A 138,288-nucleotide genomic window follows, 5' to 3' on the forward strand; every position below is an offset into this window, starting at 1 on the left:
TTTTAGTTTTAGGATCTGAAGGGTATCAGAAACCTGTATTCATCAAAAGTCCTGCCCATGAATCTCCTTGAAGATGAAAAACATTCGTAAGAGCATCAGAAGAATAATTGTAAATGACGAAAGACTCAAAACTGGCCCTGGGTAGGGGTGCCTGGCTGGCTCAGTTGGTGGAGTGTGCGACTCTTGATCTCAGGGTTGTGGGTTCGAGCCCCATGTTGGGTATAGAGGGTGTTTAAAAATGGAATCTTTTTTTCTTTAATAAAATCCTTAAAAAAAAAAAAAGGGTCATGGTTAACAATCTGATGACAGCACATTACGACATACCTGACAAGGAAATTTGGTTATTTCTGGGACACACAACATTTCAATAACTAGATTACAAGTGATGACATTATACCATGGCATAGTAAAACGTTAGGAATTTCATATAATTTCTATGACAACTATAGCATTTACCCATACAATATAACCGGGGGGGGGGGGGTTTATCATCACTTATTTGACAATCCTTCCCATGGGATTGAAGATGCCAAATAAATAAGTTTATTTTTGATCCGTCAAAAAACTTCCCTTAGAGGAGCCTGGGTGGCTCCGTTGGTTAAGCAACTGACTTCAGCTCAGGTCATGATCTTGAAGTTCTTGAATTCAAGCCCGGCGTGGGGCTCTGTGCTGACAGCTCAGGGCCTGGAGCCTGCTTCGGATTCTGTGTGTCCCTCTCTCTCTGTATTCATCCTGTCCTGCTCCTGCTCTGTCTCTCTCTCAAAACAAACAACAACAACAAACACCGAAAAAAAAAAAAAAACCACACACACACACAAAATTTTTTAAACCCAAAAAGAATGAAATCTTTAAAAAAAAATGACTTGTTTTACAAAGTAGTTTTAATTTGTCTATTTTTGATGGAAATGAGGGTGATTTTGCAGAGAAAAATGTTTCAGTTACACATACTTATGGATGTTAAATTCTAGTTCTGATCATCTTTGAGTGTTTGCTGGTTGGCCTATGACACTGGGCTGGATCCTGAATTCTTATCTCGAATATCTAGCTATAATTCACCAAACTAAAGTTTTCAATTTTCTCCCATTCTTGGACTTGACGAAACCTGTCTTTTCCCCTAAAGCCCTGCAAACCGGAACTAGGTACCTGGAGGCAAACTTCAGAGAAACTTCCACAGTGGCCCGTGTTTATGCCATGTTTGTGCCTGTTGCTGTCTGAGTCATTCAGAATGATCACGGGAGACCTCGGGAGAGAGGCTATACAGAAGAGTGTGTACTGTGTTAAAAACTCACAGAATAAACTCTGACTCTGCCTCTAGCCAAGGCTGTGTGAACTAGGACTTTGCCTGGGGAAGGTCGGCAGGTGGATTTTACTGCCTCTGGGGGATTTAAACACCTTCTGTTTTTTTACAGATACTTTCACTGGAAGGATGGAGGTTTTCCTTGTGGAACTGAAGGGGCAGATGGGGTAATCAAAGGGTTGCCTGGGGGGAGGATTCCTAGCTTTGGTCTTGCCTGAACAATACAAAGTGATAATGGACCAGCATTTGTTTTAAAATAACTCTGGGTGTGGCCCGTGCTCTAGGGACAAAATAGAAGCTACAGGCTGCCGGCAGGGCACAATCATCTAGAATGGTCTTAAGTAAAAGGCACCTTTGGGAAATGCTCTGGGGGAGATTGAGAGCCTAGACGTCCCTTGGGGGGATCGTTGAAAGCTACAACCAGACTTTAAGTGGGGAAGACCTTACCTGGTGCTGAAACTGAATAAGCGATAAAGCTTATAATTCACCTAGGGGACTGTCATTCTGCCCTCAACAAATACACAAATATGAGCCTGCCTTTATCAAATGAAATAAACTCCATTCCTATGAACCAAGTGACTGGGTTTGCTTGAAGACCTGGAAATCAGGATCATCTCAGGATCAGCTCAGCCCTATCTCAACAGGACCCGACTTGATGCTATTAACCACTCACCCTTTTAGAAAGCTACAGAAGGGGGCACTTGGGTGGCTGAGTCGGTAAAGCGTCTGACTTCAGCTCAGGTCATGATCTCACGGTTCGTGAGTTCGAGCCCTGTGTTGGGCTCTGTGCTGACAGCTCGGAGTCTGGAGCCTGCTTTGGATTCTGTGTCTCCCTCTCTCTCTGCCCCTTCTCTGCTCATGCTGTCTGTCTGTCTGTCTCTCTCTCAAAAAGAAATAAGGGGCGCCTGGGTGGCTCAGTCGGTTAAGCGGCCGACTTCGGCTCAGGTCACGATTTCACGGTCCATGAGTTCGAGCCCCACATCGGGCTCTGTGCTGACAGCTCAGAGCCTGGAGCCTGTTTCAGATTCTGTGTCTCCCTCTCTCTGACCCTCCCCTGTTCATGCTCTGTCTCTCTCTGTCTCAAAAATAAATAAACGTTAAAAAAATTTTTTTTAATTAAAAAAAAAAAAGGAAACATTTGAGAAAACTAAAAAAAAAAAAAAAAAGAATGAGGAATGCAATATCTCAAGTGTAGGGAGGGCAGATTTTATAAACAGAAAGAGTAAAGAGCTCCTAGAAAAAAGAAAGACAGACATAGCTTTCTTGATGTAAGAAAAGTCATTTTAGGCCCAGAGGCATTTTGTTAAAGAATGTAAGAACAAACAGCCACTCTCAGGCTTGGAGATAGCTTAATCATATCAAGACAATAATCAGCAATAAAACTCCCAGTGCTGATTCCAAAGACTGACCTGATGCACACTGAATTGTCTCAAAGTGCCCTTTGAGCACTCGGATATGGACCAGAGAATTGAAGACCCTTCCCCTATCCAGCCCAATCCCATGCTGTATTCCCTACGGCACAAGCCCCTTCATGAATATGTATGTACGCTTACCTTAAAACTTCCCTAATTTTGCTGTTGGGGAGACACTGCTTTGGGTCATGGCCCCAGTGTTCTCCTTACTTGGTGCCCATAAACCCCTTCATTTTCCTATTCTTTGGCTTAGTTGTGTCTTTTAGCTTGACACCCACTAAGAAGCAATCATACTCCCTTGGGTAACATTCTCACTCAACCTCCTGGGAGGAAAGAGGACTGAAGATTGACTTGATCATAAATGGCCAGTGGTTTAATCAATCGTGCCTATGCAATGAAGCCTCCATAAAAATCCCTGAAGGACGAGGGTAGCAAAGCTTTCCGGCTTGGTGAACACGTAGAGATATAGGGAGGGTGGTGGGCCCAGAGAGATGGTGATAGGTCCTTGCCCCATCCCACATACCTGGCCCTACGCATCTCTTCTATCTGGCTGTTTCAAAACTGCAATCTTTTTTTTTTTTTTTTTTTTTTTAAGATTGACTATTTTGCTTTTTTAAAAAAAAACTTTTTTAGTGCTTATTTATTTTCGAAAGAGAGACAGAGCATGAGCAGGGGAGGGGCAGAGAGAGAGGGAAACACAGAATCTGAAGCAGGCTCCAGGCTCTGAGCTGTCAGCACAGCAGACTTGAACTCACACACCTTGAGATCATGACCTGAGCTGAAGTCGGGCACTTAACCAACTGAGCCACCCAGGCACCCCCAAAACTGCAATCTTTTATAATAAACCAATAATCTAGGAGGTGAAGTGTTTTCCCAAAATCCGTGAGCCATTCTTGCAAGTTAACCGAACACGGGATAGGGTTGTGGAAATCTCCAATTTATAACTGGTCAGTCAGCAGCTTAGGTGACAATTTGCATGGGTGATTGGTGTTTAAATGGGGGTGTGTGCGGGGGACAATCTGGTAACAACACTGAGCCCCTAACCTGTGGACTCTGATGCTATCTCCAGGTAGATCGTGTAGGATTGTGTCACATTTGTAGGATATGCTTTTGGTGTCTACCGAGAATTGGAGAATTGCTTTGTGTGGCTTGGTGATCAGAAGTGGAGTATCATGTAGAATAAAAAGGAAAACAATAGTTTTTCTCTGCAGTTGGATCTGTGGCTCACATTATATTTCTACTACACAGCACTGCTTTATAAGCATGGTCGAATCTTGCCACAAATACTTGAAGAGGCAAATCAGTACCCGCAGACCGACCAGCTTATCAGTTCCCAGTAAAGTTGATCCAAGGGAACGTTCCAGCTCTGAGTGAAGCAGCAGCCTCGTGTCTAGATTCGGACTCTGCACTGTGAGGCCACTCCCAGATGTGGCCTCTGGGTGTGGCCAGGCCTTTGGGATGGGGCACATACCAGGGCCTGTGACCCACTGCCTGGTAGAGTGGCTGTTTCCTCCTTCTAGCTCCCTGGCCTCCCTAAGGGGACCAAGGGCAGGAAATGAGTTCCATTTCCTTTCTCTTCTTTGGCAGAATCTTGCCCAAGTCAGGTGGAGGCCTGGAGGTTCTCCCTCCTCAACATCTGTCTTGTCTATTTCTGCGAGCTGTGGCCTAGGTCCTGGTCATGTGACTGACCTGCTCCAGGAGGCTTGGAATCCACCCCCAGCCTTCTCTGGCCCTCCAGCCAACACCCCGGCTTTCTCTCTGAAAGGGTTTCAAGCCGTGAGGCTCTCATCGACAAGACTCCCCCAGTTCGACTGATAGTATTATAGGTGAGGGGTGCAGGGCAGGGCTGGGGCCCAATTACAGACCTTTCTTTTCTACATTACCTACTTCTATTTTGGATGGCTTTTTCTAGGTGGACAGGAATTGAGTCGTAATCAAAAACAGGTAGTAGTTGGGGCGCCCGGGTGGCTCAGGTGGGTAAGCATCTGACTTCGGCTCAAGTCATGATCTCACAGTTCATGAGTTTGAGCCCAGCGTGCTAAAAGCTCAGAGCCTGGAGTCTGCTTCGAATTCTGTGTCTCCCTCTCTCTGCCCCTCCCCAGCTCATGCTCTAGCTCTCTCTCTCTCTCTCCAAAATAAACATTAAATTTTTTTTTAAGGTAGTAGTTAAAAACAACCCTGATACACACACACATACATGCACAAACCAGCTCAAAAAGGACACCCAAGAAACAGATCAGGCATGGTTGCTTCTGGGGAGAATTCTGTAGCCAGGGGTGAGCAGGATAAGGATTAAGATTTCTACTATATGGGTGCACCTGGGTGGCCCAGTCGGTTAAGCGTCCGACTTCCGCTCAGGTCATGATCTCGCAGTTCATGGGTTTGAGCCCCACGTCAGGCTCTGTGCTGGAGCCTGCATCAGGTTCTGTGTGTGTGTGTGTGTGTGTGTGTGTGTGTGTGTGTGTGTGTCTGCCCCTCCCTTGCTTGTGCTCTCTCTCTCAAAACTAAATAAACATTTAAAAAAACTTTAAAGTATATATAAAAAAGATTTGCACTATACGAATTTACTGTGAGTCAATTTAAAAAACACAAACACTTAAAATTATCTTTAGAAAGCATACACAGAATCCATCAATCATCAATGACATTGAAGCCATGAAGTCCAATCCTCCTTTTACAACCTGGGAAAATGAGCTTTTACAACCCCCCCCCCGCCAACAGCAGCCACCCTGCGCCTTGCTGGCCCCAGCCGCCTGGCCTGGAAAGTCTCCACTACTGGGAATCTCGTCCCCCTCCAAGGCCCCACTCAAATGGCATCTGCTACCAGGCTTCTGTCTCAGCACTGCCGGCATTTGGGGACAGTTAATGCTTTGGGTCAGGGGTCATCCCGTACACTGTAGGGTGTTTAAGAGCATGCGGGCCTCTGCCCACCGATGCGGGTAACACCCCACCCCCCACCCCTTTCCCGGATGTCACAACCAAAAATGACTTCAGACATTGCCACATATCCCCTGGGGAGAGAAATCACCCTCAGCTCAGAAGCACCGCATCACAGAAGACACTGGCGCTTCCTGGGCACCGTGAACCGTGTTGCAGCTCTGATTTCTGTCCCACGGCTCGGGGAGCAAGGGACCAGATTTCTAGCGAGGTCATATTCAAACCCCTCTCCCTACGCTTACTTGTGTGACCTGAACTGGCTTCTCCTAAGCCTCCAGTTCCTCATCTATAAAAAGGAAATGACAGAGGCGCCTGGGTGGCTCAGTCGGTTAAGCATCTGACTCTTGATTTAAGCTCAGGTCATGATCTCGTGGTTCGTGAGTTCGAGCCCTGCGTCTGGTTCTGCTCTGGAGGTGCAGAGGCCGCTTGGGATTCTCTGTCTCCCTTTCTCTCTCTCTGTCCTTCCCCTGCTCTTTCTCTCAAAATAAATAAACTTAAAAAAAAAAAAAAAAAAAAGGAAATGACAGCCCCTACCCCAGAGGGCTGAGCACCTGACATACACAATGCCCAGCCCACAGCAAGGGATGGATAGAGGTTGGCCCTCAATATTAATAAACACCCCGAAGTGTTATCAGTGTTACAAGAAGAGTGTGTCCAGGGTGTGGTGGGGGCCACCAGGAGTTCTCTCTGATGCAGATCTCCAGAGATGAAGCTTGCCCCAGGCGGCCAGCGCCGGGCTCACGTGTAAGGCTTTACAGAACACACAAATGACACCGGGATCATACGTGACTGGGTTTGGGAAACACAAGCCACCCGGTCTGCTGACACAGCCCTTCTTGCCAGCCACGGGCTCTTAAACCTCTCCCTGCAGACACTCGCTCGGACACGTGCACAGTCACTCACCCAAGCATCTCCCACTCTGTGGTGTGAATGATCTTTAATAGAAACTCTCCTGTTTCTGTCTGTCCCTCTCTCCAGAGGCATCGGGACAGGGTGATTCACTGCAGCGTGCGGACATGTCACTCCCTCCCCCCACGCAGAGGATGGAGCTTTGGCATCGATGCCTTTCCTGTCTCCCAGGGGGGTTTCTGAGTCATCATCTCCAGGGGACAACATTCTGCTCCCACGACAGGAGCCACGGAGGAAGGGGCTTCGGCAGTCCTGGGGGCAGGGAGGGGGCGTGAATCTGATCCGGTCTCTGTGTCTGCTGGGAGCAGAAGTCCTGGGCTGCAGCTCTGCCCGGGAGAAGCTCCAGGGCTCCCTTCTCACACCTAGAGCACCTCTGGGCAGCCGGTTAAGCCCTTGTTCTGCTCAAGTCCCGCCCCATGGAAGAAGCAGACAAAGAGGACTGGGTATGTCAGGAAGATGGGTGGGAAAGGGCAAGTTGCCACAAAGCAATGAACATGCACTGCTGACTACAGGGCGACTCCCTGGGCTGGGTCCAGAGCACCAGGAAAGCCCCAGCCAACGAGGTGTGTTCTGCCTCTGGCTCGCGGCCAAATCCCTCCGATGGTGGCTCCAAGAGCAATGGAGGTCAAGAGCCTGGAGGCTGGTCCAGGTTCCCTGGGGCCCCGACACCCCAGAGTGCTGCCCGGCAGTGGTTGTTGGCAAAGAGGAAGAGGTCCGAGGTGGCTGGCCTGGCCAATTAGGGATCGACGAAGGACACGGCGATGTAGCGGGTGCCCCTGGTGGTGGGGAGCCCCTCGTGGTAGTGCGTGAGTCGCCCGGGGTGCATGAGGGTCCAGCCTTTCCGTGGGGCTCGGATGGAGCAGTTGTAGCGCAGGAACCGACAGCCCCCGCCCTGGGATACAGGAAGCGTCAGTTCTCCCACGGGAAGCTGGGCCCTTCCCCCGCCGCCCTATCCCCCACCTGAGCCACTGCAGCCCAGTGTCCGCAGCCCAGTCTGCCAGGGATGCCTTGTAGAGTGACAGCCACAGCTGCCTAAGGAGGACACTCAACTCAGCAAAGACAGAGGGAGCGAGAGCACTGACCTTGAGTCAGGCAGCCCTGGGCAAAGGTGGGCTACATGCTTTACTAACCCAGGCCTCAGTTTCCCCTCCCAGGAAACAGGCATGAACCTCACAGGGTCATGAGAATTAAGTGAGATGATCCAGGTAAGAGCTCAGGGCCAGGTTTCTCAACCTCAGCACTATGGACATTTGTGGGCAGAAAACCCGTTTTTTAAACTGTGGTAAAATGCATGTAACTGAAACTTTACCATCATAAACATTTTTTAAGTACACGGTTCTGGTGGTACTTTCTCTTGTGGGGGGGCTGCCCTGGGCACCCCTGGCCTCTACTCACTAGATGCCAGTAGCACCGCCACAGCTGTGACAACCAAAAATGTCCCCAGGGGGTGGGGGGACAAAACCATCCCCTAGGTGAACCCCTGATACGTGGTACACTCTCAAAAAAATTAGAGGATGCTTGTGTGGGTGTCCTTCACTGTGGCCAGCCCAGGACTGAGTCCCCAAAATGCTTAGAAAATAGCAGCTTAAAAAAAAAAAAGAGGGGCGCCTGGGTGACTCAGCCAGTTGAGTGTCCAACTTTGGCTCAGGTCATGATCTCATGGTTTGCGAGTTCGAGCCCCACGTTGGGCTTTGCGCTGATACTGTGAATCCTGCTTTGGATTCTCTGTTTCCCTCTCTCTCTGCCCCTCCCCTGCTGTCTCTGTCTCTGTCTCTGTCTCTGTCTCTCTCTCTCTCTCTCTCTCTCAAAAATAAATAAACAGAAAAAAATTTAAAAAAAAATAGCAGCTTAAGGAATGAGTGAATGAACAATGAATGAATGAATGAATGAATGACTCCCTAGCTGAGCACACCTAGAGGCCTCCCTTGGGACCTTGAGGCCCCCAGAGCTGTCCCCTCTCCACCCCACGTCCTCCTGGTTTCCCCGGCTCTCCCCTCCAACCACCAGCCTGAGCCCCGCACCCTGACTAAGCCCATCCTGCCATTTCCAAGGCAGCCTCTTCCTTCTGAGACTGATGGAAACCCTAATCTCCTTATCACCAACAGCTATCAGGCCTTGAGTACTTACTGCGGGTTCCCATAGGCAACCACCTGAATGAGCTCAGGGAACTGTCACAGCAGTTGTGTGGAGGGCCCTCTACATTTTTCCAGCCAAGATAGGAGGAAACTGAGAGCCTAAGAAACATGTCTGAGGCCACAGAGCTGGTGAGTAGGTAGGCAGGTGCCGGTTTACGCAGTCTGACTTCTGACCTCCCGTGCCCACGCTCCACTGTGTCTGAAGTCCTTTCCCTCACAGACCTGGCACCCTCTCTCTCTCTCTGGTTCTTGGGCACTGGGCCCCACAGGCCCCGCAGCCCCAACCACCCTGTGAGCAGCTCACCTCGTAATCCACGCCGACCCGGTTCAGGGCGATGTTGATGGTGAAGGTGGAGGCGTCGTGGTGCGGCATGAGGGACGGCTGCTCATCTGGCTTGTAGCGGACAACAAAGGCCAGGTCGAACTGGGCCTGTGTCAAGGGGGTGGGAAAGAGAAGCGGCTGGACAGAAGCCGCTGAAGAGCAGGAGAGGCAGGGGTGCAGAGGAGGGGCCCCTCACGCAGTCTTTGGGATGCTGGCTCCCTGAGGGCAGGTTTGTTCAACGCCGTGTTCCCCCGTGCCTGGCACAGGGAAGGCTTTCAATAAAGATGTGCAGAGAGGGGAAAGGACAGAAGGAAGGGAAGGAAGAGAAGGGAAGGGAGGGGAGAGGAGGGGAGGGAAGCTAGGGCAGAAGGAAGGCAGCTCATCCTTACAACCCTTTATGGCAACTATGCAGGCTGCTGATTCGTCCGTCAAGGGCAGTGCCCAGGCAGTCAAAGCAGGGGTCTGGAGAAAGCCTTGTGCGTGAGGCGGTGATCAAGGGAGGGAAGGAGCGCAAAAGGCAAAGGGGCAGTCAACAGGTACTCAGTGGGGAGCTAAAGGGAAATTGAGAGAGGAGTGAGTATGCTGGCCAGCGAGCCGGGGGCTTGTCTGCAAGCTGGGCAGAGATATCCTTGAGGCAGGATTTAAGGACACGAAGGAAGGAGTCAGAGGAGTGATGTCACAGGCTGGAGGCAAGACGGGCTGCCCCTACCCTGGACTCTTCCAGAGGCGCTCCTACCATGGGAGGAGACTTCACTCCCACCTGGAGACCAAACATTCAGGCCTCTCCCGCAGGCTGGGACCACTCTCTCTCCTTCCCCCCACTCTCCTCTCCCTAGCCACTCCCTCCCCATCCCCTCCCTGGCTACATCCCAGGCACACCCACCCTGGTATAATAGCCTGGGTAGAGCTTCTCGGTCATGGGGGCGATGTACTCCACCAGGAACTTGTGCCATTCCCGCTCGAAGCTGATCTGGTTCATGTGGATGTCGATGGTTGGTACGTTTTCGTAGCCACCCTGGATGCGGTTGTCCTGGAAGTGACCAAGGCGAGCGTGGTAAGCAGAATTCTAAGACGGCCGCCTGGTGTGTGGACTGCCCAACCGCCCCCATCCCACCTGTAAACACGATGGGATGAGGTTAGGGCAGAGGGCAAAGCGAACGGGCTCTGCAGATGTCACTGAGGTAACAAGTCAGTTGACTTTGGGTTGATCACACGGGAGAGTGCCCCGGGCGTGCCTTTAAATGAGCATCTTGAAGAGAGAGACTCTCCCGCTGGCCTGGAGGAAGCACGGGAATGAATTCTGCCACAGGAGCTTGGATTAGGACCCTGAGCCTCACCTGAGACCCCCAACCCTGGCCGCCCCTCGACTGCAGCCTCGAGAGACCCCTGAGCAGAGGACCCGGCTGAACCACATGTGGACTCCTAGAAACCCGGAGATGATACGTGGGTGTTGTTTTATGCTGTTGAGGCTTCGTGGTGATTTGCTACACCGCAGAAAAAACCAGGTGCAGAGGGTCACAGGTTGGCTCAGGCACTAGAGTCCCAGCACTGACCTGGTCCCGGGAGCACAAAGGCTGGCCAGACCCCAGAAAGCATGGGCTATGCCCGTTCCTGGCCTCCGAAGATGATCTCACCACCAAAGCACGTGGATGAGGCTGGTAATCGGAACCACTGGTTACTCCAGCTGCCAGGTCAAAGGTTAGCCAGGCTCTGAGGCACATGGGCCCAGGGCCTCATGTGCCTTTAAAAATGCCCCCTGAACTTTCTAAGATGAGTACAGGTACGGGATTCCTCTTCCAGGGAACCACACAGCCTCTCAATCCAATATGCTACTTGCTTCTGCTGTCTGGTGAATGTGGCCTTAACGTCCCTAATTCTTCCTCATCCCACACTTGCGTGTTCCTCCCCCATTACACACCCAATCTGGTAAAGGAAGCGAAATCATTCTAATAACAAACCAGGAACTGGAAATCTAGAATGTGAGATTAAGCCAGCTCAAAGTCACCTAGCGGTCATGGCAGCCTGGGGACCCATACTCCAACCCATTTCTTCAATCCCCTACTCCTCAGTGCCAGAGCACCCCCCGAAAGAGTCCCAGAGAGAGGGGTGCCTGGGCGGTTCAGTCGGTTAAGCGGCGGACTTCGGTTCAGGTCATGATCTCACAGTTTGTGGGTTCGAGGCCCGCATCGGGCTCTGTGCTGTCAGCACAGAGCCCACTTCAGATCCTCTGGCCCCCTTTCTCTCTGCCCCTCCTCTGCTCATTCTCTCTCTCTAAATAGATAAATAAACTTAAAACAAACAAGCGAACAAAGTCCCAGAGAGGTTGGCCAGCTTGCCAGGAAAAGAGCCCAGAGGGCAGGCTCCCCCACATTTCCCAGCCCAGGCACCTGGGCCCCCACCTTGTTATCTCCCAGAGACCACTGGCCATAGTGTTCCATCTCCTCCACCAGCTCGTCACAGGCCGTCTCCGTGAAGATGGGGAACCAGTAGACATCTGGGCAGGGCTGGGGAGGGCGGGGACGGAGGGGAGGACTCAGTCACACGGGTCCGGGTGGCACCGCTGCCTCTTCCCCCACCTCCCCCACCCCCCTGTGGAACCCGCCACAGGCAGGGCCCCTCAAGTGGCCCAGGCCCTTCCCCATACCCTGGTCCGTGAGCTGCTAAAGGGGGAAGGAAACTGAGCTCAGAGCTGGTCTTTCTCAGCCAAGGTCACAGAACTACCGGGGCAGAGCCAGGAAGGGAATGTGCGTACAGAGGGAGGACAGCCCAGCAGGCTTTGGGGCAAATAGAGAAGCACTGTTTCTTGCTACTGGCCCATGGCCCACGGTTGAGACCACATTTGGGGACATTTTCCTCTTCCTCGCCTGGGCCAGGAGAGCAACCCAAGGTCCCGAGGCCCCTGCAGACTCCAGCTGGGAAGTACCGACAGGAGGAAGGACCAGCCCACTGCCCAGGCTCTTGCCCAAGTGCTTCCAGAGCCTCCCCTTCTCTCCTGGGGCAGCTGATTGCCTTCCTCTGCCCTCCATCCCCCTCAGCAGGTGCAGGGTGTGAATCCAGTACCTTTGTCCCCAGAGGCGCCCAGTCCTTACCATCTCTAGCAGCTTCCCTGCCAGGGCCTTGGTGTAGTTCTCGTGGATGTACTTCTCCTTCCAGTCCTGGGGTGGGGGGAGGGGAGTCGGTTGGGGTCCTCAGGCCTGGCCCGGGCCAGCTGGGGCTCCAATGCGGGTGAATGTGTGCATGCCTGGGGGAGGGGGTACGCACCAGGCCCACCGGGTGCAGGTGTATGACGTGGGCACACAGTATGCCTGCAGGAGCTGGTGTCTTCATGGGTACCTACACGCGTGTGCATGTGTGTGCAGGTCTGCGTACAGGTATGTGCATGTGCCCAAGTCAGCCATAAGCTCACAATGTCTAGGAACGCCGTCACCACTTTCTCCTCCTCTGAGCTTCTCGACACCCTCAGAAGTGAGCGAGGCTCAGACAGTATACCCATTTTAGAGCTAAGATAACTGAGACCCCAAAGGTCGAGCGGCTCAACTAAGTCACAGCTGAGGGTCCACAGACCCAGGCCTGACTCCTGGTGTCCCCTCCACTAGATGGCGCTGCCTCTCCAGAGCCCGCGTCTCCCAGCCCAAACCCTGCCCCACACGGTCCCTGGGGTGGAGGAAGGCAGGTGGCAGGTAGCCCTCAGAGCCCCAGCCCTTCTCAGGCTGAGCAGGAGTCCCCTTACACCACTGGCTCGCTGGGGTCCCTTCCTCTCCCTCCCCTGCCCATCCACCCAGGACCTCACCTCGGGGTTGCTGAACACCTCCCAGAGGTCGTTGTGGAGGTGGCTGGTCTGGTAGCTGTCCAGGGAGAGCAGGTGGCCAAAGGTGTGCCGGTTGGTCAGGTACATGAACACATCCTGGGGAGAACAGGACGGATGGAAGAGAGCCCCTCTCCCCCACCAGTCCCAGGAGAGAGAGGCATGGCTGCAGCCTCCTCTGTCCATCAAGTTGGAGATCAGGGAACCAAGTGCGGGCACCCCATCTCGTCTCCCTAGCACCCGGCCAGGCCTGACATGGATACAATCAAGGAGGGCTTCCTGGAGGACTGAATGGGAATCAAAGAACCAATGTTGATGGTGTAGAAGCAAAAAATGGTGTCTGCTCCTGAAGTTCAGAGCACAGGAAGACACCATCATGCTGCCACATTTAAATAAAAATAACCACAGTCGGGGGCACCTGGGTGGCTCAGTCGGTTGAGCATACGACTTGGGCTCAGGTCATGATCTTACGGTTTGTGAGTTCAAGTCCCATATCGGGCTTGCTGCTGTCAGCCTATCAGCACAGAGCCCACTTTGGATCCTCTGTCCCGATCTCTGCCCTTCCCCGCTCACTCGCGCTCTCTCTCAAAACTAAATATTCTTAAAAAATAAAATAACCACAAAAACATATCGGGTGGGGCACAGGGAGAGGGCAAGGGCGTCTCTTTGGCACATTACTCTGTGCTGACAGCTCGGGGCCTGCTTGGGATTCTGTCTCCCTCTCTCTCTAATGTACTAAGGTACATCTAATGTACGCGGGGTACATTTAGGTGGAGAGTTTAGGGTTTTTTGGCTGTGTTGAAAATGTCAATGAAACAGACGGTGTGAAAACTGGGTCCACTAAAATGGTCCCCACGGACCCTAAGGACCAGCCCTCGTGCCTGATGCCCCGAGTGCCCCCCACCAGGCCCTGGCATCTCAGAAGCTCGAGGCCTAAGGCGGCAAGATCCAGACCACCTTCTCCATCAACGGCCCCTCCCCCCCCCCCCGCCAACTGCCCAGCCCTGCCGACCTGCTGCCGGATATTGGCACAGAAGGCCATGTCGGGGTCCAGCTTGCTGTGGTGGAACAGGTCTGTCTGCAGCAGCTCAGCCCGCAGGGCACTGCCCTTGATCAGGTAGATGTTGGAGATGTAGGGCACGTTCCAGACGCCACTAAGGGTGAGAGAGGAAGATGGAGGCGGCTGCAGGCCGTCATAGGCTAGAGATCAGGGCCCCGGGGGAGGAGGCAGTCAGAGGCCGGGAGGGCACGAGAGTGCTGACTTGATTCCCCTACCCTGGGCACATGGGCTCAGGACAACTGCCGGGAAGTCCTTCCCTGTGTCTGACTGCAGTCTTCCCTGCTTTGGGTTTCGCAGGAATTCGAGGGCAACAGGGACGGGAATATTGGGGGAAGACGGGTGAGGGCGTTCCCATCCCGCAGGTACTCACACGCGCCGCCCCTGCACAATGTCCACATAGTCCTCGGAGCGGGCGTAGTAGCCATCTGCGCTCAGGGCCCCCCAGAAGTTCGACCACAGCCTCCCATGGCGGGTCATCAACGGGGCGATGACGTTCCTGAGGAAGGGGGCACCTCAGTGGGAGTCTCCCTGCCCACTGGGAGTTTGGGGCAGATCTAATTAGTGCGGGGAGGGGGGGGGGAGGGGGGAGGAGTGCCCTTTCAACCCGCAAGTGGGGCCTGGAGGGGGGTGGGTTGGCCCATCTGGTTCGTGCTCCCTCCAACAGGGCAGCCGGGAGCGGAGGGCAGGAGGGGCGGCTTGCAGCAGGGAGGAGGGAACATCTTGGACCAAGACAAGGTTGCAAGGCTGGGGCAGGCCCAGGGTGGGAGGTGAGGCCAGGGTGAAGGCGGAGAAGAGAGGCGTGGCGGGGGGCCGGGGGGGACTGGAGCGGGGGCCCGGGCTTGGAGGGCCAGCCTGCCGCAGCCCACCCACAGCCTCACTTGTTCTGCTCGATCAGCAGGCGCAGGGTTTTAGGCTCCGTCAGGGCCACATCAGCATCCACGCTGAAGTAGTAGGTGCAGCCACGGTCCTGTCGGCACAGATCCCTGCAGGTAGGGGTTCCGGGGTCAGCAGAGGGGTCCCAGGGTCCCAGAGCAGCGCTGCAGCCTTACTCTCCAGGCCTGCCCCCCTCTGTGACCACAGGGAACCAGCCAAAGGTCTTTAGAGGGGTCAGGCCAGCCCTGGTGCAGGTTGGGCCCAGCAGCCTTGACCCTGAGACCCAAACCCTGGGCTGTTAGGCTCTCCAGATGAATCCCCGGAGCTCAGCGACTGCTATCAAGTGCCCTGAAAACCCTCGGACTGGGGAGAACACGGCCCACAGACAGGTTCGTACACCGCCCAGGGCTAGGGGGTAAACCGGTTCTGCCCCTTCTGAAGTGTAGTTTGGTCACCCGTACCAAAAGCCTTACAAACTTGTGCTCTTTTTGTTAATCTGGCCCAGGGCTCAGCAACGTACAGCCCGTGCTCCAAATCCAGCCCACTGCCTGGTATCATTGTAGGTCGTGACCTAGGAATGGCTTCACGTTTCTGAATGGTTGGGGGAAACGAAAATCAGAAGGAGTCACATAAAAATCATATGAGGGGTGCCCGGGTGGCTTAGTTAGTTAAGTGTCTGAGGTCGGCTCAGGTCATGATCTCATGGCTCGTGAGTTCGAGGCCCGCGTCGGGCTCTGTGCTGATAGCTCGGAGCCTGGCGCCTGCTTCGGATTCTGTGTCTCCCTCTCTCTGCCCCTCCCCTGCTCATGTTCTGTCTCTCTCTAGCAAAAAATAAATAAACATTAAAAAAATTTATTTTCAGGAGCGCCTGGGTGGCTCAGTTGGTTAAGCATCCAGCTCTTGGTTTCGGCTCAGGTCATGATCTCATGGTTCAGGGGTTCAAGCCCCACATCGGGCTCTGTGCTAATGGCACGGAGCCTGCTTGGGATTCTGTCTCCCTCTCTCTCTGCCCCTCTCCTGCTCGCTCTCCGTCTACCTCTCTCTCAAAAATAAATAAATACACATTTTTTTAAAGGTTTTAAAAAAACTTATTTTTAAGTCGTATGAAATTCAAATTTCAGTGTTCGGAAGTAAAATTCGTGGGACCACAGCCACGCCCAACTGTGCTACAACCTCAGGGTCAAGTGGGCGTGGCAGAAGAACCTTCCTGGAGGTTCCACAGCCTCGGATCTGGACTAATTCTTCCACAGTCAACAGGGATTACTTGTTTGTTTTAATAGTAAAGGCAAAATCAGAGATCGTCTCTCGAAACTGTCCTTGTTTACCTACTTCTGGCTTTCCAGTTCTTCCTCTTTCTCTGATTTGCTTCCTGCACCCAAATGACACTGCTCAGCCCTACCCAGGAGCCCCCAGGTTGGCAGGGCAGTGCCTATTTCCCCATTTGACAGATGGGAACACTGAGGCCCAGAGAGGGGCAGGAACTTGCTGGAGACCACACGCAGCCTTCTGAACTCCTCTGTCTCCTGGCCTGATGCCCCCTGACACCACGGCCCCCCTGCCCACTACCGTCAGCAGAGATGACCATGGTGCCCCAGCCCCCAACTCACGCGCCCACGTTCCTGGCGTCGGCGTTTGCCACCCGAACCTCAGGGCCCACCAGTTTCACGGACTGGTACTCGCTGCCATGCTCTGCCAGGAACTGTTCCACCCGAGCCTTGTGGTGTTGCTCCTAGGGGTGGGGGATGGGAGGGTGAAGATGGGGACAGTGGTTCCACCCCAGGACCACAGCACCCCTGCTCCTGCAAGCCACTCCCCTTCATTCCTCGCACACTCTTGGCCATTGGCTTTCCTATCTCCGGACCTCTGCGCATGCCAGCCTTTCTGCCTGGAGTGCCCTTTCCCAGCCATCCCTGACCAGGCCAGGCCCACCAGCGTCTTAAGAGCCTCTGTCACTTGGACAGCATCCCCGACCCCATATCCAGAGTCGTTGATTCTGCCAGTCTGGAGCGAGGCCCAGGGACCTGCTTCGCTACAAGTTGCTCTGCGTGATCCTTGGACTGCACTTTGAAAAACAACAGTCCATTCCCCAGGCTCCTTGCAGGGGGAAGCGGACAAATCCAAGATTTTTAGGATCAAACCCAGGATTCAGAGCGAAGCCCGGCTCTGCTACCATTAGTTGTGTGGCCTTGGACAAGCTACCTCACCTGCCTCAGCTTCCATTCCCTCCCTTGTAAAATGGGAGGGCAACTGAGCCTAAGTCCCAGGGTTCCTGTAAGGAGGCGACAAATCAGACCGGGCTCACAGGTCTTTAAAGACTGCCTGTGACAGTTTTCTTTTTCTGCACAAAAAATGAGAATTCACGTCTCCAGGGAAGCGGGGAGACTCCCAAGGGCAGGGCTGACACCCTTCTCCCGTTTCCACGTGGCACAGTTGAACTAATGTCTGTGACACAGGCAGAGCTGAGCCGAGCGTGTGGCCACAGGGCCCTGGGAGTGGGGTGCTGACTGTCGGGGCTGAAAGGTCTCAGAAAGGGGTGCTGCCGGATGAGAGGACGTTACAGGAGACAAGAAGCCTTGAGAACAGAGAGAACTCGACGGCGTATCTGGCATCCCGGATGCCAGGGAAATGAGGTGGGACTTTATCCAGCTAGGAAGCGGGGGAGAGGGAAGGAGCTAGGAATACTGAACCTGGGCCTGCTCCCCACAAAGCAGCAGGCCTCAGGGCCCTCCTTGATTCCCCAGAGGGTACGCAGGGAATGAAAACCAGTTTGTCATCGAATCGAATCAGGAAGGACCGACTGAGGCAGGGAGAGAAACAATGACGATGATGACAGCTAGGAGCACCTGTCATGTGCCTGCCCTTCCCTCCTGTGTGTTCCCCGTGCCCACTTGTTTAACCCATGCAGCAATTCCACGAGGTCGGCACGATTCTAGCCCCATTGAATAGGTGAGAAAACTGAAGCACAGAGAGGTTGAGCAATGTCACACAGCCGATACAAGCAGTGGCCCTGGGATTCAAACCCGGCCAGTCTGACTCAAGTCAAGCCCAACGCCACTTCCATTTGGCCCAGACAGTGATGCTTCGGTTAGTTCCGGAGATGTCCCAGGCCACCCCGTGAGGCTGGGCCTTGACCCAAGCCTCATGGCGACCCCGCCAAGTGCCTGCTACTCACGTGGTTGTGAATGAAAAGCCGCATCTGTTTCCGGGGGTAGTGGAGGCGGAGGAGCCGCTGGAAGAACAGGGATAGGAACGGCGTGGGCTGTTCGATGAACACGCCGACCAGGACTGTGGGCAGAGCTTCATCCTGCACGGGGAGGGGGCGGCATGAGGGGCTGGCGATGTGGTCACCGGGCCACTGCCGAGCCCCTAGGGTGGCCTGAGGGACCCAGAGCCAGAGGCAGAGGCGTGCAGACTTAGCAGGAAAGGGGCCTGAGCCAGGGGGCTCCAGGCAGGATGTGCAGAGACAGGCAGAGGCAGGGACTGACAGGGAAGCAGAAGGAAGCGGGAGGAGGTGGGGGGTCCCTGCTGGGCAGATCACGTGAGCCTAGACTTGGAGCCAGGCCTGCTGTCACACAGCTTGGCTGGCATGGGTCTGCAGCGAGCCATAAACAAGGGGTTCAGGGGGCGCCTGGGTGGCTGTGGGTTGAGCATCCAACTTTGGCGCAGGTCATGATCTCACAGTTTGTCAGTTCGAGCCCCGTGTTGGGCTCTGTGCTGACAGCTCAGAGCCTGGAACCTGAGTCAGATTCTGCGTCTCCCTCTTTCTCTGCCCTTCCTCGGCTCGTGCTCTATCTCTCTCTGTCTCTCAAAAATAAATGAACAAAAAAATATATATATTTTTAGTATGAATAGATAAACATTTTAAAACAAAACAAAACAAAACAAAACAGGGGTGCCCGGGTGGCTCAGTCAATTTAGCGTCCAACTCTTGGTTTCAGCTCAGGTCATGATCTCACGGTTCACTGTCAGCACAGAGCCTGACTGGGATTCTCTCTCCCTCACTCTCTACCCCTCCCCCACTCATGCTTTCTCTCTCTCTCAAAATAAATAAACTTAAAAAACAAAAAAACGAAAAAAACGAGGAATAAGATCCGTGAGTGAGTGGAAGGCAGCTATAGGAGAGGAATCAAGCGGAAGGAACCAGAACTTTGGCGTGGCCAGGGGCGTGTGCATGAACAGGAGCCATATGTAATCTCAGAAGGCTTCCAAGAGGAGGTGCCTGGGTGAGGAGGAAGAGGGAACCCCAGACGGGAAGGTTATCCCTTTACCTCCCACCAGAGACGACAGTCTCTTCCAGAGTCACTCAGCCTCCCCATCTGCGAGGACCAAGCGCCCCACGTCTGGCAGCCTTACCCCTATGCCCCTGAGGCTGCGCAGGCCCTCGTCACACACAGCGCAGCCTGTCTCGAAGGTCCAGAAGCGCGGGATGTAGTTGCCCAGGTAGTTCAGCTGCAGCTGTAGGGAGACGTGGGGTCGGAGACGAGGGGTAGGGCTGGCCCCGCCCACCTGTAACCACTGAGTCACATCCCTCTCAGCCCCTGGTGTTCCCACACCCCGGCCCTCTAAGGGGACAGGAATGCGGCTTTATTTGGGGCAGGTTTTGGACAGAATGTTCTGGTGCCCTGAAGATCACCGAAGCTGCTCTGGGGGCCCAGGGAGGACTGGCAGCCTGATACACTTTTATCTCTGGATCTGCCAGAAGCTTGTAAAATGCAGACTGCTGCCTGCCCCCCACCCCAGAGAGTCCAACTGAGCAGCTCTGAGGTGGGGGCAGGAAGTCTGCTTTAATACCCTCCCCTTTCTCTCTGACATGGTGGGGGGAGTGGAGGGGGTCGGGGACCACACGTGAAGAAGTGTGCTGTGAGCCAGGGCTGGCTCCCCGGGGCATGTGAGGTCCGGCCCGCACCCCAGCTGCTTCTTAGCTCCAGAAGCACAGGGACCAGTCTGTGCTGCTCATGACAGACTATGCCTTATGTCCTTCCTAAATGTTTGCTGAATGAAGAAACAAGTCTGCCCTGGGATGATGGGGTACGGATGACTTGGGGCAGCCCAGCTGTGGCCTGGATGGGGTCAGCAACCTCCTTTCTGTCCTGGGGTTCGGCAGGGATGAACATTACTGACCGTCACAGCAAGGAAACAAGTCACCATGCTGAACTCAGATGTGAGGACAGAGGCAGCCAGGGGGCAGCGGGGCCCAGGGGGGTGGCTCTGACCCCAAGGAGAAGCGGTGGGGTCACAGTGAGAGCAGAATTGAGCCTCTGGCCCTGCTCTCACTCTCCCCAGGGGCTGGGGCCTCTCCCTACCTTGGTGGGCCCATTGCCATGAATCAGGACCGGAAGGGTGTCATAGGCAAGGTTCCTCGCTCTCACGTGGCCCATTTCAAACTTGAGCACCACCTCATCTGGGGGTCAGAAAGCACAGAGACATCCAGTATCAGGTCTAGAGGCCAAGTTCAAGTCCTAGCTCCTGCTCAGGGCTTGTTCTGGGCTATTAACATCACTTCTTCGAGCCTCAAGTTTCCTCGTCTGTGAAACGGGGGTAAGAGCGGGAGGGCTCTGTGTTGGGCAAGCACTCAGCACCACTCCTGGCACATAATGAGCATAGAATCCATGGCAACCCCCAGTATTTATGGTGATTACTTATTCAAGCCAGAAGCAGGAGATGGGAGAAAACAAAGACCTGAAACATCCCAGCTAGAGAAGCTCCAGGGACAGAGCCTGGGGGCACCTGCTCCGACAAACGACAGACCTGGAGAGCAGCACTGAGAATGTGCCAGCCCCAGCGGAAGGCCTGAGCAAGGTGGGGGACAGGTCCTGTCCTGGTGGAGAGACTCCCTCGGGCAGGATCCTGACAGATCCTCTGACCCCATTAGACAGCAGGAGGTAGCAGCCCATCCAACAGTTACAAATGCAGAGGAGTCTTCCGTCAGAGGCCTGGGAAGACACTGGGGAGGGAGGCCCTCCGTGTGAGTGACCATGTGAAGGGGCCCCTCTGCGCAAGCGCCTGGCTCCCCCAAGAGACGCTCAGGACCCAGCTTCTTAGTCTAGGTTCCTGTGCTTCCAGAAGCCATAGGCAAAAGGGTATGGCTTTTCCTGCACCTTCCTGGGAAAGGACTCATCAGATTCTCAAAAAATAAGATTCCATTTATCCCATAAAATCACCAAGCAGCTATTGGGTCCAACTATCCTTTTCTTTTTTTTTTTCCAACTACTCTTTTCTTAAGATGTCCATCAGCTTCCTGTGCCAGCCACCTGGGAGGTGGGAGGGCAGGGAAGGAGAGGAAGCAGGAGCACCTATAAGAACCAGGGATGCAGGGCTGGGGACGGGTACCTACTGTGTACATCGCCCACCTGCTCCCAGGCTGAATTGCTGCCTACTCCCCTGGTGTCCCGCAGGCTCTTAGACTGACCTCTTGGCCCTCCTTTCTCCACCCCCAGGGAAACACAGCTCTGCCCCAGGACATCCAGGTGGCCTCTGGGACCTGGGGATGGGGCAAGTGACCTCCTGGAACAATAGCCAGAGAGAAACCAGCCTCTTCTCCTCCTTGGGCTCAGGCCCTGCCTGGAATCCTCATCACCTTATTAATGACTCTCTTAGGATCCCTCTCCCCATGGGGGCCGCTCACCCAAGGCTCCATCCAGATTCTGGAAGATACGGCAGCGGTGGTCCAGGGTGATGTTGATCTGCTCCTGTAGGAAAGAGAGCACTGGGCTGCAGCAGGGACAGGCCCTGGTGGAGGATGGGGCTCCATCATGCCCAGTGTGGGGAGCCTGCCTTCCTACTTCTGCCCCTTCCTCCCCCCAACACCCGCTGTGCCCTGGCACACCAGGACAGCTCGGAGCCCTGTGATCTACTGGTCCAGTGGCTCTACTCACAGAGAACCAGGGACTTTCAGAATTAGAAGGCATCTAAGGCAACAGCTGGTTCAAGTATAACAATCACGATGACAACAAATGTTTTTCACTTTACTGTCAATCAATGATCTAATACTACATAAGCATTAATTCATTTAATCCACACATCCTTTTTTTTAATCTTTAAAAATTTTTTAAAAATGTTTTTATTTATTTTTGAGACAGAGAGAGACAGAGCACGAGCAGGGGAGGGGCAGAGAGAGAGGGAGACACAGAATCCGAAGCAGGCTCCAGGCTCTGAGCTGTCAGCACAGAGCCCGACGCGGGGCTTGAACTCACGGACTGTGAGATCATGACCTGAGCCGCAGTCGGACGCTTAACCGACTGAGCCAACCAGGCGCCCCAATCCAAACAACATCCTTATGGGAAAGTCCCACCATCGCCACATTTTACAAATTTAAAAAACAGGGCACAGAGAGGTTGGATAACTTGCCTAAAGTCACACAGCTAATAATTGGTTAAGCTGGCATTTGAACCCCAGGAGCCCGGCCCTGAGGTCCCTGTTCACTGCACAGGGCTGCCTCTTCAAGATCCAGCTGTGTCTCATGGAGCCCTAGGCCAGGCCAACAAAGGCAAGTGGCATGCTAGGCCCAGTCCTCATCCCATAGAGAGGGAAGGGGACTCCCACAGAGTCCGCTTTTATGTTTTGGACCCTGGGCTTCTGCAAATGATGTCACCCGAGGCAAAGGGGAAGGAGGAGGAAAGACTGAATTAAAAAGATCAAGTTCATGTTTCTACCTCACAAGTCCAGCTGTTTCATTTCATTAGTTCGTGGATAATAAAAACTGAGGCCGAGAGAGGGGAAGTGACTTACCCTAGGTCGCACAGCACCGCATGGATGGAGGTTATGGGGACAAGCAGGGAAGAATCCGGGAATCCTGACCCCCTCCACCCAAGGACTCTCTGAGTTTCCTGCCTGCCCGGAGGACACTGGCTAGTTTGGGGCGACACTGGTCCAGACCTGCCACCTTCAGTCCCTTCGATGACCCCTGCCTCCCTTAAGGCAGGCTTGGAGGTCATGGCACAGGTCTGGCCAAGACCTCTTCAGCCTCCAGAAACCTGCCCGCCCCCCCAGGCAGGGTGGGGCAGGGGCAGCTCAGCCTGTCAGTTCCTTTCAGTACCATCACCCCCAAAAAGGAGGCTATGAACTCCTGCCTCGCTGACTTGAGTGTCCGTGAGGGTGAAGGCCCCCACTGTCTTCTTCGCAGCCGCATTCCTGCCCTGCACCTGACAGTGTCTCACATACAACAGGCGCTCAATAAATAGCCGCTGAGCACCTGAGCGAATCTGCGAATGAATAAGTGGGGGCCCAACCCACGGAGTCAGGGGGCACTGCTCCCACTATAGCATCAAGATCCAGCGTCAAGATCCCCCCGCCCTGCCCCTGTTCCTCAGCCCCACCCGCCGCCCCTTACCCTCTTCTCTGGGTCCAAGAAGATCTTGGTGTAAAAGAGCTGGTCACTGTCACCGTCCTGGCCCTCCCACTCGGCCACCAGTTTGCTGAGGCTGGGGGCATAACCGATGAAGCCTGCGGTTGGTGGGGGACACACAGAGACAGACACTTAGCTTCCGGCCTCTAAACCAGAAGCCTCTTCCCAGACTCTGCTTTCATTCATCTCCCACTCCTTTACCTCCTCTTAGAGGTCCTCCTGGATTGAAGGGAGGTAATGTCTGTAGGCTGAAAGCAACCTGCTAGTTCATGCCACTTGGTGACAAGTTCCCCCTGAGTTCACAGAGAAAGATCAATGGCATCCACTAACCTGAACCAAATCAGGTGCCGGGCACCACGTAGGTGGTGAATAAATTCATCAGACCAGGAATCCCTGGAGAGCAGAGCTGGTAGGACATAGGCTTGGAGCCCCTTTTCTACAGTTATCTGGGAAACTTGGCCCAGAGAAGGGCAGAGGCTGGGCCAAGGTCACACAGTGCACGGGGGCTTAGAGGGAAAAGCCCACACAGCTCCTTGGCCACAGTGCAGACTGGAATGGAGAGAAAAGGGAGAAGGGGCCAGCCAGGGAGGGCTCCACCCCAGGGAACACCCCCAGCCTTGGGCCAGGACCAGGCCATCTAGACTGTGCTAACTCTCTCAGCCAATGGGGAGAAGTGGCTGCCGGAGACGAACCCCCTTCCGTGGCTGGACAGAAGAATCCAGAATAAAATATGGATTTTACTCTCCATGCAATAAGAAGGCATTGAGTGATGCGTGTGGCTTTGCGCCTGGCTACTGGGTGGAGAGCGGACTGGAAGGGGTGAGGGCTGAGGCCGGCAGAGCAGGCCGGAGGCGACTGCAAATGGCCGGGAGCCAAGTGAGGCGGCGGCAGTGGGGGATGGACACGAGGGCAGAGTCGAGACCTTTCAAAGTGGGAGTGGCGTCACCAGCCCGCTGACTGAGAGGCGGCGGGGGGGGGGGGGGGACAACCAAGGGAGGATATTTAGGGGTGGCGCTGGTTTTGATCTGTGCAGATGGGTGGCTGTTCACAAGATGGGGAGGACTGCAGGGGGCAATATGTCCCGACGGCAGCGGATGGACCCCTCTGGAACCCGCCCAGCCCCACCGCGGCCTCCGCGCCCAGACTCCTCACCTCCAGAGCCCAGGAACCTCTTGCCATCGGACACTGCCGGGTACTTGGCCTCCAGCCTGCGGTCAGGGTAGATAAGCTCCTCGGCCGAGAAGACCACCTGGCTCCTGGCCTGCCGGAACTTCTTCAGGAGCTCTCGAGGCCCCGACGCAAATACCACGTCATAGCTGTGGCCAGAGCCGAGGAAAGTGGGGGCGAGGCAGAGGTGAGCAGGGGCTCATGAGGCCACCTTTCCCACGCCACCCTGGGCCACGCCAGGGGAAACGGCTCTTCCCTGCTGTCTTTGGCCCAGCCCGTGGCGTTGCCACCCCGCCCTGGGCAGAGATGGTCCCCACCTCACATTCGAAGCATGGCTCACCCCACCTGGGCAGGGCCCCCTGCCCATCTCACCACCCCTGGGAATGGTCTTTTCTGGGCTCACAGGCCCCCTCAAACGGTAGGCAACCTTAGCTAGAGCGAGTCCCCCCTCACCCCCGATATCCTGCAAGGGCTAGAATATTCTAGAATATTCTCTCTGGGCCCCACCCAGGAAGCCCCCAGCCACCTACCTGTCTGTGAAGAGAATGACCAGGTTTTCCTTGTCTGCGTGCTTCTCCAGAGCTTTCTTCAGCAGCCGAACCTTCAGCCCTCCACCTGATGACGCCCCCTTCTCCCCATTCCAGTCTTCCCCCAGGCCCAGCGCCTACAGAGAAAGGCCCTTTAATGTGGGCTTTTGGTACAGAACTATCTTGTCAGCCAAAACTCTACCTCTGCCTGAACAGTGAACATCTTTGCCTGTCTGTCCAGCACCTCCTCCCTCACCTGTGGGGAAACCATTCTACACTGTGTGTGAGGCTGACAGGGCTCTGGGGGTGGAGGTGGGGGTGATGTGACCACACCTGGCCAGTCAGTGTTCTATCCTTCCCCCAGCCACGGGTTTGGGCATGTGACCTAAGCATGGCCTGTCAGACTCTTCCCCGGGACTGTTCTGTCCCAATTACGGAAAGTCTGTCTAGTTCTGTCGAGGTTGAGAAGCTGAGGCATGTGGGTCTGTGACTGGTGGTCATCCTGCCACCATGTAGAGAGAGCATGCCTGCAAATGAAGGCCAAGGGAACCTGGAGATAGAAAGATAAAGCCCTAACCATGCAGCTCGAACCCCTAGATCCAGCTATGCCTGAAGCAACCCTCTGCTTCAACCTGCATTCATGTGAGCTAATCCATTTTCTTTCTGGCTTAATGCCACTGGATTGCAAGCTGTGTAGGCAATGCCCTGGTCTGCCCTGTCATCATTCCAGCCCCAGTGCCTACCACTGTGCCTGACAGAAGGAGGCACTCAGCACACTCAGCTAAATACTGGAATGTCTCCCTGCAGGGCTTAGCCCCCATCCTGCACACAGAGGACACCAGAGGACAGCTCAGCCTCTGTTTCTTTAGAGCAGAGTTTATACAGGTAAGATCTCCAGACTACGGCCGCCTCAAAATCCCTTGGCGGGGGAGGGGGGAGGAGGGAATTGGTAAAATGCTGGTTCCCAGGCCCTGCCTTCTAAACCAGCCCTACTCCCCTAGCGTTAGCATCGCCCCATAGCCCTCCTGTCTCACTTTCCCCACATTCCCAACTCTGGCACCTCCCAGACTTTGCTTACATTCTCCCCTTCTTGCTTTTCCTAACTCATCCTCCTCTTTTGGGCTTCCAGAAGCTTTCCCTGTGGCCCCAATCAGTTCAGGAAGGGCAAAAACCCAGCTCCTGGACTCACCCGCTACCCCGCGGTTGTCCTGGCCCCTTCCCCCCACCGGGAGCCTCTTACCTGGATCTTGTAGTTGAAGAACTGGCCTGAACGCTTGAAGCGTCGGAACCCCTCAGTCTCCTTCGTGGCCACCGTGAGGACTAAGAGGTTGTCTATGGACAGAGGACGGCGTGGTGAGTGGGAATGGAGGGTGAGGAGAGGTGACAGGCAGGAGCAGGTCATTGTTCCTACATGTGTCAAATCCCCGCAGGATGTGCCCTCACGTCCACCCATTACAGACAAGGGCCCAGGGCCCGGGTAGGAAAGATGTACTGAAGGTCACTCAGCTGGTTAATGATAGAGCGGGGACAGAACCTGGGTCTCCTGGAATCTCCTCCAGGGTTCTGTCCCCCTGGGAACTGAATGGCACGACAGGAGGCGCCCAGAACAGAAGCGTCTGCACCTTGCACGGTGGGGCTGGGTTTCTCTGGATTTAGGGGGCTGTGGCCCCAACACGGGGGCGGAGGGAAGGGTTCGTCCTGAATGCCAAGCACCAGGGGGACCTCTCTAGCTGATGCTGGACATTAGCCCAGGGATGGCCACCTGCCTGCACCCAGGGCGCACACTGCTAATCCATCCCAACAGCCTTTCCTGCTGAGCCTCTCCGCCAACATGTGAGAACCTCTGAGTTGACCCTGAGTGGAAACGGACTTGAAATCCTCAGCTTTGGCCAGAATAGCTGTACTACCTTAATAAGAGACTTCTCTCAGGCTCTGTCGCGTGGCTTCACCTCTGCAATAGAACCTGCTGAGGGGCGCCTGGGTGGCTCCGTCGGATAAGCATGTGACTTAGGCTCAGGTCACCATCTCGCGGTCCACGAGTTCCAGCCCCGCGTCGGAATGCGTGCTGACCGCTCGGAGCCTGGAGCCTGCTTTGGATTCTGTGTCTCCCTCTCTCTCTCTGCCCCTCCCTAGCTTCTGCTCTCTCTCTCAAAAATAAATAAACATTAAAAAAAAAAAAAAAGGCTACCCAATTGATTCTGATTGCAATCAGAGTTAATCACCGACTTAAGGAAATCATGATTCATTAAAAAAAAAAAAAAACAAAAAACCTGCTGAAAACAGCTCCCCAGGGGGCATCTCTGGGAGCCCTGGGGAAGCCCCTTCCAGATCACAGTACGAAGGGGCACCTGGCTGGCTCAGTCAGTAGAGCATGCAACGCTTGATCTTGAAGTTATGAGTTCGAGCCCCACGGAGGGCAGAGAGATGACTTAAAAAAACAAAACAACACAAAAAACAAACAAACGACAAACAGTACAGTGGTCAACCCTTTATCCACGGGAAATGCATTCCAAGACTCCCAGCGGATAGGACCGCTCCACAGATAGTACCAGACCCTATATACGCGATGTTTTTTCCTATGTGTATGTATCTACGATAAAATGTAATTATAAATGAGGTACAGTAAGGAATGAACAATAGCGAATAATAGGATGGAACAATTATAACAACATACGGTAACAAGCATCATGTGGATGTGGCCTCTCGTGCTCACCCTCCTTGCGATGATGTGACATCTAAACACCTGACGAAACACCTAGACACTTGACGAAACAGAGTGAGCTGAATGACACGGCACTGAGACATAGTTAGGCTGGAGGATCATCTGCTTCCGGACCCTGGTTGACCGTGAGTAACCGAGGCCGCGGGTAAGGGGAGGCTACTGTTACCCACTTCAGGGAATGCCAGACTCATTCAGTGAGATCGCGCCTGTAAAACCCTCGTTGGGTTTTACTAAGAGCTATGACTGGTGCTGATCAGTGAGAGGCAAACACCCTGCTTTGGCATTCAAGGCCCTCCCTGATCGGCCCAAGTGACGTACTCCTTCCCTCCATTGGGTGGACAAGATCTCCCCCAGCCAGGGGTCTCACCTTGCTGAGCTCCTCCCCTCCTGCCCCAGCTCCCTCTCTCTGTCCCCTTTCGCTAATCTTCCTCCAGGTCCCAGGGCCAGTGACAGTGACACCCCTTCCCTGCCACCACCTCTATGAAGCCTTCTGAGATTTGTCCTGACCTCTCTCCTGCCTTTAGAGGTAGGACACCCCCCCGCCCACCACTTATTACCGTTTCATGGGGTCCAGGACATAATGCTTTCCTGGGTGAACTGACCCACCAAGTGGCCAGGCCAACACAGGCAAGTAAGACCTTCCCATACACCCCCACCCCCCTAAAAACAAGAGAGGCCTGGGCTGAAAGAACAGAAGCGTATGGAAAGGGGAGGCCTCGCCACCTGACCTTGGGGGCCAGGAAAGAGGGGTGCTGCTCCTCACACTTGAGGAGAGGCTCCCCCAGTTCTTGCCAGGATGGTTAAGTGTCCCTGCACCTCCCCCCCCGCCACGCCCCCTCCCCCCCCCCCCCCACCGAGCGAGGAGAAGAGAGTGGCTGGCTCTGAGGCCCTCCTGTCCTTGGCAGGGAACGCTGGGACAGGGAGTGTCACATTTCACAGATGGACAAAGCCCGCATGTGTGTGTGTGTGTGTGTGTGTGTGTGTGTGTGTGTGTGTCTGTGTAAGTTAGTGGATCAGGGCTCCTGAAGACAGGCTGTGGTGGGAGGGGCTTGAGGGGGTAGGCATCTCAAGGCTCCTTTCCTGAGTCCCCTCTAGCAAAAGAACAGGTACCCGATGGCTAGCCTTTACCGAATACCTTTGGCACGCAGGACTCGGTTCTAAGCACTTTACTCTCCTGACTCCCCACTCTACAGTTAGAAACCTACGGCTCAGAGATGGTAACTTGCCCAAGGGAGCCAGGAAGTGGTAGCACCAGAATGTGGTCACAGAAGTCTGGACCCAGAGTCCCCTCTCTTAACCTCTGCACGCACTGCCCTGGCTTGGGGCAGTGACCAGCTGTCTGTCTCTCCATCTGTCTGAAAAAACCCTAGCTGAGGTCGAGGAGAAGGTCCCAGGCTATGCTGGACCCTCCCCACCCACCCAGCCTGTCTCTTCTCTGATTTCCAGGATGATCCCAGGTGCCCCATGGGGGCCTTAACAAATCTAGTAGCCGAGGACTCCAGAAGATCACCTGGTCCAGAGGGTCAACCTGCCTACATAGCAGCATCACAGGGAGCCTGTGAATTCCAGGACCAGAGGTCTGAGATGGGCCCAGGAGTCTGGATTTTTTCTACCCTTCCCAGGTGATTTCTGATGTTAGCCCATTGGGAAATTTCCGATCCGACCCATCCCCCGGTCCTGATCGGGGCTCCGATGCAGGGGTGCGGGGATGGGTCACAGCAAGAGAACTCAAGGCAGACCCCTCCCCCAAGGGACCCTGCCATTACCTCTCAATACCCCCCACCCCCACGCAAGCTGCCTCAGTGAACCCAACCTTTGCCCCATTCCCTTGCCTTGCCTGCACAATTCACTCCTCCTTCCCCTGAAGAGGCCCCAGTCCTCCAGGAAGCCCTCTTTCCTCTGCCCAGCAGGTGATGCACCAGTACAAACATGTTCCTTGTCCCTTTTGTCAGGCCAGGCTCCTGTCTTTATTTCCTTGGCCTCCCTCCCCCTCCCTGGGGCTGGGACTGAGCGTGACTCAGGACGTCTGGTGTATACTGTCTGGCCTTAGGGAGCACGGTGGGCAGGTGACTCTAGTAAGCACTACCACCGGTTGAGCCCTTGCTAGAAGCCACATGCCACACAAAGTGTGTTACAGTCATCACATTTAACTATCGACATCCCATGTGGCAGGTGATAGTTCTACCCCTCCCTTCTATAGGCAGGAAACTGAGGCACAGAGAGTCCAAATGACCTGCCGCAGGTCACAGAATCTTGCCGGGAGAAGGGAATGAGCTGGAACTCCAAATGCCTGTGTTCTTAACCTCACCATTTCTCTGTCCAACATCCTGGAAGGCTGCAGACCGAATCCAGCATTTCCAGCCGCCCTCTCTCAAGCATCCCCAACGTGGACATTCAGCTCCAGTCACCCGGCAGGCAGCCAGGGCACAGGGCATGCCACAGGGTGTCAACGTGGAGGCTTCGGTATGGAGCACCAGGGCCCTGCCCCCCTGCTTTCTGGCCGGTCCGGCCGGCCCACCGGGGGCCAAAGCCAGGGTCCCCATGAGGCCTGCCACCCAGGGCTCTTGGCCCTCCAGACCTGCTGCCCAAAGTGCAGCACTGGTTTTCCCCGACAGGCAGGCTGTGATCCAGGATCAGAGGTGAGCAAAGGGCAGCAGGGCAGAGCGGCAGACGGACTGCTGGTGAGTAACTTAGCTTCTCTGTGCCTTTTATCTGTAAAATGGGGTCATAACAACAATAGTAGTACTTTCCTCCAGAGACTTTCGTGAGTACTGAATGAGCTAATGTCCGTGAAGTGCTTAGCATAGTACCTGGCTGCGGGTGCCACATGTCATAGGGAACGTCCCGAGAGAAGGGCATGTGTGTGGCCAGGTGCTGCCCCGGGGGTCAGGGATGCAGAGAAGCCACCTTGCTGAGAGCAAGAATGATGGGGACAGGCTGAGCCCGGGGGCCTGGGGGAATACAGATCCCTCTTTGGGGTCCAAAGAGAAGGCTGGGAACGCAAGATGGCTCTCCAGGCACGGTCATGACGCACCCAGTCTGCTCTCTGGGGAGGTGGGAATGAAGCTCCTCCCCATCCTCCGTGCTCCCCCCAGGCTTGAACGGAAGCCATAAACGGTGCAGCAGAATGGCAGGAGATGTACATTCCCAGTGCCCAGGAGCCCGGCGTGCCTCCCCTGGGTCTGAAGCCCTACTCCTTTCTGCCCCTTCAGTCCTCCTCGGACACTCCCTCCAACCACACACATCCAGCTGGGCCCGCCTGACTCCTGGGACCTTTCCACTCCCTGCCTGGAACAGCATGACCCGGGACCCCCGCCCACGCCCTGTTGACTTCCCAGAGCCTTGGAACTTGGCGGCTGTCAGGCTCCAGGTGGGCCTTCCCTCTCCATGGCCAAACCGAGGCCTGCAGGGACAGGCGGGAGCCCAGGGAGAGAGCAGTGATCAGCTAGAAGTCTCTACAAAAGGGAGAAAGGACCAGGTCTATGGGAATTTGTTCGTTTGAATGTCGCTTTGTCGACCGTCTCTTTCTGTCTCCCACATTGGTCTGGGGGCTCCCCCAGCATAGGGCAATGTCTCCCTTCTCAAGCATAGGGCATTCTGGGAGCAGAGGGCTGTATCTCCCCCCATAACATTGGGTACCTACTGAGGTGAGCAGTTCTGGGCCCACCCACCGCTAAAACTGGGAACTCCCTAAAGTGGAAACCCCATCTTTCTCTCCATGTGCCAAATCCACGTGCGTGTGGGTACAAGCTGCGAAGAGCGCCATTCCTGAACCTGCCCACTGGAACATTCCTCGGCAGCTGCCCCATCCCAGCCACCTGGCACCGACCGGGCACCCCAGCCCAACCAGGGGAAGGGAGGAGCTGGCCTCTCTGGGGGGTGCCGGAGCGTCCCCCACTCCGGACACCAATCAGTGGGCCTGCAGGACCAACTACCCTCCCACTCTGTCCTAGCCAGCAGGCTGAGGGTCCCGCCTCAGTTGGGCCTGGGAGAGTTGAGCAGGCTCCTCCAGACAGCATCTCTGACCAACAGCACCCCACCCCCACCCCATCCAGACAGGGGTCGGCGGAGATGAGCAGCGGGTCTGAGTCCCAGTCAATGACCCCACCTCCAAGCACCTACCATGACCCGAGACCAGGTGTTTAACCTTTTGGGCCCTCAGTCTTCCTATCTGCAAAATGGGCTAATGATTCCTTACTTATTAAAAGGATCTGGATAGAGCAAGGGAAGAGAAGGGTCTCAACCTGAGAGGGGCTTGATATTAGCTCCATGTCTGGCAACCTGTTACCTCTTGTCCATCAATCTACTATTTACTTACGATCTACAAGGTGCTCTGCCTGGATCATCTCAGTCACACACTCAATCCTGCAGCTTTAATGGGACTCCCTTCTGTCTCCTCTGTCCCTTCCAGTCACCTGCCGGGGCCAGCGCGCCTGAAGCCTTGTCATCGATTTGGTCCCTGACTCACTTCTGTGGGCTTCATTGTGGGAGCAGGAGTTTTTTCTCCTTCAGTGGTCTGAGGCGGAGGGAGCCCACATCAGCAGAAGCAGGGGAAAGAGAGGCCCAGGAAACAAAGGCTATTATAGGGCGCCTAGCTCCTGGCCAGCGAGTGGACCCAGGCCACAGGCCTTTGGCACACGCTATCAGCCCAGCCCTGTGCTCAGCACCTGCATCACGGGATTTTTTTGACCTGTGTTACTACCCTGCTGGGATACTCCAGGAAAGCAGGCGGTGCTGGGTCCAAGAAAGAAAATGCCGGTGTAGGCCAGGTATTGAGCTGAACCCTCACCAGGAGGCCTCATCTCCTGGAATCCTGGTCAGAGCACTAGGACTCAGGTACCACTGCCCCCACTTTGCAGGCTAGAACACCAAGCTTCATGGAGATTAGTCACCGCGGGCTTTACCGCTAGGAGATGTGTGGCCTCGGGCACAACCTGGCACAAAGGAGGTACTAAGAAACGGTGGTTCCCATCCCCTCCCCTGGTGAGGGTCTTCTATACCACCATCCTGCCTCCTCTGGCTCCCGGGTTCTCAGGAAGGAGGGCAGCCAAAACAGGGAACCGTGGTCGGGGTGGCCAGTTCAGCTCTGCTTTGCTGGGATTGCCCACAGGCTATGCTCTCCTCCGGGCTCGCAGATGTTCAGCAGGCAGCCCTGGAGGTGACCCAAGGAGCGGTGGGGAAGACACTAGCACCTACTCAGAACGATGGGGCACACTCTGAAACCTGCCCTGGGGATGTAGAGGGAACCCTAGACACGGAGTCCAGTGGGTCTAGAACCAACCACTCCAAGACTGGACAATCCTGGGTAGTCACTGCACCTGTCTGAGCCTCAGTTTCCCCAGGTGCAACCTGGAGAGAGTTAAGACCCACCCAGCAGGCGCCCCGCAGACCACAGAGGACTGATATGACAGCGTAAATGGCTCTGCCACGTGAGCCACCCCCTCCTCTCCCCACCCCAGTGGCTGTGATGCCTACGGTCTCTGAGCCCGGCTCGGAAACCAGGCACCCCTGGGTGTCAATCCTGGTTCCAAGGCCCCCAAGCTGTGTGATCTTGGGCAAGTGAGCCGACTCCAGAACCTTACATAGTGTGCCCCTCTGGAAAAGGGGGTAATAGAAGAGCTCGCTTCCGCAGGTTGAGATCAGCTTAACCGATAGCTGGCCGATAACAAGTGCTCCCTAAACAGTAGCCATTGGTATTACTGTCATGAGAGCTATTATGATTTGGATGGACCTCGGCTGTCCCTCCCCTCCCGGCTGCACGGACGTGGGAACCGCAGCGCCAACAGAGGAAGTGATTTGTCCGAGTCACCAGCGAGTCAGTGGCCAAACGGCCAGAACCCGGATCCCCTCGGAAGCCCAGGCCTCCCGTGCAGCCCAGACCAGCCTCTCGGGCCCCGGGCCCGGCCCGCGCGCTCACCCTCCGGCTTGGCGTCGCCCTTCGCTTCGGCCAGGAGCAGCCAGCCCAGCGGGGCCAGGAGCAGCAGCGGCCGCATGGCCAGGGTCTGGGGACGTCCGGCCGTTCCCGCCGCGCTCGCAGTCTGGAAACTTCGCGACGGGGCCCGCGGTCCGGCTGCCACGCACGGAGCCCGCCCCGGGGGCGGTGTCGCGCCGCCCTCTCCTCCCTCCCCGCCGCCCGCCCGGGGGAAGGCTTTTCCCGCAGACTCGCCCGAACTGGGGCCTCGCGGAGCTGGGGCGGCTCCCGGGTCCTTCCGCCCGCTCGCCCGCCTCCCGTTCTTCTCTGGGGCTTTTCTACCGCAGGAAGCGGGGGATACGGGGGTGTTCGGGGCGGTCAGGGCCCTCCACACCCCTGGAGAGACCCCACCCCTGGCTGCTGGAAATGCAGAAAGTGCATCACCATTCACCAAAAAAGGAAATCACTTAATCCGCCTTTAAGTCCCTGGGCGGCAAACAGAACCTCTAAGCCAAGAAAGGTCTTGCTCTGAAGTCGCCGTGTTAAGTGAGTGAATGAAAGAAAAGGAAGCAAGCAAGGAAGGAAGGAAGGAAGGAAGGAAGAGAGTTTAGTTAGTTTAGTGGGAGTTAGTTTAGGACCTCCAAGGGCTCCTGGCACAGATGTCAGCCAGGGGCATCCAAGTCTGGGGAAAGAAAGGCATCCTCCCTTCCTAGGAAGAAGCCCTCAGACAGATCGGGGAGCCTCTTTCCCGCAGAGTAAGCTCCAGAGGCGTGGGTGGTTGGGTGCAACTCTGGGTGCGGCAGGCCCCCCCTCCAAACCCTGGAGGGGCAAAGGGTGGCTGGAAGAGGCATGTCTTGGATGTTAATGAACAACAGACTCCCTCTCTCTCTGCCCCTCCCCCGTTCATGCTCTGTCTCTCTCTGTCTCAAAAAAAAAAAAAAAAAAAAAAACATTAAAAAAAATTAGGGGCGCCTGGGTGGCTCAGTCGGTTAAGCGTCTGACTTCGGCTCAGGTCACGATCTCGCAGTTCGTGAGTTCGAGCCCCGCATCGGGCTCTGGGCTGATGGCTCAGAGCCTGGAGCCTGCTTCCGATTCTGTGTCTCCCTCTCTCTCTGCCCCTCCCCCGTTCATGCTCTGTCTCTCTCTGTCTCAAAAATAAATAAAAAAAAAACAAAAAAACAAAAAAAAAAACATTAATGAACAACAGAGTAGGCCATGCATAGGTCCTGGGGAAAAGAGAGATCAATACCCTAAGACTGCTCCAGCAAGGGAAATACTCTATCAATGTCAGTGGGCATACAATATGACCCCACTCAGTAAAAATACACTCTCGTGAATACAATAGAGACAATGCCAGAAGCAAATGACAGGCAAATGTATCCAGGTGTGGGATTGTATATATGTATAGTTATATATTATATATTACATATATTATTTCCTGGTAGATTTATTTATTTAATTTATAAGCAGCTTCCACGCCCAGCACGGAGCCTAACACAGGGCTTGAACTCACAACCCTGAGATCAAGACCTAAGCTGAGATCACAAGTCGGACGCGGATGCTTAACCAACTGAGCCACCCAGGCATCCCTACTTTTATTTTCTTATTTATATTTTTCATTGCTTTTATAATTTTTCATGCAATTAATATATCCTATTTGTACAACCCAAACAAAACCAACACATGTTATTGTTAGAAAATGGGTACAATCCCTGGGCACCTTGGAGCTCATCTCATCGTACAGAGATTTACTCACTGTACAGATGGTAGAAGGGAGCACGGAGGGACCCAGTAGCCAGCTCAAGGTCACAAGGCAAGTAAAGGGAAGAGGTGTGGGTGCGATCCAGATTTTCTATCTCCCAGCTGGGACCCCTGGCAGGCGGGGAGTTTCTGCAGCTGGAGACAGGATTTGGTGCCAGAATCCACCGGATGTTTTTGAATTCAGGAGAATACAGACTGAAATTCCAGATCTTTCAAGAAGGAAATGGAGGGATGGGCAGAGGGATGGAGAATGAATGTATGTTGCCTGGTTCAATTTTCAAAGTTCTTTCTCATTCTGTGTTCACAACAGCCTTGTGAGTTAGGCAGTATCCTATTTGTGAAATATGGAAACTGAGGCCCAGAGAAGTGAAGGGACCCTGCTCGACATCACCCAGCTAGTGTAAGTGAAGGGACCCTGCTCGACATCACCCAGCTGGTGTGGGACCACAGTAAGGGAGGTGGCTTTAGAACCTGGTTCTAACTCTCCATTTGCCGGGACCCAAGGAGAACCTCAATGGTCACAACGGTCACGTACTTTGGACAGAAAAAGTCCTTGGGCAGCGGGGTTCCCCTGGTCCACGGGCCCAGAGTCATTGTAAATCAGGAGAGGGAATCAATCTGGGAGGCTGCTGGCCTCCTCTGGAGAAAGGATTCACCCCGGTGCAGCCTGCCTTCCATTCCTTCCGTATCTATTTCCTGCTCCCTTTGCCAAATTGCTAGAACTTGAACCTGGTCCAAACTTCATCCAAAAGTAGAGCCTGTCTCCTTAACCAGTGGTGGCTGCTGCCCAGATGTTACTGCTGGTACGTGCTACACGTGTTGTGCACATTTAAAGGCACAGGATTCAGCTTTCCTGAGAAGGTGCAGAAAGGACACCTGGCCTGGAGGGCGGTTCTCTGGTGCCAAGGGGTAGGGGCTGCTCTTCTCATCTCCATTGTCATCGCCGCCTTCTCCTCCTCCTCCTCCTCCTTCTTCTTCTTCTTCTTCTTCTTCTTCTTCTTCTTCTTCTTCTTCTTCTTCTTCTTTTCTTCTTCTTCTTCTTCTTCTTCTTCTTCTTCTTCTTCTTCTTCTCCTTTTAAGTTTATTTTCTTATTTTGAGAAAGAGAACGTGCACGCGTGAGCAGGGGAGGGGCTGGGGGGGGGGGAGGGGCAGACAGAGAATCCCAAGCAGGTTCCACGCTGTCAAGCGCCAAGCCTGATGTGGGGCTTGAACTCACAAACCGTGAGATCATGACCTGAGCTGAAGTTGGATGGCTGCCAGCCGGCCCTCAGCCCCCCTCTGCCTTTATACCCATCATCTAGTCCCACTGGCATTTAGCCCCCTTAATAATAATAATGATGGTGGGGTACCTGGGTGCCTCAGTCAGCTAAGCATCTGACTCTTGATCTCAGCTCAGGTCTTATCTTAGGGTTGTGAGTTCAAGCCCCGAGGTGGGCTCTGTGCTGGGTGTAAAGCCTACTTAAACAATAATAATTATTATTATAATTATTAATAGGATTTCCAAGCTGTTCCCTTAAGTGAAAATAGAGAGATACAAGTGTATATTACATGCTCCAATTTCTGCGAATGGAAAACAGCAGTAATTGAGTCTAGGGAAAGGAACGGATGAATTGGGGCCCCGAGAGAGGAAGACTTCACCCATCACCTTATAGCACATTTAGAATTTTGGATCATGTATGTGTGTTTCTTGTTTCCTGGCAAAAATAAATACTGAATGGTTATTTTAAGCCAGGAAGTATGTGAAATGTTTCACATGCTTGTGTCTCTTAAGTCTCAGAGCAGCCCTACTGTGTTTTATTTTTTTTTTTAATGTTTATTTCTTTATTTTGAGAGAGAGACAACAGGAGGGAGACGGGCAGAGAGAGGGAGAGAGAGAATCCCAAGCAGGCTCTGTGCTGTCAGTATAGAGCCCGATGCAGGGCTCAATCTCAGGAACTTTGAGATCATGACCTGAGCCAAAATCAAGAGTCGAATGCTTTACCGACCGAGCCACCCAGGACCCCCAGTCCTACTCTATTTTTTAACGTTTATTTATTTTTGAGACACAGAGAGACAGAGCATGAACAGGGGAGGGGCAGAGAGAGAGGGAGACACAGAATCCGAAGCAGGCTCCAGGCTCCAAGCTGTCAGCATAGAGCCCGACGCGGGGCTCGAACTCACGGACTGTGAGATCATGACCTGAGCTGAAGTCAGACACTCAACCGACCAAGCCACCCAGGCGTCCCTCCTACTCTATTTTATAATCCCCATTTTATGGAGGGAGAAGCCCAGGGAAGTTAGGTGACTTGCTAGCAAGGGGTAAGGCCAAGAGATTTGAAGCCCAGAGAGCCTGATGTCAGGGTCCTCTCTCTTGACTCCTGGCTTTGTTGTAGCTCTGTTGCTTACCCAGGGCTGTGATTCCCCTGTACGGGTGGGAAGTGGGGAGGGTGGGTGATTGGGGATGGGGGGAGTGTTGAGAGTGGCAAGGGAGTTACGAGCACAAATAATGAGGCTCCCCTTTGACCCAGGAATCTGCTTCCAGGAATCGCTCCCCCTGAAACATTCATGTAAGTAGGCCAAGATGGATGTCTATTACATAGTTGTTTGTAATAGCCAAAATAATTATGTGGCTTTACATTTACTGAACACTCACGATGTGTCATGCGCCTTGCATACCTTGCCTGCATTGACTCAATTATGCCTCAAAAATGTAAGACACAGGGGTTCCTGGCTGTCTCAGTCGGTAAGGTGTGCCACTCTTGATCTATGGATTGTGAGTTCGAGCTCCATGTTGGGTGTAGAGATTGCTTAAAAATAAAAACTCTTTAGGGAAAAAAAAAAACATACGAGGCAGATTCTCTAGTCATCCCCATTTCACAGGTAGAATCAAGCCTGGTCCAGTCCTTTGTTCTCACCACACTGTGCCGCCCAGGTACTTCTGCCTTCTCGAAGGGGTTGAACGGATCCTGTCTTTCTAACTGTAGGTCATGGATTCCTGTACATTCATGAACATATACTGTGGGGTTTGTGAACTCCAGGTGAGAATTAAGAATTGTGTTTATGGGGCTGCCTGTCTGGCTCGGTCAGAAGGGCATGTGATTCTTGGAGAGCCTGGGTGGCTCAGTCAGTTGAGGACTTTGGCTCAGGTCCTGATCTCATGGTTTGTGAGTTAAAGCTCCATATGGGGCAGCACCCTCTGTCCACCTCTCTCTGCCCCTCCACCACTTGTGCTCTCCCCAACATAAATAAATAATAAATAAATAAGTAAACTTAAAAAGAAAAAAAAGAGGAGGGGTGCCTGGGTGGCTCAGTCAGTTAAGCGTCTGACTTCGGCTCAGGTCATGATCTCACAGCTTGTGAGTGTGAGCCTTGCATCGGGCTCTGTGCTGACAGCTCAGAGCCTAGAGCCTGCTTTGGATTCTGTGTCTCCCTCTCTCTCTGCCCCTCCCCTGCTCACACTCTGTCTCTCTCTCAAACATAAATAAATAAATAAATAAATAAATAAATAAATAAATAAACAAACATTAAAAAGAAAAAAAGAGGAGCATGTGACTCTTGATCTTGGGGTCCTGAGTTCAAGTCCCATGTTGGGTGTAGAAATTCCTAAAAAATAAATAAAATAAATAGGGGTGCCTGGGTGGCTCAGTTGGTTAAGCATCCAACTTTGATTCAGGTCATGATCTCATACTTCATGGGTTCGAGCCCAGCGTTGGGCTCTGTGCTGAGATTGTGATCTGTGCTGAGATTGGGCTCTGTGCTTTGGATTCTGTGTGTGTCTCTCTCTTTGCCCCTGCCCTGCTCATGCTCTGTCTCTGTCTCAAAAATAAATACACAATTGGGAATGCAAGCTGATGCAGCCACTCTGGAAAACAGTATGAAGGTTCTTCAAAAAACTAAAAAGAGAACTACCCTACGACCCAGCAATTGCGCTACTAGCCATTTATCCACGGGATACAGGTGTGCTGTTTCGAAGGGACACATGCACCCCCCATGTTTATAGCAGCACTATCAACAATAGCCAAAGGATGGAAAGAGCCCAAATGTCCATCAATGGATGAATGGATAAAGAAAATGTCATATATATATATACACAGTAGACTATTACTCGGCAATCAAAAAGAATGAAATCTTGCCATTTGCAACTACGTGGATGGAAATGGAGGCTATTATGCTAAGTGAAATTAGTCAGAGAAAGACAAAAATCATATGACTTCACTCATATGAGGACTTTAAGAGACAAAACAGATGAACATAAGGGAAGGGAAACAAAAAGAATATAAAAAACACGGAGGGGGACAAAACAGAAGAGACCTCATAAATATGGAGAACAAACTGAGGGTTGCTGGAAGGGTTGTGGGAGGCGGGATGAGCTAAATGGGTAAGGGGCACTAGGGAATCTACTCCTGAAATCATTGTTGCACTATATGCTAATTTGGATGTAAATTTTTAAAAATAAAAAATTAAATTAAAAAAATACACATTATAAATAAATAAACTATTAAAAAAACAGTTGTGTTTATGCTTTGATAATAGCCTTGGGAAAAAAAAAAAAAAGGTAAGCATACTTGCAGGATCACCTGGACAGGCACCTTCTCACGGGGTGCTGGCATTCCCAACTCTGCAAACATGCCTGCTCACAGCCCACAAGAAGCCACCTCAAATGACCGTTTAAAATTTTCAGCAACTGAGAAGCACTGTCTGACTTTGGAATGTCCTGAAACCAAAGTGGAAACAATTGCTCCATTGTCCTCCCCTGTGCTCATATTGAATTTTTTCCCTTAGAAACAAAGCAAAATTTCTCTTCTGCATGGATGATTCACAATTTAAAGTCATTTTCAAATAATGAGACTTTAGTGTTTTATGTTATTTAATAAGTTAAAACTCAGGGTGACATCAAGCTGACGTGGTGTGGCAGAGAAATGAGACAGTCCTGGGCGGGATTCGTGTCTCCATATGCTGATCTGGAAGAGTTGGCAACAAAATATTTTGTATAAAGTCTAGTTTACGGTGGCTTCTTTCTTTCTTCTCTCTTTCTTTTCTTTCTTTCTTCTCTCTCTTTCTTCCCTGTACTAAGGGTTTTTTTGCAGGGAAAATCGTCATTTTTACACAAAAGTTAAACAAAAGTTAATTTTTTTTTTTTTTTTTTTTTTAAATCGTAGGGCTGTTGAAACCATCAGTAGCAAATGGGGCCCAACACGTGTTCAGTTTGGCTGGCTCAGTGTTTTTTTTTCAAGTAAGTTGGACGCTCTCACGCCTCCCCCCCCCCCCCCCCCCCCCCCCCCCCCCCCGACCCCAGCCGTCTCTTTGACTTCGCTCTATCAGCGGGGGAACGGGTGGTCCAGCCCCTGCGACTCCCGTCAGTTCCTCGCCGAGGCTCCGCCCCCTTCTCTCCGACCCGCCCCTGTCTCTTCCCTCCGCCCTTTCCCTCCCCTTGTGTCGCAAAAGACTCGGCGGCGCTTGACGGCCGGGGTTGTTTGACGGCCGGTGGCAACCGAGAGGGAGGAGGAAGCAGCGGTGGCTGCTGCTGCGGCGGCTGCGGCAGGGGCCGGGGTGGGCGCCGCGGTCCGGGCCGGGGAGTGAGGCGCGGGCGGCCGGGCCGGTGGGCTGGGCGGCGGGCCCGGCGGCCGCCCCCGCGCCGCGCCTGGCGGCCCGATGTGGCTGCAGCAGCGGCTTAAGGGGCTGCCGGGACTGCTGTCGAGCAGCTGGGCCCGCCGCCTACTCTGCCTGCTCGGCCTCCTGCTGCTGCTTCTGTGGTTCGCCGGCTCCGGGGCGCGGCGGGCCGCGGGCGGCCTGCACCTGCTGCCCTGGTCCCGCGGCGAGCCGGGCGCCGCCGAGTCCTCCGCCTGCCTGGAGGCGGCCACCCGCGCCTGGCGCGGCCTGCGGGAGCGCGGCGAGGCTGTCCCACTGGGCCCTGGAGTGCCGGCCCTGGTGGCCAACGGCTTCCTGGCACTGGACGTGGCCGCCAACCGGCTGTGGGTGACTCCTGGAGAGCGAGAGCCCGCCGTGGCGCCGGACTTCGTGCCCTTCGTGCAGCTGCGACCGCTGAGTGCGCTCTCCGAAGCCGGAGAGTCAGTACTGTTGCTGCGTGAAGGGCTGCTGCGCCGAGTGCGTTGCCTGCAGCTTGGGACCTCAGGCCCCGGCCCTGCGGCCGCCGTCCCCGGACCCGCCTCGGCCTCCGGCCTCGTCACGGGATCCGGCCGCGACTGCGTGCTGCTGCAAGAGGACTTTCTGGCGCACCGGGGCCGACCCCACGTCTATCTGCAGCGTATCCAGCTCAACAATCCCACGGAGAGGGTGGCCGCGCTGCAGACTGTGGGGCCCACTGCCGGCCCGGTCCCCAGAGCCTTCACCAGTACCCTGGAGAAGGTGGGAGATCATCAGTTCCTCCTCTACTCGGGCCGGTCCCCGCCTTTTCCCACGGGGCTGGTGCACCTGGTGGTGGTGGCGGCCAAGAAGCTAGTGAACCGGCTCCAGGTGGCTCCCAAGACACAACTGGACGAGACAGTGTTGTGGGTGGTGCATGTTTCAGGCCCTATTAACCCCCAGGTGCTCAAAAACAAAGCAGCCAAGGAGCTCAAGGTGGTCCAGGATTTGGCACGGAAGGAAATGCTGGAGCTCTTGGAGATGCCAGCGGCTGAGCTGCTTCAGGACCACCAGCGCCTCTGGGCTCAGCTCTTCAGCCCAGGTGAGGCCTGGCCAGTTCTTGGGCCACAGTGCACACCTTACACCCGGGCCTCCGCGGCCCACCCTGGAGATGCCCCACTAAAGTCTGCAGAGTTGACCCTGAAGGGGAGCAGTGGGGGTGGTGAAAGGGAGCTTGGCCATTGACCTGGGCTGACTCTGCTCCACCGCTTGGTATTTGTGCGAGCGACGTGGGACCAGTTTACTGATCTCCGTGGGCTTGTGTTCAGTAATAACAGGAGCACCTCAGAGGGCTTCTGTGAGTCCGAGGAAGGAATGAGCGTAAAAGACAGGCCTTACTGTTCTTTGTCCTCATAAATGAGGCCTGATTTGGAGAGTGGTTTTGGGGGTCAGCTTGTAGAGGATAAATCAGGCAGAAGGGCCTGGCGGGTCCCCAGATTCTTTCTTTCCTCAGTCCCTCACAGTCTGGCTGGTGACAGGCATGCGCTTTTTTTTTTTTTTTTTTTTTTTTTTTTTTTTTACGTGTTTATTTTTGAGAGAGGCAGAATGCAAGCGGGAGAGGGTCTGCAGAGGGTCTCTGCACTGATAGCAGAGAGCCCAATGCAGGGCTCGAACTCACGGACTGTGAGATCACGACCTGATGCAAAGCCAGATGCTTAACCGACTCAACCACCCAGGCATCCCTCCCCACCCCGCCCTTTTAAAGTGTATTTTGAGAGAGAGATCGAGAGAGCATATGAGCAGGGGAGGGGCAGAGAGAGAATCCCAAGCAGGCTCTGCACAGTCAGCATGGAGTCCCACAGTGGGGCTCAAACTCATGAACCATGAGGTCATGATGAGCTGAAATCGAGTGGGATGTTTAACCGCCTGAGCCACCCAGGCCCCCCCCCCCCCCGCCTTTTTTTTTAAAGTGACCTCTGCGGTTCGTGGGGCTTGAACTCAACAACACTGAGATCAGGGGTCATGTGCTCCATTGACTGGAAGGGGATGGAACCTCTCCAGCAGGTGGAATGCACCCACCAAATAAAAACTTCCTTCCCCTAAAGACTGTTGAAGTAAAGGAAATCCTATTCTAGGTGAGAGAGAGATTTTGGTTTCCAGGGTGCTCGTTGTCTAAATCCTTGTATTTAGTTGCTCAAAGTGTGTTTCACTCGTTCAGCAAGTATTGATCGAATCCTGCCAGGGACTGTGCTCCATACGACGGATAGAGAAGTGACCGGAACAAAGCGCCTGTTTCATGGTGCTTGCTTAAATTCTGGATGGGAGGAAGACAATAGTAGAAAAGTGAAAGTCTGAATAAATAAGCCAGATTGCTCTTTAGAATACGAAGTTCCATAGAGCGGGGCGCCTGGGTGGCTCAGTCAGTTAAACCAGCCAGCCCTTGATTTCTTGTGTCAGGCTCTGTGCTGACAGTGAGGAGCCTCCTTGGGATTCTCTCTCTCTCTCTCTCTCTCTCTCTCTCTCTCTGTCTCCAATAGCGCTTGTGCAATCTCTCTCTCTCTCAAAATAAACTTAAAAAAACATTTTAAAAGTTCCGTAGAGAAAAATTAAAAGTATGTGATTGAGGATGACTGGGTGGGGTTCGGAGTGGGGTGGGGGCCTCTGTTTAGCTCCAGTTGTTGGGGAGGCCTTTCCAAGGAGGAAGCACTTAAGCTAAGACCTGAATAGCAAGAAACTGACCATGTGATGATCTAGAGGGAGCTGGCAAGTCAGAGGCCCTAAGACAAGAGCAGGTTTGGTTGAGAGGCCAGGGTGGCTTGTGGGTAGCAAGCCAGGAAGGGGTCGAGGTAGCCAGATCCTGAAGGCTCTTGTAGACCGTGGTGACGACTGTGAATTTGGTTCTAAGTGGGGTGGAAGGGAGAGCAGAGACAACTGTCGGATGTACATTTTTCAGGATCCCCTGGCTGTTCTATCCAGAATCTAGACTATAAGGGACAAAAGTGGGACATGAAGACCAGATGAGAGGATTTTGCAGGAGCTGAGGTGAAAGAGGAGGGTGGCTGGCACCTGAGTTGTGGCCGTGGAGACAGAAGTGGATGGCTTCTGATACTTTCAGAAGTGGTGCCACCGGGACTTTGCACGGACTGGGCGTGGGGCGTGAGAACTGGAGGGTGACTCCTGAATTTGTGGGGAGCCCTCGAGCAAGTGTCTGGAGATAATTTGTGGAAGGATTGCTTTGGGGCTGGAAGAACTTAGAGCACGTCAGGTCCCAAATGCCTGTCAGGCGTCTGGGTGGAGACCCCAAATGGGCAGTTAGCTGTTCTGAGTCTAGAATTCATACGGATTTGGGAGATCCGGTGTTCAGATGTTATTTAAAGCTCCAGGACTGGAGCACAGGATGATGGCAAGGAGCAACCCAGGATGGGCCAGAGCGCTGATGACGGTGTTCCGGAGGCAGAGGGCAGGGGGGCGTGGGGCGTGCTGGACTCTTCAACCGGCACCATGTCCCGGCCACGTCTGTGTTCTTCTGGGCGCTGGCAGGATTTATGTTTATTACGTTATTTATGTTATTATGTATAGGATTTAATGTTTACTTATTTTTGAGGGAGAGTGCGAGTGGGGAGGGGTGGGAGTGGGGGGTTAGGACTACGGATCCAAAGCAGGCTATGCACTGACAGTGGTGCCTGATGCGGGGCCTGAACTCACGAACCCTGAGATCAGGACCCGAGCCGAAGTTGGACGTCCAACTCACCGAGCCACCCAGGTGCCCCGGGAGGCCCCGCTTTGAACAGGATTTTAGGCTTCAGGCCCACCGGGTCAAGTTGGTCATGTGAGGGAGCCAGAGCTCAGGGGAGGCCGGAGCTGCCATTTCCGTCGCTCCCGCTCTTCCCTTCAGAACCTCATCTTCCCGGCCGGGCCGTCCCCGCTTAACGTGCAACCTTTGTGGCGTTTCAGGTGTGGAGATGAAGAAGATCACGGACGCCCACACCCCGTCTGGCCTGACCGTGAACCTGACGCTGTACTACATGCTCTCCTGCTCGCCAGCCCCGCTGCTCAACCCCAGCCTGAGCCACAGGGAGCGCGACCAGATGGAGTCGACGCTCAACTACGAAGATCACTGCTTCAGCGGCCACGCCACCATGCACGCCGAGAACCTGTGGCCGGGCCGGCTGTCGTCCGTCCAGCAGATCCTGCAGCTCTCTGACCTGTGGAAGCTGACCCTGCAGAAGCGCGGCTGCAAGGGGCTGGTGAAGGTGGGCGCCCCAGGCATCCTGCAGGGCATGGTGCTGAGCTTCGGGGGGCTGCAGTTCACCGAGAACCACCTCCAGTTCCAGGCCGACCCCGACGTGCTGCACAACAGCTACGCCCTGCGCGGCATCCGCTACAAGAACGACCACATCGACCTAGCCGTGCTCGCGGACCCCGAGGGCAAGCCGTACCTGCACGTGTCCGTGGAGGCCCGCGGCCAGCCCGTCAGGATCTACGCCTGTGAGGCCGGCTGCCTGGAGGAGCCCGTGGAGCTGACCTCGGCGCCCCAGGGCCACACCTTCCCGGTCATGGTGACGCAGCCCATCACGCCGCTGCTCTATATCTCCACCGACCTCACGCACCTGCAGGACCTGCGCCACACGCTGCACCTCAAGGCCATCTTGGCCCACGACGAGCACATGGCCCAGCAGGACCCCGGGCTGCCCTTCCTCTTCTGGTTCAGCGTGGCCTCGCTCATCACCCTCTTCCACCTCTTCCTCTTCAAGCTCATCTACAACGAGTACTGTGGGCCTGGGGCCAAGCCCCTCTTCAGGAGTAAGGTATAAAGCCCCCCGGGGTCTCCAGGGCCTGAGGCCCCGGCCTCGTGTTCTAGCCTCAGACCGGGACGGGAGAGGCCTGGGCGGCAATGGGGTGTCCTCCTAAGCCAGTACCCTCAGCCCGCAACACAGACAGGAGTGAGCGTGTTTGCAGAGGCTGTCAGAAAGCGACTTCTGAGAGGAGACCGTAGGGAGGGACAGCAGTGGGGCGCCCGGGTGGCTCAGTCGGTTAAGCGTCCGACTCTTGATTCTGGCTCCGGCCATGATCGCACGGTTCACGAGATCGAGCCCCGCGTCGGGCTCTGCAATGACAGCGTGGAGCCTGCTTGGGATTCTCTCTGTCTCCTTCTCTCTGCCCTTCCCCAGCTTGCATGCGCCCCCCTCCCTCAAGATAAATAACTAGACTTAAAATAATAATTGCAACAAGCCCCTAGATAGACCGGAAACTGCTATCTAAGCCTCAGGTGAGCCCCCTGCGCTCCCTCCTGAGGGCCTGCTCGTGCCTCTCGCTCTGGGCCAGCTCAGGTGGCCATCTCGTTAGCACAAGGCAAGGTCATTCCTCATTTCCTCAAACACCTTGGCCCCCAGGAAGCCGTGACTTTGAGCACGGTCGCTGTGAGACTCTCATCAGGAATGTGTCTTGGGGATCAGGCTCAGTCCCAGGGGAGGCCGCCCCTTCCGCCCCCCCACCCAGTGCTCCATGCTCCGTTGCTGCCAGGATTCCCCGGGACAGGGAACAGAAGGAAGCCCATCGCTGGCAGTCACAGGAGGAAGTTCTCCAGAGGGAGCGGGGCTCGCTTCCCTTTCTCTCCTCCTCTTGTCGCACTAGCATGTGCAGAGATAGATTCAAGAGCTCTGGGTCTGTGCTCCCGAGCAGTTGAGGAGCCTGGGCCAGCTCCGGAGAAATGCCTCCTCACCTCCACAGAGGGCTTTGTGCCTTCTGGTTTCTAGTTTCTGGCCCAAGGCCAGGACTTGAGAAGAAGCAGCTCTCAGCCCTGACGGAGTGGGATGGGAGCAGGGTGGGCAGCAGGTCTGAGCCTGGAGCTTGGAGAACAAATGGAAGGTCAGATGAAAGAGAAACGGGGCGAGCTGTAACAAAACAGGTGCTCCGTTTGCAATGCGTGGGTCTGACGGCCTCTGTTAAGCCGGCAGGCTGCTCCTCCCTGCTGCCTGGTCGGCTTCTCTGCTCTTAATCTGCCGTATACCCATCTGCCCCCGGTTCCCCGCCCGATCCAGGGGACAGGCCAGACCCCTAATTTTGGGGTGCTACCCTGTGGCCCTCAGTTGACTCGCGCTCGAGCCGGGGTCCCGCCAGAGCAGAGCCCAGCGAACACTGCGTCAGCCCGAGGAGGTGTCCGGGCCACCAACCCCACGGTGGCTCTAGCGCATCCCTGGGCCACAGTGTCTGCAGAGCCGGATCATCGCCCGGGCGGGATGCCACCAGGGGCGTCCCCGTCACCTGCCCCGCGTGAGATTTCTGTAGCTTCCACGGGGTTGGTGGTGAACAATAACAACTTGTTTTGTTAATTGAACAGGAAGATCCCAGTGTCTGAGTGAAGTCCCATCTGCACAAGACACCCAGCACCGAAAGTCCTGCTGCACGAACAGGGGATCCTTCGAACGCACCCACCCTTTTGTGCCTTGTTGGGGACGCCAGTGACGCAGAGTGCATGTGGATGTTCAGGAGTCTGCATCGGGGAGCGGGAGGGGAGGGCCGGTGGACTTTTTGTAAGCTTTCGACTCAATAAAATGAACCTGTATGGAAAATACTTGAAATTGAACTCACTCCTTCTGCTTTCCCCCCTTCTTCTGTCCCAGGAAACAGAGCCTCTTTTGAAAAGACCTGTCTAGGAGAAGTTGTGTTCTATTCCTAATTTAATGTGTTCTTTCTTGACTGAATTTTTAATTTATTGTTGTTGAGATTTTGCCGGATGCTTTTCGCACCCCCTTCAGACAGTGAATCTCGGGCGGGGATTTCCGACCTACGCCGCCCCCGGGGGGGCATCCGGAGGCCCTGCCGCCTGCACCTGCGCCTGCGTGGAGAGCGTGGGTCTCGGGTCCTCCCCGGTTTGCACATCGTCTCTTTCTTACCATGAGCCTGTGGAGATCTGTGCTTTTGTACTTCTGGGCTTTAGGGGGAGGTATTTAACTTTCTAGGGGTTGATGATTGTTGGGTTTTGAAATACCAAAGCTTTTTTTTTTTTGTTCTGTTTTTAAATAAATCTCTTTCAAACTTCCATGATCGGTTTGTGTGTGGTTTGAAACCTCTGGAGACAGCGTATCTTCCTCCATCAGTTGACTTTCAGGTAGTGTCTGAAGCAGATGGGCTGCCCAGCCCTTTGGGGATGGCTGATTCCCCCCCACATCTACTACTCCTCTTGAGAAGACGCTGATCCACTTGGGGGGAGGGTTGGTTCGCCAGGTCACCCGGCAGAGCGGGCGGATTGAGGAGCGTCAGCCCGGCCCCTTCCCTGCTGCCGTGCCTCTCCCCCACCTGCCCTAAACAGCCTAGATTTGTCTGTCCTGGGTGTTGCCAGCCACAGGGCTGGGCAGCAGGAAAACACCCCGATGGCCTTCTGCCCGTTGGTGGTGGTTGCAGGATCTGATGACCCTGCCTGGTGGGGAGGAGAATGGGGCTGGGCCCAGGACCAGAAAGCGACTTGAGCTAGGCCTGGCAGCCCGCCTTGGGAGGCCGTGGGCACAGCGTTGTGGGTGCTGCAGCATGACTCCCTGCGAAGCTTGGTCTGCTCGCCACCAGCAGAATGATGCTCACAATGGCATGCTGGGAGGGAAAGGAAACCTGTATCTCCACCCCTACCATGAGTTGTCCTGGCTCCACCCACCTTCCCCTTGTGCTCTGGACGAAGTGCCTTCCTCGTCCAGCCGTGGGTCATTGGCTGGCCTACCCATTTAGGGAAGCAGGAATCTCACGGGGTGCAGCTGGATGTGGTTTACGGTGTGACGGGCCCTCCAGTTGTTTCGTTAGAGTAGAAGCTGCTTGGGGAGCCTGGGTGGCTCAGTCCGTTAAGCGTCCGACTTTGGCTCAGGTCGTGATCTCAAGGTTGGTGTTTGAGCCCCGCGGCGGGCTCTGTGCTGACAGCTCGGAGCCTGGAGCGTGTTTTAGATTCTGTGTCTCCCTCTCTCTCTGCCCCTCCCCTGTTGGCACTCTCTCTCTCTCTCTCAAAAGTAAATAAACATTAAAAAAAAAAAAAAAAAAAGGTGGAAGCTGCTTGACAAGAGCCACACTTAATGTTCCTCCCCTCTGTTTGGCTTGGAACTCGGCCTGTTAGAGGCTCCTAAACGGTAAAAACAAACCCATGTACCTGCTGCCCCGGAAAGACTGACTGAACAACCAGAATTTCAATAAACTCCTTGTGAATTACAGCTCGAGTCGAGCACTCACTGCGGGTCCCTTACTGGACATCCGCGCGGGCCTCTGCGGGAGGAGGTTAGGATCCCCTTGGAATCTTACCAAGCTGCTTTCTCAGGGGTGGAAACCTGGAATGGGAAATTTAATTTCACGCTACTTAGCACTTCCCAAAAGCTGAGGGCTCGGTATGGACATGTATTAGCTCCCTGAAAACCAACCTGCATCGTGGGCCCCTGCTGATTTGCAAGTCCCCTAGGAGTTTCCTAGGAGTCATCTGAACCTGGTCCCTGTTCAAGAGGGCGGGGAGAGACCAAAGAATGAGACAGGCCACTCCAGGGGGGTAGGCAGCAGGTGGAGTAAGAAGGGAACTTACTCTACGAGTCTTGTCTTGGGCTGTAAGACCAGTGCATCCCAGCACCCGCCTACCACACATTAAAGCTTCTACAGAGGTCTTACCTGGGTTCAGACACGCGCTCAGTCACCATCATAGTTCTGTCCCCTTGGAGCAGACTCTGGGAGCAGGAAAGGCACTCAGATCCCACATCCAGGGCCAGGGAAGGGGTGAGGAGCCTCTGATCACCTGGGGCCAGCTCACGGATCACTGGAGGTCACGTCCTCTCCAGGACACCCTGACAGCCCCCCTCCTCTCAGCCCACCTTTTGCTCTGTGTCCCCGTCCCCCAAATTCACATGTTGAAATCCTAACCCCCAGTGTGATGGTGTTTAGAGGGAGCCCTGGGGGAGGTGACTAGGTCATTAGGGTGGAGTCCTCCCAAATGGGATTCTTGCCCTAATAATAGAGACCGCAGAGAGCACCCTCGTCCTCGCCTGTGTGTGGGGTGAGGCCACAACAGGCGTCTAACAGCCCAGAAGGGGTGCTCACCAGAACGCACGCGCTGGTCCCCGATTCCGGACTTCCAGCCCCCAGAACTGTGGGAAGCACCTGCCTGTTGTTTCTTTAAAAAAAAAAAAAAAATTTTTAGAGATGTATTATGTATTGATTTATTACTACTTTATTTATTTTTAAATTTACATCCAAATTAGCATGTAGTGCAACAATGATTTCAGGAGTAAATTCCTTACTATCTGTTACCCATTTAGCTCACAACCCCTCCAGTAACCCTCAGTTTGTTCTCCATATTTAAGAGTCTCCTATGATTTCCTCCCTGTTTTTATATTCTTTTTGTTTCCCTTCCCTTATGTTCATCTGTTTTGTCTCTTGAAGTCCTCATATGAGTGAAGTCATATGATTTTTGTCTTTCTCTGACTAATTTCACTTAGCATAATAGCCTCCAGTTCCATCCACGTAGTTGCAAATGGCAAGATTTCATTCTTTTTGATTGCCGAGTAATACTCCATTATCTATATAAACCACATCTTCTTTATCCATTCATCCATCAATGGACATTTGGGCTCTTTCCATACTTTGGCTATTGTCGACAGCACTGCTATAACCATGGGGGTGCATGTGTCCCTTCGAAACAGCACATGTGTATTCCTTGGATAAATACCTAGTAGTGCGATTGCTGGGTCGTAGGGTAGTTTTATTTTTAATTTTTTGAGGAACCTCCATACTGTTTTCCAGAGTGGCTGCACCAGCTTGCATTCCCTTTCTTTTCAAAAATGTATTTATTATTAAAAAAATTTTTTTTGTTTTAAAGTTTATTTATTTTGGGGGGAGGGGCAGAGAGAGAGGGAGAGGGAATCCCAAGCAGGCTCCGCGCTGTCAGTGCAGAGCCTGACGCGGGGCTTGAACCCACGAACCGTGAGATCATGACCTGAGCTGAAAGCAAGAGTCAGACTGACTGAGCCACCCAGGTGTCCTCCTTCCTGTTGTTTCTAAGCCCCCAGTCCCTGGCACCCTGTTATAAGACCCCAAACAGACTAAGACAGGCATGTTCTTGCAGTGGAGGAATGGAACTTTTTGGAGGCGAAAACAAACCAAGAAACAGAGATTCACAGGGTCTTAGATGAAGAAGAAACCTTAGAGGTTTTGTTGCTCAGAATCTGTAACCTGGCTTCGTTGGATCCAAGGACCCCAGAATGGCCAAATGTATGCACTTTTTTTTTCTTTCTTGAGACGTTCTGTAACTTTCCTCAGATTCTTTTTTTTTAATTAAAAAAAATGTTTTTATTTATTTTTGAGAGGGAGAGAGAGGGAGAGAGAGAGAGAGAGAGAGAGAGAATGAGTGGGGGAGGGGCAGACAGAGGGAGACACAGAATCTGAAGCAGGCTCCAGGCTCCGAGCTGTCAGCACAGAGCCCATAGAACCCGACCCAGGGCTCGAACTCGTGAACTGCGAGATCCTGACCAGAGCTGAAGTCAGTTGCTTAACCGACGGAGCCACCCAGGTGCCCCTTGCGTCGGATTCTTAAAGGATGCCTGGCTTCAAAACGAACAAGATAACCTCCAGCTCGGGGGTCTTGTTTTTACCCTCCCCCACCCACCACAGGAAGCGGCAGTGGTCTGAGCTTCTGAAGCCTGGTTCAGAGTCTGGCCATTGGGTGGATCACACCATTTGCTGTGGTGCAGGCGCCCTCCCTGCAGAAAGGAGGCTCAGGGACGGTGGGGTCATCTTGGCTGCTGGGCACCGGCTCAGCAAACTGCTTTACCTGAAACAAGCTATCGGCGGTCTGGCTCTCCGGGTTCCCGGGAGCCTCTCCTCCGGACTTTGGCCAACGGAAGCTTTGGATATATCTTTTGGTTCAATAAATATTCACTGTGAATCTTCTAGAAGGCCATGCATCTGGCCCTTGGGTGGCAAAGCGGGAAAGATTACATTTGATGAACATCTGTGTGCTTGGCACTTAAGTTTTGTGAAGGCAGTGGCTACCTCTGTCTTTTCATTTCGGGATGGCCAGAAACTAGCACGGGGTAGACGGTCCAAGAATGTTTGTGGAATTGCATTTGTCTGCATTACGCCATTTAATCCTTGTGTTTGGGGTTGCGAGTGACAGAAAACTTTAATTATAAGTGGTTTAAACAGAAGGAAAAGTATTGGTTCACAGAGTAGTCCAGCAGGAGTTCAGGAATGGTTTGATCAAGAACTCAAGTGACATCAGCAGGGCCCAGCTCTTAGCCCTGCTTCCTGTAGCTTGGCTCCCATCCACAGACTAGTTACCTTTGTGGTAACAAAATGACCCCAGTTATCCCAAGCCTGATGCCCTCCTAGCAAAGTCAGCAGCGTCTGAGTCTCACTGTTCCCACCCGCGGTGCAGAGGTTCACCTCCCAATGGACAACCCACCCCCCAGCCAATCGCTGTGGCCAGGCTGCAAGGGATATGTCCGTTAGGTTAGGCCAATCAGGCCACCTCTTCAGCTGAGATGGGGTCAATCTCCAGCCACTGAACAGAGGATACTGGGAGAGAGGTGGTTTCTCAAAGGAAATTTGGGGTACTCTTATCAGGAAGGAGGAAAAATAGATGCTTGGCAGCAAAGCTCCTGGGTCCAGGGTGCCCTGCAGGGGAAGTTTCATTCCCATTTTGCAGATGAGGCAAGTGAAGCTCAGAGACCACAAGGCACTGAGCCCCGGAAAAGGGAGGGGACCACACAGATAGAGTCCCTGACCTCAGGGGATGCACAGTATGAAGGGGAGACAGACAGATAAGAAACCAATTACACTGCGATCAGAGAGTGGGAGCGTGGGGCTGGCACACTGAACCTCTCCGCTAGAGCATCAGGGGTGGCTCCCTGGAGGAAGCTGGAACCTGAGGGATGATGGGCGTCCACCAGGCTAAGGCATGGGACAGGACTTTCCAGGTCGTGGGCAAAGCATGAGTAAGTATACAGACATGGGTGGGGACATTTCGGGAGGCAAGAGGACAGTAATACTCCGGTTCCTGTAAAGAGAGGTGGGGTTTATCGATCCATGGTGATGGGGTTCTTGAGAAAATGGCTAAGAAGGAATTCTTGAGACGTCTTTGGTGTAAAAAGGTGATTTTATTAAAGCACAGGGACAGGATCCGTGGGCAGAAAGAGCTGCACTGGGGTTGTGAGGAGTGACTGATTGTATATTTTTAGGTTTGTGGAGGGAGGGAGATAGTGTAGGTCTCTAAGGAATTTTTAAATTTTTTTTTACATTTATTTTTGAGAGACAGAGAGAGGCAGAGCACAAGTGGGGGAGGGGCAGAGAGAATGAGACACAGAATCTGAAGCGGGCTCCGAGCTGTCAGCACAGAGCCCGACACGGGGCTCGAACCCACAAACCGGGAGATCACAACCTGAGCTGAAGTCGGACACTTAACGGACTGAGCCACCCAGGCGCCCTCTGAGGAATTTGAAAGCAAGGTTTTCAAGGACCTCGAGGGGCTAGCTACTGGTGAGATAGGGTTACTTTTAGTCTTTGATAAAACTAAAACATCAAGGAAGTAAGGCAGCCATGAGTTCCTTGAGCAAGGTCACGTTCTGCACGTTTCAGGTGTCTATCCGCGAGCTGCAGGCTGTAAGGAGATTTAATTTAAGCTACATTTCTCTTGCCTGTGTCTCCCTCATCACGGATCTTTGACTTCGAAAGGCAAGGGTGGGTAGGCTCTCAGACCTAACTCATGGCAATGACAGCATCACAGGTGACGCTCCCTCCCATGGACTCTCACGTCCTCTCCCCGCGTTACTGTTACAATTGTAGCCAATCTTTACGGCTTCCCCCGATACCAAGGGAGGACAGTTTATCACCCTGTTTTACAGAAGTAGAAACTGAGACAGAGTGAAAGAGGATGCCTTGCCAAAGGTCAAAGGGAGGTCGCCAGCGCCTCGCAGGATTGACAACCTCCCATCCGCAGGGCAATTACCACTCTGCTCACATCGCTCCTGGTTGCCCAAGCGCCATAGGACTCCATGGGACGGCTCTGTGGGTGTCCGACATATGACAAAACAGAGGCGGGCGAGCCCAGGAGGAAGGCTGTGGATTCTCTCAAAATAGAACTTGGCCGCAAGGTAATTAGGCAGCATTTCTGGGGAAGGGAGAGCTGGATGTAAAAGAGTCGGCAGCGGGCTGGGAGTTGGGGGACCTGATTCCATCTCCAGCTCGGTCATTATCATCGCGCAACCTCCCATAAGTGAGGTAAGAGTTTAGACTCCAGGTTCCCACCTGTAAAATGGGTCTAATAGCACCTTCCAACTTCAGGAGATGGTCGGGAAGTCCCACTTAAATAGAGGACTGTGTGTGAACGTGCTTTGATAAGTTCAAAACTTTCTACCCACACAGCGGATGGTTTGCACTGAGTAGCTGGAGGCAAAAGAATGGAGGTCAGAGCTCCTAACCCCGGGTCCACAGGCAGAATTCAGAGGGTCTGCCAACCTGGATAGGTTTCATTTTCACCAACCTCTGGCTGAAATTTAGCATTCCCTCCCATGGTTAACTTTGGCACTTACGTCATTGTCACAGATGACAATGAACGCATTCATGACCCCGTTATAGTTGTTGCAGAGATCTTGAAGTAATTGCTCATGGCTGTTGCGCCTTTGAATTTTGTTTAAGTTTATTTATTTATCTTGAGAGAGACAGAGACCGTGCAAGTTGAAGAGGGGCAGAGAGAGAGGGAGACAGAGAAATCCCAAGCAGGCTCTGCACTGTCAGCGCTGAGCCCGACGCAGGGTTTGAACCCACGAACTGTGAGATCATGACCTGAGCGGAAACCAAGAGTCGGACGCTTAACCGACTGAGCCACCCAGGCACCCCTCATGGTGCCTTTGAAATTATGGTAGTCATTAAACTTGCTACTAGATCCCAATATTTGGTCTATTAATAAAGAAGCACAGGTTACCAGTCGCAAATTTGTTTTAAAAATATAGTTAGGGGTGCCTGGATGGCTCAGTCGGTTAAGCGGCCGACTTCGGCTCAGGTCATGATCTCACGGTCCGTGAGTTCAAGCCCCGTGTTGGGCTCTGTGCTGACAGCTCGGAGCCTGGAGCCTGTTTCAGATTCTGTGTCTCCCCCTCTCTGACCCTCCCCCGTTCATGCTCTGTCTCTCTCTGTCTCAAAAATAAATGTTAAAAAAAAATTTAAAAAAAATAAATAAAATTTAAAAAAATTTAAATTAATTTATTTATTAAAGTTTATTTATTCACCGAGAGAGGGAGGGAGGGAGGGAGAGAGAGAGGGAGGGCACCAGTTTGAGTGGGGGAGGGGCAGAGAGAGAGAGGGAGAATCCCAAGCAGGCTTTGCTGGAAGCCAGTGCAGAGCCCAACGTGGGGCTCGACCTCTCAAAACTGTGAGATCGTGACCTGAGCCGAAATTAAGAGTCGGATGCTTAACCGACTGAGCCACCCAGGTATCCTTGAAAAAAAAATTTTTTTAATTTGAAAATTATTGGGGCGCCTGGATGGCTCAGTTGGTTAGGCATCCGACTCGGTTTCGGCTCAGGTCATGATCTCACGGTTCATGGGTTCTAGCCCCGCATTGGGCTCTGCACTGACAGTGTGGAGCCTGCTTGGGATTCTCTCTCTCTCTCCTTTCTCTCAGCCCCTCCCCTGCTTACACACTCTCTTTCTCAAAATAAATAAACTTAAAAAAAAACCTTTAAAATGTTGGCTCATGTTTAGCATACACAAAGTAGGCCAAATGGGGGATAAATAGATAGATGTAAGAGGAGATTTATTATGGGAATTGGGTCACGGAATTATGGAGGCTGGAAGTCCCACGATCTGCCACCTACAGATGGAGACCCAGGAAAGCCGGTGGCGTAAGTGGAAATTAGGGCCAAGACCAGGAGCCCATGTCCAATGGCAGAAGATGGATGTCCCAGCTCTAAGACAAAAAGAGCAAACCCGCCCTTCCTCTCCCCTTGTGTTCTTTTCAGGCCCCCTCAATGGGTTAGGTGAGGCCCACTCATTTGGAAGGTCAATCTACTCAGACTATGTATTCAAACACTAACCTCTTCCAGAAACACCCTTCCAGGGGGTGCCGGGGTGGCTCAGTTGGTTAAGCATCAGATTTCAGCTCAGGTCGTGATCTCATAGTTCGTGGGTTCGAGCCCCATGTTGGGCTCTGTGCTGCCAGCTCAGAGCCTGGAGCCTGCTTCGGATTCTGTGTCTCCCCCTCTCTCTGCTTCTCCCCCGCTCGCACTCTGTCTCTCAAAAATAAATAAACGTTAAAAAAAAAAAAAAAAAATATATATATATATATATATATATATATATAGGAAAAGAAACACCCTTCTAGACACGTGTAAAGAGTAATTTACCAGCTCTCTGACACAAAAATCAATCATCATAGTGACCTGTTAGCTCAGTTGAGTGTTAGTATTTTCATAAACTCATAGATTTAAATATATTTGAGATGCTTTGATCCTTTGAATGTATTAATCTTCTTGATGGCCCATTGATATCACCTTGGGCTTTTGGGAACCTCTGCGAGGGCGTATATTTCCTGGCTCCTGCCTGGAATCTCTGTTTCTCCAAGGAGCCCGCTTCCGTTGACCAGGAACCGGCCTTTGGAGACTGTAATCTGGGTGCTTGGGTGCTCATTACACTGGGTGGTTCCTTGCCCAAGGTGAACAACACACACGTTTAAAAGCCCTGCTTTTGATAGAAACCCTGTCCTCGGAGCCCAGGGACAGCACCGGTCACCAGCATTTAATGCTGACTGACCCGAGCTGCCAAGTGAGGAAAGGTTTGCTGGGGAGAAAGAAAGGAAAATGACTCTCTCAGGGCTTGAACCTGTCACTGGACCAACGTGGGCCCGCTCCTTGGAGAGCTGTAGACCCAGACTACACTGAGTGGAGTTGCCTGCCTCACAGGGTCACTTTCCTTGTGCAAATAAGGAGACCTCGAGGAATACTTTCCAAAACTGTGAACTCCCTAAACAGGGATAAGCAGGCTCCTTTTAATAGGGTTTGGGATGAATATTTAGAGGGGGATTTTAATATTATAATGAATCTGAGATACCCAGTAGGCACTTTTTTAGTTTATTTATTTAGAGAAAAAGAAAACCAGCGGGAGAGGGGCAGAGAGCGAGGGGGACAGGAGCCGAAGCAGGCTCTGTGCTGACAGCAGAGAGCCTGATGCGGAACTCGAACTCCCAAACCTGAGCTGTAGTCGGATGCTTAACCAACTGAGCCGCCCAGGCACCCCTGTCGGGCACTTTCTGATTCATCTGGACGGGTATGGTTCTCAAATGTTTCTTTCCTCGTTTCAGCAATTTGTGAGTTTCTAAGAGATGAAATGGACAGGCAGAAGGTTCTAGGAGTTTCCTGAGTTCGGGGGGGCAATCCTGAGTCTGGGGCTCAAGGGGTCTCCCTGCTGACAAATGGTGGTACCAGCAGAGCAGGGCTGGACTTAGGGCAATTGCCTCAGGCACCCTGAGCCTGGGTGGGGGTCATCTACACAAAGGGACATCAAAAGGACCCTGGGAGGTGGCTATCCCACAGTCACAAGCAAGGGAGAGCTGGCCACTGGGAGGAGGCTGGGAGGTGGAGAAACGCAAGGAAGGAACTTTGGGATGGATGGGGTGCAACTTTGGGATCTGGGTGCACACACTGCTAGTTTCCTTTCGTAGTATTTATTCACTTTCTCCCTCCATGGGTCTCACATTAGCAGGGCTCATGGCTGCCCAGGGGAAAGACTACATTTCCCAGCCTACCTTGCACCTAGGCGGGACCACAAAGCTAAGTGGTTATTCACCTCCTCTTGAGTTTTATCAAATCCATTATAACCGTCATCAAAGGTCTTTCTCACTCCAATTTTCCACAAATGATCCGGCTCTAGTTTTAACTACCTCATCAGGAAACAAAACAAAACAAAACAAAACAAAACAAAACAAACCCAACAGCAATACTTTTAAATATGTCCTAGAAATAGCAGCCAGGGCACCTGCATGGCTCACTGGGCTAAGCGACCGATTCTTGGTTTCGGCTCAGGTCATGCATGATCTCAGGGTTCAGGAGTTCCAGCCCTGAGTAGGGCTCCGCGATGACAGCGCGGAGCCTGCTTGGGATGCTCTCCCTCTCTCCCTCTCTCTCTCTCTCTCTCTCTCTCTCTCTTTCTCTGCCCCTCGCCTGCACGCACGCTCTCTCTCAAAAAATAAATAAGCTTAAAAAGGGAAAGAAAAGAAAACGCAGCCAATATTGCTTCGATTGTTTAAGGTTCTTTTAAAAAGCTTACAGTCAGAAAGGTGCCGGGCCTTGCCTCGAAAGGTGTGTGTGACTACACAGAGATGCCCAAGAGTCATCTTAAAAAAAAAAAAAAAAAAAAAAAAGTGCTATCTGAAGTCTGGGCCAGATCAGGTTAACCAGATGCTCTTTGTTCAGCAACCTTCTGCGCCCGCCTCCGCGCGCGAGGGCGGAAACAGAGAACAAGCCCGGGTTTGGTGGTTTCCAGCCTGTGAAGGTTCGGAGGCGGGCAGACCAGGAAACCTTGCGAGAAGGTTCTAGTTTTCCGTAGCGGAGCGCTGCCCTGGCAGGCCCGGCGGGGGCCCGCACGGGAGACCGGAAGCTTCTTCCAAGCAGGTAAGCGCCCCGCCCCACCAGGAGTGTCAAAAAAGACGGAAACGTAGAGCAAGTGGACACAAAAAAGAGGCACGTTACAAATAACGAAAAAAAAAAAACAAAACACTGAAACACGTAACTGGGCAGTTACAACTGTACTTCCCAAACAAAACGCGCACGCGTAATGAGTAAAACCCAACAGAACAAATTAGTCTATTTTTAAACACCATGAGTAGCCTTGCAAGCGCAAGGCCTCAAAAAATTGGTTAAAAACTCAGAATTGTTCCTCTCCACGGAAATCTTTAGTAAAAGGCGAAAGATTTATGCGATCTGAAGAGAAACCAGAGTATGCTCTCGGGCTGCCCGCACACATTCCTCGGGTAACTGTTACCCCGAATTCAGTGATGGTGATTCTCTGCTCGAAAGAGCCAGTGATTTTCGTCGTTCTCCCAGACAATTCTGTGGGAGCGGCCTTATTCTTGGGGAAAAAGAATTCAATCGCAAAAGGAAAATCTCGTCATTTCTAAGTCGGAAATTGCCCGGTGTGCAATGCCTCTTGGGTATGCAAATGAACCTACGTCGTCACGCCCCGGTTCCCGGAAATGCCTTAAACAGCGTATTCGTTTTCCTGCGGGGATTGAGGCTACCACCAGGGGGCAGAGCGGAGGCCAGATTGTCAGGATTTACGCTTTGGTGCAACCAGAAAAAATCTTTTATAAATTTTGACTCCAAGCAAAAATTTCTTTTGTACTTAAGTAAAATAATAAAAATAAAATAAAACTTGAAAATATTTATCTTCATTCATTCAACAACGTTCTTTAAAAAAATTTTTTTTAATGTTTATTTATATTTGAGAGAGAGAGAGAGAGAGCACAAGCAGCAGAGGGGCAGAGAGAAAGGCAGACAGAATCTGAAGCAGGATCCAGGATCTGAGCTGTTAGCACAGAGCCCGACTGGGGCTCAAATTCACGAACCGTGAGATCATGACCTGAGCCGAAGTCGGACGCTTAACCAACTGAGTCACCCAGGCGCCCCTCAACGACAATTTCCTGAGCACCGTGTTAAATCCTGTGCTGGGCTGCAAGGATAGAGAGGTATCCCCGACATTTCATCCTCAGTGAGCCTGTATGTGATGGGGAGGCTAAGTGTGAGTGGTAACCACTGATAACAGAATGTTCGCTGACATCTAGGCACGCCTAGGGCGGTGAGGGTGTTCTCGGCAGTGCAGAGAGGGTGAGTGACCAGATGGCCTTCGGTGCCAAGATAGGAGCTGGCATTTACCTTGGGGGCAATGGCGAGGCACCCAGGAGTTTTACAAGAGACCAACGCGATCAGATGAGTGATTTAAGGCAGTAGTTCCTTCCACGTGGTCCCCAGACCGGCATGTCAGTATCACCTGGGTACCTGCCAGAGACCCAAACTCTTGGGTCCCTCGCTACACCTACTGGATCTCAAACCCTGGGGGTGGGGCCCTGCAGGCCAGGATTGCACAAGTCCCCCAGGTGACTCTGATGCAGGTGAGGCAGAGAACCACTGTGGGACAACCATTCTGGCTAATGTGGCGACTGTAGAGACAAGGAGTCTGGGGCAGGTGAATTAGGGAGCTGAGCATTAAAGCCAGAGAAGACTTCCAGGTGGCCGGCCTGTGGGTGTGGAGGGAGGAAGGCCTGGGAAAGAGGAAGGTGAGGAGAGGGAAGAAGTCTAGGTGGGTCCTTGGGGGGGTGGTGGCATAAAGGAGGGGTGGATGCTGCAGGAACGTGTGAAGGGGATTAGGATGTCCCCAGGAAGCCACAGGAAAACCAGGAGCTGGGGCTGCACAGAAGTCGAGGGCAGCTATGGTAAGCGTCCACCAGAGGTCAAGTAAGGCAGGGACTGCAAAGTAGGTGTCATGGTGGGGAGGTCGGTGGCCTTGGGCAGAGGAATTTCTTTCTTTCCTTTTTTTTTTAAAGTTTATTTATTTTGAGAGAGAGAGAGAAAGCAAGCGTGGTAGGGGCAGAGAGAGAGAGGAGAGAGCGAATTCCAAGCAGTTTCTGCACGGTCAGCGCAGAGCCCGATGTGGGGCTTGAACTCACAAACCGCGAGAACATGACCCGAGCCGAAATCCAGAGTCGGACGCTTAACCGACTGAACCACCCAGGCGCCCCTGGACAGAGGCGTTTCTAAGGAGTGGGGGTGCAGGAAGCTCCCAGCTGCAGGGAGGGTGATGGTGAGGGAGGGAGGGGGCCGGGTGCAGGGGGGGGGGGCTCCGTAGGGACCGCTGGGAGGGGGTGAGGCGGAAGCAGGTGTTGCAGTGCCTCTTAAACGTTCTCCCTGTGCCGCCTCCAAGGTCGCCTTCTCTCTCACTCTGACCCTGACCACGCCGCCGGGGATGTCGCTGAGCCAGCAGAAGCCCCCGCCTTCCCTCCTCCGGATCTACCAGCCTGCCCGTCCCTGCCCCTTCTTCTGCCCACTCCCCACCAAGGCTGACCCTCTGCTTGGGCTCCCAGCCTCACCCCTGCCTGTCTCCCCTGCCTGCCAGCAGATACCGCGGGCTTCCTTATTTCCCAACACGAAAGAGGGAGGGGAGGTAGGAGCCAGAAAACGCCCCAGACCCCATCTCCCTTTCCTCTTGTGGAATACAAGAATCGAACACAACAAAGGGAGGAGAACCTTTACTCTCAGAAAAAAAAAAAAAAAAGAGACTCTGTCAGAAATCACCTTATTAAAACCAACTTAATTCACCTCGCGCCTACGAGGATGGCGATAATAATAATAATAATAAAGGAGAACAATGAGGGTGGGTAAGGATGTGGAGAAGCTGGAACCCTGCACACTGTTGGGGGGAATGTGAAAGGTGATGTGAGAAAACCTGGTGGTTCCTCAAAAAGTTAAATACAGGATGATCTTATGACCCAGCAATTGCTCTCTGTTTCTTTTACTTTTGGGGAGAGAGACAGAGCATGAGCAGGGGGAGGGGTAGAGAGAGGGAGACACAGAATCGGAAGCAGGCGCCAGGCTCCGAGCTGTCAGCACAGAGCCCGACGCGGGGCTCGAACTCACGAACCAGGAGATCATGACCTGAACCAAAGTCTCCGATGCTCAACTGAGTGAGCGCCCCTATCACAACAATAATTTAAAAAAAAAACACTTTTGGGGAGACTGGGTGGCTCAGTTGGTTGGGCGTCTGACTTCAGCTCAGGTCATGATCTCAGGGTTCGTGAGTTCAAGCCCTTCGTCGGGCTCTGCGCTGACAGCTCGGAGCCTGGAGCTGCTTCCGATTCTGTATCTCCCTCTCTCTCTCTGCCCCTCCCTTCCCCGAAATAAATAAACTTAAAGCAATGCTTATATTTTAATCCTTCTGCAACTTGCCTTTTTCATGCAACATCAGGTTTTCAAGATCGATTCGTGCTGCTCTCTGTAGATTCAGTTCTAGTTCATGCCTTTTCTCTGCTGTATGTGTGAGTCCAGCATAGTGCCCAGATCAAGCAGGGCAAACAGGTCAAGGCAGGCGGTTGGCGCTCTCGGTTACACCTTCCCATCCCTGTGCCCTGATTTCAGGTCTAGCGTGAGCAGCGGAGGGGGTGTGGGAGGCTCAGTAATGATGCTCACCATCTCCAGGTTCTAACCCCTGGAACCTGTGTCACCTGTTATGTCACAGATAAAGCTCCCGGTGATTTTACCGGCAAAATGGGTTGATTAGGGAATAGCAGAGAATTGCAATCTGGGATGAGCACCACTCGGGGTGGGGGCGGGGTGGGGGCGGGGAGGGGGCGCGAAGGCCTGGGGCACAGGTGGGGAACGTGGGCAGGCGGCCTTCCGGACAGCACAAGGGACACCCCCCGGGGTGCTCTGAGCCCTGCAGCCCTTTGCTTGGACCTAAGGCAGCCCCGTGCCAGGTCTCTGCTCCTATGGTGCAGCTCCTGTCCCCCCTTCCCGAGGCTCCCCACCTGCCCTGCCACCCCGGGGCTGTCCTTCTCGTCCCAGCCTGCTTGCCGCAGCCCTTAGATTTCAGCCCTTAGATTTTCGCAGCAGAATAAATCACTTTGCCCTGTGCCGTGTGCCCTTGGGCGGCTTAGTTCCCTTCTCGGAGTCTCAGTCTTCTCTCCTCTGGGATACAAACGCCTGTTTCACAGGTCTCATGTCGGGATTACAGGAGAAAAGTCATCCAAAGCGCCCAGCAGAGTCCCTCACATATAGTCGGCCCTCAGTATATGGCAGGTGTGACTGTGGTTCCTGGGAAGCTTTCTCTGACTTCATCTGCCCACTTTCACCCTGAGGACCTCTGCTCTGTCCTCCCCCACCCAACTTGCTCTCAAACTCCCCACCCAGCTTCGTGGCCCTGTCACCCCCGCCTGGAGAGACAGGCCTCAAACACAAGCAGGCAGCCCCCATTGGCCTTCTCACCCGCTCTACCTGCTCTCATCCGCACTGCCACAGTTGCCAGAAAAATCCCTCCCGAACCCACGTGACCCTCCAGGGCTTCTGCGTGCACACCCAGCAAAGCCCAGCCTTGTGGTTCACCTACCGCTCCTCACCACCTGCTCCCGTGTGGCACTCTCTGCTCCTCTCCAGACCAGCCTGCTGCTCCCGGGGCCTGTCTGTTCCCTTCTGCTCTCCCTTCCCAGGATGTCCAGCCCTTGCCTCTCTCCTCTTCCCCTGAGGCCCGGCTCACCTGCCTCCTCCTCCAGGAAGCCATTCTTGGCACTCCAACCGAGGGGTTCTTTTTCATGACCCATGGTCAGCACGGAGCACCTGCTTCCTGGCGTTCGTGGGATTGTCCTGCTGCGTTCCGTCTCCCCAGAGAGGGCGACAGAGGTCATGTCTTTTTCATCTTGGATCTCGGGAACCGAGCGTGTGCCCCACACGGGGAAGGAACTTAGGAGCCGTGGCTGCAGCTGACATCCCAGGCCTTGTTCTGCACCCCGAGATGGGGCACCCTTGGCAGAGGTCCAAGGTCTCTATCCTCTGGGTCAGTCTTATCCCAGAGCCCTCCCCTCCTTTTGTGGCTTCCTCGTTGGAAAAGCTCCGAGAGGCTCGGCCCCGACCTCCCGCTCCTCTTCCCCTTTGTCCCTTCTCTCAGGAAGCAGACAGATACTTCTCTGAGAAGTTGCTTTTAGCCCAACTGTCCCCAAGAAAGGGGCAGAGAGTGGGGAAGGGGGGAAGCCCCTTTTGACATTAGATGGGGAGGGACATGTCATTACAAAGCCTACGCTAACCCTGGGCCATGGGGAGGAGGGGGTGGGCACCGTGATTTTACCAAATAGTAACAGAAACTCAGCTCAATCTGGCTAAAGCACCAAAGGGGTTGTATTGGCTCATGCTACTGAAAAGCGTTAAGCAGGTTCAGGTATGGCTGGATCCAGGGGCTCGTGCTGTCCTTAGGATGTTGCACTTCCATCTGTCGGACAAGCTTCCATTGTGAGGCCTTCCGGTATATGTGGCTCATGCCAGGAGGGCAGAGAATGGCTTCCCGAGAGCTTTTGATCCCACGTCATCCTCGTGGAAAGAGGGTGCCTCTTCCCTCTCTCTTCCCCCAGAGTCCCAGCAAAAGTTCCATGTCTGCGGCCTAACCTGGATCACACGTCCTCTCTGGAAGGAAGGTGTTGGAGTGGGTAGCACCACCCTAACCGTAGAGACAGAGGTGGGCGTGGAGGGGTGGGTATCCTGGAAGGGAGAGGAAAGCACGGTTATCAAAATCGATGGTGGGCAAGAAAAATGTGCCGGTAAAGTCTCCCGATGTGTAAAATGAAGGGGTTGGGCTTGATGGTCTGTGGGTCGCTGTCCACTTCAGGTCAATTCCGTGATTACTTTATTTGCACGTGCCCCAGGAATCCTGACCTCAGGTACGAATACGCTCATTTGAGTTTGCTCTCTTGCTCCCTTGTGCCAAGTGAGTGTTACAAACAGCCCAGGTATGATTCCACTGCAGGGCGTCTCCAACTTTCATGTGCATGAAGACCACTGGGCCAGGGGGCGAGGGGAGGGGGGGGAGCCTCTGGCGGATGTGCACATGCTGACCGGGTAATTCCCGGGTTGGGCTGGGATGTTGCATTTCTATCATGCTGGCCCACGGACCACATTTTGAGCAGGGGCGTAGCAGCGGGACCATCCAGACTGCTTCCTTTCCTCCTGCCCAGCCCTGCCATGTGTGATTCTGTTCTTCCATCCAGACGCCCACCCTGCTGCCTGCCCTCTGGAGAGACCCTCAGCTTGTCATGCTAGAGGAGATGCTTTTAAAAATTTTTATTAAACGTCAACTGTTTGAAACAAAAGTAATAATTTGTATTTGGGAGTTTATAACCCAGAAGTGAAATATACAATATTAATGGCACAAAGAAGGGGTTTAAATGGAATTATGCTCTTTTAAAGTATTTACCTTTTACTTGAAGTGGTAAAATATTGATTCTAGGTACACTCTGGGAAGTTAATAATGCATAGCATAATCCTTAGAGCAATATAAAAAGGTATAGCTAAAAAACTAATAAGGAATATCAAATTATTCGATTAGCCCCAAAGAATTCAGGAAAAGAACAACAAAGAAGAGAGGATAAATAGAAAACACGTAACAAGGTGATGGACTTAAACCCAAAGGTATAAGTAATTACATTACATTAAATATAAATGAATAAAATCTTCCAATTAAAGGCCAGAGGGTATCCAATAGTAAGACTCAACCATATGATGCCACAAAAGAAATACACTCGAACTATAAAGACACAAAGAGGTTGAAGCTACAAGGACGGAAAATTATGCATTAGTAGACCTTACAAGTCTTGTACAGTTGTATTAATATCAAACGATGTAGATGTTAAGACCAGGAATATTGCCGGAGATGAATAAGGACATTCCTTATTGTCCTTATGGAAGGACACTAGCCTCATGGACACTAGCCTTTTCCTTATGGAAAGCCACCGGGTGGCTCAGTCGGTTGAGCATCCGACTTTGGCTCAGGTCATGGTCTCACAGTCTGTGAGTTTGAGCCCCGCGTCGGGCTCTGTGTTGACAGCTCAGAGCCTGGAACCTGCTTCAAATTCTGTGTCTTCCTCTCTCTCTGCCCCTCCCCTGCTCATGCTCTGTCTCTCTCTCTCAAAAATAATGAATAAACATTTAAGAAAAGTTTTTTAAATAAAAAAAGAAAAAGATGCAATGAGGCACAGTGTGACAGAATCAATTAGAGAACACTAAAATCTTTCAGGGCGTGTTGTCTGACCACAAGAGAACTAAAAGAGAAATCAAAAACCGTAAGTTATCTAGGGAAGCCTTAAATAGTTGATCGTTAAACAACACCCTTCCAAATTAATCCATGGCCCAAGGAGAAATCAAAAGGGAAATTAGGAGCTATTTTGAACTCAGTGATAATAAAACAAACACATAAAAAATTGTGGGAAGCGGCTAATGTCCTTAGAAGGGAGCTCTGTAGCTTCAAGTGAAAGATTTAAAAATAAAAATCCTAAGTTTCCATTTTATGAAGCTGGAAGAAGAGGAACAAATTAACCCCAAAGTAGGGATTAAGATGGGTCATAAACCTAAACATAAAAGCTACGATCATAAAGCTTCTGGAAGAAAACATAGGAGAATATCTTCACGACCGAGGGGTAGGTGAAATTTACTTAGAGCGAACGGCAAAAAGCGTCGCGTATAAAAATAAGTAGATAATTTGTATTCCACTAACAGTAAACATTTCTGCTCATTAAGGCAGTGGGAGTGAAAAAGCAAGCCACAGACTAGGAGATAACATTCCCCATCCATTCATCTAGCAAAGGACTTGTATGCAGAGTATATAAGGAAATCCTACAAATCCGCTAGTAAAAACAGAACCTAGTAAAAACTGGGCAGAAGATCTGAATGGACGCTTCCCCCCTGCCCCCCAAAGACGTAGGAAGGCCCAGTAAGCACATAAGAGGTACTCAACATCATTTCTTATTAGGAAGATAGAAATTAAAACCACAATGAAATGCTCCTTTATACCCTCCGGAATAGCTAGAATCACAAACACTTCTCTGAATGTTGGTAAGGACATACGGTGTTGGCTAAAACAAAGCTATGTGCGCTCAAGCTTAGAATAACTTCCAGGAATTGAAACAGTGTGGTATTGGTGCAAGGGCAGACAGAGACAAATGGAACAAAGTAGTCCAGAAATAGAGCCACGTGTATACAGTCACGTGATGTAAAACAACCACACCCACATTAGACAGCTAATGTATTCATTAAGAAAGCGTGCTGTATCTGAGCGCCTGGGTGACTCAGTCACGTACGCGTCCGACTCTTGGTTTTGGCTCGGGTCATGACCTCACGGTTCGTGAGATCGAGCCCAGTGTTGGCGTCTGCACCGACAGAGCGATGCCTGCTTGGGATTCTCTCTCCCTCTCTCTCTCTGCCCTTCCCTCACTCACGCTCTCTCTCTCTCTCTCAAAATAAACAAATACACATTAAAAATTTATTTCGGGGCGCCTGGGTGGCGCAGTCGGTTGAGCGTCCGACTTCAGCCAGGTCACGATCTCGCGGTCCGTGAGTTCGAGCCCCGCGTCAGGCTCTGGGCTGATGGCTCGGAGCCTGGAGCCTGTTTCCGATTCTGTGTCTCCCTCTCTCTCTGCCCCTCCCCCGTTCATGCTCTGTCTCGCTCTGTCCCCAAAAAAATAAATAAAAAAAAAAAACGTTGAAAAAAAATTTATTTCAAAACATGGTGCTCTAGCAACCGAGTTTCAAAATGGAGACACCCTTCTTATATCACACACGCAGACCGGTTCCTAAATGTGAAGGGTAGACCAATCCACGTTCTAAAAGGTAAACTAGGAGAGCATTTCATGACCTTGAGAGATTTCCTAAAGTCTAAAAACACTTTTCCATGAAGGAAAAGACTAATCAACTGGACTATATTAAAACGAAGCTTGGGGCGCCTGGGTGGCTTGGTCGGTTGAGCGTCCGACTTCGGCTCAGGTCACGATCTCACGGTCGGTGAGTTCGAGCCCCGCGTCCGGCTCTGTGCTGACAGCTCAGAGCCTGGAGCCTGTTTCAGATTCTGTGTCTCCCTCTCTCTCTGCCCCTCCCCTGTTCATGCTCTGTCTCTCTCTGTCTCAAAAATAAATAAATGTTAAAAAAAAAAAAATTTTAAAACGAAGCTCTGGTAAGACTCCGTGAAGAGAGTGAAAAAGGTAAGGTCACCAGGTGGAAAAAGATATTTGCAATATGTATCTGGGACAATGGATTTCTATCCAGAATATATAAAGAACTCTTACCAATCGATAAGAAAATGACAGACAGTGTACTAGAAGACCGGGAAAAATTTGTATAGGCCCTTCACTGAAGAGCATATTCAAATGGCCAGTAAGCATATGAAAAGTGCTCAGCATTATTTGCCATTGCAAATTAAAACGACAGTGAAATATCGTTATGCACTTACCAGAATGGATACAATGTTGAAAAGCCGACAATACCAAGTATTGATGAGAATGTGGAGCGACATATACTGCCGGGAGAGAGTCAGTTGGTAAAATCATTTTGAAAAACTATACGGAAGTGGCTGCTGAAGCCGAACGGGCACATACCCCATGATCCAGTATTTCTACTCATAGGTGCGTAGCCAAACACTCTGTGTGTGTGTGTGTGTGTGTGTGTGTGTGTGTATGTGTGTGTATAAGCACCGAAAGACACGGGCAGGAATGTCCATAACAGAATTACTGTGAGCTTCCCGAAGACAACTGCTAAGTTTATGGCAGGAGGAATACCCACACCTGTTTATAAGGTCAAGTACAGGAGTTAATCCCCTGAGAGGGAGCATGGCCCCCTCCCTGCCCTCCATCATGTCCCACCCCCCTCCCCACCTCCCGCGGCCACGAAGCACTTGCTCTGGGGAAACAGCAGACGCTGCTATTGTATCTCCAGCAGGTGGCGCTGAAGGCTCTCTTTTCCCTTCAGTGACACCGCCAGCTCTATCCGGAATCTGGGAAGGGGTGGATGGGTCAGGTGGGGAAGACCCGCGCTGTGGCTCAGCCAGAGGCCAGGCTGGGCTCTTCCCCACCCCTTACCTCAGGCGAGCAGGTGAGGCAAGGGAACTCTTATAGGAGATCTTTGTCTTTGCGTGGGTGTTCCTAGGCAGTGCAGGAGGTCCTGTCCCCCTTCTGGCCTGGGATCAGCTGCACAGGGGTCAAAGCCAACCTCATTCTGTCTCCCCTGAGAGTCATGCTTGGTGCATTGGAAAGGGCATAGAACTTGCAGTAACTCAGACCTCCGTTCAAATCCCAGCTCTGCCTGTTAGAGGGCTGTGTGACCTTGGGCAAGTTGCTTCATTTCTCTGAACCTCAGTTTTACTCATCAGTAAAATGGAGCAATAATGCCTAATGCTCAGGTTAGCGTCAGGATTAAACGGGTCAGCATGTAAGAGCACCAGATTGTAATAGGTGGTCAGTGGGGGTTGGTTACCTCCCCATTCACAGGCCTGGGGTCGGTGGCCTGTCAGTGGTCAGACCCCCGCATGCAGCTGTTTCTTACTCTACACTGTTCCCTGAGTAAGGATAGAATTGGGATCCTGGTAAGACAGAACTGAGGGGTGGGACAAAAAGAGTCCCAGAGACTGCTTTCTCAAGTGCATTTATAATCACAGTAATATAGGCATCATCCTGATTTTCCGATAATTCTTGCTTCTTTTACAACAGGGCTGGAGGGGGGCGCCTGGGTGGCTCAGTCGATTACATGTCCGACTTCGGCTCAGGTCATGGTCTCACGGTTCGTGAGTTCGAGTCCCCTGTCGGGCTCTGTGCTGACAGCTCAGAGCCCGGAACCTGCTTCGGATTCTGTGTCTCCCTCTCTCTCTGCCCCTCCCCCGCTTGTGCTCTGTCTGTCTCTCTCTCTCTCAAGAATAAATAAGAAAACACTAAACAAATTAAAAAAAAAAATAGGGCTGGAGGGAAAATTTTACTTCGACAATAGCGGCTTTTCTAGAAAAAGCCTGGCAAGACAAGCATCATACTGTCTATATGTGATGTTAAAACATATCAGAGGCCAGGGCTTTAAGAAACCCAACAGAACCGAGTCCTGTGGGTGGGGGATTTTGGTTTCGTTTTCTCGGAAAGGCCACTGACAAACTGGTGGATGCTCGGCCATATGTTTGTGAGCGAAGGGTGGGGGGCAGCAGGGGCAGGGCTAGCCGCCAAACAGGTGTTTCCACAGTGCGTTTGTGCCCGGGGTGTCCAGAGCCTGGAGCCGCCTGTGGCTTCGCTTGGGTCTCCTTTAGGGCACCAGGAACGCCCCCACGGGGGACCTCAGGGCTTTGGAGCCCCAAGAGGCAGGCAAGCCCTGGTGATGTGAGGACGCTTTGGGGGGTGAGCGGCCAAGGTGGGGGGTAAAACAGGAAGCCTACAGATGGGGAGGTGGCCTCGGAGGTGGGGCGGGTCTCAGCCTGGAGCTCCTGGGATTGACATCTGTCAATCTGTCCATCACTGACGCCCTGTCCGTCACCTGACCCTTCTTTTCTGCATTCCACCAGCCAGGCCAAGGAGGGTGGGGCCGCCTTCCGAACGACAAAACTCTTTGAGTCACCGGCCTCATCAGCACCTCCTTAGCTTCACCCTGAGCTTTTCTCAGGTGCTGAGAGCTGGGAGCCCGGAGTTCAGGTAACAGGGTAGGGTCAGCTCGCCCGGTGCAGAAGTGCAGACTGTGGCTCCCTCTCCCGCAGGCGGCCCCACCCCTCCCCTCACCACACAGCCTTGACCTATCCAAGCAGGAAGAGCACCCCTTTGGAATCAGAGAGATCCGAGTTTAAATCCGTGCTGTCCCACTGCTGTGTGACGCTTGCAAAGTGTTTCACTCACCCGGGCCTTGGTTTTCCCAATCTGTCAAATGGACACGGTGGGCCTGCCCAGCCTGCTCACAGGGTCGGGGTGACAATTATACAAGACACTGTGCTTTGTAAACAAACAAACAAAAAAAAAGCATAAGCTCACAACAAATGCTTCCCCCCACCGCTCACCGGTCCTCCCCATGGCTGGACACTGCCCACATACACGTCTTGTTAGAAACTCAGCAGTCAGGAAAGATCTTAAAATTTTTGGCCAAGATTGAAAAATCAGATTTTTACAGAAGGTTTTGAATTTTCCACGGCATCTGACAATACAAGGGCAACCCCCCAAAAGATTCTCCAGGGTTAGGGTTAGGCTGGCCTCCGCAAGCCCTGCTGTGTCCCCGGCACTGAGGTCACAGGTCAAGTACTATTTGTCACCCGGCTTGCTTTGGTCCACCTGCCCCTTTTGATAGGTGTTTGTAGCAACTGCGTTATTTACATGGGAAGTGCAGGGTTATCATCAGTCCCTCTGGTCATTTCAAGGCTTGGCACCACTTCTGGCTGAGTAACAGCCTCCCTTCTCCTCCTGGCGAGCGTGGCCATCTGCCTGGCACTGGGCACTGACTGTGGAGGGGACAGCATTTAGGAACGTTGCTGGTCTCCGGCTCCTTTCGGAAGAGTGGCTGGCTCTTGGGGCACCTGGGTGGCTCAGCGGGTTGCCCAACTCTTGAGGGCTTCCCGAGGCCCTGATGTGCTCTGGCTGGGTAGTTTGCTGTGTGACCTCAGGCAAGCGGGACGACCCCTCTGGCCTGCTAGCCTGGGATGCCTAGAAGGATCTGAGTATCCGGGACACGGGCTGGGACAAAGGTGGTGCAGAAAGGGCAGTGGTGAGGATCCAGGGAGGGTGTCTGTGTGGTGACATTGGTAAAGCAGAAGGCGGGGGTCAGATCTCCTGAGTTCAAATCCCATTCCGCCCCTGGGCGGTCCCACAGTCTTGGGAACACCACCAGCGTCCGCCTCACAGGGTGGCTGAGAAGGTAAATGAAATAAATCATGCACGAGAAGCACTTGGCACCATAGAAAGTGCTCAGAAAATAATAGCAATAATTGTCAGCAACACAAGAATGGCAGAACCTGCAAAAAGGAAAATAGAGGCTTCCCTGGGTCGAGGGGTCAGCCGACCCATACTTCCTACGGGTAGAGGCTGGGCGGGGTTATTCAGGTTCGATTTCCAGGAGGGTGGGGACCTGAGTTTGGGTCACACCTGAGCCACGGCAGACGGACGGGGAGGGGGCAGGCGTGAGTTCTGGCTGCTGGGGCATCCCTGGCCCGGTGGGCCCAGTGAGCCACCCTCTCCAGAGGCCAGCGCTCTGGGTCAGGTCACATGGAACCTGGACACATGGTCACATGGACACGGGTTCCTCTAACAAAACCCATACAAGGCCTTGGGCCTGAGCTTACCAACCCGGACCGCAGGGATGCAGGGGGTTCACCTTCTCCAAGGAAGGGGCAGGGACAAGAGGGAAAACAGGGAGCTATTTTGAGAAGGTGTCGAAGGCCGGGACACTAAAATTAGACCCTTGGTTCCTAAAAAGACATTGGCGCCAACCAAGACCTTGGAGAGGGGCTCTTCAGCGCGGAATGTGACCCCAGGAAGCGCTCCTGCGGGCCTGGGCAGTGAGGTCAGCCTGCAGGACCAATGGGGCCGCCCGATGGCTAGTGGTCACAGGCACCTCTCCCCCCAGCGGCCCCGCCTGCAAAATTCTGGAGCTGGTTCCAACCGCTTCCTGTCCGCGCCCAGCGAGCACGAGGGCGAGGGGGCAGAGCCACCCGTCCCCGGGGCTGTCTGACCTTCCCAGCCGTGTTTTTCCTTTTTTGACTGTCCCCTTGTCTCCCCTGCTTTCTGTTCCATGCTGGGGGAGGGGGTGCTCAGGTGAACAGCCATCTTGGGGCCTGGGGCTCCAGAGGCCTGGCTGGGAGGGTGCAAATGCTCTACCCCTGAGCTATACCCACTGCCTAGCTGGGAGTGTGAGCCAGAGGGGCCTGGGGTTCCGGCCGCTTGGGCCCAGGCCTCTGCTCCGGCCCCCATACCCCTCCCCTGTCTCCTCCTTCAGTCTGTACACCTCACCCCTGCCCTCAGGGATACGGCCACCTCTCAGGAAGCTGTCGAAGTCCTATGAAGCCACTTCCTGGAATGATGTGCCAGGAGCCCTCAGTCCCCCGGCTCTGAGACGACCCCTCTCTCCCTCTCCCGTGCCCTGGCCTGAGGCCCAAGACTGTCATTTGACTTTCCTCTCACCCCAAGTTGTTTTCCACGGCGGGGAGGGTGGCACCTTGGGTCTTGTCACCACACACGAGTGAATTCCTTTAACTCCTGCCGGTGGCTCTGGGGATACGATCTCGAAAGCCCCACGAGGTCCAGCCTGCCCCCTCTCTCCCCACAGCCCAGCCCCATGGCGGTCTCTTCCATTGCCCAACACGCCGAGTCCGTCTGATGGAGCCCGCCCCCCTGCTGTCCCCCTCCTGTCCCCCTTGTCCAGATAAGCCCCACTCCCTCAACTTCAGTGTCACTTCCTCGGAAAGGACTTAGGCGCTTGAAGACACATGTTGAATCAGGCTGAGATGGAACCGGGAGGGCAGTGCCCCGGCCACTCTCGGGTAACAGGGGCCTCGAGGCCCAGGGACCTGTGTAGACGGGCTGCCTGGGTGAAGAAGGACCGGTCCGCCAAGGGAGGCTGCAGCCGGGACTCAGCGGGGAGGGGCGTAGCTGGAATAGGGTCTGGGGGCTGTGTCCATGGCGCTCCCCACAGCGGGGACTCATCGATTACTGGCCCACCCAACTGGGCTTCCTGTTCCTGTCCTCACCCTGTAGCCTGGGTTCCTGGGCTCTCACAGAATAGATACAGCAGGGGCGCCTGGGTGGCTCAGTCGGTTGGATCTTGGGACTTTGGCTCGGGTCATGATCTCAGGGTTCATGTGTTGAGCTCCTCGCAGGCTCTTGCTGTCAGCCTAAGAGCCCACTTTGGATCCTCTGTCCCCCCCGCGCCTCTCCCGCTCACACATGCTCTCTCTCAAAAATGAATAAACATTAAAAAAAAAATAGAGCAGATAAGCAGATAGATCTTCAATCAACCCTCAGGGAGACTGCTGGAAGTTTTGAAGGGAAAGTAGGAGAATCCACAAGGAAAATGACATACATGTCCCCAAAGTCTAGCACACTGGGCTTCCCTAGGAGTCGCTCAGATTTGAGGACCGATGAGGTGAGCCCAGCCTAAGGTGTCTCCTACCCCCAGGCCCGCTTAGAAGTCACGGAGAGCACTCAGGAAAGATGTGTTCGATTGTCCAACTGTATCCAACTCAACTTTGGTTCGGGCTTTTTCACAACTCCTTCTAAGACCTGGTTGTCTAGGGAGTCCTGGTTTTTTTTTTTTTTTTTCATTTTTAAAAAATATTTATTTACTTTTGAGACAGAGTACAAGTCGGGGAGGGGCAGAGAGAGAGGGAGACACAGAATCTGAAGCAGGCTCCCGGCTCTGAGCCGTCAGCACAGACAGGGCCCGACAAGGGGCGCGAACTCACGGACCGTGAGGCCACGACCTGAGTCCACGTTGGGCGCTCAACCGACTGAGCCACCCAGGCCCCCCTGGGGAGTCCTGGTTCTTAACACCACCCCATTTCATGCTCGAAAGCTACCTGGTTTGGACTTTGTGGCATGATTATGCCATGAGGTCTATACATTAGGTCTATATGTTCGTATAGAATGGTCTTTAAGATCATGTAATTCAGTAACCGAATTGCTGGATAATTTAAGCAACAAAGCGGAAAATGCAAAGGACTGGATGTCCATGCATGTGCCCGTGTGTGGCTGAGCGATCTATGCAAGGGGCTGTGAGAAATGCATCAGCGCGCATCCGGGATCCGAGTAGAGCTGAGGGGTGGGGATCCAGACGGGACTCTTTCCAAAGCCCGATTTCCTTTTCGTTACTGGGGACGTGTGTTACTTTTGCCCGAAAAATAAAATTAAAGGGGTGCCTGGGTGGGTCAACAGTTAAACCTCCTATTCTTGGTTTAGGCTCAGGTCACGATCTCGCAGTTTCTGGGTTTGAGCCCCGTGTTGAGCCCCGGGATTCCCTTTCTCTCCCTCTCTCTGCCCCTCCTGTGCATTCTCTCATTGTCAAAATAAATAAATAAACTTTATAGAAAAACAAAAAGAAAGAAAATTAAAGAAAACAAAAGGTCGATCATCTGCCACCATCCTCCCCCTAGGCTGGACTCCCAGTTTTCTCTTACACAACTAGGGTTTTTTCCTTTGTTATTTTTCTATCATTTATTTCTGGACTTTGGCAGGAAAATTGGGGAGATCTGGCCTTTGTCATTCATCACGTAACAAAGCAAAATACAACAACAGAAAGATGTGTTGGTCTTTCCCTCCTTCTCGACGACGAATGCTTCGAGGGCAGGGACATTTTTGGGGTCCCCCTTTGTGCCACAAAGTGTCAGGCTTCTGGTCAGTGTTGCTGGACGTTTGCTGCGTCCTGCGGGTGGAGGGACACCCAGCCTGTCTCTCAGAAGCAACAGGTCCAGGGGCGCCAGTCCTTGGTCTTCCTTCCACCTCTTCTGAGAGGTTTCTCCACCAGACACGTCCATCCTGTCACGGATTCTGGTGGCTTCGTGGCAGCTGCCTCAGGCCCAGCTAGCAATGCCTGCCGGGCACCACGTGGGGGGCGTAGTGCTATCCTGCGTGGGGCAAAGCCATCCCGTGGGACAGCAGCTCAGGCTCTCTCACTAAGGAATCCCGGGAATGTGACGGAGACGCAGACAGTGCCTCGTGCTCCGCATGTGACCACCCACGTGACTCCCGCAGGAGCCGGGTGAGGGCCCCACAGCCCTCTCCTGACTCCCCAGTGTTCCCCCGCCCCCTTAGGGGGGACCTGGAGCGGAGATTCAACAAGGAGAGCCAGTCGTGGGTAGCCACTCCCCTCTGTCCTCCTGGGACAGTGGGACAAAGTCACCATCATAGTGATAATCAGAGTCACAACAATAGCTCATTATGGGGGGGAATACAATGTGCAGAGAATGATGCTGGGCTGATTCCTACAGGCATCGTCTCACTTAGCCTCCGTGAAAACCCCATGAGGTGGGCACTATTGCTATACCCATTTTACGGATTGGGAAAGCTGAGGCTGGCGGGTCCGGAGTGATGTGCCTAAGATCACGCAGAGCTGGTGGGCTTTAGAACTGGGATTTCGACCCAAGCCTGTCATTCAGACCTCTAGAGCCCGGGGTTCTTCTCCTAATTACTCATCTACTAGTCCTTACTGCCTGGGTGGCCCAGATGAATTATTATGGAAAAAAAATTCTAGCACATCTTGGGATGGTGCTCACACTGATTTATTATTATTATTATTATTATTATTATTTATTATTATTTAGCAGCATTATTTTAGGTGTTATGAGCAGCAACCAAATGAAGCTTCTGGAAGCAGAAACTTTACTTAGGGGACCTGCTAAATGCTAGGGTGTCTGCCCAAGTTTCCCCTGTTCAGAGGGACACCAGTTATATTGGATTTTAGGACCCACCCTAATGATCTCACTTAAACCTGATCATCTCTCAAAGACCCGATCTCCAAATAAGGAAATTCTGAGGGACTAGGGTTTGGTACTCCAACGTGACCATGACGGTGACCTTGGGTAAGTTAGTTAATGACTCAGCGGGGGACACCCGGGTGGCTCCGTCGGTTATGCCTCTGACTTCAGCTCAGGTCATGATCTCACAGTTTGTGAGTTCGAACCCTGAGTTGGGCGCTGTGCTGACAGCTCGGAGCCTGGAGCCCGCTTTGGATTCTGTGTCTCCCTCTCTGTCTGCTCCTCCCCTACTTACGCTTTGTCTATCTCTCAAAAGTAAATAAATGTTTAACAAATTTGTTTTAATAAGAAAAATTTCCTTGTCTATGAGATGAGGCTGGAGACAATCCCTTCCTCCCCAGATTGCTGTGTAGAAACACCACAAAGAAGAAAAATGTTCGATGCAATGCCCAACTCATAGCTGGTGCTCAGGAAAACAGCAGCTGTTATTTTCTTTCTTATTTATTTATTTAATTTTTGAGAGAGAGAGAGAGAGACAGAGTGTGAGTGGGGGAGGAGCAAAGAGAGAGGGAGACACAGAATCTGAAGCAGGCTTCAGGCTCTTAGCTGTCAGCACAGAGCCCGACGCAGGGCTCGAACTCACAAAGAGATCGTGACCTGAACCGAAGTCGGACGCTCGACCGACTGAGCTACTCACATGCCCTTCAGCTGTTATTTTCTACGGCGTTCCTAGGATGAACTTGGCCAAGAGACCGTGGGGTCAGGAAGGACCTCGGGGAGACGCTGGCCTTTCCAGGGGCATTTGATGCCTGAAGGCAGGGCCCTGCCCTGGCTCTGGCCCATGCCCGGGCTTCCAGACAGTTGCTGGACTTGACTTCTGCATCTCTGGGTGAGGGATCTGAAGGCCCCACTCCCAGGCTTACTTCTCTGTTGTTCAGCCGGGGTTTCTCGATCTCGGCACCGTTGACATTTTGTCAACAAAATGTTGGGCTGATCGTTCTTTGTTGTGGGGGCTGTCTTGTGCACTGTGGGATGGTTCGCAGTTTCTCTGGCCTCTATCCATAGATGTGGGGAGCACCCCCCTCCCTTGTTATGACAACAGTGATGTCTTGGGCGTTCCAGATGTCTTCCAGGGGTCAAGGCCCTGCTGGCTTAGCTGGCTGCCTTAGGAAAGGCCCCAATGCTGCTGCATTTGGAATCCCGCGCCTACCTCTCTCTAACCACCGCCCCCCCCACCCCCCAAACCAAGGAAGGCTCTGGAAATAACGGGTTGGCCTGCACTTGGGGCAGGAAATCTCTGGCACCGTGGACCCACTCCATATCCTGAATGAACTGTTCTTCCCGATCCTGTTACACAAGTCTGGTTCTCGGGGGTCACCTCAAGGTGACTGTGGCCCGGCCTAGGCACGGTGGCCGGGGCTTGGCTGTAAACAGGCAGCAGGAAGCCCAGAGCAGGGGTGGGCCCAGGGAGGCTGGGCCAGGAGCAGGTGTGGACAAGCCCGCTGACAGGCCCACCTTATCAGGCATAGAGGCCCGGGCTCCAGACGAGCAGGTCGCGGGGCTTTATCAAGCTGTTAGAGTGACAGAGCTGCAGCAATCCTGCGGGCCAAGGGTGCTGACAGCCAGGGGCTGGTGGGGCGCAGCTTGGGCTCCGGGCCTCTGGCCTCCGGTTCCCAGCACAGGGCGGAGGCGCGCTTTGCAGGGACATTTGCAAGAATGGCGGTGAGAAGAGAGACAGAGATGAATCCTGCTTCCCCCCTCCCCCCACCCTCCCGCTGCTTGCCTTCGAAGATTTAAGCATGTGTTTGCAGTTTCAAAGCTGATGCCTGCCGGCTGCGAGTTATTTTATTGTATTATATTTTGCTAGATTTTTATCGATTAAAAAAAGTTTTTTTTTAACGTTTGTTTATTGTTGAGAGAGAGAGAGCAGGAGGGGGCAGCGCAGGGGTGGTGGTGGTGGGGAGACAGAGGATACGAGGCAGGCCTTGCACTGACAGCACACTGCCCGATGGGGGGCTCAAACTCAACTAATGGGGAGATCATGACCTGAGCCGAGGTCCAAAGCCCGACCCACTGAGCCCCCCAGGTGCCCCTACAAGTTATTTTAAAAGGAGTGGGGTGTTGGAGCACCCGGGTGGCTCAGTCAGTTAAGTGTCCCACTCTTGGTTTAGGCTCAGGTCATGATCTCACAGTTTGTGAGATTGAGCCCTGTGTCGGGCTCTGTGCTGACAGTGTGGAGCCTGCTTGGGATTCTCTCTCCCTCTCTCTCTGCCCCACCCCCACTCCTGCTCTCTCTCTCTCTCTCAAAATAAATACATAAGTAAACTGAAAAAAATAAAAGGGGTGGGGGTACCGGGATGCACTGGCAGGGAAAGGAGGAGGGGAGCAGGAGAAGGGGGAAAGGGCAGGGAGCCGCATCAGGACCAGAATCCCGGCTCCTTCCCACTTCCGCTGCCCCTGCTGCTGTCCTCCCTGCCTTCACTCTTACCGTCCGGAAACTACAGGAACCAAGAACCGTGCTGGCTCAGAACGACGCAACGCTCATGGTTCTGGAGGCCAGAAGTCCAAAATCTGTATCACCGGGTTAAAGTCATGGTGTGGGAGGGTCACACTCCCTCGGGAGGCCCTGGGGACAGTCCATTCCCTACATCTTCCAGCTCCTGGTGGCTGCTGTCCCTTGGCTCGTGGCGCGTCGCTCTGGCCTCTGCCTGGGAGGTCACGTGGCCTTCTTCCATTCCGTCTGGGCCAAGTCCCCCTCCGCCTCCCTCTTACAAGGGTATCTGTGACTGCGTTTTGGGCCCACTTGGGTGATTCAAGCTAATCTCCCTACCTCAACAGCCTTAATTTAGTCACATCTGGAAAGTCCTTTTGTGGCCAGGTAGGGTGACACTCACAGGTTGCAGGGATTAGGCTGTGGACATCTTTTGGAGGCCTTTAATTAGCCTTTCTCACCCTTGCTCTGCCAGCCTGCTGGCTTTCTGCTGTTCCTCAAACACAGCACCCCTTCCCTCCTCAAGGCCTGGCCTCTTTTCCTGCCGCCTGGATCACTCTTCCCTGGAGTCTTGGCTTCTTCTCATTCTTCGGGTCTTGGCTCCAATGTCACCTCTGTGGAGAGAACTTTCTTAGTCGGCCCCTGTGCCTGGCACACAGTAGGTGCTCAACGCAAAGGTGTTGAATAAAAGCGATGGAGAGAGACCCCGTTCTGAGCACCTGAGTCCTGAAGGGGAAACCTGTCTTCCGGAGCCTTGGAACATTCCCTGAGCCTTCCCCAGAGGCCCCCGGGGACTGAGTGGTGGGGGACAGCGACACTGTTGCCACAATTCACCCACCAGGGGCATTGGGCAAGGCACCTGGCCCTTCTGCACCCCAGCATAATAAAAATACGAGTGAGCATTTATGGCGTGCTGCTCGGCCCCCGGCTCTGCTCATTTCTTCCTCACTGTAAATGACATGATGATTACCTTCAGCGTGTAGAACCGTTCATGACCCCCGCTATGTGCTCAGTGAACATTAGCTTGTCTCCCAGGGCCCCTTAGAGGGCTCCTGGTGTATGTGTGAGCACAGGGGAGAAGAAAGGAAGGAAGGAAAGAAAAGAAGGAAGGAAGGGAAGAAGGGAAGGAGGAAGGGAGGAAGGGTTGGAGGGAGGAAAGGAGGGAGGAAGGTAAGAAGCTGATCCCGTAACTTGGAACGACGGCTTTACCTCTCTGGGCCTCCGATTCTCTTTCTATTTAAATTGAGGGGTTGGAAATGGGTGATTTTAGAGCTCCCCATTCATTCATTTGTTTATTTTTGAGGCTGAGCTGTCCTGGTGGCATGGGCTCCATTCTCTGGGCACAAGTGGGCACCTCTGTGCAGCTGGGACCTGAGGCGACGAGGCAGCCGTGTGGTTCTAGAAGGAAAGACTCGTCTATGGCCCTCGCCTTGGAGTTGGAAAGAGCAGAACAGACTGGTGGGTCCCCAAGAGCAGGAGTCATCTGTCAGTGACCATGAATGCTAAATGACCTTTAGCAGGTTTGGAGTTCTGGCCAAGAGCTGCTTGGCATCATGCAACCAAAACGATCCTCTTGAGATGACCACAGTGGTTGCCGAAGAACGGAAAAGCTGTCGGTCGGCTTTATCCCTAAGTGTCCCCACCTGGGGACATTCTTGTCACTTTCCTCCCTCATCAGAGTTTCCTCTCAAGTGGCAAGTGCCTGACAGCCCCCCGACCCCCCGCAACAGAGCAGTGGAGGGGGGCAGGACTTCCTGTCCTGTTCACAGGTTGTACCCCTGGAAGGATCCACACTTCCATGGGGAGTTGTCTCTCTGGCCTCCAGTTCGGGTGTGGGCAGTGGGAGGTGAGCACATCAGCCTCCCAGGAATCACTTTGTATGTGGAGGGGGGGGAATCTCTGGGTGTTGGGGTCACACAATTAGAGCAAGATGGATAAAAGCTGAACCTCGGTTGTGTCACTTTGCTGTGGGTCGAGACCAAATGACTTAGCAGGTTCAGGCCTCCTGCTCTGTGAGGAAGGGAGTCCTATATTCTTTGGTGCCTGTTTGGCCCCAGTGTTAAGGCAGTGCCACGTAGAGTAGACACTCGGTAAACAGTTGCCGAAGGGATGAATTATTTCCTTAATTTCCTCATCTATAGAACAGAGATGATAATATCTACCTGTATTATAGCATTACCTGTATTAGTTAGCTGTTGCTGTGTAACAAAGTAGCCCAAACTTAATGACTTACGAAAACAGGGGGCACCTGGGTGGCCCAGTCAGTTAAGCATCCAACTCTTGATTGTGGCTCAGGTCATGATCTCATGGTTTGTGAGATAGAGCCCTGTGTTGGGCCCTGTGCTGACAGCTAGGAGCCTGCTTGGGATTCTCTGTCCCTCTCTGTCTGCCCTTTCCTTGCATATGTGCATGGGCGCTCTCTCTCTCTCTCTTTCAAAATAAATGAATAAACATTAAAAAAAAAAAGAAAAAAGAGGGGGCACCTGGGTGGTTCAGTCAGTTGAGTGTCTGACTTCAGCTCCGGTCATGATCTCATGGTTCATGAGTTCAAGCCCTGCGTCGGGCTTGCTCCTGTCAGCACGGAGCCCACTTTGTATCTCCTGTCCCCCACCCCCACCCCTTCCCACAGAGCCCGATGTGGGGCTCGAACCCATGAACCGTGAGATCATGACCTGAGCCGAAGTCAGATGCTTAACCGACTGAGCCACCTGGGTGCCCCTACATATATTATTTCATTTAATCTTTCAATCACCCCCTGAGGTAGGTGCTGCTAATATAGACGGGCAAAGGGAGGCTAAAGTGGTTTGCCCAAGATATACAGTTAGCCCTTGGTTATCAATCGCTGTGTAGTAAATCACCCCAGAATTCAGTGGCTTAAAATGACAGCACTCATTTTATTCTGTCTTAGGGTTTCTGTGGGCCGAGAGTTTGGGAAGGCCTTGTACGGTTTCTGACTCAGGGTCTTGGATGCTACAGCAGACAGGCAGTGGCTGGAACTGGGGCAGGTGGGGCTGGCCTGGCGTTTCTCTCTCTTCGTGGGGCTTCAGGGCTTCTCCAGGTGGGCTGGTCTGGGCTTCCTCATGGCATGGTGGCCTCAAGGCAGTGGGACTCCTCACATGCTGACTCTGGCCTCCAGCACAAGTGATCTGCTGAGCAGGGCAAAAGCTGCTTCACTTTCCAAGACTTAGCCTGAGAAGTCGGTGTGACTTCTGCCATAACCCTGAGCCTGCCCAGGTTCCAGAGGAGGGAACGTGGTGGACCCTCTTTCGGACGGAAGGAGAGTTACAGATCCCGTTGTAGGAAGAGCATGTCCCGTGGGAGATCTTGTGGCCATCTGCCACAGAGGGAAGAGGCGGGACTAAACTCCAAATCTCAGGCAGGCTGACTCCCGGAACCCAGACCCTACCTTGTCCTATCAAAGCCTAAGCCGCCCGGAGACCTACGGCATAAACCTAAGGACCCAGGAGCCCAGGCCAAAGACGCTTTGTAAACCCAAGATGCTTGTGTTCCTTCTTGTGGTGGCCACAGCACAGCACCACAAACTGGATGGCTGCAAGCCGCAGAAATTTATTCTCTCCCAGTTCTGGAAGCTGGAAGTCTGAGATGAAGGTGTCGGCAAGGCTGGGCTGTCTCTGAAGGCTCTAGGGGTGGATCTCTCCTTGCCTCTTCCAGCTTCTGGTGGTTGTTGGAAATCCTTGGCTTCTAGACACATGGCTCCTAACTCCTAACTCTGCCTCTGTTTTTAACATTGCTCCCTCCCTCCCTCCCTGTCTGTCTGGATCTGTCTCTTCTCTTCTTATAAGGAGACCAGTCATATTGGAATTAGGACCCACCCTATTCCAGTATGATCTCGTCTTAACTAATGACATCTGCAAGGATCCCATTTCCAAATAAAGTCATGTTCTGAGGTTCTGGGAGAACATGAATTTTAAGGGACACAGTTCAACCCAGCACAATGGCCCCTGTCTGATCTTCCTATCACCCCCGACCTACTTTCCCAGCCCCTCACATCATTCCCTTTTAAATGAGGGAACATGGCTCTGACCACGGGGACAGGTCCCCAAACATGTCCCGGAGGATGCAGCTAGCTTCGGAGGGCCTGGAACTCTGAGGCGCCTGGGGACTGCCCCCTTCTCTGGGGAGTAGTGTTGAGGGAGAAGAGCCAACCAGAAGGCCTTGGGTGCCCTGTTCCGGCAGTGGGAGTGTCACAGAGCTCTTTCCCCCGCACGTGGCCCTGCTCCTGTGTGACCCTCCCCAGGCACAGAGTGTTCTCTCCTCAAATAGCTCTCATGTGGAAGTTCCAGGACGGCCATTCATGATCTTGGCCTCACGTGTGCCCGCCCCCCCCCCCCCCCCCACTCCAAGCCATTCATGAATGTGACCCTCCGGGCTTGGCCGGCTCCCTCTTCCTCTCCTGTGGCCGTTTCTGTTTTCCACTCCTTCCCTCCCTCCCTGCCCTTTTCCATTTCCAGAGCCTGCAGGATCTAAGCCACGATGTGCTTGTTCTTCAGAGTGACCCCCCCGGAGTTAGAGGCTGCTGTGTTCACATCGCCCCGGAAGTGAGCAACGTCTGCTCGGAGATGTGCCCCGCGCAGCCCTTCCCAGGGACTGCCGTGTGAACGGTGCCCCCTGTAGGTGTGCGCGCAGCAGTAGGGAGCCATTCTCTCCCCGCGTGTAAGGTCTCCTCTTTCGCAGACACCCCCACCACTTTCACGAGGGTCCCTGACTCTGCTCTCTTGAGCCTTGTGACAAAGATTGTCAGCTGCTACAGTCCAGTTGGGGGGCCAGCCCCTCATCAGCATTGAGAGTCCTGAAAATGCTCGTGCTTTCAATTCGGTAACTCTTTCTTGGGCACGTAGCCTAGTGAAATACAGAAGTGGTTCTCAACCAGGTGGGATTTTGCTCCCCCAGAGGACATCTGGTAACGTCTGGACACACCTTTGGCCTTCATTATTTGCGTGAGAGGGACACCACTGGCGTGTGGTGAGTGGACACCGTGGATGCTGCTAAGAATCCTACGGTACACAGAACAGCCCCGCCCCCCCGCCCCTGACCCCGACCAGGAAGGATCTGGCCCCAAACGTCTACATGTTGGAGGAAGAGGAACCCACACCCAAAAGGACAAAAGGCCTACATGTGTAAAGGTTTTTATAGCGGCGTCATTTAAACTAACGAAAAAGAAGTCTAGGCACTACCTATCAAATTAGAAAATAATGACATTACGAATACAAAATTCAGTGGATTATAAAACGACCATTTAAAAGGATAAGTATGAGGGCGCCTGGGTGGCTCAGTCGGTTAAGCATCCAACTTCGGCTCAGGTCATGATCTCACGGTCCATGAGTTTGAGCCCCGCGTCGGGCTCTGTGCTGACAGCTCAGAGCCTGTGGCCTGCTTCAGATTCTGTGTCTCCCTCTCTCTGACCCTCCCCCGTTCATGCTCTGTCTCTGTGTCAAAAATAAATAAACATTGAAAAAAATTTAAAAGAGTAAATATGACAGCTCTTTAGCTACATTGAGAACTATATGAAAACTTATATATAGGAATGTTATAGATAATTGTATGTACAAATGCCTCGAATGATCGAGCAGAGTTACTGGATGGCCCATCCACTCCGCTCCTAGGTATATACACAAGAGTGGTGAAAAAGTACGGCCTCACAAAAACTTGTGCGTGAATGTTCGTTGACGATAGCCTAACAGCGGAAGTAACTGCAAAGGCGGAAGAATGGAGAAGCACAACGTGAGACGTCCACACAATGGAGTATTGTTTGGCCATAAGGAGGAGCGAAGTTCTCATACAGGCTGCAGCATAGACGAACCTTGAAAACATTACGCCGTGTGAAAAAAGCCAGACACAAGAGGTTACACATTTATGATCTCAATTTATATGAAAAATCCAGAGTAGGTAAATCTATGGAGACAGGAAGATTAGTGGTTGCCTGGGGCTGGTGTCAGAGGGGAGGGGATAATGGCTGAAGGGCATGGAGGTGTTTTTTTCTGAGGTGACGAAAATACTCTAGAATTGCCTATGATGACTGCATCTATCTGCGAGTATACTAAAAGCTATTGAATTACGCGCTTTCTTTTTTTTAAATATTTATTTTTGAGAGAGAGAGAGAGACAGCACGAGCGGGGAAGGAGAAGAGAGAGAGGGAGAGACAGAATCCGAAGCAGGCTCCAGGCTCTGAGCTGGCAGCAAGGAGCCGGACGCGGGGCTCGAACCCACGATCTGCGAGATCATGACCCGAGCATAAAACAAGAGTCTGATGCTTAACCTACTGAGCCACCAGGGTGCCCCACAAACAGACATATTTGCGTATCTCTGGGTTAACACATGTCTAAGGAGGCCTCTTCCATGTGTCCAGACCTGTGCCAGCCATTTCAGATACAAAATGGGTAAATCTGACCCGTGCCCTGTGCAGCTCCCACCCCGGCAGGGAAAACAGACAGCCGCTGAATAATTACGCTATAGTATCAGGAGCCTGTCAATGGAGGTCCGCACCAGATGCTCTGGGAGGCACAGGGGAAGGAGGAAATACAACTTCTAGCGTCTTCTGGGACAGTCATTCATGATCTGGGTCTCGGGTGAACACTCTGCTCCAAGCCATTCATGAGGGGGACGGTAGGGGGAGGGTATGGTTGGCAGGATCAAAGCCAGCATCCCAGCATCATAGAAAACATGATGCCAAGCTGAGCAGAGCTTTCCAGATGGAGGAAGCAGCCACAGTGTGAAGGGCCTAGGGTCTCAAGGACTGCTGGTCCGTCGGTTCAGGGCGTGTAGGTATAAAGACTATGCCCAGAGGAGAAGTGGAAAGTGAGTTGGGGCCCACCATGAGGGACTCGGGAGGCAGGCCAGGGCGTTAGGTGAGCAGAGAACGTGGGACAGTAAGACCGACATTTGGCGGTGGGGTTGGGGGTTGCGTTACGGAGAATGGCGGTCTCCCAAAAGAATCTGTCCACGTCCTGACCCCTGAGATCCGTGAATGTAACCTTGCTTGGAAAGAGGGCCTCTGGAGATGCAATGAAATTAAAGATCTTGAGATGAAGTCATCCCAGATATGAGGTGGGCCCGATGTCCAATGACAGGTTATCCTTATAAAAGAAAGAGTGGGGCACCTGGGTGTCTCAGTCGGTTAAGGGACTCTTGATTTTGGCTCAGGTCACGATCTCGTGGTTTGTGAGTTCGAGCCCTGCGTCAGGCTCTATGCTGACAGCACAGGGCCTGCTTGGGATTCTTTGTCTCTCTGCCTCTCTCTGTCTCAAAAATAAATACACAGGAGTGCCTGGGTGGCTCAGTCGGTTAGCTGTCTGCCTTTGACTCAGGTCATGATCTCACGGTTCTTGAGTTTGAGCCCCGCATGGGGCTCTCTGCTGTCAGTGCAGAGCTCACTTTGGATCCTCTGTCCCCCCGACCCCCACCCCGCTCTCTGCCCTTGCCCTGCTTGTACTGTCTCTCTTTCTCTCTCAAAAACAAAAATAAGCAAATAAATAAAAACTTAAAAAATAAAAAAAAAACATTTGGAAAAAGAGAGAGGATTTGAGACACAGACAGACACAGAGGGGACAAGGTGACGTGAAGACAGAGGCAGAGATACATTTATAAGCGAAAGAGCACCTGGAGCTGGAAGCATCCTGGGAGGATCCTCCTCTAGAACCTTCTGAGGGAGCGTGGCCTAGCCAACACTTTGATTCTGGACTTCCCGCCTCCAGAACGCTGAGAAAATTCCTGATGTTTTAAGCTGGTTAGTTTGTGGTAATTTCTAAAAAGTGTTTCTTTTTGAGGGGGGTGAGGGGCAGGAGAGAGGGAGAGACAGAGAATCCCAAGCAGCTGTCAGCACGGAGGCCACCGTGGGGCTCGAACTCATGAACCACAGGATCATGACCTGAGCCAAAGTCAGACGCTCAACCGACTGAGCCACCCAGGCGCCCCCCGGGGGGTAATTTGTAATGGCATCTCTGGGAACGTGCGGGTGGCACTTTCCTTCCTACCGCCTTACGGGGGTGTCCTTGAGGCTGGAGACCAGGCCTTGTTCCCGGGGAAGCCTTGCTGCTGGGCCTACTGCTAAGGGCTGGTCGGAGACCAGGAACCACACCAGTTATTTTAACAGAGAGAATTTAATGTATAAACTTGTTAACGAGGCGCTGAGAACCTGAAAAGGCAAACAGAGAACGCTAGGTATCAGGGAGGGGGGAAGCTGCCACTCACCCCCTTGCTAGGGTAACGCAGGGGGCCCGTAGGAATGCTTCAAACTTAGCAGCTTGGAGGAGGGGCCCCAGGGTCCCAGCCTGATGAGGAGAAGCAGAAAAGAAGGTGTTTGGGGTCAGCTCCCCGGAACGGGCAGGGCCACACTTAGTGTGAGGCAGAGCACGTCCTCTCTGACCTGAAACCCTCCGACGGCCCCCATCTCACTCCAGCTAAGGTTAGCCAAGGTCTTAACCAGAAAGCTGTGCACTGTGGAAACATCACTACCTCTCTGAGCCCATTTCTTTCTCCTCCTCCTCCTCCTTCTTCTTCTTCTAAAGTCTGTCCATGTATTTTGAGAGAGAACACACAAGTGGGGGAAGGGCACAGAGAGAGGGAGAGAGAGGGAAGCCCAAGCAGGCTCCACCCTGTCAGCGCAGAGCCTGACGTGGGTCTCAGTCTCATGACTGTGAGATCATGACCTGAACCGAAATCAAGAGTCAGATGCTTAACTGACTGAGCCCCCCAGGCGCCCCGTCTCTGAGCCCATTTCTTATCACTCCCTCCACTCCCCGCGCTGGCCTGTTAGCCATTCTCCAATGTGCCAGATTCACTGTAGGGCCTCTGCACTTGCTGTTCCTTGGTCCGGCCCATGCTTGTTCGAGACTGTCAACACTTCTGCCGTGGTTGTGGCCATCCAGGCCGTGCTGTCCCTGTAGATCTTTGGCTACACCACTGGTGCTGTCCTGGGCTCTGGAGATGGGGTCACCCACACTGCACACCTGCCCAGGCCACCCTGCGTCTGGACCTGGCTGCCCAAGACGTGATGAATTACCTCACGAACGTCCTCTTGGAGCATGGCTACAGCTTTAGCACAGTGGCCGAGTGGGAAATCATGTATGACGTCACAGAGATGATGTGCTATGTCACCTTGGACTTGGTGCGGGAGCTGGCCAGCAGCCTGTCATCCTCCTCCCTGGAGAAAAGCAATGAGCTGCCCACAGGTGGGGATCACCATCAGCGCTGCCCCGAGGCGCTCTTTCAGCCCTCCCTCCTGGGGAATCCTGGAGACCTCCTTCAACTCCATCACGAAGTTGTCATGATATGACATCCGGAAGGACCTCTTCGCTGACACGGTGCTGCCTGGTGGGGCCACCACGTATCTGGTTGTCATTTCCGTCTTGCTGGTCCCATGGGGCTGGGAAAGTCTGAGCCTTAGGACCCACTTCCGTTCTTTCTTAAAAAAATTTTTTTTAGGGGCGCCTGGGTGGCTCAGTCGGTTAAGCGGCCAACTTCGGCTCAGGTCATGATCTCACGGTTCGTGAGTTCAAGCCCCGCGTCAGGCTCTGTGCTGATGGCTCAGAGCCTGGAGCTTGTTTCGGATTCTGTGTCTCCCTCTCTCTCTGACCCTCCCCCATTCATGCTCTGTCTCTCTCTGTCTCAAAAATAAATAAACGTTAAAAAAAAATTAAAAAAAAATTTTTTTAATGTTTATTTATTTTTGAGGGGGTGGGGAGGGGCAGAGAAAGGGAGACACAGAATCCGAAGCAGGCTCCAGGCTCTGAGCCGTCAGCACAGAGCCCATCGTGGAGCTTGAACTCACGAAACGCGAGGTCATGACCTGGGCCGAAGTCAGACACGCAACGAACTGAGCCACCCAGACGCCCCTCTTTTTTTTTTTTTTTTTTTTTAGATTTTATTTTTAAGTAATCCTTTCAGCCAATATGGACCTTGAACTCACAACCCCGAGGTCTAGTGTCGTATGTTCCACTGTCTGAGCTAGCCAGGTGCCCCCTGTCTACTTTCCTTTCTTTTTTTTTTTTTTTAAGTTTATTTATTTATTTTGAGAGAGAGAGAGAGAGCACACAAGCAGGGCATGGACAGAGAAAGAGAGATTGAGAGAGAAAGAGAGAATCCCAAGCAGGCTCCGGTCTGACAGCACAAAACCCAATGCGGGGCTCGATCTCACAAGCTGTGAGATCATGACCTGGGCCGAGATCAAGAGTCAGATGCTTAACCGACTGAGCCCCCCAGGCGCCCCTCCACTTTGCTTTCTTAACTGGTGTTTTCCTGCCAGAATGCCGTGGGGTGTTACTTGCCCTGAGTTGAAAAATGGTTTGCATTTACACCTGTACATTTATTCCTCCTTTTAATTTATGTAAGGTTTTTGTATGCAATTCTCAATTCTTCAAGAGATGACGATACATTTTGGTGTTCTACTGTCATGTGAGAACTTTAGGCCCCAGCGCTACATCATCGCGTGAGGAAAATAAAGTTCTGCAGTAAACCAGAAAAAAAAAATTAGACAGTGCCCAGCAATTTTGTTTGCAAAGGCTCCAGACTTTAGGCTGTTACTAAGCGCTGTGATACCTTGTTCTCAAGAAACTTTTCTAAGAAAAAGGTGTGCAATTTCTTTTGGGGACTGTGTCAGGAAGATTTGGGGTGGAAGTGACAGAAATCGAACTTAAATTGGTCTAGGCACAAAGGTGGGGGGGGGCAGATTTACTGGCTCATATAACTGCAAAGGCTGAAGTAGATTAACTTTGGGCATTTCTGGGGCCAGGAGCTCTAATGATCTCACCGGGGTGTCAGCTAGAGGGACAATATGGTGCAGTCCTTCCTGGAGGTGGTGGGAAGGATAAGGCGACCCTTTCAGAACTCTTTTCCCTTATGAGGTTATAGAAATGAGAAATGTCATTTCTATAGAGATAGAAATTACGCTCAGATGCTGCTGGTGAGGCTGGACACGGGATGGGAAGAATTAAGAGCTATTTTCTTCCAGGCTACTGATCTCAGCCTTCCCTCTGATAACCATCAGTTTAGAGATTCGCTTCACAGCAAAGAAGAGCTGCACACTCACAAACTCATGCTGGTTTCCAAAACACCCCCAACACACACACACACACACACACACACACACACACACACACACACCTGCATTGATGCCACAGCTGTGAAGGATCTGATGGCTCTTCTGCAGACATTTTCTGGCCTTTGGAGAAAGCGTAAAGAGTCACAGAAGATGCAGATACCAGCAGGGGCTGGGAGCCGGCGAGCAGACCTAACCATGAACGAGGGGCAGCTGACTCTCACAGGGCTTTTGCACCCGTGAGAAATCTTCATTTCATTCCTTCATTCTACACAAGGGGGAACAGAGTCCCAGAGCAGAGAAAGGACGTGCATAAAAGCCACACCATGAGACAACAGCGGGCAGAGACTTACCACCTGTGGACCCCCTGGACAGTGTGCCTTGCTTCCTCCTTCCCCTTTCCCCGGAGGTCGGTGCTCTCATTGTGCTGCCCTTTCTGGCTGCCCAGGGCTGGAGGTCAGAGTCAGAGGGGAGCTGAGGAGAGGTAGTTCAGCACATTTGCCCCAAACCTTTCCTTGTCTGCGTCTTCTCCCTTCTGACAAGAGCCTAGATGCTATAGATTGAGTGTCTGTGTCCCCTCCCCCACAAATTCATTTGTTGAAACCTATTTCCCCAATGTGAGGGGGTTAGGAGGTGGGACCTTTGGAAGGTGATTAGGTCGTGGGGGTGGAGCCCTCACAATGGGATTACTGCCCTTTTAAAAGAGACCTCAGAGAGCTCATCTGTCCCTTCTGCCAGTTGAGGTTATAGGGCAAAGACGGTGCTTACGAACCAGTAAGAGGGCTCTCACCCGACATGGAATCTACTAGTCTTGATCTTGGACTTTCCAACTTCTAGAATCATGAGAAATACATTTCTGTTGCTTATAAACCACCCCATCTATGGTATTTTGCTATAAGGCAGCCCACACTAAGAGACTAGAGGTGGTAGTTGGTCAGTTAAGCAGCCCTCAGCTCTGCCCAGAATGCCCTCCTCATCTTCCTTCTAATGGATAATTCTTTCTTTTGTTTTTTAATGTTTTTATTTATTTTTTGAGACAGAGAGAGAGACAGAGCATGAGCAGGGGAGGGGCAGAGAGAGAGAGAGAGGGAGAGACAGAATCTGAAGCGGGCTCCAGGCTCCGAGCTGTCAGCACAGAACCCGACGCGGGGCTCGAACCCACAAACCGCGAGATCATGACCTGAGCTGAAGTTGGACGCTTAACCGACTGAGCCACCCAGGCACCCCCGTGGATAATTCTTTCTTATCCTTCAAAGCCTTAGCTCAGTAATAACTTCTTCGGGAAGCTCCCCCTTCGACTGAGTCTTCCTGCTGTGCTTATGGAGCACACCCAGGACTCTCCAGTGTTGGTGGCCACACCACCCTGGGGAGTCTGTGACTGCATCTTTCTCCCTGCACTGTGCATTCCCCAAGAGCAGAGCTTGTCTCGTTCATTCTGTGTTCCCACTTCCTAGCAGAAAGCTTAGTTTTGCCTGCACAGTCTCATCCCTCCTCATGACAACCATGTAACACAGACATGAGAAAAGATGAAGAGATGCGCGGTAACTTGCCTGAGATCCCATAAGTAGCAAAAGGTTGAGGTGCTGTTGAATCTAGGCAGTCTGATTTCAGAGTCCGGGCTCCAGACCACGGAGACCCCACGCGTTCAATAAAGGCTTGTTGAATGAATTAAGGGGCTTCTTTCTTTCTCTGTAGCCAGCACCTAGCGCCTAAGGTTTGACACTGGTAAGAACCAACATTGCCGCCACAACCACCTTTACGGAAGCTTATTAAGTACCAGGCACTATGCTCGGCATTTTGCGTATACTGGATTAATCGCACGTTACCATTGAAACAAATTGCTGCGAACTTAGTGCCTTAAAATAACAAATTTATTTCCCTACAGTTCTGGAGATCAGAAGCCTGAAGTATGTTTCAATGGGCTAAACTCAAGGTGCTGGCAGGCAGGCCTGTGTTCCTTCTGGAAGCTCTAGGGAAGAAACCATTTCTTTGCTTTCTCTTGCTTCTAGAGGCCAATTGCGCTCATGGCTTCTTCCTCCATCTTCAAAGATGCCAGTTGTAGTGTAGAATCTTCTCTCATACCTGATCTCCATTTCCATCCTTCCATTTTTCTCTCTCTGACCCTGATCCTCCTGCTTCCCTCTTATAAAGACCCTTGTGATTATATTAGCCACCCCCCCATAATCCAGGATAATCTTTCTACCTCCAGATCTTTAATCACATAGACAAAGCCTCCTTTGCCATATTAAGCAATATATTCGCAGTTTCTGGAGACTGGGACATGGACATCTTTGGGGAAAATTGTGCAGTCTACGACATATACCATCTCATTTAACCCTTGTACAGTAATGCTGCGACATAGTGGTACAAGCTCCACTTAATAGGAGTGGAAGACGTGTGGCACACAGGGGGTGCGCATAAGTGTTCGTGGGGATGATCTGGTGTGACAGCTGATTGACAATACATTGTTCTTCACTGGACAGAAGGTCCTGAAGGATGTATCCAGTCCTGTGTCTTCCCTAAAATCTCCTCTACAATCCCCCCGGCCCACCCCCGGGGCAGGTGGAGGCTCCGTCAGAGTGCTTAGCACTTAATTGTTTCCCTGGCCTGACTCTTCTCCCAGTGAGATCACTATCTCCTTCAGGGAAATTGTATTCCTAATTCTTTGTCTCTTCCCATGATGCCCTGGGCTTTTCACAGACTTCATTTTCTCTCTTGTAGTCCTTGAAAGGAGGGAGTATGTGTCCATTTTGCAGAAGAGCAAAGTGAGGCTCAGGTTACATGCAGGGTCATTTCTTTTTTTTTTTTTTTAACATTTTATTTATTTTTGAGAGAGACAGAGACAGAGACAGAGTACAAGTGGGGGAGGGGCAGAGAGAGAAGGAGACACAGAATCTGAAGCAGGCTCCAGGCTCTGAGCTGCCAGCACAGAGCCCGACGCGGGGCTCGAACTCATGAACTAAGAGATTATGACCTGAGCTGAAGTCAGATGCTTAACCGACTGAGCCACCCGGGTGCCCCGGGTCATTTCTTGATAGATGCTGGTTGATGGACTCTGTCTTGCTTCCAATTCTTTACTTCTTTTTTTTTTTTTTTTACGTTTATTTATTTTTGAGACAGAGAGAGACAGAGCATGAACGGGGTGGGAGGGGTGGTCAGAGAGAGGGAGACACAGAATCCGAAACAGGCTCCAGGCTCTGAGCTGTCAGCACAGAGCCCGACGCGGGGCTCGAACTCACGGACCATGAGATCATGACCTGAGCTGAAGTCGGACGCTTAACAGACTGAGCCACCCAGGCGCCCCCCAACTCTTTACTTCTAACGTCAGCATGAGGGACCCTACATTCTCAGCAGCCTCTGACCCTCTGACCAGCTCTGCCACTTGACTGGATTTTGTTTTCTCTTTCACTTTCACTAATCTCTGGATATTCTTCCTGTGGTGTATGTACACACACACACACACACACACACACACACACACACACATACGCACACACTCCGGCCCCCAGAATCTTCCCAGGACTGGCATCTTTATGGAGCTCTTACCCCTTGTCCCCCCATCTTCATCTGTAAAATGGTCATCTTAGCCACACTTTACATCCTTTTTCTTGCATACAGCCACCAACTTACACATTCCTCATGGCACAGCTTTCTCTACCTTTGGAAATGACAATAAATTAATCTACTTTTTCTTTTAGTAGAAACCCCTTGCAATCACCCTGGTGGTGATTAAGAGGGTCAGGTCTGGAATCAGACTGCCTGGGTTGGAACCCAAGCTTTCCTAGTCATTAACTAAGAAAGCATATTAATTCCTCTGAGCTCTGTTTCCTCACTTTTTAAAAAAATAAGTATGTTTGTTTGTTTGTTTATAGAGCACAAACAGGGGAGAGGCAGAGAGAGAGAGAGAGAGAGAGAGAGAGAATCTTAAGCAGGGATTCAGAGTAGAGCCTGACGCGGGGCTCGAACCCACAAACTGTGAGATCATGACCTGAGCCGAATCAAGTCGGATGCTTCACCGACTGACCCACCCAGGTGCCCCTGTTCCCTCATTTAAAAAATGAAAAAACAATAAACAGTATTTTTCTCACATATCTGGCAGATGCTATTTTTTGAAGGTAAGATTTGTTTAGAGGTCACTGCTTCTGCCCCTTGCTGCCTTTTTTCCATCGCCCATACCCCATTCTCTCATCGTGCTGCTTGTCAACACAAGGCATCTGGAAGGGGTGGTGACATCAGTCATGTACGCTTTGGGGGGGGGGTGGTTAATCTGCTGTGTCTCTTCCCAGGGCCATTTTTCCTTGCACCCTCATTTGCAATCACAGATGGGAGGTCCAGACCATCTGCTAATGGGAATTAGGTCACGGATGGTCAGATGAGGGAGGCACTGGGGAGGGGCACTCCTCATACCTGTAGTGTCCCACCAAATAGATAACCATCTTCCAGTCATCCTTGCTTTTTTCCGTCACGTGTTGGCTTGGTGGGGGAGAGGAAGTGTTGGCACCTGGAGGAGGTTTGATAGAAGGCATTCCTGGATGACTTCATCTCTGGGCCTTGCCTCTCAAAATTCCAGCCAAATCAGTTCTACCGTTTAAGGGATGGAAGCAGGGTCAGCATTCCAGAAGTTCCTTGTCATACCCAGGCTTTTAATCAGATGATACTGGAGAATTAGCATCCTAGTGCAGGCAGTTGTGAGAGGGTGGGGAGGGGTCTCAAAGGTCCCTGCTGCATGCTTGTCTTTCCGGCCAGACCTGGGTTGAGGAGAGCGAGACCTCTTGGTTGAGTTTGCTCAGAACCATCAGAACCACGGACAGCGGTCAGGGTGCCCTGAAGACCCGCAGCGGCGCAGGGTGCAGAGAGCAGAGCCTGTGCCGGGTTACAGGCAGGCGAGGGGAGGGAAGACGCGCTCCGGTGGCGGGGGGGGGGGGGGGGGGGGGTTGGCTGGGACTGTTCTGGCTCTGAGTCACCCCGTGCGCCCCGCACTTGCGTCGTGGGGCCTCGGAACGCTGGAGTTGTGTCTGCCTTCTCCGAGAATGGTTGGGGGTGGGGAGGAGAGGCCCTGGGAGTTTTGCAGGAAAGGAGGCAGCGCGAGGCGAAGGACCTGTTGGTGTCCCCCGCGCGCTCCCGCCCCCCCGGCCGGGCCCATTGCTATACAAGGCCTGCTCTCCCCAGCATCCACCCCAGCGAGTATGGTCGCAGGCGCGGAGGGGTACATTCCCCCGCCCTGAGCTCAGCGTGCCGGAATGCGGCCGATAAATCAGAGATAACCCCAGGCCCGGGATAAAAGGCCGAGGTTGTCCTAGGATCCGGGAGAGCGTCCGCCGGCCTCTAGGAGGTGAGACGTGACCCGGAACACAGCGCAGCGGCAGCGGCAACGATCTCTTTCTCTCCGGTGACATGGACCCCAAGACGGCGCTGCTCCGGGCCCTCCTGCTCCTCCTGTTCTTGCACCTGTCGCCACTAGGAGGTCGCTCCCACCCGCTGGGCGGCCCCGACCCCGCCTCGGAAGCGTCCGCAATACAGGTGAGAGAGCTTCAGCCTGCGAAAAGGCTGCTGTGGGTAGCAGCAGTTAAACGGGTCCTGAGCTCTTGTCCCAAAAGGTCCTCAGCCCCCCTAGCGAATTAGTGATAAGGGATTAGAAAGCAACCGGATTGGGTGCCAGGACCCCTACCTAAGGTGGTTGGTTCATCTCAGCTCCGTCTAGGGCGGTTTGGCCAGGTGCGGGTTGCTGAGGCTGGGGCTGTCCCCACGCATTGCAGGAGCTGCTGGACGGTCTGCGGGACACAGTTTCAGAGCTGCAGGAAGCCCAGATGGCCCTGGGACCCCTCCAGCAGGGCCACAGCCCCGCAGAATCCTGGGAGGCCCAGGAGGAACCCCCTGCGCGGGTCCTTGCGCCCCATGACAATGTCCTCCGGGCCCTGAGACGACTAGGCAGTTCCAAGATGATGCGTGATTCAAGGTGCTTTGGCCGGAGGCTGGACCGGATTGGCTCCCTCAGTGGCCTGGGCTGCAATGGTAAGCCCCCTCCCTGCCAGCTTGATCCCCCTGCCCCACTCCTATGGGTCCCACCATCGGAACCACTTCTGGGTTTATTGTCTCTGGGAACCACATTCTGAGAAGAAGACACTTGGGCTTTACTCTCTCTTGCTGACAGTGCTTAGGGCCAAGGGGCACCTTTCTAGAAATATTAAATGTGGACATCATTCGTTACTATGTCCACGAGTCCCTACCACCTTCTCTTGCCTCGCTGACCAAAAGGGGCAGAGTCGCCTTAGGATGGAATCCAGTCATTCTCTGGCTGCATCTCCTTGGAGCAGAAAGAGTCCTAAACGTTTTCCTCCTGGTTTCCCCCAGCCTGTCTATAGCCTCAAAGGCAGAGGACGGGATCACCAGGGCAGCAATAATTTCCAGTTTACAGATGAGGAGACTGAGGTCCAGAGAGAGGGATTATTCTAAAGCCTCAAACACCCAGATCAGCCGAGGATGGGGGTGGGGTGGTGGTGGCAGGGATCACACCCAGTGTGGGGAAGCTCAGATCCTGCCTCAGTTTCCCACCTGACGCCGTCATCACCCTTTCTCCCCCCCACACAGTGCTGAGAAGGCATTAAGAGGAAGTGCCGGTACAGACATCTGCGTCTGATTCTTCATCAACTCCCTGAGCCCCTTTGAAGCAATTCTTATTTATTTATTTTTATTTATTTATTTATTGTGATTGTTTTATATAAGATGATTCTTATCTCCGAGCACACATTTTCCACGGTGAAATAAAGTCAACATTTTATCTTCTTCTTTCGCAACTGATTTGTCCTGGGGCGCCTGGGTGGCTCAGTTGGTGGAGCTTCCTTCCGGATCTTGGTTTCAGCTTGGGTCATGATCTCGCGGTTCGTGAGTTCAAGCTCCGTTGTCGGGCTCTGCGTTTATAGTGCAGAGCCTGCTTGGATTTCTCGCTCTCTCCCTCTCTCTCTGCTCCTCCTTCTCTCTCTCTCTCTCTCTCTCTCTCTCAAAATAAATAAATAAACTTAAAAAATGTTAAAGAAAAGAAACTGATGCGTCTTAGTGCATTAGAAGAAATACATCATTAAAAAAAAAAAACAAAACCCACACACCAAAAAACCCAAAGCCTTTGTTTTCCTGAAGGTTCTAAAAGTGTCCTAATGGTGGGGTGGGGAGAAGGCATCAGAGCTGGTCAGGTAGGAGTAGGGGTGCCCTGCTTCTCCTGAAGGGTTTTTCTTGTTCTGAAATGTCTACAAATACCTCAAGCACTCAAGACACTTTGCAGAAACTGCTTTTCAAAGCTGGCAGTTTCTCCCTGGGAGTGCAGATGGGCCCTGAGACGTTCACGCAACACGGGAGTGTGGGTCAGTGTTTGCTCACTAGCTTTCCCTCTGTCTGGAATTCTGCCATCGGAGACATTCTCCCTGGTGATTGTTTCCTTTAAAGCCCTGAGTTCAATAGCATTTTCATTTCCCCATCCCAGGTTTAGAAGTGTCTGACAAAAGGCCCAGCATTTAGGGTGCCCCTTTTCCGGGGGCTCCACATCTTTACTTCCTCTCTGCCTCAGAGAGAGAAACCTCTCATCTCTAGGGCCGAAAAGGAAACAACCACCAGAGTCATACTGGGTTGTCTTATTCAGCATGGAGTCCTGCTGGTACGCTGCCCTGTACCCCACGGTCCCCCCTTCCCAAGCGCCCTGCCTCTCGAGCATCCCGGGCCACACTCCTTTGCTTTCAGGCTCCCAGGCCTCAGCTCCTGCAGTCCCCTTGCCCAGAATGCCTTTTAGGATGCTAGCTCCGCAGAAGGGACAGGACTATTCTTATCCCCGTTTGATGGATGAGAAAACTGAGACCCAGAAAACCGAAGCCCCCCTACCTGGCCGCATGTGGCCACGGATGCTCTGAGCTCTCCCACTGAGTGGAGAGCCAAGTGACTCTTGAGCCTGTGCTCTCTCCCCGCGCTCCTGGCCTTGAACTTCACTCTCCTGACCTTCCTGCTGTTCTCAGCTAATGTTGCTGCCACCGAGGGGAACCACAAGTGGTAGGTCTCTGTGTCGTTTCTCATGTCAGCCCAGTGTGTGCCAAAGGTTCTGGACAGCCGATGACATCAATTAAGGTTTTTAAAATGAGGTTGAGGAGCGAGTTGCTTTCTAATAAAACTGTGAGCCACCTTTACCTGGTGTTTCCGACCCAGGGAGTGCAATGAATACTCAGCGTAGTTAACTTTCACAAAGCCCTCATCAGGCACCAGCTACTGTCTCGTTAACTCCTATAGTCCTTGCAACAAACCTCTGAAGAGCTCTTACTAACCCTCATTTTAACAGAGGGGGAAACTAAGGCACAGAGAGGTGATGTGACTTGCTCAAGATCATGCAGTTAGTTAGTGGCAGAGCCAGGGTTCAGGTCCAGCACCCAGGTCCCTAACCACTGCATCACCCCGTCCCTCCCAAGTCAGTGAAGCAGGTTTGCTGGTGGGAGGAAAATTGCCCTCCTAATGGCATCATTCGGCTCCGCGTTTGGTGAACTGCCGCTGCCCGCTGGTGACCTCTCCCCTCTGCTCAGGTGATGAAGGCGGGCCTTTTCCAGAACACCCACTCCCCAAATCCAGCCAACGCTTCTTCCCAGTGAGTCTGGCTTATCCATATGTAGGGCTCAGGTGGGTGGGGTCTGTACATATGATACGTGTGTTACTTGGGTCTTCTCCGCAGGCAAAAGTCTGAGAAAGAGGACCGCAGAGAGAACAGCAAAGGAGCCAAATGTGACCGTTGGAGGATGGGGGTGGGTAGCCCCCCCCTCAATGGAGGGACCTCTCATTGAGTTCCCCTCGTGTTTGGTGTTTGTGGGGAGCAATGCAAACACGCCCTGTCTATAGATGCCCTTAAAATTCTTTTAAATGTTTATTTTTGAGAGAGAGAGAAAGCATGCAAGAGTGGGGTTCGGCAGAGAGAGAGGGGGACGGGGAATCTGAAGCGGGCTCTGTGCTGACAACAGCAAGCCTGACGCGGAATTTCAACTAACCGTGAGATCATGACCTGAGCCAAAGTCAGATGCTTAATCGAAACCAAATGAACCACCCAGGCGCCCCTTATGGATGCCCTTTAAAACCTGCCTTCCCTGGGGAGCCTGGGTGGCTCAGTCAGTTAAGCATCAGACTTAGGGTCAGGTCATGATCTTGAAGTTTGTGAGGTCAAGCCCGGAGTCAGGCTGTCCGCTATGAGTGCAGAGCTCGCTTCAGATACTCGGTCCCCCTCTCTCTCTGCCCTTCCTTGCCTCTCTCAAAAATAAATAAACATGAAAAAAACATGGCCCTCCCTAACCTGTGACCCTGACCCCTTCAAATGTACCCCCCCCCACGTAGCTATAGCCATGGCATTCACCTCCCTGACTTCCCTATTATCAACCTCATTGTCCAACGAAGCTGCCAGATTATATCTCCCCGTAGATGCTCATCACTGTCATCTTCCCAGAAAGATGTGCTGGTGAAAATAGAGCCCAGGAGCCCTAACCCACGTCTTCAAAGCTGGAAAGGATTTAAGTAGAGAGTGGATGGGCTTTGCTGGGTCCCAAGTGTTGAGGTTACAGAAGTCAGGATAGTATTGGGACTGAATGTTTTCTTTTTTAATTTTTTTTAATGTTTATTTATTTTTGAGAGAGAGAGAGAGAGAGAGAGAGAGAGAGAGAGAGAGAATGTGAGCAGGAGAGGAGCAGAGAGAGGAAGACACAGAATCCGAAGCAGACTCCAGGCTCCCAGCTGTCTGCACAGAGCCCGATGCGGGGCTCGAACTCACTGACCGCGAGATCATGACCTGAGCTGAAGTCGGACGCTTAACCGACTGAGCCACCAGGCGCCCCGAACATCATTTTCAAAGTCAGAAACAACCATCCCTAAACGTGCAGCAGGATCTTGCCAATTTCTTCCAACTGGGGCTTCTGCTGCAGACCATGTGTGACATTCCTGGGACCTCATGGCTCCCCGAAGCAGCCCACAGCGTCCTCGCGGAGAATCCTGAGATGGGGACTCTGCGATAGAAGCTAGAGACTCCCCAATTCTGGATCCTCCCCCCCATTTGCAATGCTCATTCCATTGTGTGACTGAGACAACTTCTTTCCAGTGATAAGGAAATAAAGGCTGTTGACTTTTTAGCTAGTGGGAGAGGTGGGGGTGGGGGGTGGATCTGCTTTTCTGTGCCTTTGCTTTTCTTCTGCCTCACTCCTCCAGGCTGGCTTCTAAACACGCCGTCAAATATTAACTTCTCCACGCGGGCGGTGTGCACACCCCCCAAAATTGGGCCGGGGCATGGAAAAGAAGAGAAACTTCACATCAAGCCATTTTCTGTCTCAGGTGCAAATGGAAGGCTTCACCAGGATTGGGGTAATCAGACAGTCTGGGGCTGGTCTCTGTTTCCACTAAGCCTTGTCAGTGCAGAAGGTGGTAAGTTGGTTCAACGTCAAGTCCTCGGGAGAGCAAAATTGAATATGCTCTTTCTTGCCACCCCCCTTCCACAAAATAGACAGCAATAAAAACCAAACGCAACCCGGACAAAAAGCCGAGGCTACTAGAAGAAATGCGACAACTGACACTGAGGCCCTGCTCGGGCTTCACTCCGGAAGAGGAGAGGTTACTTTAATACAAGGAGCCGGGAAAATTCTGAAATTCTCTTTCTGGAACCTGGAAGGGCATTTCCCCCTCTCCTCGGGCCACCTGCAGACTTCAGAAGTGGCTCAGGACAGAGGAGCAGCACAGGCCCTCGGGCCGAGCTATTGCAGGGACTACCTGCCACAAGGCCCTTCCGGAAGTCGCCGCCCGCCTCAAAGGCCTGTCTGAAAGGGCATCTCCAGGGGATCGGCCGTGTGACGCACACAGCAAGGAGCATCAGTTCCCCCAGTGTGGCTGCTCACTGAATCCTCTTTGCTAATAATAACCCTGCCAACCGAGCGATTAAGCTGTGAGCACATTCCAGGGACTCATCAGGATACGAGGGTTTTGCCCCCAGACTTCCTGTTCAGGGTTGCACCCACTCTGGATTTCAAGCTGAGTTCGGCTGACCCTGATAAGGTTCCTGGAGAGCGCTCCTTTCTCCTTCTGTCTTAGAATAAAATCACCCTGGATACCTCTTGTGACCTCTGGCCTCGTACTGCCCCGATTTCCCGCCCGCCCGCAGAACAGCCTCTCTACCTGACCAGCCAGGGAGGGGGCTTGGCACATGCATTTCCTGGCTTCCGGGGAGCCCCTCGAAACACATCGGGTGTGTCGGCCGGTCGCAGGGCTTGGATGACCCTTTCCGTGAGGTAGTCCACACACACACACATGCTCACGGACTTGCCAAGCACACCCCCTGCCCAGGAAGGGGGAGGGTAAAGGAGCTGCTCAGAGGTCACCTGGAGAGTGGGGATCGGGGTGTGTTTAATCAGAGACCGCACCGAAAGGGCTGGCAAGGAACTGTCATGCTAAGGGGCAGCAGCATCTGTGAAATGGATTAGGAATTACGGGCGCTGGTGTCAGACCTGGGGTTCCAGCCCTGGCCTCGCCACTTAGGCAGTGACCTTGGGCAAGTGACATAACCTCTGTCTTAGTTCTGCCCCTCTGTGAATGAGAACAATATTACCCACCCCATGGGGGCTGTGATGAAAATTAGATAATCCATCTAAAGTTGTCCACATGGTGTCGGGCATGTTACCGCTGATCAACACGGGCAACCGTTCTCACCATCTTTCAAACAGATAGCACTTCACACTTGAGAACGCGTGTGCAGAATGCACACATTGGTAGTTCATCTAACTCATGGCAACACTGAGGGGTGGGTAGAGCATGGGGAAAATAAGGCTGTGACGATGTACCTTGGTGTAACTTGGTTTGCTCGGGGCTCTAGCACGGGTCTCTCAACCCTTCAAATTTGGGGTTTTCCCCCCAAGTCCATCTTGCATTGAGTAGTACCCTAACATGGAGTTCAGTGCTTAGTGAACGGAGGGCGCTCATTAAATGTGGGCAGCCTTGGGGAGCCTGGCTGGCTGTTGGGAGGGTGTGCAACTCGTGCTCTTGGGGTTGTGAGTTCGAGCCCCACGTTGGGTGTGGAGGTTACTTAAAATCTTGAGGGGCGCCTGGGTGGCTCAGTCGATTAAGCTTGATTTCGGCTCAGGTCATGATCTCGCGGTCTGTGGGTTCAAGCCCCGTATCGGGCTCTGGGCTGACAGCTCAGAGCCTGGAGCCTGCTTTGGTTCTCTATCTCCCTCTCTATCTGCCCTTCCCCTGCTCATGCTCTGTCACTCTCTCTCTCTCTCTCTCTCAAAAATAAATAAACTTAAAAAAAAAAGTTAAAATCTTGAAAAAAAAGGTGGGGGAAGACTTGCTGCCTGCTAATTTTCTTTGGGGGGGTGGGTCAGGAAAATGGAGGCCTCAGTGGCTCATCACTCGCCTGGCCTCATGGAAGGTCATGGAAGACATTAAGGGAAACTGGGTGCCACATTCACCTCCCCGTCACTCCACCAGCCAACTCGCCACAGGAGCTTTCCTGGGAGTGTTGGGGCCATCATAAACTTCAAACTCAGAGTCTGAGCTGCTCTAATCAGCGAGGTGACAGGGATGAAACCATTGGCCTCTCGAAGTGCCCACCTCCCTCAACACTGTGGAGGGGAAGGAGGAGGAGCTTGGCAGAGGGATGGTTGCGTTCCCAAAAGTTTTCTTGGTGTTTACGTGTGGGAGCTGAGTTCTTGGGATGTTCATCACATTTGGTTCCCGGCTGACTTAATATTCTAAATAATAACTCCCTCTTCACCTGACTGCCGAGAATGACTGCCAGGAGTGAGGGCAGCTCAGTTGGAGGGAGAGGACTGCCCTCACGGCTGATGAGTCAGGTGTGAGGCCGGCTTGAGCATCTGGACTAATTTGTCCCGAGCTGCCGGCCGCCTGCCACTTCCTCCTCTCCCGCCCTTATTTGGAGCCCCTGACAGCTGAGCCGAAAAACCTACCCGGGGAGCTGGGCGCTGGCCAACTGTCACCCTCTGCCTCTCCGCATGGGTCCTGTTGCCCAGGAGAAAGAAGCCCCAGGCATCACTGTGAGATAACCAAGGACTCTTTTTTGCTCTTCTCACACCTTTGAAGTGGGAACCTCTTGAGGCAAATCAACAAGAATGTGGCTCTTGCAGCTGAGGGTCTGGGGTTGTTGGGGCTGCTCAAGGTGGAGGGGGCAGTGACAGGCTCTGCTGGGCTGATAGCTTTAAAAGGTCATCTTCTGCTGTTCCCTCATTCAGCTGCTTTATCGCTGCAAGTGACAGAATGGGGAGGGTTCCGTCCCTCTTGCGCTCTTGGAGAGCTGGGGGGCTATAAAAAGAGGAGGCGCAGGGCAGCTGGGAGACAGGCGGAGGGAGGCTGAGAGAAGGAGAAGAGAGGACAGAGAGGCAGCAAGCACCAGAACACTCCTTGACCGACGCCATCATGGGCTCCTTCTCCACCATCACCGCGAGCTTCCTCCTTTTCCTGGCGTGTCAGCTCCTGTGGCAAACAGGAGCTAACCCGGTATATGGCTCTGTGTCCAACGCAGACCTGATGGATTTCAAGGTAGGACCGGGACAGGGGCCACAGTCTGGGACCAGGGGGCTTTGTGACACTGTGCTGGTCACTGAGACCTCTCCCTTTCCCCGTGTGTTCTTTTTGTAAAGAATTTGCTGGACCATTTGGAGGACAAGATGCCTTTAGAAGATGAAGTCGTGCCCCCACAAGTACTAAGTGAGCAGAATGAGGAAGCTGGGGCAGCTCTTAGCCCCCTCCCTGAGGTGCCTCCCTGGGCTGGGGAGGTCAACCCAGCCCAGAGAGATGGGGGTGCCCTTGGGCGGGGCTCCTGGGACTCCTCCGATAGATCTGCCCTCCTGAAAAGCAAGCTGAGGGCACTGCTTGCTGCCCCTCGGAGTCTGCGGAGGTCCAGCTGCTTTGGAGGCAGGATGGACAGGATTGGAGCTCAGAGTGGACTGGGCTGCAACAGCTTCCGGGTAAGAGGAGCTGGGGGTGGAAATGGAGTGGGGAGGAAGGCGGTTATGGTTTCACTGAGACTCAAACTTTGTCAAAGAACACCACCAGGGGATGCCTCCTGCAGTAAAGAGACCAGAGTAGAAGCTTTCTTTTTGGAAATTTTGTGTCCCAACTTGGGGCAATGACATCATTCATCATTCTCAGCTACAGGCTGCTAAGGAAATGCTAAGAAAAAAAAAAGTTACTGCCATAAGCACTGGGGACTTAAAATGTTCATGGAGCCAAGTCACCTTTGTTCTGCTGATTGGCAGTTCATGTGCCTCCCCAGAATTGTCAGACCCCGAAGGATTAAATGAAAATGACCAGGGTTGACTTATAGCTTCTAACAAGCAATTTGTGTACCAGTTCATGAAACTCAGGGTTGTCAGGCCGGAGTGGGGGCTGCTGGGAAGTGAGCACAGTCCTTTGAGGTTGACTTTTCCACTAGGGCCAGGTCACCAAGCCAACCTTGTCTCTGTTCTCTTTGTAGTACCGAAGATAATGGCCAGGGAGGAAAAGGCAGGCCAGGCCCTGCGCAGACTTCGAGAGACCCTCATCCTTTGGGGTCTCTCACTCAACTTTGTCCCATCTCATTGCCATCAAGTTGAGCCGTGATGAGCACCCTATTCAAGCTGCAGCCTCTTGTCAACGTTTCTCACATTTTATGCTGAATGTAGACCAAGTGGTTTAATTGTGGCTTCCCCTCTGCTCCCATCCTATGCATTAAATTTTAGGATAGACGCTCACCCATTACTGAAAGCTGTTTGACTCATGAATAAACTTCAGCACCACGGACAGAAGCCGAAGGCTCGGGTTGGTGATTTCTTTCTTTTTCCTGGGAAGAGAATTCAGCCTGATACCCATTTACCTTTTGTCAGAGAGAATGCCCGGTTTCTCTCTTCTTCCTTTTAAACATAATAGAATTTATCTTGGGGAGCCATTTAAGGTTCACAGCAAAATGAAGCAGAAAGTATAGAGGTTTCCCATAGGCCCCCTGCCCTCACACATGCAGAGCCAGCCCCGTCATCAATGTGTCCCACCAGAATGGAGCCTTTGTGACAGCTGATGAACCTACACTGACACATTGTTGTCACCCAGGGTCCACAGCTGACATTAGGGTCACTCTTGGTGGCATGCTGTGGATTTGGACAAATTCTTGCTTGTATTCCCTCCCACCTCTTACCCTTAAATTTTTCTTTGGTGGAAGGTGGGGCACAAACCACAGTTCACAGTTTACTCTCTCACATCGGCCTTATCACAGATCCTGGAAATGCCCCAGGAGACTGAAAGGGCATTTATTTTTCAGATTTGCTCATATTCAGGGCACTTATTTGTTAAAAAGAAAACTTACAAACATCTGGGTTTTTTTTTTTCTGGTTACATCTAATGTAGCTTGTACCCCATAGACAATTTTGTACACCCAGTAGTTTTTTGTTTTGTTTTTGTTGTTGTTGTTGTTTTTGGAGGCACATATATACTCAGAGCCTAAAAAAAAAAAAATCAAGGCACATTTGTAAATGAGGGCACTAACAAAACTTTCTCTGATACATTTTGAGAGAGTTACTTGGCACAGCTGAGTGACTGCACTTTAAGAAAGTGGGCAAAGCATTTGGGTTTAAGAGCTGAGCAAAGCAGGGCACCTGTGGGGCTCAGTCGGTTGAGCATCCGACTTCAGCTCAGGTCATGATCTCGTGGTTCTTGCGTTGGAGCCCCATATCAGGCTCGCTGTTGTTAGCGTGCAGCCCACTTCAGATCCTTGGTCCCCCTCTCTCTCTGCCCCTCCCTCACTCATGCGCTCTTTTTCTCTCCCCCCCTCCCCAAAATGCTGAGCAAAGTGAAGAAAAAACGTTTGCTGACGAACCGCACATTTATGTGCCTTTTGGGTACTAACACATAATTAAAAAGTAGCCGCCAGCTTTCTCTAATTCAGGCCCAAGGTGACGGAGCAGGGCTGCACTGGAGAGGATGCCGTTTCCTTGTGTCCGTTTCTGAAAAGCAGAGAGTCCCAGGCACTAGGTTCACCCACAACAGGGAACTGTGCTCGAACCTGTTTTCCCGCCCTACAGGCCTCATTCTCCATGTCAGATTCTACGACATTCCTCTGACCAGCCCCCGCCCCCCCCCCCCCCCCCCCCCCCGCCAAAACGTTCACTTCATGCCCTCCTGTAATGCGATTTAGCCAGCGTTCCTGGGAACATTCTACACATTCAAGGCTCATTGAAAATGCCACTTCAACCCTGAGATCACATGCCCGATACTAATTAAGCTCTGCACCGGCAGCATTTTGTATAGGACTATTACAACACAAGACAATTTGCCTTGGTATGCGATTGTGTCTGTGTCCCTGGACTGGAAGCTCCTTAAAGGTGAAGGCCTGGTCAGCACCTCTGCAGCACATGGCATTCTTGGTGCCCTATAAACGTCAAATTGTCGGGGCGCCTGCGTGGCTCAGTCGCTTAAGCGCCAGACTCTTGGTTTCAGCTCGGGTCATGATCTTGTAGTTCTTAAGCTGGAGCCCCGTGTTGGGCTCTGCACGGATGGTGTGGAGCCTGCTTGGGATTCATTTTCTCTCCTTCTGTCTCTGCCCATGTACTCTCTCTCTCAAAATATATAAACTTAAAAAAAAAAAGTCAAATTGTCTTGGTCGTGTACAGAAATTAGGAAAAGAGGGAAATAAAGTAGTAATTCGCTCTTCGTAGAGAAGAGGGGAGGCCAGAAGTGAATTGACAGTTCGGGAGTAGAGGTGGGGAAAGACCTTTAATCTAACCACCTCTGATAAAAATATTCTTCACGTGGACTTTGAGCACAGGATGGAAAACCAAGAAGCAGGGAAGGCCTAGCAAGGACAAGAGCAGCGACAGGGAGAAGTGTCTGTCCAAACGTGGCTGCCGAGGTCCGGGGAGGAGGGGCTGCTAGGAGGGGAGCGTGGTGAACCGCGCACACGCTCCCGAGGGGCCACTGGGACACGGCGGGCTCTCGCGGAACGGAACGGACAGACAGTGCCGGGTACACAGAAAGTGCCCCTGGCACTCAGGAAACCAGGGGACAGGGTTGAACAGAGACCACCTCTACTGCTGGTCGAAGGGTAACTTAGAGCAGATCAACCAGAGACAAAGAGAATCCTGTTTCTGGCAGAGCAAAGAGAATGACAGATGGCACCAGGGAAGCCAGCCCCAAGGTCTAAACATCTACAGACTCAGTATGGATTTCACTTCTTCTGCTGGGTGTCGGGGAACCTGTCGGTGGGGCGAAGTCCTACACGCAGCCCTTCAGGCCTACAAATGGATCCTCTGCCTCCTGCTACGGACAGCGACAGCGACAGCGGACAGGGGACAGCGGTAGCTGAGGGAGCGGGTGCAAAGCATCAGCAACTGAGATCGCACGGTGTTCATTGGAGGGGAGAAACGGAAGGCTGGGAACTGGGTTGATTTTTGCTAAGATCCACAGGACTAAGGTGGGAGTAGATGGACCCCTGGGGACGAAGCCTTCTTGCTGGCAGAGCTCTAGCAGGAGACAGCTGAGACGCTACATCTACTCTGTGATTTTTCCATATTAGAAAGAGAGCAAAGTAAAAGCGAAGTACAACTCCAAAGAAAGAGCACCGTGGGGACAAAAGCTCGAAGGAGACAGATGAAGACATTTTATTCTGATGTGTTACGGTTACAATGAGAACTTCCAAGTTCCAAAAGTCCAAATAAAAATAGAATTTTACAAATTAAAAAAAAATACAATTTATGTACACAACAGGATTAGCTAGTATTACTATACAAACCAACAGTGCAAACAGAGAAAAGGAAGCTGCTACTGTCGAGGTGACCAAGGTCCACGGAGCTGTGAGGCAACACTGTATGTACATTGACCCCGCAGGGCCCAGGAGGGCGCTTCTGGCCTTTCCAGAGGCTTTCTGGTCTCCGAGGGCCGCGTCAGTACGCGATTTTGCATCAGAAATGTCATAGAGTTGGTTGGGTCAAGCAAGCAAGCATCCATCCCAGCCAGGAACCGTTAGTTAATCAAGGTCATGAGCAAATCACCCCCCAGAGCGCAAAGGTCCCACGGTCGGGAGGGACTCTCGCTCCCTAGCTCCCGATCACCTCAGCTGGGGAACCGGAAACACCAAGCACGAGATGAAACACAGAAAACTGTCTCCGGCCACCCCTGTGGTCCTCCTGTGGGTTCTGTTTATGGACATGCCATCCCACCCGGAGGCGACGGGGCTGGTGATGGGGGAGATGGTGACAACGTGGGCTTCTCACTATCAAAGGGGTGAGGCTTCCAGTTACTTTGTTATAAGTGGGGCAGTCGCTGTCTTTGGGCTTATCTGGGAGGGGCAGACGCCCACAAAGGACAGGAAGCAACGTGCCTTCCCAGAGGGAGTCTGGGTCGGTGGCGGCCAGCAGATGGAGGCAGGCATTTGCACGGTGCCATCTGCCTCTGGGCTACACCAGTGGGGCCAAAGTATCTGGTGACTTAAATGCAAGGCAGTGTGCACTGCGGTGGGGGGGGGGGGGGGGTCCATTCCAACAGCATTCACCCAGGGCGGCCTTGAGGCAGGCAGCTGGCGTCCCAGACCCCCGGAGGCCAGAGGTCCCTCCGCAGCACTTTAGTTCTGCCGATTCCAGGGAGGGATGGGAAGAGGGGGTTGTTCCTGTGATGGGTGGTCCTGACGTTTGCCTGACTCGGGGAACTGCTTTCTTTCTTAATAAAGGGAAAGATTAATGTTGGCCAAGCTCTGAATGCTGCCTTAAAACACACTGGCAGCCGGTTAAACACAGTCACAGTCAGAAGGGCTTGCCGTTTTTGGTCCTTGTGATTCCCCCAACTAGTTATTGGGGGGGAGGGGTCCCATCCACATCTCACAAGTCAAGTGCATCCAAGGAAACCGAAAAATGTACAAGTTAACGTACTTTTGGTCAAAGAGGCAAGAAAACGGGAAGAACGGAGGGGGCCGCAGGCAGGTGGGAAAGACCCTGAAAGCAGCCTCCTGAGTGAGCAGAGTGTGCTGAGCACAAGGCCTGGGCCGGCCCGGCCCCGACGGATGGACGGATGGACAGAAGGACGGAAGGACAGACGGACGCCCACCCCCAGGCAGAGGGCAAGAGGTGTTGCCAAAGCCCTGGTGTCCACGCCCTCAGGCATCTTCCACAATTTACAAAAATAACTTAAATGCGAAGGAATGGCCGTCTTGAGTCCCAAAGCGCGTCTGGCCCAGGGCTGCAGGATGGGCCTCGGATGGGGACACAATAAGGGGAGAGCACGGGGGTCGACAGGGGAGAAGTGCAAATACCCGACGGCAAGTGCTCACTTTGGGTACCCAGTCAGAGGACCACCCGGCCCGGAGGGAGGCAGGTCACTGACAGCCAGAGGCCTCCTTCCTAAGGTTAACGCTATAGCCTCAGGGCCTGGTCCTGCCCACCCTGGGGACCGGTTGGCAGCAGGGGGCTGAGAGAGGTTTGTGAGGGGCACACACCCTCCTCCGGGAAGAAGCTTCATCCTGACACTGGCTTCTCCAGCTACATCACGTTCCTGCCGAGGTCACTGGCTCAGGGCTCGCTTCTTTCTGTCTGAGACACAACTGTACCACCCCCCCGGAGTTAGGTAGAGCAGTTTGATCGCGGGGCGCCCTTTTAGCTAACTTGGGGTGGCGGGGGGAACGCCAAGATCCTCCTGCTTCACTAGGCTGCTTCACCAGGAAGACGCACGTAAGAACTGAAGGAAAGTTAGTCAATGCAGATCAAAGGGACGAGGGACGGAGTGGAGGAGAGAGAAGCTGAAATGTTAAAAACTAGGGGGGGGGTTGTAAATCCGGGCGTATGGTCAGACTTATCTCAGGGACGATCAGTGGGACCTTAATGCTTTGTGCTTCTGGAAGGCGCCGCCCCCAAGGAGACCGCGGCCGCAGGGGTGCGCCCAGAGCAGCCGCCTCCAGAAAACAGGTGCTTCCTCCAAACGAACTGCTGAGCACATCGAGTTGAGGGTCCCAACGAAGGAAGACCTCCCCGAAAGGGGTCATTTTCTCACTGCCCAATCCCTAAATTTGGGAATTCACTTAATTTTGCGACTGGCGCTTGCCCCAGTGTCTGCCTTGGTCAAAGTCCCTCCTGTTACAATTTAAGGCAACAGTTGGGCTCCCTAGGAAAGCAGCAGGAAGGGGTGGGAAAACTGCTCTGGGGGTTACTCTCTGGGGGGTGAGGCCTGACGTCCCCTCTGGTCCTGGCACTAGTGGGGTGGAGGGGCCTGGGGCCTGAGCCGATGCTGGACGGCAGGAAAGCAGTGAGCAGGAGACAGGAAGATACTTGCTGAGAGTCAGGCAAGTTCACGCTCTCCTGGTGCAATACCACCCCCGGGATGTCTGACCAGCGAAGTGTTCGATGATTGTAGGCTTTCCGAGCGAGTGGGTGTGTGGGAATCTTCCGTGCCCTGGCACGGCCCCAGCCAGCCGTGGCGGCGGAGCATGAGTGAGCTGCGCCCTCAGGCAGCTCTGGGAGAGGGTGGGCTGGCCACCCTGGCCCATCAGATGGTCTGGTAGTGCTGCCGTAGTCGGGCGTGCAGAAACTCGAACGTCAGGTTGTGTCGAGTGATGATCCCAACGATCTAGAACAAAGAGAAGACCCACGTCACCTGCAGAATAAATTCACTGGGGCAAGAACAGGAGCAAAGGGAGCTTGCCCGGTCCTTCACAATAGGCGGAGGAGACAGAGTCCGGGCCTGTAGAGCGCGGGGACAACCCGGTCACGCTGTGCACTTCAAGGTTACCCAGTTTCCAGCTGAGAAGGAGATCAACGTAACCAGGGCTTGTAAACTGGAGGCCAATGGGACAAATTCACCCCCAAGAGGAGTTTTAGTCGGGCCAGCTAAAATCTGAATTTCAATGTCTTAAAAAAAATGTTTGAGACAGAGAGAGATTGAGAGAGAGAGAGAGCAAGCGAGCACAAGAGCGAGGGTGCACACGAGCAGGAGAGGGCCAGAGGGAGAAAAAGGGAGAAAATCCCAAGCAGGCTCCGAGCTGTTAGCACAGAGCCCGATGTGGGGCTCGAACTCAAGATCTCTGAGATCATGACCTGAGCTGAAATCAAGAGTCAAACATTTAACTGACTGAGCCACCCAGGCGCCCCTGAATTTGAATGTCTTTTGGAGCAAGGCACATGCTCCCTAACCTTCTCAGTTCCCACCACCCCTAGAGCCTGCCTCACACACATGTCCAAAAGGCATAGCTCAATGCAGGCTTCCGAGAGGCCCAGACCCCGTTACAGCTCATAAATATGGTCTCTCAGCATCACCTGAGTCATTATGATCCTGTAATTTATAATGGGACTTATAATAGGAAATTTATAACAGGCCTTCGTCCTAGTCCCTGCCACAAGCTCTTGAAATTCATGGAATGAAGTGATGAGAGTGAGGTGTCTTTAATCATTCATAGCAAGCTCCTTTCAACCATACCTGAGTTTACGTGAATAACATGACTTTTAGGAAGCTCCTGAGGACACAGGCTAGTTGCCAGGGGGGCCAACCATGTGCCTACAGGATTGGATCTTCTAGCCCCACCCCCTATCTCGGGGGGTGGGGGCTGGAGGTTGAATCAATCACCAATGACCCATGATGTGATCAATCATGCCTATGTAATAGAGCCTCCAAGAAGATTCCTGAACTACAGCGTGTGGAGAGCTTCTGTGCTGGGAGGGCAGCGTGCTGCAGAGCGTGGACGTGTGGCGCCCCTCGCCACATACCTGTCCTATGCGTCGTCTCTTCCCATCTGGCTGTTCCCGAATCACAGTCTTCTAGAGTAAACTAGTAATCGGGTAAGTAAACTGCTTTCTTGAGTTCTAGGAGCAGAGGATCACGGGAACCTCCCATCTATAGCCGCCGAGCCAGAAACACAGATGACAACTGGACTTTTGACTGACATCCGAAGTGGGGGGAGGGGCCGGTAGGGCTGAGCCCTTAACATGTGCGGTCACACGCTACCTCCAGGTGCATGGTGTCAGAAACGAGCTACGCCGTGGGACGCCGAGCCGGCGTTCGGAGACTCGGAACCGCCCGTGTGCGGAACAGGGACAGAAGTACAGCAGAGGATGCATCCAGAGAAACAGGTTTTTGTGACCGAGGCGGCCACACACATCTGTCACTCACGTGGGTACTCTGCACCGTGAAACGTGTCAGAACCCTCACTGCACTTGTGTTTCAAGGAACACGATCTGGTCCCCCACAACTACACCCACGAAGAGCAGGCTGTGGGGTGCCAGCGTCTGCCACGGGATGCTTCTATTTAGAGAGGTTTCATTCCCCGGGGGTGGGGGGCCACTTGGCGGCACAGATCCAAAGTCTCAGGGGGGTGAACACTAGAGTGACATTTAACAAAATATCCCCCAACAGAGGACCGCTGGGTAAGTGGCTGACAGCCAGCCAGTGGAATGTTATCCAGCCAACTAAAATACCATATGCCGGGGGGGGGGGGGGGGGGCGCCTGGGTGGCTCAGTCGATTCAGCGCCTGACTCCTGATTTCTGCTCAAGTCATGATCTCGTGGTTCGTGAGTTTGAGACCTGCATCGGGCTCTGTGCTGACAGCTGGGGGCCTGCTTAGGATTCCCCCTCCGCCCCTCCCCCACGTGTTTCCTCCCTCTCTCTCTCTCAAAATAAACATAAACAAACTTAAAAATATATCTATGCTGTAGGCCAACGAAGTTTTCTGCCACGGAAAGTCATTTCCTCTAGATTAAACAAAGCATTAGGGTATTAAACAGTATAAACTGATAACATTCTCATTAAAACTTGATACATAAAATCTCTACTCCTAGATGCGGAGAAGAACTACAAAGGATCTACCTTGGCTAGACAGCATGGCTACCTCTTAGAAATAACGCTTTGGTATTTCTTTTTGTTTATATTCTGCTTCTCTACATTTTCTCATATACGTCTTTTTAGCAACCAAACAATACCTGTGTAATGAGAGAAAAAAAATGGAGTTCTAAGAAGAAAAAAAGAAAAAGTCTGCAGCAATGATTACTAGTTGTACCTGGCTGTATCTTTTAAAACTGTTCAAGTGTTTTGCTTGACGTTCTCTCATTTAATGTTATAAATGCTCATCCTAGGTGGAGAGCAGAGCCCTTCCTCCAGGAAGTAGAGGCCCCCACGGAGGGTGACGAAAACCTGGAAACCTGAAACTGGACTGTGCTAAGGCTGCCGTGACACTGGCGACACCTGCTGGCCGAGCGGAGTGTGCGCGTCAGCAACACGCAGGAGGCAAAGGTCCTCCGAGGGCTGCGAAGGAGGTTCTGGCCCCAGGAACCTTGCTGGTTGGGAGGGGCGCTGCGGTCACGGGGTCCTCTCCAGAAGAGGCCCGGCTGTGGGCAGACCGGAAGTCAGACTCACCTCCCCCACGGCATTCACCACGGGCAAGTGCCGCAGGCCCATCGTTCTGAACAGGTTGAAAACTTGAGAGACGTGGGTGTTAGGTGAAACGGTGAAGGGCGAAGGGTTCATGTACGGGGTGACGTCCTGCAGAGGGGACAACACAAGTCACCGGCGGCCACCGCCGCCCTAGCCAGGATGAGGCGCGAACGGCGCCGACCAGCTCCGCGTGGGACGGGCTGCTGGCCTCCTCTCTGGGGTCCCCGCCCCAAAGGGACAGCCCCGCTCACCACAATCATGCGTGGGTTCAGCAGCGTCAGGTCCAGGTCGTGGATGTCCGGGTACCGCGGGTAATCCTCGGCCATCTCGGCGTACGAAAGGCGAGGCTGGCTGGCGCTCTGCAATCCCGACCGAGACACTGTCCTTGCTCGGGCACAGCGACCGTCAGGGTCACGTCTAGGGCCCCTCCCCCTTTAAGTCCATGTCCCCCCCCAGCCACGGCCCCACCCGGCGCAAGGAGCGCAGAACAGAGCGCTCGGCAGAGAGCCGCCGCCATCTCCAGCCGGCTCCCCGCCAGCCCGCCACCCTTGCAGTCTCCTGATCTCTCGGAACCTGCTTCTCTTCACCTGTAAGATGGATGTGGCTTATTCTGGAGTCTAAATGAGAGAAGAGCTAGCCAATAGCTGTCGTGGGTTGACTTGTATCCTTCAAAAGATCTGAGTCCTAACTCCTGCTGCCTGGGAACGAGGCCGTATCGGAAACAGGGTCTTGGCGGATGTGAGCCACTTAAGGTGAGGTCATACTGGATTAGGGTGGGCCCTAGATCCAATGACGGCTGTCCCTCGAAACAGAGGAGAGGATGCGGAGGGAAAAGCCCACGTGACAACGGAGACAGAGACTCGAGTGACACATCCACAGCCACGCCGTGCCAAGGATGGCCGGCAGCCAGCACGGACTGGAAGGCAAGGAACGCCCCTCCCCCGGAGCCTCTCCAGAGAGCAAGGCCCGCTGACGTGTGGACTTGGTACTCCGGCCTTGAGAATCATGAAAAGAATAGATTTCTGTGGTTTGCAGCCACCCAGTTTGCGGCAACTGGATACGGCAGCCACGGGGAACGGACACGGCAGCCACGGGGAACGGACACGGCAGCCATGGGGAATGGACACAGCAGCTCTGTTACCATCCCTGCATTCTGAGCATTTTAGATTTTCCCTCCGCCCTCCCTGGGCTCCTGGGCCACCACCATTGGCACTCAGGCTGGGCATAGTGGCTGCAAGCGCCAGTCACTGCTCTGTCCTGATCTCTCTCCCCGGGGACCCCGCTCTCTCTGCACACAGCGTCCTCCACCCGCCGCCTGCCGGGCGGCACCTGCTCCAGCTGGTTTCTGCTCAGTCACCCAGCCCACCTCACCCCTCCTGTGCCCCACACGCCACCTCCACCCTCATCCAGCCAGGCTGTCCTCACCACGGACCGCTCTCCCCCGTGGCCCCTTTTGTCCTGCCCCACGCTGGCTCTCTTCCACAGGCCACCAGGACCACGAGTGACCTCAGGCTGGCCTCTGTGGGCAAGAGCCGAACCGGGAGCGTCAGTTTGGAAACCGGGCCTCTGGGCAACCTTCAGGGTCTTCAGGTCGCCACAGGGACCACTTTGAACAAGACACCCCCTCCTACCCCTGCTTTTCTCCGTAAACACCAAAGGAAAGGAAAAAGGAAATTAATGGCAAAAACAGTATTTTTGGGCAACGTACGTACAAAAGTTCGCCCGAATCAGAAATCAAAGCGTAGAAACTATGTTAAAAGTCCGCAGGCTAGAAGGACACTCGACAGCCAGCGCACAGACTAAGGGGAAGGTGACTGGGAGAGTCCCCTGCGGCTCAGGGTCACCTGAGAGGCACGGACCGCGGCAGAGGGAGCCGCGGGCCGCACGCACCCCTCACAGCAGCCCGCTGGCACCTGGCCTCCCCAGCGGAGGCACAGGGACTGTCCTCCCGCCAGCCCGCGCCTTCGAGAATCCCAGTGCAGACCAGAGACACTCACTGATTGACTTTCAGAGTAACAAACTCCTCGGACGAGCAGCGTGACCAGTTGTGACCGCAGGATCAGGCCGTGGAAGGTCAGAGGGCGGAAGCGCTCCTCCATGGTCCAGTCTTCGCTCGGGGACTGGTCAGGGTACAGGTTGGGGTAGGGAGTGTATCTGTTACATAAAAACCAGACGCTGCCTAGCACACCCTCAGCGGGACTGCTTCTTGCTTCTCCCCCGCGTCCCCAGCCAGCTCCCCAAATCCCCAGGAAGCTGGGGAGCTAACAGCAGAGCGCCGGCTCTTCCGGAGCCCGCGCGCTCACCTCCGCTCCAGCATCTGCTGCAAAAGGTCCTCCTTCTCGGCCGGCTCCTCGGGGACGTGCTCGTCACACACGTTCCGCAGCTCGCTCGACGGGTACGACTTCATGGACTGGCTCCGCCTGCGCTGTTCGCCGGCCCGGGTGACGATGCTGGACTTCTGTGCGTGGGCGGGAGGGGAGGGGACAGGTTTCTAGCGGGGCGGCCAGCGACGGCTGGGCGCGGGCACACAAACGTGGCATGTTCGTAGCTTGGGGATTTGGGGGACGGTGGGGTCAAAAGCATAAGCCGACAGAGGAACTGCAAGAAATCTTCACGGTGGCTCAGGGGGCTTGGGATTGAAAGGAACCTCTCTGAGCCTCGGGGTTGGGATCTTGCGCTTTTCTGCCGGCCCAACTTCCCCACCCCTTCGGTTTGGGAGCAGCCCCTCCTCAACTCTCCAAGGGAGAGCCCCTCTCCTACGTCACGTCGTGGGGGGACCGTCGACGTATGTGGGCCTGGCCCCCAGAGCCAAGGGGTGGGCACAAGGCCTCCGAGAGGCAGCGGGACTCTCCCACTGCCTGGATTTCAAATCAGGAGCAGCGGCTGGCGTCCCCTCCAGGGCGTCTGCCAGCTGCCCGCACACCCGGCGTGCTGCTCCCCACTCTCCAGCTCTCCTGTCAGTCCTGCAGCCTCCGGCTTGTTTCTTTTTCTGTCTTTAAGTAGGCCCAAGTCCATCTCTGTCATTGACAACTCTAGAGAGCCCCCTGCTACCACTTATACGCCATAAATCACGTCAATTAAAACAAAAGATCCGCCTACACGGATTGCCGGAATGAGAACGGACACATGTCCCAATGGCCTAACGAAGTCCACACTTGCTATCGTGTCTATACTCACTCGCTCGCCGCACGTAATGAAGAGGCTGATTGGCTGATTCTCCCTGCCGAGAGCCAACCAGGGCACCCCATCTACGGGCTGGCAGGCACGAGATGAGGGTGTGTGTCAAGAAACCGCCTGGTTGTCGCCCACCGCTCCCCTCGGGCTGCTGTACCTTGAATTTGATGTTGTTACTGATGAGCTGGTTGCCCTTCATGAACTCCTTCTCGTTGCCCCGGTTCTCCGTGACCACCGGGAAGGCGTGGTGGACCGTGGTGCGCAGGATGCTAACCAGAGACTGGATGCGGGTGTGCGGGTAGACGTAGGTCAGGTTGGGCTCCATGATGTCACTGGCTCTCAGTCTAGAGGAGGGAGGAAAGCCATCCGGCCTCAGCAGAGAGCCCACAGCACTCGGGAGCGAGTCCCGGCGCTCCTACACTCCTGGACCGTGGGGGTCCCTCTTCCGAACCATCTCTGGCAGCTCCTCTTGGGGCGCCTGGGTGGCTCGGTCGGTTAAGCGTCCGACTTTGGCTCAGGTCACGATCTCACGGGCCGTGAGTTCGAGCCCCGCGTCGGGCTCTGTGCTGACAGCTCAGAGCCTGGAGCCTGTTTCGGATTCTGTGTCTCCCTCTCTCTCTGGCAGCTCCTCTGGATTTCTATCCTTTGCAAATGCCCTTCCCCGTGCCTGGAACGCCCTTCCCTGCTCTGCCAAACCGGTGGGCCTTTCCTCACCCCTCAGCTCCACACAAAATGTCCCCTCCCCACAGACCCCAACCACTTGGCCGGGTGATCGGCCATTCCCTCCTCAGCCCTCCATGGCACGCTGCTTGTGTTACCACTGAACTGCTAATCGTGCTATTGGAATTAAAAGAAAAAAAAGCGTGGGGTGTCCTTTCACACCAGGGTGGCAACTGTAGGTTACAGATCAAATCTGGCCTCTCCCGCTCACGTACGTGCCATCTGTGCCCGCGTCTGCACTGCAGTGGCCGAGCTGAATACGTTAACAGAGACCACGTGGCCTGCAAGGCTGAAAATGCTATGTACCCCTTTGCAGAAAGTCTGCTGATCCCTCTGTGGGACTCTCAGGGCCGGGTGGGATACCCAGACACAGGCGGCCCAAACCATTTGTGGGCCGATGGAGAATTTGGTGATTATGCCCAGAATAAGCACTGCTGATAGCATGACACTCATTAGGCACGTGGGACGCAGGCTGGTTCCCACTCAACAGGGCTCGGCAGACCCTTAAACGTCGTCACGACACAGGCCTCATCGAGAGACCCCCCTTCGCGTTTAACCGGAATGCCACAGGAGCCAAAGACCACCAGGAAGCAGCCTGCCCACCTCTGCCCCCACCAGGCCCCTCTGTCCTCCACCCCCGGGTCCCCGCCACACCCACATGCTTCCTGCAGTCCAACCGCAGAACCTTAATTACCACCTCCCACCCTGATACAAACATCCCTTGGGCCCCAGAGTTTATAAATTCTGAAACTAGCACACGAAGACAAGGCGTGGCCTCACTTGTCCATTTCCACCTCTGTCTCCCACTCCAAAAGTGGTACGCCTCGCAAGCCCACGTGGATGTCATAAATGCCCTTGTTGAAAAAGTCTCCCGTCCATTTGGCCACCTGAAACAGGAAACAAAGACTTGAAAAGAAGCTGCTGTGGGGGGCGGGGTGGGGGGTGTGGGGAATCTTGGCCGCGCACCTGAGAGAGGCCGGGAAGGGGAGCACTCACCATCAGAGTGATCATAATGGGGAGCCCATAAGTGATCTCGTTGGTAGACTCGATCAGGATGACCGTGAGGCTGATGGTCATGCGCACGACCCCACCCAGGAAGGCTGCGGCACCAATCAGGGCGAAGGTCCCCGAATAGATATGGCCCAAGCCGATGTAGCTGGGGACGAAGGAAACCGAGACCCTGGCTGAGGATCTCAAGGTTTCCACACCCGCGAGCATGTACGCACGGCGTGCTCACGCGCACACATGGTACCTTTTGAGGACATTGGCAACTAAACGCCCAAAAGCCGCTCCACACAGCAGGGAAGGCACAAACAGGCCGCTGGGAACAGAAGTGCCATAGGTCCAACACGCGAGCAGGAAATAGAGGGCGAAGAACAAGGCCAGGGTGACAGGGCTGAAAGTGCCTGCAAGGCAAGGGCCACCCTCAGTCCCACCACCGGATGCCACCAAGGCCCACCGGGCTGCCCTGGCTCCTTCCAGATCCTTCCGTACCCCGCTGGTCCACCTCCGACACTGGAGGCAGAAACTCTGGCCTGGTCTGGGGTGGTATTAAAAAGGAAAGTCCCATTGCTCAGATCTGAGGGCCAGCGTGGCTGTGTCCATGGGCCAACAGAAGGGGCAGAGAAATGGTAATTTGTTCCCTGCAGAAAAGAGCGATCGCCCGAGAACGGCAGGCTCACGGATTCTCACCGTCCTGGTGGAAAAGCTGAAGGATGGCAAACTCCTGGGGATTGAAGAAGAGTGTGGCCATGTCATTGTAGGTCTCGTTGGGACAAAAAAAGGTCTTGATACTTGAATTGACATCTTCTGATGTGACCTGGGACACAGGAATCAAAAAGTAGGCACAAGGTCACTAAAGGGTCAATACACCGGACCAGGGCGCTCAGCGTCTTCAAGTGGGATGTCTCTGCTCAGGTTGAGAAAGTCTGGCTCGCAAGTTTTACCCAGAAATTAAACCTGTGGCAAAAACAGATCTCTAGCCACGAGCAGCCAACCGTAATGCTGTATTCCTTATGTTTTGAGGACGAAAGAATCGGGAGGAGGGCTCCCGAGTTACTACAATGACATTCGCCATGGATCTGCCTCTGCTTCCTCTCCTGGTGCTAATTTAGTAGGTGACACTGCCAGAAGCCTGACCCCAGAGCCCCGTGGGCTGTGGGAAGAGGAGGTGGGTGACAGATGAGTTGCTGGGAGGTGGCAGGTGATGGTGGAGGACAGGCCAGGGTCCTGCCTGACCCAATGCCCCGACTTCGGGTCCAAATGGAAAAAGCCTCCCCCCGGCATTTTCTGTAGGAGAAAAGCCAGTTCCACACGAGGCCTGGAGGAGATGCTCTGCTCCTGGCTGTCTCTCCCTCCCAGGCCCGTCTGGCTGAATAAAACCCCAACAGGGAAAAGAGGTGATTTCTCCACGATTCAGACCTCTCGTTCTCTCCGCCATTTTGTGTGGGAAGAGGACATCCTGGTAGCGGCCTGACTCATCGGAGGACAAGGGCATTTGGGGTAGGACAGTCCCTGTGTTTTAGCTTCTGGTACACAACGGTACAGGTGGGGTACTTAACACTGTGTGTACGGGTACACTGTTACTACAAAGTTCATCACGAGGAATGGATCTTGCCTGGATTCAGTTCTATTGAGGACATTCTAGAGATGCCCTCCTGTGAGGTGATGGGTTTGCAAAGTCCTGCCAGGTGAGCCGGCCTGGGCGATACAGCTGGATGAGGGCTGCAGGAAGCAGGTCGGTGCCCCCTACTGGAGGAACCTGGCAGGGAGGAGCTGCCAAGGGAGAAATGTGTGTGTGACCGCGGAATGACCAACAGGCGTAGTGTTTCCTAGACTATGTCTAGAGAAACCCCAGTCCCGAGGGCTCCCAGGAAAGAGTCCTGCGGTCGAGTGCACCGAGATGCAGCACAGCACTTGTTGGAGATCAGGGAACCTGCTGAAGGCAGAGCACAGGCTCCATATGCAGAAGGACTGGCCTCTAAACCAGCCCCTCGCCAGCCCCGTGGGAGAGGCATTTCATTCTGTGAAAGTTTCAGCTGCCTCACCTATGCAATGGGAATAATGCCGACCTCATGTTATATGCTACTGAGAGATCACGGTCAAGACGTCACTTTGTCTGTCTTCCCACCTGTAAAATGGGGTGCCAACACGGCAGTGGTAAGGATTCAATGGAGTCATGCACGTGAAGTGCTTAGTGGAATCCCTGGCACCCAATAAACATTCCAATCGTCTGTCACACTTCCTGGAATCTTAAAGGCCCCAGGAAGTCCCATATTAGAGCAACCTGTTTAATTCTGGCTAACCTGTCAGACTGCAGAATTCCTTTCTGTTTGTTCCCGAATCACATATGTCAACATTCCACAAAACACATTTGGAAAATGCTGGGCTGGTGATGAGATCGCCTCAGGACTGACTAGTGATAGTGGCTGGCAAACTTTTTCTATAATGAGCCACATAATAAATCTTTTAGGCTTTGCGGGCCATAGACAGCCTCTGTTGCACATTCTTCTTTTCCTTAACGGCCTTTAAAAATGTAAACACTGTTCTTGGCTCGGGGGCTACACAAAAACAAGCAGTTGCTAAAGGCCAGCTCTGGCCCGTGGGCCATAGTTTGCTGACACCTGATCTAACACGTGCTATTCATGGATGCTCCTGGGGACACCAAAAGGACAGTCATCCAAGACAACGTCCCTACCGAGGCCTTGAGGGAGCTTAGCGGCTACTCAGGGGCAACAAGAGGACAGGGGACTTAGTGAACACTCCTGAGCCCCTAACCTAGAGGCCAGAACCTTGCATCTGGCTGACCAGATGCAGCTCTCTAAACCCAACAGGTTGGACCAAAAACTTGCGGGACAAAGCTCTAATGCTTCCCTCAATGACCCTGCTCTTTCAGGGAAAGGTTCTAGAAAATACTAAATACTCCTAAAAAGAGAGAGAAAGAGAGACGGAAAAAGAACATATGCCAGTAAATGACCTAAACCCAGTAAGAACCAGAAGATGCCAGGAGAGCCAGATCACTGATCACCCCAAAACAGACATTCCTTTCTCCCCATCTTAGGGGTGATTCTCACATTCACGGTGAGGCTGGTGGGCACCTTTCAGGGGTGAAGAGTTAGAAGAGGAAACTGGGGCTTGATGAAGAAGGGATGATCAGCTTCCTGAGCTGGTCTCCAGTTAATATGGATCAACAGAAAGGGGGGCCGGGGGGCTGGAGAGAGAGAAGACTTCCCCTCTAGGATGTCCATGACTCTTCACCAAAGTGAAAAGGACAGAGCGTGCACATTCTTGCTTCAGTAGAAAGGCCACTACAGATTCCTCTGTCTCTTAGCAATCTGACACAGGCGCAGAGCAATGAACCCAACGTAGCTACTAGCCCTAAGCAGAGGCAGGTCATACATTTCTGGATTCTTCTTCTTTTTTTTTTTTTTTTTTTTTGTGGGTAGAGGACAAAGGTAGCAGGTGCACACGGGTTACCTGGAGCTGGAATGAGTCATTACCGATTTGACTCGAAGAAGACATCTGTCGGCATTCTCCTAACACCATCGAGGCCATGAACACCACCACAGTGGTTACCAAGGACACCAAGAGGCTCTCTAAGACTCTAGGAAGCAAAGCACAGCTGTTACTACAAGACAAAAAGACACCCCAGTCCTGGGAACTAAAAAGCCACAACCCTGTCTACCCCCAACCTTCACTTCCCCAAAGAGCACGCCCAGCAGCCTCTAGTCAGTCAGCATCTGCGCAGAATTTGTCAGCGACTCACTGCATCCCAGCAAGGCGTATGTAAACAGTGGGTAGCCAGTAACACGGGCTGCTACATCCACATCATCTCTCTCAGAGGAACAAAATGGCCCTCCATTTTAGGTCCCGGGGTGAGAGCCTTCTGACTCTGTCACGTGTCCTAGCGGCGGGGACTCAACCAGCAACTCTGATGTAAGTTAAGCTCAGACTCAGCCTTTTGGCCTGTCTGACAAATAGAGGAGATCTACGACCCCGTCTGTGTTTTCCGTCTGAGACACGAAATCAAAGGTGGCACGGGAAGGAGGGTCAGTTCACACGCTCGCCCTCCTAGGGAGAGGTGGCCCGGTCCACAGGAAGCTCAGGGAGCCACGGCAGGCTGGGGAGGCGACTGCACAGGTACCTGACGAGCTTAGGTTTCGGGTGCACGTTTCGCATACGGTACTTTGCAAGCCTCTTGTTCAGACAGTTGAATGTGGCTCCCAGGAGGCCCCCAATGACCCCCATCACGACGAAGAAACCCAAATCCATAGCTGTCCAGAGATGACATTTTTTATCAGAGTCAGAGCACTGAGAGAAGGGGCAAGGGAGGGAGAGAGAAAAACCATAGTGCCCGTGAGAACAGGGAGGGATAGAAGCAGAGAAGAAAGAAGTAAGAGGCGAGGCTGCTTTCTTTCTACAAGAGCCAGTGCGGTGCTGGAAGCCCACCCACGCCAAGCACTGAGCACACACACGAGACTAACGGGGCAGAGATGCCCCACCGGAAGCCATACCTGCCCTTCTGACCACTTCTCTCTGGTACTTAAGAGCGATTTTCATAGGTCAAGTAAAAACAAACACAAAAACCAAAACCAACAACTATGGAAGAAAGGATAAAAACCTACCTTAAACTCGCCAAAGTTCAGCAATCCAGGGAGCTGGAAGGAACCCCAACTCCCAAACTGAATCCCAGAACGAAAGAAGTTGAGGGTGAAGGTGGCGGCCATGGAACAAAAGAGCTAGGAGAAAAGGGGACGCACGAGAACATTCAGTAGTGACAAGTCCTACTTTCTGCTGGACGCGGCCTCAGGAAACCTACTGCCCTGCATAGAAACCCGCCGTGGGCACACCTCAAGCGTGAGAAAGTGTGAAATCAGGCCGTAAGAAGTATGCATTCAACAGCCTATTGGGAGAGTCCGTTTATTTAGCGCCTATTATGGACTGGATATTGTGCCCTAAAAGGAACAGCAAATACAAGAGGAGGAACACAGTAGTCTGAGGTAGGACGCTAGTAGGGTTCAAGTCCAAGCTCTGCCACTGCCTGCCTCTGACCTCAGCCGGTCTCCCATTGTCACGCCAGACGGCTCATCAACAGAGGACAAGGGCAGTTTGATTTGAGGATGGGGGCATTAACGGGAAAAGTACAGAAAAGTCCAAAGTTTGGAGGTTACGGGGCTAGAGCAAAGGACTTTCTGATACAGTCACCCGTCCTGGTCTCAACCAAATGACAGGTAAACACACCAAGAAAGAGATGTCTAGTTTAATTCGGGGGCGGGAGCGGTTTTAGGTTTAGGAAAAGGTTTTCACTCAAAGTCCTTACCACTTTCCACGTGAGCCCCTGGTTCCAGAAGGATGAGCCCTCCTCCAGACTGAACAGGGTCCCCCCGATGGGAGCCCCGAAAGCTGCAGCAACTCCAGCAGCGGCCCCCGCTGATACAAAGTCCCGCTTGTCTCTGGGGGAGAGAAGACAGACAGGCGGTTTACCCAAAAAAAAAGAGTCCTCAGGCCGCAGAAGGCAGTTTTTACTTCCTGGTCCACCAACGTCTTGTGACGCGCAGTCAGGGCTCATGAAGGGCAGGTGTCTGGTGAGGTCGACTCAGCAGCAAATACAGTTTACCTAAGAGCCAAACACACTCCTGAGTCGGAGGGGCTCCCTGACGTCAGTCTGCTCTGAACACGGACTGAGTGCAGACTTTTGTCGGTCACTGCTGAGCCAGGTTCTCACCAGATCTTCCTTCCAGCAAGCCTCAGCATCAGTGAAAAATGTCAAAGCGCTGTTTACATGCAGAGGAGCGTTAACAGTGACCGGCGGGACTCCTGATACGAAAAGATGGACAGCTCTGAACCTGGGCCCCTGATCGCAAGGGCTCAGCAAGGCGTGCAGGTCAGTAACACACACAAGTCCCACGGGGCGAAAAAGTACCAGGAAGAGCACCTTGCAACCCACAGAGGCAGCTGACCAAGTACGACATTTTGGAACATAAAACACGTTCTCGACAATACGCCTATGGACTTTCTTGGTCATGTATTCGATACTGGGCTGTCTTCTTCATTGCCTGAGATGGTTCTAGGCCTTAGGTCATGATAAAATAGAAGCCACGATGCCAGCATGGCCCTAGTTGCGTATTCTCAGAAACATTCAAAGCCCCCCCTTCTCTGATGGTTGGGTTTTCATACCTGTCACTTCGGAAATAGGGAAAGTTAAACTGGATCTTCCGTAAGGAGATGCTCTGAAACTAGAGGAAGGGAAAACAAAGTCAGAAGGGGGCCCACAGGGACCGAGGCCCTGGAAAGTCCCTTTGCTTGAGCACACCCAGCCAGATGTGTTACAAGAAGGAGAAGTCCAGAAGAACAACATGGGGGGTGGGGAGGGAAGGCATCATTTTTGGAAAGAACTTCTTTTCCTGCCCCCATATTTCTAGGATCTTTAGAAATCGCATTTAGTGCACAGTCAACAAGTCAGGAAGGAAGAGAAGAGGGGTGCCTGGGTGGCTCAGTTAAGCGTCCGACTATTGATTTCAATTTCGGCTCAGGGTTATGGGATTGAGCTCTACGATGTGCTCCGCGCTGACAGCACGGGATTCTCTCTCTGCCCCTCTCCCACTCACGTGCGCACACACATATGCGTGCACGTGTTCTCATGTTCTCTCTCTCAAGATAAATAAATCTTAAAAAAAAAAAAGAAACAAAGCAAAGCAAAAGGGGAAACTGCTGAGCAAAAGGAGGATCTGAAAGCTGCAGCAGAAGACGAGATAGGCTCTGCTCAGGGGAGGTCAGTAAGAAAGGGGCCGGGAGAGCCATCCTCCAATGTGTCCAGCAAATTCTCAGGCTGCTGCCGCCCAGCCCTCGCCTGGCCTCCTCCCCCCCGTCTCCGCTCACTCCTGGGAGGCCGGGATGAGCACTTGATGTGAAGGAGATGACGCAGTAGCAAGAGAGAGACCAGAAGATGGGCTTGGACAACCCACAGCCACAGCGACTCTTCCCTCAGAGCACGAGGGCTGTCTACAAGGAAACACAGACTTCTCCAATTGGCAGCTGGGGAATCCAGAAAAACCGTGAGAAGCGGGAGCTCTGGCGTCCCGAGCCGGCTGCTCAGTTTCCTCAAATGCGAATGGGGATGACTGAGGCCAACCAAACCCTTGAGGCGGTGTGAAAGAAGAAAGAAGTCGGTATATGGAGAGTCTGGCCCAGAGGGCACTCAGCAGACAGCGGCTGCTACCTTTCCTGTGCTACCCCAAAGGGGGTCGGCACAGACCTGGGCCTGAGACCGCCTCGGTCAATGCCTCCAGCCTCTTCAGGTTTGGCAGCATGTAGATGACCCATCAAGCCCCTGGACGTGCAGGTGCTCGGCGATGGCTATGGGCGCACCAGGTGACTTTCATGCGAACAGAATGTCCCATGGCTGCTCCAGGCACTCAGCAGGGCCTTGTTAAAACCTCGAGGTACCAGTTACCCACTCTCCTGGATGACAGGACAGTTTCCACCTCAACCCAAACTGACATCTGATTCCAAAGCCACGTTAGGTGCTCCCGACGAATTGGTTATCAACTCAACCATGGATGTGCCCCTGCCCAGGGGCCCGCTGGGAGGGACGTATCGTCCCAGCCCATCAACTCTTACCTGAGGCAGGCCAGCTCCCACCACTGCTCCACTGTGGATCATGGGGCCTTCCTTCCCCACAAAGAGCCCTGGGAACAGGTGGAAAAGGGGAGACCATCAGTCAGCACAGACACCCCACTTGGTTAGGAGACCTTTGTTATGTAGACTTTTCTCTCGACAGCCGTGCAACAGAGATGATTACATGACTTTGTAAGAGAGTCAAATTCCCATCAAATAAGAGAAAATACTCTTTAAATTGAGGTGTCAGAAAACTATAGTCTGTGGGCCAAGATAGATTCAATGTCTGTTTCTACAGCCTGGGAACTAAAAATGGTTTTTACATTCTTTTTTTTTCCTTAAAGATTTTATTTTTAAGCAATCTCTACACCCAACATGGGGCTCGAACTCACAACCCCGAGGTCAAGAGTTATGCACTCCACCGACTGAGCCAGCCAGGTGTCCCTGGTTTTTACATCCTTACATGGATCTATTTCAAATGGTTATAGAGGTTTAAGTACATACATAACATCTCCCCTTTTGTCTCTTGGCCCATAAAGCCTAAAATATTTACTGTCTGGTTGTTTACACAAAAAGCTTGCTGACTTTGCTAAAAGCCAACTCCATGGACCAACTAGATGGTCACACTACTCCAAAACTAAATGTGTTTGTCACATATCTCTGGTAACTTCCTAACGCGTCTACATTTAAAACAATGACTTACCAAGAAACAGTGCAGGGGTCAGAGGGCAGGCCCTTCAAATCCAGATCGACTTAATTTACGCACATGATGCTTCTTGTTATCTTCACCCCCTGAATACTTGGAAGGATAAAAGTCAGAAAGAGCTTCCTTACCTCCAGCCACACTGAACAGCACTCCAAAGACTTTGCAGAGCAGGGTTCGGAGACGGACAATTCCGGGCACCTTCACACCGTTCAGGTAGCATTTGATTTCGGGTATTCCAGAACCTGCTGCCACTGGCTGAGGGGGGAGAGTAGGACACCCGTAAACTCAAAATCCATTGGTCCTATGGCTTACTGGCAACAGCCTCACTACCAAGGTGTGTGTGTGGGGGGGGGGGCTGCCCTTCATTCGCATCAGCATCACCCGGTGGGCCCCACCCTGAGTTTCTGACTCAGCAGGTCTGAGGGGAAACCGAAACAGCTGCATTCCTATCAGGTTCTGGTGAGTCAGCATCACCTGGGAAACTTGCATCTGCCAATGCAGACATTCGCCTTCCAGAGACTCCGATCTCATTCATTTGAGCCGGGTATCTGCCATTTTTAAAGTTAGTTTAAAGTCATTTTTTAAAGTCCCCCAGGTGACTCTAATGTGCTGCCACGGTTGAGAACCACCCTCCTAATCTGGACTTTTCCTCTGTAATCTCACCAGAGGCTGAAACCTTTACTTTCAGAAACAACTCTTACGTGTAGGAGGGGCCACTTTCTGCCGGAACTTACATTTCTAAGTCTGATTCAGCTTCCCGGCATTTCCAGCAGTGGACACGAAAGAATCCGAAACTTCGTTAGCAAAAAGGCAACACCCACACCACCTCACCTCAATCAGGACGAGAAGGCTTGCCAGGAAGACAAAGGTCAAGTTGAAACCCAAGAGCTCGAGGAGGGACAGGGCAAGGCACCCTTTCTGGCTGCATTCCTCCACCGCTACAGAACCAGGGTTAAGGAAAACATGCTCCGCCAGTCAAGGGCGTTCCCACCATCACCTGAAATGGTGCGGTGTCCCTTCCTCTAAGACGTGGTGGCTGTTTCCTGTGCATCTTCCTGTTCTCCATACGTAAACTTAAAAAAAAGGAAACTGCCTGAGATGTCTTCTACGTGAGGGGCCATTTTTAAATTATGAAATAGTGATGGGGAGAACAAAGGCAAAAGGAATGTAGAAAAACTCAAATAACCTTACAACTTGCAGCCCATCGACAAATACTTGAGGTGGTACAGTGATTGCCCTCCAGGAGCTCAAATGTCTGACCCTTAATGCTCCTGGCAAAGGGCAACTTTAGTGTGACATTTGCTCGACCTCCGGGATCCTCAGTCTTCTTTAACATACGAAAATCCCTTTGGAAACTTCTTTTATCTGAACTCCCAACCCAAGGTTTATGTTAGCAATCATCCTTCAAACATACGGCCCACTGATAACACATCTGAAGGGTTCCACGACAAAGATTTTACTGGACAATGGTAAATAACCTTATCTTAACAGCAGCTAGCCTCTCAAGGCCCTGGAAACCTTGCTTCCAAATTCCTTAAAGACTTAACGCAAAAAAAAAAAAAGACTTAACGCTATCCTTGACCCCCTCCCAACTTAAAAGTATATAATCACTCACTCCTCACAATCCTGGGGCAGCTCTTTCTGCCCATGGCTCCTGTCCCTGTGCTTTAATAAGACCACCTTTTTTTGCACCAAAAACGTCGCAGGAATCTTTCTTGACCATTCACTCCCGGACCCCAACATTTCACATCAACACTTCACTTTATAAAAAGTAACAAACACCCTCCCCCCCCCCCCCCCCCGCCTCCATCCTTACTTTAACAAATCCTGAATTTGCTCCAGGTTATTTTTTTAATTAAAATATTAGATACCATTAAAAAAAAAAATCCTGTGTTTCCCTCCCTCTCTCCCCTCAGAGAAACCACTAACCTGAAATTATTGTGTGTCTTTCTGTGTTTTTATACGTAGCCGTATCGTAGTATATGTTTCTGAAACTAAAATAATGGGATTGCACTTCATACACATTCTACAATTTCCTCTTTTCTCTTCTTCAACATCAAGTTTTTGAGAATTAGTCATGTTGATATATACGGCGCTGGTCCATTCATTGTAAATTCTGCGTAAAATCACACCATACGAACCACTGTACCATGGTACCATTGTAGTGGTACAATGTTTCCATTCTCCCACCTGGTGTGGTTTCACCTTTCTGCAATCACAAAGCTGTTATGAACGGGTACGTACATGTCCCAGGTCCAAGGTCCGCAGGAAAAAGAGGGATTCAGGAGTTGCTGTCTATTTGGTTGGCATTTCCCTGGTTAGTGGTGAGGGGAACCCTTTCCCCAGGTTTATTTACTGACCATTCAATTTTCCTCTTCTGAGAATTGCCTGTTTGCTCCTTTGCTCATTTTTCTATTAGGCTTTTTCCTTACCGAGTTGCAGCTCTTCCTGTGTTCCAGATACGAATTGCTTGCCTCTTAAATGTATGGTGAACCACCTCTCCTAGGCTGTGGACTCGTTTTCCATTTTGTTTATGGTGTTTTATTGTTGTGGTTTGAGGTTTTTTGTTTGCATGAAAAACAAACTCGGGTGCTTGGGTGGCTCAGTCGGTTAAGCATCTGGGTTCGGCTCAGGTCATGATCTCACGGTTTGTGAGTTTGAGCCCCGTGGCGGGCTCTGTGCTGACAGCTCAGAGCCTGGAGCCTGCTTCTGATTCTGTGTCTCCCTCTCCCTCTGCCCCTCCCCTGCTTGCACTCTGTCTCTCCAAACTAAATAAACGTTAAAAAATTTTTTTAAAAAAAGAAAGAAAAACAAACTTACTTTGCTGTGGTCAAGTTTATTGATCTTTTTCCCTTTCACTCTGCGCCTCCTGGAGTTTTAAGAAATTATTCCCTACTCTTGACATCACGTGGTCTCTTCAAGTTTTGTTTTGCTTATTTACATCTTCAATCCATCTGGAATTAACTTACAGTGCAAAGAAGGAATCTATATTTTTCCAGATGGATAACCAGTGTCCCAGCATCTTTTGTTAAATTATCTATCTCTTCCTCACAGACTTACAACATTAACTCTGTCATTCACCATACCTCTCTACATGTGCAAGCTAATTTCTGCTTCTGTTACCTTCCGTTGGCCTAACTGGGAATTCCTGCACCAATATGACATGGTTTCAGTTACTATATCTTAAATTATGCAAGCCTTCACGTTGAGTAGGACAAGTTCCCCCTGCTTGTTCAAAACTGTCTCGACCACCTTTGGCCCTTTACTCTTTCCAACAAATTTAGGAAGAGAATTTTCCAGTTCCTCGAAAACTCTATTGGAATTGTGACTGGAACACACTGAATTTACAGATGATTGGGAAGAGCAGGCATCTTTGTGGGATCTGTGTCTTACCAACCTGAACACGAGTCTCTATCAAATTCTTCCTCCTGTGTCCTTCAATGATCATTAAAAAACTTAAGCTGAATGGCTAATAAAAACTCTTCAACAGGCCCTGTCTACTGTTCTTAGGTAAGAGAGCAAAGTCAGAGACTGCTGACATCTGGGAATGCCAAGAACCGGGAAAAGGATACAGGTCTGAACCACTCCAAACTTGAGCTGGCTGAAGAGGCGCACGAAAAAGTCCACAAAGAGACCCACCTGTGAAGAGCAAGCAAACCGTCACACAGCTTTTCCCCACCGGGGCGCAGGTACTTTGCTCAGAGGCTGGGATGACCCCCTGGCCTTTCCTGGCTGGCACTTGCACCCGTGTTACCAACAGGCAATGCGGAAACAGGTTTCCTGTTAGGGACTCTGACTCTCCAGGAGATTCCCTGCCAGCCTGGCCCCACCCGCCTCTCCAAAGAACAAAGGACGGGGGCATAGCTCTGCCCAGAGAAGGAGAGTAAGACAAAGAGGGAAAAGGATGCCGGAAAAGACGTGAAACCGAGGAAGGCCATCCTGTGACTACAGTAATATCCAGAATCGTGGACTGCTCAGCATGTTCCAAAGGCAGTTTCAGATGAAGAATTCCAGTCATATCTTCAGTGATGCTTAGCTAAGTATATAGCTTAGGATGCAACTTTGAAAAACAACATTTACTCAGGTGTGTATGGAAAAGCTCCACCAACCAGTCCATGTTAAGCCCCAAGTCTCGGCTCGGGGCTTAAAGGAGAACTTCAGGAAAGGTTTATGATTCGGTGGATTCAGGATCAAAGGCTTCATGCCTTTGACTCTGGCCTTCCCTCAAGCCAACGCCTGGAGGCTTTCAAGCACTGCAGCAGATACCGTGACAGATCTAAGGATAAGAGAGCCAAGCAGTAACAAGGGCTGGTTGCTAGGCTATAAAGGCAAGTCTGCCTTCCAATAACACGAAGGTACGTGGTATAGTCGCTGGTACCGGTAAATGGCAGCTCAAAGGAGTTTGATATGAAAGTAGCAGAAAGACTAAACATGTAGATGCTTACTGCCGGGAAATTTGCAACCAGAAACATACACAACAAAGTAGACACTCTAAAATTTCAGTAAAACAATCCGGTCAACCCAAGTTCCCCCCACATCGGCACCCATCAGAATGTCACTAAAGAGGCCTTCTGAGTGCCGTCTGTCTTAACTGGTAAGATGGTCCTTGGCCTCTGAATCTACTACAGTAAAAATTTGACAAGCGCCAGAAAAATAAAAATTGGTCATAGCCTTTGTGGGTACGTTACATTAAACACATGTTTGCATTTTATGGGTATATCATACAGAGTCAAGGTGAGACTTGTAGTCATTCCAGAGAGATAAACAGGCTGCTGCTTAGGAATACTTATAACCCCAGTCCTGGACTGAACGTTTGCATTCCCCCCCCCCCCCAATTCATCTGGTGAAATTCTAACCCCCATTGTGACGACCTTAGGAGATGGGGCCTTTTGGGTGGTTTAAGTAAGTCCTGAGCATGGAGCCCTCGTGAATAAGGTTAGTAGTCTTATAAAAGACCCCACAGAGCTCTTGCCCCCTTCTGCCCTGTGAGGACACAGCCAGGAGCCAGGAAGCCCAGGACACAGATCTGTTGGTACCATTGATCTTGAACTTCCTGGCTTCCAGGACCGTGAGATATAAACACCTGTCATTTAAATCCCTGCAAGTCGGTGTTTTTATTATAGGATAAAAGGCAGCCCTGATGGAGGAAGACTGCCTATTCTAACACTGTACTGATGGCAAATCATATCTGACATCTCATTTTGACTGTCTGCTGACTTTTCCAGTTTCTCTTCCCCAGCTTTAAGTGTGGTTAGGTCAGCAGTTGGGATTCCAGGCCTTGTGCTACTACTCAAGTTTGGCAGTGTTTCATAATCTTTTCTGGTCTGTGATTCACGTACGAGCAAGCCGACCCCAGCCGGCTGAACATGCATTCAGGCATGTTCCTCCACCCACAGCCACCAGCTCTACCTTCTAGATAAAACAAGCCACGTGCAGGGAAGCAGCCCAGGACAATAAATTCACTGAGGTCTACGGTGTCCTGCTTATGGGCACGCCATACTAAAGGAAAGGGTATGACGGTCGGTTTTGTTTCACTACTTTGCTTTTTCCCTACAGAGTGACCTCAAATTCCACTCAGTACTCTCCCCACTATGTCTGCCTGACGGGACAATGCCATGTTACGACAGCTTGGTCCTAACCAAGCCTTTGAGTGCTTTAAAGAGTACCAGTGATGTCTGGTTCACTTTCATAAAGAGAAAAACAAGACATGAAAACGGTGTCAGGATTATTATTTGGGGGCGGGGGAGAAAAACAGAAAAGGTGGTCTCTGTTATCATGACAAATGACTTGCCCTCTGACCTCTGCCACCCCTCTGGCCCGCCACATCCCCACGCCCCCGCCTGCTCACCAGCCCAGTGCAGACTCCAATGGCAAACACCATCATCCACTTCACGGCTTCATACCTGCGACCTTTCTGTTCACACAGAGAAAGACAAGCTCAGTTCATTATACGGTTTTGTTGGCAGCAAGGAAGGAACACATCTTGGCCAATCAGGGTCAGGCTAGATTCCACAGGGACAGCAAGCACGGTAATGGCGTCTGCTATAGCAGGTGCTTTACAAGGCTAGAAGGATATACTGTAAGAGGCTGGGCCAGGTACACTGGCTGTGGGTACTGTGGTTGACAGGGTGAAGGTTTCAGGAGTAAATGCAGATATCTCACGAAAGGGGCTAAAAGCCACGGGAGTAAGGCTATTCACAGGGGCATTTAGATGGGAAAAAGAAGCTACTGTGAGATCTCTCCAGTCCCAAGAAATCAATAAGGGATTCACCTTATTGTCCATGGTCTCCAAAACTTCCAGGTAAGGGTCATTGATACAGCGATCATAATCCAAACTCTGAAAGACAAACAGGAGTAAGAAAAGTCACAAGACAGGAACAATTACCGAAACCTGGAAAATAAAGCTCTAGGTTCCTGCTACTCCAAGTGTGGACGGGTAGGGCAGTGGGCCTGTAGCACCGGTGGGGGGGGGGAGCTGGTTAGAAGTGCAGCATCTCAGACCTTTGATCTGTCACATCAGAATTGGTGCTGGACGTGCACGAACGTTCCAGCAGCACGGCTACAGACTCCTGCTGTAGGAAAAGCGTTCGATTACCTACCTTTAAACATCCTGCTTCTGCGAAACATGAAGAGACCTCTGGCTATCAGTGTTCCCCAACTTATCCCACTACATCAACTAACCAGAACCAAATTCATTTAGAGAATCAGTTAATTACAAGTCTCTTCAGTAGTCAGCTTCCATGAGAGAGAGGTTAGTCACGAGACGAACCAACGTGCAAGGTATTTTAAAAAGCAACTTTCAGCTTATGTTGGGAAGAGGCACAGATTCAGCACAGCTCCTAAAACTGCATCGACAGCAGTGTTCCTTAAACTGAGCTATTCTGCAACACGGCTATTCTGCAACAAATCTGTGTGTGTGCCAGAGGCATCTTGAGAAACAACTCAAAGGAACTAATTTTATTTCTTCTATGTTTTGTAAGAGAAGCAGCAGTCTGGCAACAAAGGAAATGATGTGTTGTGTGTTCTCTCCTTCCTAAACCTGTTGCTACCTACGCATAGGCTGGTGAACAAGCTGGACGCTGGCCCGGTAGCCACACTCCCACGACAAGAGTCAGCAGTCAGCCAAACACAGGTGTGACACGTGACAATTTATTCCATCCATACGTATCCCCAAAGTCCAAATCCCTTTTTTCAAAGGGTCCTGGGGCATCGACAGGCAACGTAGTAAATCGATGATCCAACATCCAAGTATGGAAGACTACATAACCATAATTATGATAGGTCTCCACAGACGGATGTGGAAAATGTATAGAAGTTATTAAGTAAAAGAAAATGCAAAGTACACAAACAGAGCCAGATGCAGAATGAAATATATAATATGATCCTGTTTTGATGACACAAAATTAAGATTATTTGAATGTCAGCAGATAATGCCAGACATCTGGGAAAACTTTAAAAAAAATTTTTTTAAAGCTTATTTATTTTTTGAGAGAGAGAGAGAGAGAGAGAGAGGCAGAAAGGGGTAGAGAGAGAGGGAGAGAGACAGACTCCCAAGCAAACTCCACACTGTCAGCACAGAGCCTGATGTGGGGCTTGAACGCATGAACTGTGAGATCATGACCTAAGCTGAAATCAAGCTGGCTGCTTAACCGACTGAGCCACCCAAGCACCCCTGGGAAAACTGTTAACAATGCATATCTCTGAGGTGGCTGTTCACATCTGGGTGTTGTTTGAAATTCTCACATGTACTTTTTATATTTAAAAAAGACGTTTTTTTTTCTGATTACGAAACAAAATACCGCAGTAGGTAAAAAATACTTCTGCCAGGGAACGGACTCATCTGTGAATGATGAGGATGTGTATGTATTTAGTGATTACATATACATAACATACTATACGTGTAATACAGTTGACCCTGTAACATTGATTTGCACTGAGCAAATACACTTGTACACGGATTTTTTTCAAAAAATACAGTACAGTACTGTAAACGTATTTTCTCTTTTTTCTTAACGTTTTCTTTTCTCTAACTTACTCTATTGTAAGAATACAGCATATGATACATGTTACATACAAATTATGGGTTAACTGACTTTATGTTATCAGTAAGGCCAACAGTAGGCTATTAGTAGAAAGTTTTGGAGAGTCAAAAAGTTATATGTAGATTTTTTTACTGTGCAAGGGGTGGGATATAGAGTATGTGCGCGTAATACATACATATTAATATGTGTTTTATATACATACATATAAATATATATGTACATTAAAAAAAAAAAAAACGTTAAGGTTATATCACATTCCAGGAACAACCGGGGAAAAAATGTTGAAAAATACGAATGTCCTTCATACCAAACATATAGAGAAATTGCCAGCCAATTATGTGCTTCATGGTTTGTTTAATAATGCTACGGCTTCATAAACATTTAAGAGGTTTTTCAGATGTCCAGAACAGGTAAATCTCTAGAGACAGAAAGTAGACTAGTGGTTGTTTAGGGTGAGGGTCAAGGTCAAGGGGAGTGAGCAGTGACCAATAATGGGTACAGGGTTCCCTGTTGGGGTGATGAAAATGTTCTAAAAGTGATCTGGGGATGGTGGCACAATTCGGTGAATATACTACAAAAACCACTCCATCATATACTTCAGATGGATAAACTGTATAGACTATGAGTTATAAGTTCAATAAAACTGTTAAAAGGGACATTTTGAAAACAATTCTAACACCAGGACATCGATCTTTTCTTTTTTTAAAATTGAGTTTGACACTCTGTTAAGTACGTACCAATGGACTAGATAATTTATTCATTAAAACGAGGTATCGTTTACTTCTCTTTTGTGACAACGAACTTCCTTTTATTTCTGCTGTATTCTGCTCTTGGGTCGGGGGTGGGGGGCTAACAACCTAAAATAAATTTTAATGTTTACATTTTTGAGAGAGAGAGAGAGAGAGAGAGATAGTACACGTGTGCACGTGAACAGGGGAGGGCATAGAGGGGGACAGAGGATCTGAAGTGGGCTCTGTGCTGACAGCAGAGAGCCCGATGTGGGGCTCGAACTCACGAACCATGAGATCATGGCCTGAGCTGAAGTCGGATGCTTAACTGACTAAGCCATCCAGGCGCCTCAACTTTTTTTTTTTTTTTAATAAAATGTGTATAGGTGTCCTGCTGCCCAAGGTTATGAGCAAAATGGTATACAGCCACGGTGGGGGGGAGCGGGGGAAGAGGGCAAGTGGGGCTGAAAGGCAGCCCATGTTCCACCAACAAGAAGCACTTTCAATGGGTCTTGAGCTACAGGAGCTGCTGTGGCCCAGAGGGAGAGGCCTGTTATTCTAAATCCTCTGCTCTGAGGGGTGCCTTTCCCTAATTCAAAACAGCAATAGAGGGTCTGTGACCAGCATGAAACATCACTGTCTGTTAACAGACTCATCCCACAGATGAACCATCCAGAACGAGACAGGATGTCAAAACAGCAATCCTAACATCTTGTAAGACCCCCAACTTATCAAAGAAATTAGTCAAGTAGGTGTAATGAACTCTTAGTGAGGTAGGAATGAGAAGGAGCACATTTTAGAAAGATTTTCAAAAGAAGGGTTTTCTAGTTGATCCCTAATAAAATCTGAGCAGACTTTTCTGATTAAGCGTCCAGCTAAATTTGCTCTTATGCAAGGCAAATGTTCTCAAGAAGCTCATCCTTGAAGATAGTTAATTGAGAAATATTAATGACTCACATGAAAGAACATTAACCCATAACATTTACATAAATATGCATATCAGGTGAAAGTAAACGCATTACAAACGTAAGTGCAATTTAGTAAAAGGAGAGAAGGAGGCTTGGGAATAGCAGGATCAATGGAGCAGAGAAACCATGGTGAGTTCCAGGGGGTAGATGAAGGCTGCCAGAAAGTTCCAGTCATGGTCACACATTCAGGGTGACATCACTGGGCTCAGTGAGGGAATGTAAGGTGACAGCGCAATATGGGGCTTCTTATACTAATTGTTGCAAACCTCTCAACAGTGTGCACGGACACAAATATTTTAGAAATATGGGAAAACACATCAGTAGATGTGTACACAGTAGATACTGTGCTTTTTTTTTTAATGTTTATTTATTTTTGAGACAGAGAGAGACAGAGCATGAACGGGGGAGGGTCAGAGAGAGAGGGAGACACAGAATCTGAAACGGGCTCCAGGCTCTGAGCTGTCAGCACAGAGCTCGACGCGGGGCTCGAACTCACGGACCGTGAGATCGTGACCTGAGCCAAAGTCGGACACTTAACCAACTGAGCCACCCAGGCGCCCCTGATACTGTGCTTTTTTATTTTGATTCATGAAAAGCATTCCCATCAGTGTAGCATATACCACGGTGGTGCAACTGGCAAATGCCAGAGTCCTAAAATTATTCTGTCAACTGCAAGGGAAGAAAAAGATGAAGGAGAGACCTACAGATTAAAAAAAATTTAGAAGGAGGGCACCTGGTGGGCTTGTGACTCTTGACCTTGGGGTTGCAAGTTTGAGCCCCACACTGGGAGTAGAGGTTACTTAAAAAAAAAAAAAAAAGTTTAAAAATACCTTAAAAGATAATCAAACAAATGCAATGTGAGGACCTTATTTGGAACTGTGTTGAAACAAACTGTTAAAAAATTATATGACATTTATCAGACAACTGACAAATTTGAACACTGGACATTTAATATCAAGGCATTATTGTTAAATTCTTAGGTATGAACATGGTATCCTGTTTTGCTAAAAAAAAATCCCTGGGGCGCCTGAGTGGCTCAGTAGGTTAAATGTCCTACTTTGGCTCAGGTCATGTTCTCACAGTTTGTTAGTTTGAACCCCGTGTTGGGCTCTGTGCTGACAGCTTGGAGCCTGGAGCCTGCTTCAGGTTCTGTGTCTCCCTTTCTCTCTGCTCCTCCCCGCTCATACTCTGCACCTCTCTCCCTCTCTCTCAAAAATAAATAAACATTAAAAAAAAAACAAAAACCTTATCTTCTACAGATGCATGTTGAATTATTTATGGGTGAAATAACGTGATGGGTAGAATTTTCTCCAAAATAATAAGGGAAGGGGAAGAGGATGGGAGCCAGATGAAACAAGGTTGGGCAGGAGTTGAATGCTGAAACTGTATGATGAGTACAAGGGATTTCAATATACTATCCTGTCCATTTTTCTCTATGTTTGAAATTCTCTATAATGAAAGGTTTTTTTGAAATTCCATGTTATACTAACAAATCCTATTAGCTGTACTAAATTCTACAGCAAAAGATAAAATGTTAAAAAGAAAACTAGTCTGTTAGTGCCCTAAAATATTGAACTTTTAGTCTATGTGACATTTAAAAAAATTTTTTTTAATGTTTATTTATTTTTGAGAGAGAGAGAGAGACAGAGCATGAGTGGGGGAGGGGCAGAGAGCGAGGGAGACACAGAATCTGAAGCACACTCCAGGCTCTGAGCTGTCAGCACAGAGCCTGACTCAGGGCTTGAACTCACAAATCGTGAGATCATGACCTGAGCCGAAGTTGGACACTTAACCGACTGAGCCACCCAGGCGCCCCTATGTGACATTTTTAAAAAAGCGTTATACATGCATGATTAATTACACTTCTTAGAATTGCTTAAGGAAGCGATTAAAAATGAACAAGAAAGGATAGTCAAGACTATACAGTTCATCCTATAAAAAAATCAAATTAAATAAATTGTGGCTTCATAAAAAATATTTGTCTATTTAAAAAGATACTGTAGGAAAGTACTTAGCAATACGAAAGTTGTTTTCAAGTTGGGGGAAAACATGTTAAAATAGTACATGTAGTAAAAATCACACTTGTTACTTAAAAAAAGCAGGAATGGGAACATAGAAAAGGACATTCAGTCAGGTTAATGGTCATCTTTTAATGAACAGGGTTATGGGTTTTTCTCTAGCTTCTTTTTGTAAACAGTTTAAGAATTCTCCATCACAACCAAGGCTTGTTTTTGTCATTTCAAAAATCACAGACACATTATCGTAAACGGATTAAATGATAAAGAGGTGTATTTGTTTGGTTTCACTCCAGCAGCACTGGCCTTACTAAACACACACACACACACACACACACACACACACACACACACACTAAAAATCCCATACTTGAAACAAGGACTATAATTAAGAGCACTTCAGAAAAAAGTTCCTTGGGCAGGAAACAATCATCTATCTGAAAACGAAGTTCTCTCAGAAGAGAAGCACACACTCCTGTCCCACACCTGTTATGAACACACACTGTCAGTGGCTTTGACTCTGGGTCTCTAGCTGTAAGAGCAAATAGTTTAACAGCAAACATATGCTATCCAGGTTAAGGTACCATAGACTTGTGAATGCATGGAGACATACCCAGACCCTGTTTTGGGGTCATGGTGAGAAAAGGGCTTGTTAAACAGCTCGTTTCTCGAGAGAGAGACACGTGACCTCTTCTTACCCATTCACTCCCTGGGAG

The 138,288-nt window shown here is 52.1% G+C and overlaps 5 protein-coding genes, 1 long non-coding RNA gene, 1 other non-coding gene and 1 pseudogene across 9 annotated transcripts in view; 4 read left to right on the forward strand and 4 right to left on the reverse strand.

Annotated features, from left to right (window-relative positions):
- Positions 1–6,566: 6,566 nt before the first annotated feature.
- Positions 6,567–33,599, reverse strand: PLOD1 (procollagen-lysine,2-oxoglutarate 5-dioxygenase 1). The gene is made up of 19 exons (XM_053898953.1): positions 33,428–33,599; positions 26,029–26,120; positions 24,792–24,925; positions 24,247–24,410; positions 23,080–23,192; positions 21,376–21,439; positions 20,054–20,151; positions 19,104–19,205; positions 17,923–18,054; positions 16,358–16,479; positions 14,756–14,860; positions 14,248–14,373; positions 13,830–13,971; positions 12,803–12,916; positions 12,102–12,167; positions 11,412–11,516; positions 9,896–10,042; positions 8,995–9,120; positions 6,567–7,447 (listed from the first exon to the last, which is right to left on the reverse strand). Exons 1-19 carry the CDS (start codon positions 33,501–33,503, stop codon positions 7,292–7,294), a joined length of 2,184 nt encoding a protein of 727 aa, XP_053754928.1. The 5' UTR covers positions 33,504–33,599; the 3' UTR covers positions 6,567–7,291.
- A 7,038-nt stretch (positions 33,600–40,637) lies between these two features.
- KIAA2013 (KIAA2013 ortholog) lies at positions 40,638–47,787 on the forward strand. 2 transcript variants are annotated; one of them, XM_019461413.2, is made up of 4 exons: positions 40,638–41,847; positions 44,700–44,998; positions 45,074–45,553; positions 47,086–47,787. In XM_019461413.2, the coding sequence occupies exons 1-4, from the start codon at positions 40,815–40,817 to the stop codon at positions 47,101–47,103; spliced, it is 1,830 nt and encodes a 609-aa protein (XP_019316958.1). In that variant the 5' UTR covers positions 40,638–40,814; the 3' UTR covers positions 47,104–47,787. The 2 variants fall into 2 exon arrangements, with proteins under 2 accessions (XP_019316958.1, XP_019316957.1); XM_019461412.2 differs by having other exon boundaries at positions 40,639–41,847; positions 44,700–45,553.
- Positions 47,788–58,575: 10,788 nt separating this feature from the next.
- Positions 58,576–58,691, reverse strand: LOC128776059 (U5 spliceosomal RNA). The gene has a single exon (XR_008421012.1). It is a non-coding gene; the product is annotated as a U5 spliceosomal RNA (small nuclear RNA).
- A 4,936-nt stretch (positions 58,692–63,627) lies between these two features.
- On the reverse strand, positions 63,628–70,658 carry LOC109274365 (uncharacterized). The gene is made up of 3 exons (XR_002083563.2): positions 70,596–70,658; positions 70,128–70,220; positions 63,628–63,984 (listed from the first exon to the last, which is right to left on the reverse strand). It is a non-coding gene; the product is annotated as an uncharacterized LOC109274365 (long non-coding RNA).
- A 16,286-nt stretch (positions 70,659–86,944) lies between these two features.
- LOC109273875 (actin, cytoplasmic 1-like) lies at positions 86,945–92,799 on the forward strand (annotated as a pseudogene).
- Positions 92,800–94,240: 1,441 nt separating this feature from the next.
- Positions 94,241–96,009, forward strand: NPPB (natriuretic peptide B). The gene is made up of 3 exons (XM_019461411.2): positions 94,241–94,746; positions 94,983–95,238; positions 95,815–96,009. Exons 1-3 carry the CDS (start codon positions 94,621–94,623, stop codon positions 95,829–95,831), a joined length of 399 nt encoding a protein of 132 aa, XP_019316956.2. The 5' UTR covers positions 94,241–94,620; the 3' UTR covers positions 95,832–96,009.
- A 6,542-nt stretch (positions 96,010–102,551) lies between these two features.
- Positions 102,552–104,018, forward strand: NPPA (natriuretic peptide A). The gene is made up of 3 exons (XM_019461410.2): positions 102,552–102,771; positions 102,873–103,199; positions 103,709–104,018. Exons 1-3 carry the CDS (start codon positions 102,649–102,651, stop codon positions 103,718–103,720), a joined length of 462 nt encoding a protein of 153 aa, XP_019316955.2. The 5' UTR covers positions 102,552–102,648; the 3' UTR covers positions 103,721–104,018.
- Positions 104,019–106,835: 2,817 nt separating this feature from the next.
- Positions 106,836–138,288, reverse strand: part of CLCN6 (chloride voltage-gated channel 6) — a 32,607-nt gene continuing 1,154 nt past the window's right edge. The window contains exons 3-23 of one of the 2 annotated variants that reach the window (XM_019461397.2): positions 132,091–132,156; positions 131,668–131,733; positions 129,392–129,458; positions 126,651–126,757; positions 125,948–126,074; positions 125,117–125,184; positions 123,674–123,732; positions 122,817–122,949; positions 122,122–122,235; positions 121,641–121,807; positions 120,974–121,100; positions 118,190–118,316; positions 117,750–117,903; positions 117,494–117,653; positions 117,278–117,384; positions 115,935–116,121; positions 114,907–115,061; positions 114,601–114,757; positions 112,855–112,962; positions 112,586–112,711; positions 106,836–109,809 (exon numbers count right to left, since the gene is read on the reverse strand). In XM_019461397.2, the coding sequence (XP_019316942.2) occupies positions 109,729–109,809; positions 112,586–112,711; positions 112,855–112,962; positions 114,601–114,757; positions 114,907–115,061; positions 115,935–116,121; positions 117,278–117,384; positions 117,494–117,653; positions 117,750–117,903; positions 118,190–118,316; positions 120,974–121,100; positions 121,641–121,807; positions 122,122–122,235; positions 122,817–122,949; positions 123,674–123,732; positions 125,117–125,184; positions 125,948–126,074; positions 126,651–126,757; positions 129,392–129,458; positions 131,668–131,733; positions 132,091–132,156 (2,463 nt within the window). In that variant the 3' untranslated portion in view covers positions 106,836–109,728. Of the gene's footprint in view, positions 109,810–112,585; positions 112,712–112,854; positions 112,963–114,600; positions 114,758–114,906; positions 115,062–115,934; positions 116,122–117,277; positions 117,385–117,493; positions 117,654–117,749; positions 117,904–118,189; positions 118,317–120,973; positions 121,101–121,640; positions 121,808–122,121; positions 122,236–122,816; positions 122,950–123,673; positions 123,733–125,116; positions 125,185–125,947; positions 126,075–126,650; positions 126,758–129,391; positions 129,459–131,667; positions 131,734–132,090; positions 132,157–138,288 lie in introns of those variants that run through there. The other variant, XR_002083456.2, reaches the window with a different exon arrangement.

This window comes from Panthera pardus, unplaced genomic scaffold (assembly GCF_024362965.1).
Source record: "Panthera pardus isolate Hobbes unplaced genomic scaffold, ASM2436296v1 HiC_scaffold_11, whole genome shotgun sequence".
NCBI classification, from domain to species: Eukaryota; Metazoa; Chordata; class Mammalia; order Carnivora; family Felidae; genus Panthera; species Panthera pardus.

Bases quoted from the DNA above. Each gene is read 5' to 3' on its own strand.
- NPPB (XM_019461411.2), top strand. From the start codon at position 94,621: ATGGACCCCAAGACGGCGCTGCTCCGGGCCCTCCTGCTCCTCCTGTTC. The intron at 94,747-94,982 runs GTGAGAGAGCTT...CACGCATTGCAG, and splicing joins CGGAAGCGTCCGCAATACAG to GAGCTGCTGGACGGTCTGCG.
- PLOD1 (XM_053898953.1), bottom strand. From the start codon at position 33,503: ATGCGGCCGCTGCTGCTCCTGGCCCCGCTGGGCTGGCTGCTCCTGGCC. The intron at 20,152-21,375 runs GTGAGCGGCCCC...TCTGACCCCCAG, and splicing joins GAATCTGGATGGAGCCTTGG to ATGAGGTGGTGCTCAAGTTT. The intron at 11,517-12,101 runs GTAAGGACTGGG...CGCCCTCCCCAG, and splicing joins CAGGGAAGCTGCTAGAGATG to CCCTGCCCAGATGTCTACTG.
- KIAA2013 (XM_019461412.2), top strand. From the start codon at position 40,815: ATGTGGCTGCAGCAGCGGCTTAAGGGGCTGCCGGGACTGCTGTCGAGC. The intron at 41,848-44,699 runs GTGAGGCCTGGC...GTGGCGTTTCAG, and splicing joins GGCTCAGCTCTTCAGCCCAG to GTGTGGAGATGAAGAAGATC.
- NPPA (XM_019461410.2), top strand. From the start codon at position 102,649: ATGGGCTCCTTCTCCACCATCACCGCGAGCTTCCTCCTTTTCCTGGCG. The intron at 102,772-102,872 runs GTAGGACCGGGA...CTTTTTGTAAAG, and splicing joins CAGACCTGATGGATTTCAAG to AATTTGCTGGACCATTTGGA.